Consider the following 144,179-nt stretch of genomic DNA (forward strand, 5'->3'; position numbering starts at 1 on the left):
TAGAATCCCTCCAGTGTGTCCCGGGTCGGTCTGTTCCACGCACGGATCCCCCAGTTTAAACAGAACCACATGTGGATCACTCATATTAACCTGGTCCACACACACACGCACGACTGATGCCTGTCACTGACTAACATTTGTATCACTTCTGTGGGCCCAGATACCCAGAGGGGAAAAAAAAAAAATATATATATATATATATATATATATATAAGAATTAATTTAGTCCTCTTACTTGCTAAATTTTTCACTCACAAATGTAAGTTCTGTAACACAAAACCAAATATTATTTATTTTTTTAAAGATGTTGAACTTTATTTAAAACTGTTAGATAAATCTGGAAACAAAAAGGCTATAAAAAACATAAGTATTTGCTCTGATTTGGACATTGTATTATAGTGTATTTCCCCAGGCAAACTTCTGTTATTTTCTTGTTGTATACATTGTTTGTATACTCTACTTCATTCAATAAAGATTTAATTAAGAAAAAAACTTCTGTGGGTTCATCTCGTGATACCATCACAGATTTGAGGTAGGGAGCAGTGCCTTGCATTGTTGGCTGCTCACAAAAACGACATGCTGACTTCTGTTGTCTTTTGTAATTTTACCCAAAAATCGAAATCAAAATCGAAAATTGAGTTTTTAGAGGAAAAAAAAAAATCGGGATTTTTTTTTTTTGCCAAAATCGTGCAGCCCTACTTCAACATTATTTAACGCAAAAACATAGTTGGAATTTTAAACAGATCACAAGACTTCAAACTTTACCAGCCTGAATCAGTGACCTCATATCTGGTACGATTTTTATGAAATTGCAGTTTACGTTTTGCGTTTTTCTCCGTATTTGCTCAGAATGTTCAGCCTTAATAGTGGATGATGTCTTGGAAATACCCTAAACTTTTCTACTCAACCTGCTGTTACTCTGAGACTGTGTCTGACCAGTGCATAATATTTATAAGAAACGTAGCTGCATTCGTCCTCTTTCAGACGATATATCAACCAAAACCCAGTGATTTACAGAATCTGAACCATGAGCCTCAAAGTGACAGGAGTTCCATCCAACTGTCCATGAAACCATATAATAAACCAGATGTTAACGTTAAAATCCAGATAAACTTCAGTCAAACTGGGCTGAAGGTTTTAGGTATTATTGGATGGCTGTTTCTATGTGTTGTATCCATCCATCCTGTTATTTATCCATCCATCCATCCATCATCTGTCCATCCATCCTGTTATCTATCCATCTTGTTATTCATCCATCCATCTTGTTATTCATCTATCCATCCATCTGTCCATGTGTTCTGTTATTATCACCATCCATCCATCCATTTGTCCATCTGTCTGTTTCTGTCCATCCGTCCATGCATCCTGTTGTCTGTCCATCCATCCATCCATCCTGTTATTCATCCATCCATCCATCCATCTTGTTATTCATCCATCCATCTTGTTATTCATCTATCCATCCATCTGTCCATGTGTTCTGTTATCATCATCCATCCATCCATCCATCCATCCATATTATCATCCATCCATCCATCCATCCTGTTATCCATCCATCCATCTTGTTATCCATCCATCCCTTCATCCATCCATCCTGTTATTCATCCATCCATCATGTTATTCATCTGTCCATCCATTTGTCCATGTGTTCTGTTATTATCATCATCCATCCATCCATTTGTCCATCTGTCTGTTTCTGTCCATCCATCCATGCATCCTGTTGTCTGTGCATCCATCCATCCATCCATCCTGTTATTCATCCATCCATCATGTTACCACCATGCGTTCTGTTATCATCATCCATCCATCCATCCATCCTGTTATTCATCCATCCCTCATGTTACCCATCCATGTGTCCATGTGTTCTGTTATCATCATCCATCCATCTTATTATCCATTCATCCATCCTGTTATCTGTCCATGCGTTCTGTTATCATCCATCCATCTGTCCATCTATTTGTCCATCTGTCTGTTTCTGTCCATCTGTCTATGCATCCTGTTATCTGTGCATCCATCCATCCGTGTGTCCATTCATCCACCTGTCCATACTATCATCCATCCATCCATGTGTCCATTCATCCACCTGTCCATATTATCATCCATCCATCCATCCATCTCTCCATATTATCATCCATCCATCCATCCATCCATTGTTGAGTCATGTTGTTCTATGTATTGTCCATGTTGGACTGTGTGGACTCCTTCTTTTTGTTGTCATGTTGGACACTGATGACTAACCATTATCCTTGAGCATTTCTTTTGGCTGCTCCGTGTTGTTGGCGAGTCTCATACGAGCATGTCGGCGTGTTCTTCACTCTAGGTCAGCCTCACTGTGGGCGTGTGCTGCATCTGCCAACAACACTTACATAACCACACGGATCCGGCCTGAACTCGGTGTGGGTGTGTTCGCCACACTCACAAAAAGCATGCAACGTTCCAACAAATGTCAGTGATTTACACTTTAAGACCCATACAAAGAGACTGGACCAGGAGACGGTAACAAAAGCAAGACAAAGCGGGTCTTCACGGTGATGCAGTTGATAGGTTTAGAGGGAATTAGCAGAAGGATGTGTAGATAATGAGTGGAGGAAGCGCTGCAGACATGCACGGGCAGCAGCATTGTGTATCCACGGAGGTAACTGTGGTTCAGATCTGATGAGCTGCACATGTATGAGCTCGTCTACTCAGATAATGCAACAAAACACTGCTAATGCGGGATTATCGCACTTTAATGTTACTCTGTAGAGCAGCTTATAAACATGCACGGGCCCAGCGCATATTTACACTGAAAATCACATCTGAGGCCTGTCGCAATATGAACATTATAGTTGGAAGTTAAAAACAAATTCAAAATGTGTTATTGTCATGTGTACAGCAAAGAAACAGGTTTCTTTGTACAGTGAAAAATCCTACTTTATCGTTCACACTGAATGTCAAGAGAATTTAACCCTCATGGTCTGAGCCTATTTTGGCTGTTTCTGAGTACTGCCTTTATATACTATATAAAGAAATGTTAACTATACCCATGTTTGGCATCTTTTTTTTCAGCACAACTTTATTTATATCATCTACCTATTATTTTTTCACTTTAACCTACTATATCAACTCAAAAGGCCAAAAAAAAACACACAATGAAGATAAAATCCGCTTTGAAAAATATATATAATTGATTGCATAAATAACACAAAGATGCTTGAAGAACCTTTTCAAAGACTTTAAAAGAGAATATTGGTTCCAAATATTAGGTATATAAGATCAAAATTGTAATAAATTAAAACTAGACTCAAATATTTGACATAAAAGCATATCTTCACATTGCCGTTTTCTCCGGTTTTCCCTCATATTTTGCTTTTTTTTTAAATGGAACTATGCATTTTCACACATTTCCCTGTGGTCTACATAAACTGTAAATGCTCTGCCTGGGTCTGAATTCTTCATTAATTCAACTCCACAGGTCCATCTTCAACCCTGCACTCTAAAAGTCAAAATCTTACCAAGTGAATTTATCTCATTTCTAGTCCAAATATCTCATCACACTTAAAATAAGACATAATCACCTAAAGAGTCATTTTCAGTGAGATATAAGAACTTATTTTTAGACAACAGATCTGGAAAATCTTATTCCAAGAAATCTTACCAAGATAATTTTCACTTGTTCCATTGGCAGATTTTTTTTTCTTGAATTAAGCAAAAAAAAGTCAATGTTTGACCTTGATGATCACAAAAATTAGTAAAAAATATTAATATTAATGACAACTACAAACTTTCTGTAATGTGTTACAGTGAAAAAAGTAAAATTACACAATAAAAATGTTTACGTCTGCGAAGTATCCTTTAAAAAGATGTGAATAACATGAACAACCTGAAATGTCTTAAGAAAAGTAAGTGTAATTTTAATAATATTATGTCGGAGTTTGTCATTTACACACGTACGTTACAACTTAAAGATCACAGTGGATCTACAAATACACAAAACATTTAATAACAGACAAAATATTATTCAAATTACTCTTATTTTTCTTAAGACATTTCAGGTTGTTCATATTTGTTCAGGTTAGAATCATTTTGTTGTGAAAGAATAGTTTGCAAATGTAAGCATATTGATGTAATTTGAAGTTGTTATTATTTACAGGTTATTATGTTAGTATTTTACCGGTCTGACCCGTATTAGATCATCAACATCCTTGATTGTAAATATCTTTGGTGTAATTTTTGCATTTCATTGGATTGGACCCATTTGGTGGCCGATTTTGGCCCACAGGCCTTATGTTTGACACCTCTGACCTTAACTCATAAAGACCCAGTGCTACTTTTGTGTCAGTTCTCAAATCAATTTTTCTCACTATTCTTAACTTTTCTTAAGTGGTTTATCATTATTTATCATAATATTATTCTCCGTATTTTGCATTTTTTCAGTAAAAATGAGGTATTTTCCTATATTTAATTTACTGATCATGTACTTTAATTATCATGGTGAGATTACATTTGGGGGTTATTATATCAAACATAGAAAAAACTGAAGAAAAAGTTACTTTTTCCACTAAAATCTCTCATTAACTTAACATGAACCCAGTGTGTCCATCCACTGTCGTTGATCGTAACTATGAAGCTTCTAAACATCCAAATGATGATGACCATGATCTGATGACCATGAAAGGATGAATAACTGTATTTTACACCAATTATTTACATGTATTGATAGGATTAATGGATCAACAGGTATTAAACAGTTTAAATCAGTAGATGCTTTTGGTCACTGCCGTATATTTGGGTCTTTATGGGTTAAAATTCCACTTATTTTTCTTCAGAAATTTTAGTTTTTCAAGTTATTTATATCTTTTTTGTTTGGAAAGTTTGTAAATGGAAATATTTTCATAATTTAATGTTTTGTATTGCAATAAAACAAAGAGAAAAACTTGGGAGTTGTCATTATTTACAGGTTATTATGCTGTTATTCTAATGCACAGGTGTCAAACATGCAGCCCGGGGGCCAAAACCGGCCTGCCATAGGCTCCAATCTGGCCCATGGGATGAATTTGTGAAATGCAAAAATTACAATAACGATATTAACAATCGAGGACGTTAAAAATCACTTCAGGTCAATTCAATCTAAAGTGGATCAGACCACCAAAATACTATTATAATAAACTATAAACATTTGTTTTAATGTAAAAAAAAAAAAAAAAAAAGTAAAATCACACAAAAACATTTAGACTAGCCTTTTACAAAAATGTGAATAACCTGAACAAATATGAACAACCTGAAATGTCTGAAGAGAATTAAAAGAAATGTCTATAATGTTATGTCTGTAATTAAATGTTTTGTATATTTGTAGATCCACTGTAATCTATAAGTTGTAATGCACATGTGTAAATGATAAACTGAGACATAATACTGTTAAAATGACACTTATTTTTCTAATGACATTTCAGTTTGTTCATGTTATTCACATGTTTTTAAAAGGATAGTTTTTAGACGTGAACATTTTCATCATGGAATTTTACTTCTTTCACTGTAACATATTACGGAAAGCTTGTAGTTGTCATTATTTTACTTTTTTAACTAATTTTAATGATCATCAAGGTCAAACACTGATCACACTCCTTGACAACAAAGCAGAGCCCTATGGATTTCAGCTTCAGTGAGTATTACAAGTCATCCAAATATGGGCACTTAAGTTGAAAATCAGTTTTTTGGACATAAATCAAGCAATAAAATTAGAGCTGCAACCGATTAATCGACTCGGTGCTTGAAGCCAATGCAAAAATCCCCGATTCGATTAATTGACTCAAATTGATTGAAGGGAGATATTCTACTGCAGTTTTCCTGAATTGAAGCTTCTTTGTGCGTCACAGTAAGTGTCTATGTGAAACACAACAGTGGAACCAATGTTTAACAGCAGAGAAATGAAGGAAACAAAGCTTTGAGTCAGGAGAATTGTGGCTGAATGATTTTTTTGGATCACTTTGAGTCGATTAATTGGTTGCAGCTCAAAATAAAAAAAATAAAATAAGGTGTAATATTGTTAAAATTACAGTTTTTTTTTTTAAAGAATTTTCATGTTGTTCATATTATGTTCAAGTACAGTTCATATGTAAACATTTTCATTATCTTTTTCACTCAAAAACAAACAAACAAACAAAAAAAAACTTGAGTTGACGTTATTTATCAGTTCTTATTCTATTATTTATATTATTTAACAGGTCCAGCCCATTTTATATCATATTAGTCTGTATGTTGAACTAAATTGAACTAAAATGAATTTGACACCCTTGATGTATTAGATGTTTTTTTTTAATTACTTTTAACTCTTTGTGTCAAACTTGGCTGTCAGTTGGGTATTTTTATGGGATTATGTAATAATAGTGACAAGCCTCCTACTTCATAAATTACAAAAAAAACTTGAGTTGACCTTATTTAACAGTTCTTATTCTATTACACTGGTCAACAACAAATTCATTAAGTTTTTTGAGCTGATTTAGGATAATTTTGGTGTGCTGAATCCAAAAATCACATTAATTTTGCTCAATCAGGTCAACTTTCTGAACTATGCTACATACTGGCTTTTTAACATTTTTGCTTACATTTATGGGCATTTTCACATCATATGATACAAAATTCTTTCATATTTCTTGCAATAAACGAGTTCTGAAGATTTTACTTTTGCTAATTTATGATTAATGTTTTTTTTAATATTACAGGTGAATGAAATGGCTTCGACTAGAAGATCTTGCAAAAATAAGCCTGACGTATTCTGCTACATCTGCGGTGAATACACCATTGTACCTAACAGGAATCAAGTCACAAGTTTCATAAAGTGTGCTTACCAATCTTATTTTGGTATTAATTATTATATTTTGTGAAAAGATCAAATTTTTCAAAATCAAATTAGCAAAAAAAACCTGACCTGATTGAGAAAAACGGATGTCATTTTTGGATTTAGCGGTGCAAAATGCTCCTAATTCAGTTGAAAAAACCTAGACAACTTGCAAAAAACATTTTTTTGTAACCCAGTGTTATTTATATTATTTAACAGGTCCAGCATATTTTCTATCATATTAGTCTGTATGCTGAACTAAACTGAACTAAAATGAATTTGACACCCCTGATGTATTAGATGTGTTTTGTTTTTTTTTTTTTTTTTATTACTTTTAACTCTTTGTGTCAAACTTGGCTGCCAGTTGTGTATTTTTATGGGATTATGTAATAATAGTGACAAGCCTCCTACTTCATAAATTACAAAAAAAAATCTTGAGTTGACCTTATTTAACAGTTCTTATTCTATTATTTATATTATTTAACAGGTCCAGCCCATTTTATATCATATTAACCCCTCTCATGCATGAATTATGAGAACCTTAATCAAGATTTTTTTTTCCTGAGTGTTTTTATTCCTCTTTAGACATGAAAAAAACCCATGTGATTTAATTTTTTTATTTTTTATTTTTTTTAATCAACCTGTTTTTCATGGAGTTACAAAAACGTCCACTCAGCTACACCATGAATTTTATTCTTGAAGCAAAGAAACATGTATTTAAAACCCAATATCATCAAGTGATATGAAAACAGTGAAATGAAACCATGTTTAATGCAGCTAATCTGATGTTTTCTCACATTTTAACATATTCTAATACTAGTTATTACTCACTTCATGGAGATAATGTGCAAAAAATAAATATTAACAACTGATTTCCACTCAAGAACCAATCAAGAACAGCAAAGTTACAATAATGGTATGAACTGCAGTTTATGAGATGATGCACAAGTGTCCACTGTGTTGGTTGATGTGGAAATAAAACAACAAAACCCATGAATATACAAGATTAAAGCTCTAGAATAACTGTCCACCGGAGTGACCACTATGCATGAAAGGGTTAGTCTGTATGTTGAACTAAACTGAGCTAAAATGAATTTGACCCCCCTGATGTATTAGATGTGGGTATTTTTTATTACTTTTAACTCTTTGTGTCAAACTTGGCTGTCAGTTGTGTATTTTTATGGGATTATGTAATAATAGTGACAAGCCTCCTACTTCATAAATTACATAATACTCTGGAAGTGTCCTCAAATGTGGTGCAAAGACCCTGGCGCAAGAAACTGGCGCATTACTGTCATGTTGCACAAACTCAACCCAAACACAACAAATCTTTAAGAACCATATATGAGAAAAAAAAAAAAAAAAAAAAAAAAAACACAGGTTGAAAGGCTTTAAACTCACAGTATCGGAGCTCGTCCCCGCCTCCTGCTGCTCAACAGTGTTGAATGTTCCGTTAACGGCGTCGGTGGGACTGAAACCCGCTGAAAACCTGCCGGAAAAGTCCAACAACTCGACTATTTTGCAGCCGAATTGTGTCAAATCACGTCGTAAATGTCGCAGTGGTTTCAGTTTGGATGCAGCTGAAGTGTGCGCGCTCACGTGCGGCCGCGCGACTTAAAACGCGCAGAATCCGGAGGCGGTTCCGCGCGCGTGCGAAGCTTTCAAAGTTAAGCGTTCAAAGTGCGTGAAAAGCGACGTTTACGGAGAAAAAAAGGCAGAAAGTGGACTCTAACACGTGAGGAGAGCGGAAAAAGTGCCGCGTTTTCGTATTTTCACGTACCTCTCGTATGTCCGTGTTGGTCTGACTCGGTCCGCAGGCGTCACCAGATCCCCCCCCCCTCCTCTTCCTCCTCCTCTTCTTCCTCCGACTCCCAGATCCAACTCTCGTGCGTCACTTGTTGACATCCTCCCTGAACCGGTTCCGTCAGCAGCCTCCTCCGCGCGCATCGGGCATCCGGGAGCCGGACCGAAGCATTCCGAGCCGCGCGCCCGTCCACGCCGAGGTTAAAGTTCACGCGGCCCAGGTGAGCGCACGGGGCCGCGTCCCGTTCAGGAGGACACGCCCCCTCTGGTCTGTGGCCTCCTTCAGACCCTGGACAGACCCTGGACAGGAGGGGGAGGGGGCACGCACACACACACACACACACACACACACACACAATTTATTAAAATTAAATTAAACATGATATTAAATAAAAGTTACAAGAGGGGATGAGGCAGGTCCAGGGTTAAACCCACCCAGAAACACACACACACACACACACACACACACATTTTATTTATTTATTTTTTTTTCTGTTATTATTATTTTTTTAGTAGTGATAGTTAAGACAATGTGGACAGAAAAACAACACATAAACAAAGGGAAAATCAAACAAATAAACAAACAAACCAAAAACAACAACAGAGTATTGACCACCAACAACGACAACGTCATATTACAGTGAAAAAGATCATAAATGTAAACATGATATTAAATAAAAGTTACAAAAGTCCAAAAAATTTCATATTAATAATTTATTCTATAAAATTTCACCCAACAATTTTATATCATTTGTTTCAGCTGTGATTTTTATTTATTTATTTATTTATTTATTTATTTGTTGGTTTATTTGTTTGTTTGTTTATTGGTTGGTTGGTTTATTAATTAATGAATGAATTTATTTGTTTATTTATTGGTTGGTTGGTTTATTAATTAATTAATTGATGTATGTGTTTATTTATTTATTTATTTGTTGGTTGGTTGGTTTATTTATTTTTGTTGGTTTATTATTATTAAGGGAAGGCAAGGAGTAATAAGTAAATAGTTTTTGTCCTCTTGTGCTGTACTCGTGCTGCTGAATACTTGAATTTCCCTCAGGATCAATAAAGTATCTATCTATCTATCTATCTATCTATCTATCTATCTATCTATCTATCTATCTATCTATCTATCTATCTATCTATCTATCGATCTAAATAAATAAATAAATAAATAAATAAATAAATGTTGACTAAATAAATGTTGGAATGTTGTTTTAGGTTCGGTTTGTTTGTATGTTTGTTAAAACTCTAGCGGCAAAACTATTGGTTGAATTCACACCAGACTGGGTTTGTAGATTGCCAGTGACCCAGAATAGAAGTTATTACATTTTGGGAAAAGTTCAAACTTTTTATGAATTTTTTAAGTCATTTTTTTCTCCCATTTACTTATAATATGCAAAATTTCACGTCTATAAAAACATCAATTTTGTTTCAATTTTCTTCAGAATTTTATAAATCTTTTTTTTTTTCTTCTCCTATTTACTTATATCCTCCTGAGACCCAGCAATGCATGTTTATCCTCTGTAGGGGACAAGAGTATTACAACTTTATTTAAAACAACCCCCCCCCCCCCCCCCCCCCCCAAAAAAAAAAAAAAAAACAAAACAAAATGCTGTCTACTGCAAAGGACTTTCCGTAAAAAAAAAATAAAATAAAATCTGTCTGAAAAAACTGTTGCATCATGCCATTTCCAATCAAGACAATTATTAAATGTAAAAAAAACCCAGAACTTTTCCTCTCCTGGGTTTCAGGAGGATAATGGGCAAAATTTTACATATCTATAAAAACATCAATTTTGTTTCAATTTATTTCAAACCTGGCTCATGTACAGAGGCAGTGGATATGCTGACATCAGCACGTGCACAGACATGATGACATCAGCTGGATCGATGCCAAAATAAGATACAACATGTGCGAGGGGCGGGGCTTGTTGTGTCTGGAGCCACTTGTTTATTTATCTAACTCCAGAAAACATCATCGATCATATTATTCTTTCTTTAACTTTATTTCTGACCACCATATTGCCAATCAAATTTCATCAATCAATTTTTTTTATTTTTTTATTAGTGATAGTTAACAAGACAATGTGGACAGAAAAACAACAACACATAAACAAAGGGAAACTCAAACAAATAAACAAACAAACCAGAAACAACAACAATGACAGAGTAGTGACAAACAACAACAACAACAACAGCGTCATATTACAAAGAAAAAGATCATAAATGTAAATAGCAACTAAACCATATAGCTTGGTTAGGGGTGATAGGGAAAAAGGGGAAGAGGGGGGTGTAAATGAAAGTGAGAAAGAGAGAGGGGGGAGTGAGGGGGAAAATAATAATTGTTGTAATAATACAAAAATATTTAATAATACCAGTAGCCTAATTTGCTAGAATTATTGTGGCAGCGGTAGCGGCGGAGGCAGTCACAATACTACTAGTTAAATAATGTAATATTTGTAACAATGTATTTGTATCAGTTACTATCTGTTTTGAGTTTATATGAATCAATTTAAATTAATATGGCTCATCAGTCAAATGTTATTTCTATAGTGCCACATCATAACAAAAGTTATGTCATGACACTTTACATTTAGAGAAAAACGTCCTTTAACAGGCAGAACCTGGAGTAGACCCCAAATGTAGGAGGATGGACCACCGACATGATCAGTTAAAGGGTTAAAGAGAGAGAGAGAGAGAGAGAGAGAGAGAGAGAGAGAGAGAGAGATGGGGGGACACATGGAATGGATGCACAGTAAACTGAACTATAGTCACAGAAAAAATTATTAGCTCACCCTTGTTTTCTTCAATTTCTTATTCATTTTAATGCCTGGTTCAACTAAAGGTCCATTTGTTTGGACAAATATGATAACAACAAAAATAGCTCATAGTAGTTTAACCCTTTCATGCATGAATTATGAGAACCTTAGTCAATATTTTTTTCTTGAGTGTTTTTTTTCCTCTTTAGGCATTAAAAAAACAATGCATTTGAATTTTCTTCATGACCCTATTTTTTGTGGAGTCACAAAAATGTCCTCTCAGCTGGACACCATGGGTAGGATTTTTGAAGCAAAGAAACATGTATTTAAAACTCATAATCAGAAAGTGATAAACTGTGTGAAAACAATGAAATAAAAACATTTTTAATGCAGCTAATCTGATGTTTTGTCACATTTTATCGTACTCTAATACTAGTTTTTACTCATTTCATGGAGATAATATCCTCCTGAGACCCTGGAAATGGGCAGTTTTAGCTTTTTTTACACTAAAAAATTGTCTTGATTGGAAACTGCATAATGCAACAGTTTTTTCAAATACATTTTTAAAATCATTTTTATTTATTGATTGATTTTTTTAATGTAATGTCCTTTGCAATGGACAGCATTTAAGTTAAACTGTCAAACTTTTGTCCCCCATAGAGGACAAAATGTATTGCTGGGTTTTAAGAGGATATGCACAAAAAAACAAACAAACAAACAAACAAACAAACAAAAAACAACTTTTTGTTCCAGAAAACTGTTAAACAGTCAAATAACAATTCGCAATTGATTTACACTAAACATGTTAGTGCAGATCAGGTTTATCAAGAACAGCAAAGTTACAATAATTTTATGAATTGCAGTGTTTAGGATGGTGCATAGGTGTCCACTGTGTTGGCTGATCTGGAACTAAAACAACAAAACCCCTGAATATACAAGAGAACAGCTGGAGCAGAACTGTCCACTAGAGTGACCACTGTGCATGAAAGGGTTAATTTCAGAGCTGATATCGATCCATTTTCCATGTTTTTCTTGATCACTTCAGTTCTTACATCAATGTCTATGCCATTGTACTGACAAAAACAGTGCTTTTAGACATTCCATGTTTTCTTTTCTGTCTGTTTTAGTCACATGACACACACAGGAGTTAGGACTGGATTGCATAACTATTGTTTTTGATGACTTTTGATGGTCTAATAATTTTTTCTGTGACTGTATATCTGTTAAACATAACATGCTGTGCACTTTTAAAACCACTTGATCAAATAAAGTGTAAGATTCTGTTGAAAGTCACTGCCCTATAATTTAGATTCGATTGTCTTTGCGTAAAATGTATGACATACATATTTAGATGCTTCTATGAAACTGGGTTTATTTTGGTACCTGGTACTTTTCTAGCTTTTTTAGACCTAATAATAAAAGAGAAATTTAGACATTTTCCCCCCAGGATGTACTTAAGGATAAATGGAAAAAAAAAATATCCTCTTGCTCAGAGCCATCCCATAATTAATGAATTTTTAATAAAATATTGGGGCTAAAAATAGGACCAAACAGGACAGTTAAAGCTATACCTACCGATGTGGCATTTCTCACAGCACTTAGCAGAAGTTTTGACATGAACAACCCGCCTCCCTCCAAAGCCCCGCCCACTTCCCTCTGCCTGAGCTCTGAGGCTCCTCCTCCTCTAATCTGATGCGCGATGAAAACGGAGGCGGAAGCAGAGGTGGAGGTCCGGTCCGTTTTGACGTGTCCGCGGACCCCTCCCTCAGTAATCAGATGCATCATCCACCTGCTGCGGGCCCACGGCTCCTGTTCCATCAGTAGACCTGGTCCATCAGTAGACCTGTTCCATCAGTAGACCTGGTCCATCAGTAGACCTGTTCCATCAGTAGACCTGTTCCATCAGTAGACCTGGTCTGTGCAGTAGACCTGTTCCATCAGTAGACCTGGTCTGTGCAGTAGACCTGTTCCATCAGTAGACCTGGTCTGTGCAGTACTGGGTCAGTCTCTTCACTGCAGTGCCCAGGGGATGGGCGCGCGCACTGTGAACGCGCGGCCTCCGCGAATTTTCCGTGGACATTTGAAGTTTCATAGTCCATACAATTATCATCCTACATCATCTTACATGTGTGACACCATGTACATGTACCTGTATGAGTCCCACCGTCAGAAAAGCTGAGCTTTATACAGACCTGTTCAGTCCAGTACAGCTGACTTCCGGACTTTTATCTCCATCCTTCATTCATCAGACTCCCGTTTGTTCCCCTCAGTTGTTGTTTCTGTTCATAAATCCGTTTTTTCCTTCCACATGTGCATGTCAGTTCTATCCAAACACATCCTAGACAGTAGACTGTGGTCAGTGACAGGAGAAGCAGCGCGAGTGAAGCGTCAGATTCAGAGGGACACATATCGGATGTGAGACGGAGATAATGGATCAGATGCTGGACGGCCGTAATGGATGATTGACAGGAGGCTCAGTCAGGTTTGGCCAATTATTTTATTCGGACCGACTAAAATGATTGGTCAGACTTTTATCAGAAATATATGAGAATTAAACATTTTTGAGTTTCAATACCTGGTGGATTTCTTTTCCATTTTAGTTTGACACACACTTATTAGGAGCATTTTAAGATGACAAAAGAAAAGTGTAAAAATGCCACATCATACGGTATAGCTTTAAACCTGCCTGGGTGTCAGTGCATTAGATGTGAAAACATGTCTGTAAATGGTCTTATATGGACTATAAATAAAGACTGTGTGAAATGTGTCGATCCTGGTGGTTTTTCTAATCCACACATGTGGGTTTTTCATCAGTCTCAGTTTCATTCCAGCTTGTGTATGCAACCCATCGTGTCCACTTGCGTTACATGCAGAACCTGAACATTTAAACACAAATATAAATCGCGGGTGATTTTGCAACAGCGGTCATTTTTGTGAAACGCTCTGCCTTGAATAATTAGTTCGATTCCCAAAATGTACCTGTGAGAGAATAAAAGGATATTCAAAAAAAAAATAGAGGCAGGTCATTTTTGTGTCCTTTTGGTTGTGTTACATGCAGATTTTTGCATAAAAAATAATATAAAAATGTGTTTTATCTGAAAAATAGTTTCTCTTTTATCTCAGTAAATATTTGTTTTTTTAAACAGACCCAAAGTGCTTCCAAACTTGCGCCATCACATTAGTCTACATCTGGTTTGAATTTTCAGCCCCAGGTCCTGTTTTTAGGACCAGTTTCATAGAAGAACTCATTTATATTTGAAAGCTCTCCAATGTTATTACTGCACAAGGACATCTGACCTTGAAAAGTAGGTCAAGGTCAAGTGTTTCCAGTGTTCTTCTGCTCTATGACAAGATGCATCTGCAGGATAAATGTGGTGCAGATATCTGAATATGTTCTTCAGATAATGTGATTACGTCGTTGAATGGACAGACGACAAAACGTTTACAGTACCCTCTCAGCCTAGGAGTAAAAATTAGAATTACTGTTACAACTACCAGTAACTAACTAGTACAAATACCCATAACTGTTAATACTATTACTCCAAATACAAGTACTAACCGTGGATGTACTCCTACTGCAACTGTTAGGACCAATACTATAAACACTATCATCTATGGAACTATGTAATAAACACTACATGGATACATGAGTGAAAAAAAAAGTAAAATAAATAAATAAATAAATAAATAAAAAGTAATCAGATATAAACAGGCGGAACAGTTTAACCACATGGTCATAAATAAGTTTTACACATAGTTTTAGTTCCTTATTTGCGTTCTTTCTTTCTTTCTTTCTTTCTTTCATGATGAGGAATGTCCTGTTAACCCTGTCTTCTTTATTAAATCCCTCTGTTCTTTATTTTCCTTTGAATCCACGTAACAAAGACATTTTTTCTCTTTTTCGTTTCTAAACAGGCTGAACAGGTTGGATTGTTTTTTGTTTTTCTTTTTTCTTAAGTTCTTTCCTCCTTCCATCTGCTGGTATTTAACCTCCTGAGACCCAGTAAGTATTTTTTTTTTTTTTTTTTTTAAACACTACATAATTGTCTGGATTGGAAACCGTATGATGCCACAGTTTTTTGGATAATCTTTTTCATTTTTATTTATTGAAATGTCCTTTGCAGTGGACAGTTGTTGTTGTTGTTATTATTATTATTATTATTATTATTATTATTATTATTATTATTATTATTAATAATAATAATAATAATAATAATTCATTCATTCATTCATTCATTCGTTCTATTTTATTTTATTTTATTTTATTTTGTTTTGTTTTATTTAATTTTATTTTATTTTATTTTATTTTATTTTATTTTGTTTTGTTTTATTTTATTTTATTTTATTTTATTTTATTTTATTTATTTATTTATTTTTTAATAAAGCTGTGAAACTCTTGTCCACTTCAAAGGACAAAAACGCACTGCTGTTTCTCAGGAGGTGCAGGTCATGTTTTCAGAGTAACAGCGCCCTCTTCTGGTCAGTTTAATTCCCTCTGAACACTAACAGATTATTTTACTGCACAATTAACACTTAAACTTTACATTTAAGTAAATCTGACTTTCATTGAAGTGAAGTTTTGATGCTGAGCTTTTAGTTGAGTATTTTTCATAAATGTAAGAAAGGGATGTATTTTAACTTATTAATAAACATATTGATAAACACACAAAGGCACTAATCAAAAACAAAAGACATTTCTCCTCATATTAATATTTTCTGCCTATGATGATGAAAATGAGAAGTATAAGATTACACATTATTAAATCAAAATAAACAAAGATGAATGAAAAGTGGATAAAGTAATCAATAACTGGGTGAAAAAGAAGAAATTAATCAAGAAAAACACAAAAAAAATTAACAGAAAGGAACAAAATAATCATCAAAATGACAAAATTGAACAAAGAAAATCAAGAAAATGATGTAATAAATAAATAAAATCAGCACAATGAGTAAAACATTAACAAATTATTCAGTAAAATAACAGGAGGAGGATAGTCATTGACGTGAGAAAAATGGCAAAGTAGTCGATAATAAAGAACAAATTAACAAAAGTATCAACAAATTGAACAAAGATGAAAAAAAACTGAATGAAAAAATATATCTATATAAACAAACAAAATACTCAGGAAAATGCAAAAAAAAAAAAATCAGCAAAATGACAAAAAAGAGGAACAATAAACAATCAACAAATCAACAAAATGATCAATATAATCAACAAAATAACAGAAACGAACAAAATACATAAAATCATCAAGAAAAACACACAAAAAAAACCCTGAACAAAATAACCATCAAAATGACAAAAATGAACGGAGAAAATCAACAAAATTACATAATAAATAAATAAAATGAGCATAATGAATAAAACATTAACAAATTATTCAATAAAATAACAGGAGGATAATCATCAAAGTGAGAAAAATGGCAAAGTAGTCGATAAAATGTCCAAATTAACAAAATTATCAACAAACTGAACAAAGATGAACGAAAACTGAATAATATACATGTATATATAAACAAATGCAAAAATCAACAAAATATGACACAAATTATTTTTTTTACAAAATCAGCAAAATGACAAAAAACAGGAACAATAATCAACAAAATGAGAAAAAAATATTTATATAATCACTAAAATAACAGAAAAGGAACAAAACACAAAAAAATCAAAAAAAAAAAAGAAAAAAAGAAAAAAAAGAAAAAAAATCATCAAAATGACAAAAATCAACAAAGAAAATCAGCAAAATTACATAACAGATAAATAAAATCAGCCAAATGAGTAAAACATGATCAAATTTTTCAATAAAATAACAAGAGGATAATCATCAAAGTGAAAAAAAATGGCAAAGTAGCTGATAAAAAAGACTAAATTAAGAAAATGATCAACAAATTGAAAAAAGATGAAAAAACTTGAAAAAACAAAACAAACAAACAAACAAACAAACACACACACATATATATATATATATATATATATATATATATATATATATATATATATATATATATATATATATATACACACACACACACTGAACAAAAATATAAACGCACCACTTTTGTTTTTGCTCCCATTTTTCATGAGCTGAACTCAAAGATCTAAAACTTTTTCTATGAACACAAAAGGCCTATTTCTCTCAAATATTGTTCATAAATTTGTCTAAATCTGTGTTAGTGAACACTTCTCCTTTGTCCTTTGCTGAGATAATCCATCCACCTCACAGGTGTGGCAGATCCAGATGCTGATTAGACAGCAGGATTATTGCACAGGTGTGCCTTAGGCTGGCCACAATAAAAGGCCACTCTAAAATGTGCACTTTTACTGTATTGGGTGGTCCAGGGGGGGTCAGAAAACCAGTCAGTATTTGGTGTGACCACCATTTTCCTCGCACAGTCTTCTTCATGAATTCTCTGAAACAGCTTTGGAGATGTCTTATGGTAGAGAAATGAACATTCAATTCACAGGCAAAAGCTCTGGTGGAGATTCCTGAAGTCAGCATGCCAACTGCATATTCCCTCAAAACTTGTGACATCTGTGGTATTGTGCTGTGTGATAAAACTGCACATTTTAGAGTGGCCTTTTATTGTGGCCAGCCTAAGGCACACCTGTGCAATAATCCTGCTGTCTAATCAGCATCTTGATCTGCCACACCTGTGAGGTGGATGGATTATCTCAGCAAAGAAGAAGTGTTCACTAACACGAATTTAGACAGATTTGTGAACAATATTTGAGAGAAATAAACCTTGTGTGTACAAAGAAAAAGTTTTAGATCTTTGAGTTCAGCTCATGAAAAATGGGAGCAAAAACAAAAGTGGTGCGTTTATATTTTTGTTCAGTATATACACACACACACACACACACACACACACACACACATATATATATATATATATATATATATATATATATATATATATATATATATATATATATATATGTATATATATATATGTATGTATGTATGTATGTATATATTTATATATATACAGGGTGGGGAAGCAAAATTTACAATGAACATTTAGTTGTTTTTTCTCAGCAGGCACTACGTCAATTGTTTTGAAACCAAACATATGTTGATGTCATAATCATACCTAACACTATTATCCATACCTTTTCAGAAACTTTTGCCCATATGAGTAATCAGGAAAGCAAACGTCAAGGAGTGTGTGATTTGCTGAATGCACTCGTCACACCAAAGGAGATTTCAAAAATAGTTGGAGTGTCCATAAAGACTGTTTAGAATGGAAAGAAGAGAATGACTATGAGCAAAACTATTACCAGAAAGTCTGGAAGATACTATTAAAGAAGAATGGGGGAAGTTGTCGCCCGAATATTTGAGGAACACTTGCGCAAGTTTCAGGAAGCGTGTGAAGGCAGTTATTGAGAAAGAAGGAGGACACATAGAATAAAAACATTTTCTATTATGTACATTTTCTTGTGGCAAATAAATTGTCATGACTTTCAATAAACTAATTGGTCATACACTGTCTTTCAATCCCTGCCTCAAAATATTGTAAATTTTGCTTCCCCACCCTGTATATATATATATATATATATATATATATATATATATATATATATATATATATATATATATAAAACAAAATACTCAAGGAAATGCCAAAATCAACCAAATATGACACAAATGGGGAAAAAAAAAATAAATCAGCAAAATAACATAAATAAACAGGAGCAATAAACAACAAAGACAGAAAAGGAACAAAACCAACAAAATAATCAACAAAAAGATGAAAAATAAACAAAATGGTCATCAAAATGTACAACCCCCCCCCCCCCCCCCGAATAAACTAATCAACAAATTAATAAAAAATGAACAAATGAAAGAATGATTTCACCAAAATACAAAAAATATTACATTAAAAAAATACCCTTTTTAAATATATATGAATAACTATATATAAGTATGTAACAAATATTGTTTAAAAAAATCAATAAAATGAGTTTAAGAAAATTACCAAATTAATAAATAAAATCAGTAGACTCAATAACAAAGTTCCATGTGCTGCCTCAGAGCTGCAGTGTTATTTTGAACCACCAGGGGCCAGTGTTGGTTCGTCTTAAACCGGTCTGATCTGCTCCTGGTTCAGTTCTGGGGATAAACCAGGTCTAAATGAACAGAAACGAAACGGACACAAATGACGCACATTTAACAACGAAAGAGTCTTTGAAACAGATGACTCCAAAAGGAAAGGTTTATTTTATTCATATTTCACACATTCAGATGAAATTCTGTCTCGTGTTTTTCGTATTTCTCTAGTTTTTTGGGGGTTGGACTTTCTTCTGGTGTCACTTGGAGTCCAGATGCAGGACTGGAGGAGAACCTTCCTCCTCCCACCCCCCACCCCCCACCAGGAGGAGGATGCGGGTCCGTGTTCGTGGTCCTGACTCCAGTCTGGGGCTCGGGTCTGAGGACTCCAGCTCTGCTCCGGGATCCTGCGGGATTTTTTGCGTGGATCTTTTTTTTTTTTTTTTTTTTTTCTTTTCTTTTTTTTCTGTGCGTGTTTTCGGTGCAGATGTAGCGGGTCGGACGGTCACATCTGGGATAAAAAAAAAGAAAACGGGATTATGATTGGCCTCGGACGCGCGTGTCCACGGAGTTCCAGCTGAGGTTCTCGTCCACACTCGGACCGGATTCTGCGCGTGATGGAGACCAGTGAGCTCGCGGTGATCAAACTTTTCGTCGTGGGGATTCTGGGTAAGTTCCGTCATTTTTATTTGCCTTTATTATTATCTGGAGGTGTCTCCGAATTCGGACATCCTCACTAAACAACCTCATTTGGACGCATTTTGTGCGCATTTGCAGCGTCCGATGCGCATGAACTGTCCTCGCGCAGACACAAAAGACGCACGAGCTGAGTAAACAGAAAAAAAAAAAAAAGTCTCGCGTCCATCAAACCTGCTCCACCATCACGGCCCAGTGCGCGCGGATGACCTATATGCAGCGGATTGGGCTCGTTAGCGGGTGGAATGATGTCGCGTGGTGTGAGGTCGTGACAGATGAATGGAGGACGGATGGACAAGTGGACAAGTGGACAAGTGGACACACGGACAGACCGGTCCCACATACATGTCCAAGTGTCCAAGACCGGATGTTGTGTTTTTGTGAAGTTTGTGTGTCCGCCCTGCACTGACATTAACAATAGGAGTTAGGACATGTCGCAACATGAGGCGGTTTTTATGTCATATCGTGATAGTTTTTCTTTAATCTGGGTCTTTAATATATTTCAATAATAGTGATGATAAAACTACGCAGTTTTTGTATTGTTGTGTTTGTCGTATGTTGTTTGGTCAGTTTCTGGTTGTGTGTTTTTTCTAGTTGTGTTGCGTCGTTTACATTGTTTTGGTCGTTTATGATCAAGTTGCATCTTATGAAGTTGTTTTCAGGTTTTGTTTTTGTTTTGTTGTCCTTTTGTTTTTGTCTGGTAGTATCTTTTTTGTTATTTTCATCTTATGTTATTTTCAGGGATTTTTTTGTTGTTGTTTTTGCCTGGTTGCATCTTTTCTTTATTTTCATCTTGTCATTTGCAATTTTTTTTTTTTTTTTGTGCTATTTTGTTATTTTTGTCTGGTTCGATCTTTTTTTCTTATTCTCATCTTATTATGTCATTTCTAGGTTTTGTTTTTTCTTTAGTTTTTTTTTTTGTCACTTTTGCCTGGTTGTATCTTTTCTTTGTTTTCATCTTATTATTCTATTTTCTGTTTTGTTTTTTGTCTTTTTGTTGTTTTTGCCTGGTTGTATCTTTTGTTTGTTATTTTCATCTTATTATTCTATTTTCTGTTTTTTGTTTTGTTTTTGTTTTTTGTTGTTTTTACTTGATTGTATCTTTTTTGTTATTTTCATCTTATTATGTCACATTCTTTTTTTTGTTTTTCTTTTGCCTTTTACCTGTTTTTGCCAGGCTGTGTCTTTTATTTATTTTCCTCTGATGTCATTTTCAGTTTTTCTTTTTCTTTAAGTTTTTTGTTTTCCTTTTTATTATTTTTGCCTGTTTTTTTTTTTTTTTTTTTTTTTTTTTGTTATTTTCATCTTATTATGTCATTTTCATTTTTTTTCCTTTTTGTGGTTTTTGCCTGGTTTTTTTTTTTTTTTTTTTTTTTTTAAATGTTTTTTTTCATTTTGTTGTGTCTTTTTCAGGTTATCACATCCATTTTTAGTTTCCACTTTGTTGCATTTTTAATGGTATGTTTTTTTTTTTAATTTTTTTTATTCATTCTTCAATTTCGTTCTGGTTTCGTTTTGGTTCTGAATCCTTTGGTTGTGAATCCTTTGAATCTGAATCCTTTGGGTGTGATTCCTTTGGTTCTGATTCAGTTGATTGTGAATCCTTTGGATCTGAATCCTTCGGCTGTGAATCCTTTGGTTCTGATTCCTTTGGTTGTGAATCCTTTAGATCTGAATCCTTTGGTTCTGATTCATTTCTTTGTGAATCCTTTAGATCTGAATCCTTTGGTTCTGATTCATTTGTTTGTGAATCCTTTGGATCTGAATCCTTTGGTTGTGATTCCTTTGGTTGTGAATCCTCTTTAAGATCTACGGTTCTTTAAATTCCGGTCTAGAAGTAACATTAATGTGTATCCTGTCCAAGTCCGATTCTAGTGCAGGTAGAAGATTCAGTTTCATGTCCAAAGTCCAATAGGAGGATGTGGTCCATCTCTGGACCTGATCCATGGACCAGATCTACTGTCGGACTGAAACTCTTAGACCCACAAACACTGAGTTTAGTCACAGATGAGGACAGAAACCAGAAACTACACGACTGGGATCAGAGACCATGTACAGACACCAGGCTCTGGTCCAGACCACAAGAGTCCACCAAAAACAGAACCAACAAGGGTCACATGGTCCCAGGAGGTCCTGTGAGGTCATGGGGGTTTGGTCGTCGCCCACACTTTGTCCACATGTCCAGACGACGTCCAATGGTTAAATTTAGAAGAAAGGAATCCTCAGCTGAATATTGGGTCATTTTTGGTTGATTGTTTGTTCATTTTTGTTCATTGTATTGATCATTTAGTTAATTTCTCTGTTCTTATTTGTTCACTTTTAGGTCATTGTTTTACATCTGTTCATTTTTTATTTATTTCACTGTCTTTTCAGTCAACATTTTCATTTTATTAATAATTTTATTTTTTCTTCATTCCATTCATCTCATTGATGATTTAGCACATTTTATTAATTATTTTTTCATTTTATAGATTATTTTTTTATTTATTCACTTTTGTATTTTGGTTCATTTGAATTATTTTGTTACTTTTCTTTCATTTTATTGATATTTTGTTCATGTCTTTTAATTTTATCCATCATTCTTTTTCTTTTTTATTAATTTTTTTATTTATTTCATTGACATTTTACAAATGTTTTAATTCTAATGAGCTGTTTGGTTATTTTTTTTACTTCATTTTATTGATTTTTTCGCTCATTTTATTAGTTATTTTGTCTATTTTTTTTCTTCATTTACTTACATTTTTCTGGGAATTTCATACTGTATTACACAACATTTACTCCAAATGAAAAATATTCGGTTCAATCTTTATATTTATAGAACATTCTTATAATTTTCAGCAAAAAATTTAAATCGACCTGATGAGACAGAACGATTATTTTGCTTCAATTTTGTTTCTTTTTTTTTGTGTAAATCTTCACGTTACATTGATATTAGTCCATCTGGGACCTGGTTTTCCTATGTGACCCTGAATCTCTCTGATCCTCTGGTTCTCTGAAACCTGGTTTGGTGGATCCGCGGACTCCAGAGTCCGGTTTCCATCTGGACCACATGGACTCGTCCATCCCCAGTGACTGTGCAGCATCTGTTCAGCCCATAAATACTCATTCACAGTCCGGGAAAACGCCTCTGGCTTCTTCTGTTCTTCTGCCATATGAGGAAAAGCCCCATTTATTGTGTGTGTTTTTTTAATAAAATGCTATTCATAGGCTGCTGTGGTGAGATGTTTCTAGAGGCTCCATATGTCGGACTGATGTTTCATTATTTCTTTAAGCACATGGACGTGGTTAAACGCCGTGATGTTTATCACCTGCACATTCCTGGAGTGAAAGGCTTTCATGTGTGGAAATCAGGCCAAGTCATTTGTTAAATGTGGAAAAATGTGAGATTTTTACTTTCAGAAATAGAAACACTGGTTGTTATTAGTTTATCAGATTTCATTAGTGTCTCAGATTTTACATCAACACAGAAGGTTCAGTCTGTTCCAGAGACAAACACATGGAAACAAAAGAATCAGACTGCGTTTAATGAACATTTAAAGACCTAGAACCGTTTTTGTGGCAGCTTCCAAATTAATTTAACCTTTACTAAGTCATTTATTATCATTTATTATAATATTATCTGATGAATTTTGCATTTTATCAATGAAAATCATGTATTTTCCTTTATTCAATTCACTGATCATATAGCTGTTCATCAAAGCTTGGAGCAAATTCAAAGATTATCCTGTAAAAACAGAGGAAACTGAAGAAAATTTTTGTTGTTGTTGTTTTTTTAAAACAAAACATATAATTAACTGAACATAAAACAAGTGCCTACAGCTACTATTATTTATCAAACTACATGGGATTTATTCAATATTTTACATTAAATTTGAATTAATAGACATATTTTAAGTGAAGTCTCCAGTCATAAAAACTATGACTTAAGTCTGATTTAAGTGTTTGTTGACCTTTGGTTCAGACTAAACTGTGACAGTTCTGACCGTTTTTGTTTAATTCCAAACAGATCTGTAGTTCAGCTCCTGACAACACAAACCCAACAGAAAACAGAGATGATTTGTGGTTTTACTGTTGTTTTCTGTCTAAAAACAGAGCTAAGCTAACAGAGCTAAGCCAACAGAGCTAAGCTAACAGAGCTAAGCCAACAAAGCTAAGCTAACAGAGCTAAGCCAACAGAGCTAAGCTAACAGAGCTAAGGTAACAGAGCGGAGCTAAAAGAGTGAAGTTAACAGAGCTAAGCTAACAGAGCTAAGCGAATGGAGCTATAATGTAAACTATCAGCTGACATGAAGGTTATAAGACTCAGACCCAGTTTACATAACAACGCTCTTAAGTGAAAACAACAAAATATTTGATCAGGTGTGCCTTTTATTTAGATGGCTACAATGTTCTTGGGGGTTGAAAATGCAAAAAAGTGAAACCACCTTCCGGAATGGAAATCTTAAACGCTCCTCTCTTGCATCACCATTTAAAGGGTTGAAAACACAAAACTGCGTTTTCTTGTTGCGTAGAGTTCACATCACAGGCACGCACCAGGACAGGAAAACAACAACATGTCGGATTATTTCCCAGTGACGGACCTTCTAGTTACCGTAGCCGTAGCATTTTCTGTTTCCTGTTTTGTGATTGTATTTCGTGTTAGTCGAGAACAGGAAGAGAAGCAGAACGGTTCTAGGCGGGCGCTTGGTCTTGGTGGAGGTGATGCCACCTGGTGTTCGTACTACATCAGTAAATAGGAAAGTTCACATTCTTTTGCGTGTCCGTCTGCTGGGGTGCTGGGGAGGGGGGGTAAACATGACAAATTCATGGGGCCCAGCATTTGTTGGGGGCCCATAGAACAGTGGAGGGGGTCCAGTGGATGCAGGTTAAGTTGGGAAAATTTTGTGTGAGATCTGCTGTAGAATAGAGTAACAGAACCTGGGAGTCAGATGTTCAAAGGATGTAAAGTTTCACTTTCGTTTCACGCCAGCATTAGTTATGTTAGTTATGGACTGCACCCCCACGTATAAAACTGCTGCCCCTACCCCACGTACATACCACCCTCCCCCACCCTGCATAGAGCCCCTTTAACTCATTATCTCTCCTCCTCATCCACTGTGTTCATCTTCTTCTCTTTCTCCACTAACCTTCATGTTTGTCGTCGTTCATTCAGCAGTAAATCACTCATGTTTTGTCAAACACTAGTGACTCCATTAATCTGTTTAAAACAAACATAACATCAGTTCATTTATGTTGTCATGATGTTTATTACTGATGTAGAACAAGATGGATGTAACACCAGGACGCTGATACTTCGACACATTCTGAATAATAACAAATGCCATTTCATTTAGTTGGAATAAATCAAGTCCATAGACTGTGGGAAATATTAGGAATCAAGTGAATGTTTAGTGCTGGACTTTTATGGAATGAAAACTTCACTTTTGATTTTTACAAAAAAAGCTTTTGCGGCTCACTGGAGGTGATATTTGCCTTTTATGCAAAAGAGTGAATGCACGTAGAGAAAGTTAAAACACGTTTTTCACATAAATTCGGATGTAGTGAACATTTACCTTATGATTGATCAGCTGTTTGTTGTGTCTTTAATGTCCTGAGATCCAGGAAAGTACAAGTTTTGGCTTTTTTTTTTTTTTAAATGTAATAAACCTATATTGGAAACATCATGATGAGGCAGTTTTTTCAGATATATTTTTAAAACATTTCATGGAATGTCCTTTGTGGTGGAGGTTTTTTTTTTTTTTTTTTTTTTTTTTTGTATAAAGCCGAAACCCACGTCCACCATCATGGACAGAAAACCCAAAGCTGGGTCCTAGGAGGTTAAGATATTCCCATAAAGTGTGAAGTCATTTCTGGTCCAACTGTGTGGACTGAATAGAAGAGCGTCATCTGCGAATGAAGACATCAGACATTTTAAGTAAAAACAGAATGTTCTAATGTAACTTACAGCGCCACCTTCAGCTTAAATGATTCAAACCCAGGGGGTACTTGAAATTGTTTTACAATTTCTTTCGTTACATGATGACTTATTTAATGTGTTTTGGAAAAATACATTAAATAAGTCATCATGTAACGAATACAAAATAAATAATGAGAATTAATGCTGAAATCTAACAAACAATAAATACATTCATATAATAGTTTTATTCTCAATCATCTTGTTTAAGCTTTGGTAACATTTTAAGAACATTTATAATTTAAATTATTCAAAATGAGTTTATTTGAGTAATGAAGTAATTATTTTTTGTTGATGAAAGGTTAATTTTTTAATTAATGACCAATTTATTTATGAAAGAGGGCACTCTTCAGTTCATATTTTGCACACAAAATTTACTTTAAATAATGTGTGTGTTTTTTGTTTTTTTAATATATATTACAGTTAAATTAATGTTACTTGTTTATAAAGTTTTGTAAATATAAACAGACACCTTTGGCACAGGAACAAATTTTGCCAATTTTTTTTTTCAATCAAAACTGCTGAAGCGACAGCTGGGGATGCTCAGCTAAAAAAGTATTTTTCAGGGGGTTCTCCACTGTAAAAAGTTTGAGAACCACTGGTCTAAGGAACTGGATTTTTAGTTATCATCTGATCATATCTATAATCTATGATGTTCTGATAGATGCTGGAACATCTCACTTTCCTCCTCTGCTGCAGTGAGAGCTCGTTAAAAGCATTATTAATTTTTCAGATCCCTGTTAAACATTCATGAACCACAGGTTTGAACTTTATCTCCTCATTCATCCAACTCATGCTGACCCCAAATCTGTGAATAAAACACAGATAAATAAAGCAGCGTTTGATATTCAGGAGGATCTAATCGAAGAAACGGATATAAGTGTTGGGGTTTTTTTTGCATCAGGATGAAAACAGTCCATTATGTTTCTACAGGATTCATTAACGATGTCTGAGTTTAGACCAGTTTATATCTATCAACGAAACAAACACTGGATCAAATGTAATTTTGGTTGCCACCATAGAGGAGCATGAGGATGGTACTTAGTTGGATGAAATCTGCAACTTCACCACTAGATGTCACCACACATCACAGCATGAACTATGGAAATAGCGCTACAAATGTTAGCATGAATAATAATAATAATAATAATTATTATTATTATTAATATAAAAAATATGTGATATCAGTTGATATGATAAGTGTCCATTTACGTCTTAGTCTGTATTTTAATCCAGGTTTTTGGTCCCGAGTAAAAGCACCAATCCAACTATAACAATTAAAAAAAAAAAAAAAAACAGTATAAAGAGAATTTAAAAAGTGAATAAGGAGAATAAAAACAAAATAGCCCAAAAATGAAAAAAAAAAAAAAATGCTATTAATGTAACAACAATGTTCAAACTATTGAATAAAATGAATAAAAATAACAAAATAATCCACAAAACAAACAAAAAATTTACAAATTAGACCAAAAATTCAGAAAATAATCCATAAAATGATCATAAATTAACAAAAACGGAACAAAAAAACTCCCAAAGTTAAGAAAATATTCTTTGTAATGATAGAAAAATTAACAAGAATGTTCAAAATACTTAATAAAATGAATTTAAAAAATGAACAAAATAATCCACACAACAAACACAAAATTTACAGAATAGACCAAAAATTAAGAAAATAATCCATAAAATGATCAAAAGCAATGAGCAAAAACTGAATAAAAAACCCCCAAAGCTAAGACAATATTCCTTATAATGATTGAAAAATGTACAAGAGTGTTCAAAATACTTAATAAAATGAATAAAAATGAACAAAATAATTCACAAAACAAACAAAAAATGTACAAATTAGATCAAAACTTAAGAAAATAATCTATCAAATGATCATAAATGAACAAAAATTGAACAAAAAAAACTCCCAAAGTTAAGAAAATAGTTTTTGTAATGATAGCAAAATTAACAAGAATGTTCAAAAATACTTAATAAAATGAATAAAAAATGAACAAAATAATCCACATAACAAACACAGAATTTACAGAATAGACCAAAAATTAAGAAAACAATCCATAAAATTATCAAAAGCAATGAGCAAAAACTGAAAAAAACACAAAACAAAACCCAAAGTTAAGAAAATATTCCTTATAATGATTGAAAAATGTACAAGAATGTTCAAAATACTTAATAAAATGAATAAAAATTATCAAAATAATCAACAAAATGAACAAAAACAAACAAAAAAATGAACAAAATAGAACATAAAATGAGGAAAACATTTAATAAATCGAGCAAAAACCTTGGTTTTTTTGTCTATTTTCAGTCTAATGGCAGTGATTTATTGTCAGTGGAGGTCAAAGCAGCGTCCAGTCGAGGTGTGAGGTCTGTGATCTGTCAAACTCCGCCTCCATTTGTCCATTTATCAGCTGATTGGTCCAGTCCGTGATGTCCCCGACGAGGTTTGTGTCCAGTGTCGGGGTGATAACACATTCCTCTGGTTTTATCGCCACAAACCACAGTTAACATCCACGAACAGACACTGGGTTCAGCATCGATCAGAAAACCTGAGGCTGGATTACAACAAGGTGATTATCTGAGGAAGAAAATGACCTGTTTCTGTTGAATCTGTAAATACACGGCAGTGTTCGCAGCTTTTCTACAAAGAACAGAGAATTAACACCAATATATAGAACAAAACAAATGAAAAAATTAACAAAACCCCCCGAAAAACTTAGAAAATAGCCCATAAAATGATCAAAAATTAACAAGACTTCAAAATATTTAATAAAATGCATAAAACAGAAAAACTGACACAATTACGAAAAACAGAAAAAAAATGAACTGAAAAATTAACAAATATTCATTGAAATAATCAGAACTGAACAAAACACAAAGGAAAAAAACAAAAATTAAGTAAGTATTCAATAAATTGAAAAATAAAAGAACAAGAATGGTCCAGATATTTAATAAAATGAATAAAAGTGAACAAAATCGATGAAAAAATGAATAAAATATCAATACAAGTGTCAAAAATGAACGATGGATGAACAAAAATGAACAAAACAATAAAACGAGAATTTTTAAAAAATGAAGAAAATACTGCAAAAAAGGAACAAAAAAAAAAGCTATAAAATAAAGTATCAAAAATGAACAATAACATTCAAAATAGTATAAGTATATATAAGTTAAGAAATATTTATAAAATGAATTAGAATGAACAAAATAATTTACAAAAGCAAAAAACAAAAAATGAACAAAAATGAAGAAAATAATCAATGAAATGAAGATGAAGGAAAAAACAAAACAATCTAAACATTAACAAAAAACTAAGAAAATTTTCATCAAAATGATAAAACTTTCAACAAAATGAACAAAAAAAAAATTAACAAAAATTACCAAAAATGAAGAAAGTAATCAATGAAGTGGATACAATTAGGGGGAAAAAAATCATTAGGGATCAAAACTGAACAACCCCCCCCCCAAAAAAAAAAAACAAAACAAAAAAAAAACTCAACTCTCAACACAATGAACATAATAGATGAAAAAATTAAGAAAATATTCCAAAAAATGAACAAAAAGGAAGAAAATAATCAATGAAGTAAAAGATAAAAAGATAAAATTAAGAAAAAAAACCCAAAACAATCAAAACACTGACCATAAAACCAAGAAAATATTCATTAAAATGATCAAAACTGAACAAAATATATTTTAAAAGGTAAAAAAAAAAAAAAAAACAAAGACAAAAATTAAGGAAATATTTTATGAAATGAACAAAAATGAAGAAAATAATCAATGAAGTGGATAAAATTAAGGAGGAAAAAAAAGCAAAACAATCAAAACATTATCCAAAAAAATTAAGAAAATATTCATTAACATTATCAAAATTGAACAAAAATTATATAAAAAACAAAACAATAAAATTAACATAAAAGACAAAACTTAAGAAAATGTTCCATAAAACAATGTTGAAAATGTTCCTAATGCTAAATCTTCTAAAACTCAGATGTTTGATTTGATGTTGTTTTTTTGTCTTTTATTTGGTTAAATTATTATTATAGATATCGTTTTATTGTCGTTTATATCGTGTAGCATTCCAGTTAAATGTCGATAATAAATCCCTGAACGGTTTTTCCACTTCTTCGACGCTGCTTTTCCTCTTCATCTTCTTTTCTGACGGAGGATGATTTGCTGATTCTGCCAGTTCGCTGATAATCACATCTGTGGTTCTTATCTGTGGTCGACAGCCTGTGAAACGTTCGATTCAGAAACGAGCCAAAAACTGCTGCTCATGAAGCGCTCGGATCTGTGGGTGTAAATATGAAGCAGAGCTGGGACGGCGTCTCCAGAAGGTGGATTTACTCCACAGGGGACGCTCCCACTGGTGTTCTGCTCCTCACGCTAAATGGACGCATTTAGATGGAGTCGTTATCACAGGAGTGGAGCAAAGACTCATGTTGTCAGAACATAGACCGAGCCGCCGCCGCCGCCGTCCTGTGTTCTACCATGTTTGGTTTTTTTGCATCTTTTACACCATTTTCCCCTTGATTTTTGTCATTTTCATCTACTTGCGTCTTTTCCCAGGTTTACACATTTCTGCATCTTTTATCTTGTTTTTTTCTTGTTGCATTTTTTTAGGACATTTTCATCTTGTACCTATGTTCCCTGGTACCTATGTTCCCTGATTTGTACTTTCCCCAGTACCCATATTCCCCGGTTCCTATTTTCCCAGGTTCCTATGTTCCCTGCTTCCAATTTTCTCAGGTTCATATATTCCCTGGGGCCTATGTTCCCAGTACCTATGTTTCCTAGTACCTATGTTTCCTAGTAGCTATGTTCCCTGGTGCCTATGTTCGTAGCACCCATGTATCCTAGTACCGCTGTTCCCTGATACCTGTGTTTCGTAGTACCTATGTTCCCTGATACCTATGTTTCGTAGTACCTATGTTCCCTGATACCTATGTTTCGTAGTACCTATGTTCCCTGATACCTATGTGTCCTGATACCTATGTTTCCTAGTACCTATGTTCCCTGATACCTATGTTTCCAAGTAGCTATTTTCCCTGGTGCCTATGTTCCTAGAACCCATGTATCCTAGTACCGCTGTTCCCTGACACCTATGTTTTGTAGTACCTATGTTCCCAGTACCTATGTTCCCTGATACCTATGTGTCCTGATACCTATGTTCCCTAGTACCTATGTTCCTAGTACCTATGTATCCTAGTACCTATGTTCCCTGATACCTATGTTCCCAGTACCTATGTTTCCGAGAACCTATGTTCCCTGATACCTATGTTCCCAGTACCTATGTATCCTAGTACCTATGTTCCCTGATACCTATGTTTCGTAGTACCTATGTTCTCTGATACCTATATTCCCAGTACCTATGTATCCTACTACCTATGTTCCCAGTACCTATGTTTCCTAGTACCTATGTTCCCAGTACCTATGTTTCCTAGTACCTATGTTCCCTGCTGACCCAGCATTTACATTATTTTTCTCTTTCTTGTGTTTTTTTCTTCTTCTTTGTTTTGTCTCTTACTTTGTTTCTGTTTTGTGTTTCATATTTTTATCTTTTTTCATATTTCATGCTATTTTTTTTTTCTTTTTTTTCTTTTTTTTTTTTTTTACATCATTTTGTTGCAGATTCACAGCATTTTCATATTTTGGTTTTTTTTTTTTTTTTACATCGTTTTGCTACTTTGATGTATTTTTTTGTCTTGTCGTATCTTTTATGTTGTTTCCATCTTGTTTTCTTTTCCATCCTTTTTGCCTTATTTGTGTGTGTGTGTGTTTTTTATAATGCTTACACGTTATTGCACATTTTACTTTGGTTTTGTTTCGTGCATTTTCCTCTTGTATCTTTTACAGCGTCCTCTACTCGTTTTGCCTTTCAGTTGTTTTTGCTCTACAGTGTTTGCGTCTTGTATCTTTTTCAGTGTTTCCACCTCCTCCACAGGTTAAATGGATGCATTTATATGGAGTTCTTATCACAGGAATGGTGCAAAGCCTTATCACACAACCTCATGTTATCAGACCGCCGACCGAGCCACCGCCGCCGCCTCCGTCGTCCTGCATCCACGCCACAAAAAACAAAAACACCCAAAAAAAACCCATCATCAGTGTCCGGAAAAAGTCTCGCGTCACCGACTCTCTCTCCTCTCCACCGCTGGCATTTTATTTCTGTCTTAGGCCGTCATGGCCGACCACCGCTCCCCCTCTTCCTGCTTTTGTTTGCCAAGTACCCAGAATTCCCCTGGGTCGTGCACATCTGTGTCATCCTCGTCTTCCTCCCCCTCCTCCGTGACCCTCCGATCGCCTCCACTCAGGCCTTAAACAAACAGATCTGTTTATCCGTCAGTTTAACACCAGGACCAGCCCACGAAACTGTAAGCATTTAAAACATGCAGATGTTACGAACACTACGAAGAGTTTAAGTGACATTCATCTAAAAAAAAAAAAAAAAAACAGAAATCAGCAAAATAATAAAAGTAATCACTAAATAACACAGTCGCAGAACATCTCAGAGCTTCGCACTCGTTAATGTCGTCCTTTAAGACATTAAAATGGGCTTTGGTTCATTTTAGCCATGAAGTATTTCAGCACAAAAAAGCTCTAAATAAACGGGGTTTAATTAATTTATTAGTCATTTAGTTATATGCATATATTATTATTTTTATTACAGCTGTGTGTTTGCTTTGTTACATGTTACATGTCGTCTGCATCTTGTTTTGTCTTGTTACGTTTCTTTTGTTACTTTGTTTTTATCTGGTTGTATTTTGTTATTTGTGTTCATGTTGTTACATTTTATTTTGATTTCATCTGGTTATATGTTGTTATTTTCATATCGTTGCCTTGTTTTCACTTGTTATATTTTGTTACTTTGTTTTCATCTTATTTTTTTGTTACTTTGTTTTCATCCTGTTACATTTTGTTACTTTGTTTTCATCTTATTAATTTTTTGTTACTTTGTTTTCATCTTGTTATTTTTTTGTTACTTTGTTTTCATCTTGTTATATTTTGTTATTTTCATCTCATTGCCATGTTTCACTTGTTACATTTTGTTACTTTGTTTTCAATTTTTACATTTTGTTACTTTGTTTTAATCTTGTTACATTTTGTTACTTTGTTTTCATCCTGTTATATTTTGTTACTTTGTTTTCATCTTGTTACATTTTGTTACTTTGTTTTCATCTTGTTACATTTTGTTACTTTGTTTTCATCCTGTTATATTTTGTTACTTTGTTTTCATCTTATATTTTGTTACTTTGTTTTCACTTGTTACATTTTGTTACTTTGTTTTCATCTTGTTACTTTTTGTTACTTTGTTTTCATCTTGTTCCATTTCATTGCTCAGTTTTCATCTTACATAATGTTACTTTTTTATGTTTTGCTTCATCCTCTTAAATCTTGCTACATCTTGTTGTGTCCTGTCACGTCTTGCTTTGTTTTGGTATGTGTTACATCTCCTCATGTTTCGTAGTCGGTCTGTATCTTTTGTCCTGCTACATATTGTTACATCATTTTCATCTTGTTACTACTGGCCGGATTCATTTCACATTTATATGCAGCTTCTTTGGGACAATGTCTGCAACGTTTTGAGAAATGTAGATGTTTGAATTAAAATTTGCCTTTACTCATAACGGTCTATATTGTGATGGTTTATAACATGTTAATGCTTACAGATATCAATACACTTCCTATTGATCACTGATAGAAGTCATAAATGGACTTGGATTTAATGAGTTGAATTCTCCTCCAGTGAAAGTACCGCCCACTTCTGTTGGGAGTTTGACCTCCTGCATTCAGACCACAGGACTGGCACTAGGAATGGAACAACATGAAAATTTCATATCACGGTTATTGTGACTGAAATTATCACGGTTATCATTATTATGGCGGTATTGTTGAAACTGTGCTCAAAATGTTCAGAAATACTGATACACACACTGAAATAATTTAACTGAGTTGTATTTAAAAAAAAAAAAAAGAATAATAAGAATAATTAGCACAATGTACCTTCTGTTGCAGAAACATTCAGATATTAACCCTTAGTGGTCTGAGCCTATTTTGTCCGTTTTTCAGTCCTTTTGATTTTGCCTTTATATACTATATAAACAAATGTTTACTGTACCCATGTTTGATATCTTTTTTTCCAGCACAACTTCATCTATATCATCTATTATTTTTTCATTTTAACCTACTATAAAAACATAAAAGGCCAGAAAACACAAAAAAATATATAAAATCCAATTTGAAAAATGTATATAATTTATTGCATAAATAACACACAGATGCTTAACGAACCTTTTAAAAGTGAATATTGGTTCCAAATATTAGGTATATAAAATTAAAATTGTAATAAATTAAAACTATACTCAAATATTTGACATTAAAGCAGATCTTTACATTGGCGTTTTCTCTGGAAAACTGCAGTAATCAAACACGGTTATCATGATAATTAGAATTTAAACGGTAATACTAATCATCTGCAATTTTATCGCGGTTTATCGTTATACCGGTCGGTAATCGTTACATCCCTAACTGGCACACAGAGACAGAACCTGACAGCCTCACACATTCAACGTAGATTTGGATTCTTGATCGAACATGCCGCTGACATACAGGTTGTATTTTTGTTGTGCCGTCTGTGCTGCATTCACTCTGGTTAACATCAGTCCACCTCATCTGGAATGAGAATAATGAGCTCTGTGGCCTTTTCCAGCTGCGTTTATTCCACGTCTGCGGCCGAACGTGAGCGTCGTTGTGTGAGTAAAATATGTGTAAAGGTGAGGACGTGTTTAATGGAATTCCCACCGTCTCTTCTGGACCGTAATGTGCGATAAACATCGGAAAGTGTTTCATCGCGGCTGAGTTGAAGCGTTGGACAGATGGAGGCCACGCCCGAATGACGGCGAGTCGAGATGTAAATGAAGTCACTGATACATGATGCATCTGCTTTAATGATGTTTTATAATCAGTGCATGTAGAATATTTATGGTTCACACATCAGAGCTCAGATACTGTGATGGATGTTCATCCTGGGAGAATGTAGTTCTTGTCATATAATTTTTTTTGTTTTTTCAGATCATTTTTCCTACTCATCTCAAAGGATTCTGTAAACATTAGGCCTGTAACGGTACACGCACTGAACCGAACCGTTTCGGTACACACCTGTTCGGTTCGGTACACAGCTGTACCCAAACGGCACAGCATGATGAGAAAAAGAAAAAGGAACGAAAGGCGTCGTTTGATGCGGAACTTTAAATCCGCACAAGTTCCACACGGACATATGGAACTAGCGCACAATGACTCAAAATATGAAATAGCTGCTTCCATAAGGTTAAAAAAAACAAGTATGATGTGAATCTGAAGGGAAGAGACTGAAGACCCTCCAGCATCAGTCCAGTCCAGTTTGGACCAGTTCAGGTTCAGGTGAAAGACAACAACCAGGAAAGAGACGGAGATAAGATGGACGTTGTTTGGCCCCTAGGAACTACGGTAGTTCTAAACACTGACACTAGTTCTCTCTCTCTCTCACTCACACGCTGTATAACAGAGGAATAGAACCCAGGAGTTGGAAGTTGTAAAGTTTCACTTTCATTTCAGACCAGCGTTCGTTATTACGTTAGTTATGGACTGAACCCCAACGTATAACCCCCCCCCCCCCCCGCCTACGATAAAAAAAAAACAGAAATCCCCCCCCTCTGTGTTTTTGACAAATCGCACCCTGCACACACACACACACACACACACACACACACACACACACACACACACACACACACACACACATAAAGTACACAAATTGTCCTAAACAGTTTATTTGTCCTAAAATAAATAATTAGGTTAATTTATTTGTCCGTGTTTCTCTTCAGTTTGTTTCAACAGAATACCAGTTTGCTCTCTTGCTAATGTTTCACTTCATGTGGAATTTTTTTTGTTGTTGTTATTTTTCTGCAGAATGTGAACTGACAGAACTGTGATTAGATTTTTCTTGCTTGTTCAAAACTCCCTTTCAGGGAAAAGTGCAACACTAATGTTTAAAATACATTTAGTAATATTTTATTTTCTATTTGATTTGTAGCAGCAGAATTATATTGCTCCTGTTTTTTATATTCTATTGTCTCCAAAAATTGGGGGAAAAATGTTCAAAAATTCATAAATGTATTAAAGACATTTTGAGGGGTTTTCTTTCTTCCTGTACCGAACCGAAAAAAAAAACCAACCGTGGCTTTCAAAAACGAAAACGTACCGAACCGAAAATTTTGTGTACCGTTACAGGCCTAGTAAATATAAATACAAACAGATCCAGTCAGGTTAAGTTTGATTTTGTATCAAATGCAATTCTGTCCAAAATCTGAAAATCACCTCTTTTACTGGTGTAGAGTTCGTAACAGACCTTCTTCTTTAGCTACAGGTGTGGGATTCGTTCCTTAAATTCCTTCATCTTGTTGCATCTTTTTTTGGTTGTGTTGCATCTTTTATATGATTTTCATCTTGTTTTCTTTGTTTTGTCTTTACTTCTTTTCCACTGTGTTGCGTATTTTACGATGTTTTTGCATCTCCTGCGACATTTTCATTTTCTTTTATCTTTTATGTTGTTCTTGTCTTGTTGCATCTTTAATTTCATTTTGATCCTGTTTCATCTTTTTCCCTCTTTTATGTTATTTTTATTTATTTTTTTTTTAATCTTTTATTAATAACTGAAAACCTACTAATAATCGTGTGTGGTTTCTTGGACTTTCATGCAGAGCCAAACATCAGGCTTTAATCTGAATAGAAATCCGTGCAGTGCTAATTCTGTTTTTCCATGTGAAGACAAACTGCAGCTCTATGTGTAAAAAACAGCTACAGGCCAGAGGAAAGTTAAAAGATGACGTTGGAGAGCAGCAGCTTTTTGAAGGATCCTTGTGTTCTCCTGCTGTGATGTGGAGTCTCTGAGCTCAAGGTGGAAAATGGAGGAAAGTGTTCCTCTTGTATATGGGATGGGATTGGTTCGGCTGCAGAAAAACCTCCTGAGTTCCATGTCGTAGGTTATTATTAGTCTGTCGTTTCAACCCTGAGAAGAAAAACTCCGTCTGGGCTCTGACACTAAAACACTGCAGTATTTGGTTTATAACAGAAAGAAATAAAATACAGTTAGAACCTGTTCCTTCAACATCATTTATATTCATTTTATATTATTTACCAACGACTGAAAGCTTCACATCTGTCAGTTTTACTCATGTTATACACTGTTTACCTCGGACAGTTTGCACAGTTCCTCATACGTTGGACTTTTTTGTAAATATATATATTTTCTCTAAGTAACAGTGGATCATCTTTACCTCCGCCAAGGTGGTTATGTTTTTGCCAGGGTTTGTTTGTTTGTTTGTCTGTCTGTTTGTCTGTCCGTTAGTGTGCAACATAACTCAAAAAGTTATGGACAGATTTGGATGAAATTTTCAGGGTTTGTTGGAAATGGGATAAGGAAGAAATGATTAAATTTTGGTGGTGATCGGGGGTGGGGGGGCCCACGGGGGGCCCATTTCCAACAAACCCTGAAAATTTCATCAAAATCTGTCCATAACTTTTTGAGTTATGTTGCACACTAACGGACAGACAAACAGACAGACAAACAAACAAACAAACAAACAAACAAACAAACAAACAAACAAACAAACAAACAAACAAACAAACCCTGGCAAAAACATAATCTCCTTGGCGTGGGGGGGGCCCACAGGGGGGGCCACTGATCAGCCTTGGCGGAGGTCTGCGCTCTCCGAGTGCTTCTAGTTTTTGTATTTTTATGCTCATTTTCTTTTGTGTGTCATTCTTAACCCATAAAGATCCAAACAAGCACAGGTGATGGAAACCATCTGCTGATCTGAACCGTTGAATATCTGCTGATCCATTAGAATTCTGTCAATACGTGGAAATAACTGGTGTAAAATACAGTTTATGAGCTTTAAATAATGACAAATACAAACTGGAATTCTATTCAGTTATTTTTTATTCTACTCTATTCTACTCTACTCTACTCTATTCTACTCTACTGTATTCTATTCTATTCTATTCTATTCTATTCTATTCTATTCTATTCTATGTACTCTACTCTACTCTACTGTATTCTACTCTACTCGACTCTATTCTATTCTATTCTATTCTATTCTATTCTATTCTACTCTGTTCTACTACTCTACTCTACTCTACTCTACACTATTCTATTCTATTCTATTCTATTCTATTCTACTCTATTCTACTCTACTCTATTCAGTGTACTCTACTCTGTTCTACTCTACTGTATTCTACTCGACTCTACTCTACACTATTCTATTCTATTCTATTGTACTCTATTCTACTCTACTATATTTTATTCTACTTTACTCTATTCTATTGTACTCTTCTCTACTCTTCTCTACTGTACTCTACTCTATTCTACTCTACTACATTTTATTCTACTCTATTCTATTGTACTCTACTCTATTCTACTGTACTCTACTCTTCTCTACTCTATTCTATTGTACTCTATTCTACTCTACTGTATTCTACTCTACTCTTTTTATTCTTTTTTTTTTTTACCTCATTCTATTCCTTTTCACTTCTTTTTTAAATTCCATTCTATTCTTTATCATTCTCTTCTCTTCTCTTCTCTTCTCTTCTCTTCTCTTCTCTTCTCTTCTCTTCTCTTCTCTTCTCTTCTCTTCTCTTCTCTTCTCTTCTCTTCTCTTCCTTTGTCTATGTTTTTTAATTATATTATATTCCTTTTTATTCTGTTCTGTTCTGTTCCATTCTATTCTATTCCTTTTTCTATGTTTTTTTTATTATATAATATTCCTTGTTAATTTTGTTCCGTTCTATTCTATTCTATTCTATTCTATTCTATTCTATTCTATTCTATTCTATTCTATTCTATTCTGATAAATGTATCAATAAACTCTATTTCCTCCAGTGAAGTGTCCATGACGTTGCTCCAACTATAATGTAATATGGAATAAAATGACGAAATGATACTTATTTGGATAAAAAGAAAACATGCATTTAAGTTAGTTTACTTTATTCAAACAAGTTAAATTTACTGAATACCAGCTTTATTTAGCTTTTATTTATGGCCTTAATGATAAACATTCAAGACACTACTTAAACTCAAATCCAATCAGTTTTTACGCTTAAATTCTTTTACTTAATAAATGATTGAAGGTCATTTGTTTCATAAATGCTTAAAGCTGATCCTACTCATCGGGTTTTTTCAGTGTAGATATGGAAGTGTAGATTAAATCCGATAAAGTCTGACGGGTTTGTTGATTTTCTGAAAGCAGTCCTCGTGGACATAAAAGTGAAATATTAGACCAGACTCATAAACGTGGATTCTGTGCAGCAGGGGCATAAATCTGGGTTCAGCATAAACAGCTTTTATGGTCTGAACCTCCATAAGTCAGTACAGAGGCTGCAGAACCTTCCATCAGAGCTTCATCCATAACTGCAGAACCTTCCACCTTCCACAGTTTGTGCTTCACTCCACGACTTAACAGCTCACATGTTTACATCTGAATGAATGTGAAAGTCAGTGGAAGAACTAAAGGATGAACTCATTTGTACCAAACTGTTTGAGTTTGGGGCTTTCAATACAACGTGGAGGTGTAAAAACAAATACATGTAGCATATGTGGAGAACACAAACAACGCAAATCCTATTCAAAGCCAAAAATAATCGACTACCAGGAAACATACAGAAATTATTCGCTGAAAGGGAAGGGAGTTCTAATTTAAGGGGTAGATTTAATTTCAAAATTCAGAGGGTGCGCACTACTAGGAACAGTCTGAGCATATGTGTGTGTGGTGTTAAAGTCTGGAATAGACTGAGGGAGGAGCACAAGGAATGTCCAAACAGAAGACAATTGAAAAACACTTATAAGAACAAGTTTTTCACAAGATGTAGGGATGAGGGTTAGTAACTGTCACCATATGTTCACTGTTGTTTATGTATATGTCACAGTAGAGATTGAAATCCAGTAGGATTCGTAATCCTACTAGGACAGATAGGAATTTTAGTTTCTCCTAGGACAAACTAAAATTCCTATCTGTCCTAGTACGATTACAAATCCTACTAGGACAGATTGAAATTTTAGTTTGTCCTAGGACAAACTGAAATCCTATAAGAAATTAGGATCTGAAGATTAACCCTAACCCTAACCCCCCCTCCCCCCTAACCCCCCCCCCAACCCTAACCCTAACCCTAACCCTAACCCTAACCCTAACCCTAGGACAGATAGGATTTCAGTTTGTCCTAGGACAAACTAAAATTCCTATCTGTCCTAGTAGGATTACGAATCCTACTGGATTTCAGTCTCTTCTGTGATATATATATGTCCTTCCTTGAGTTAGTTATTATTTATTTTACTTATTTGCCAGCACAACTAAGAAAGGCACTGGTAAAAGATTATATGTGTATTTGTATGTGTGTATATGTATAAATGTATGTATGTGTATATGGATGAATGAGTGTGTGTGTGTGTGTGTGTGTGTGTGTATGTGTGTGAATAGATATATAAATATAGAGGAGTAATGTAAAAGGAGGAGCGACATATATTATTAATAATATTGTAGGGAGAGGGGGTGGGATTAAATAAGTTGCACTTCTTCCCTCCCCTTTTCGGGTAAATGTAAATGGAACTATTGTGCTTTTCTTCTGTCTAGGATTGTTAGGATTCTTGATATTTGTATTATTATGTATGTTTTGCCAGTGCACATATGTTACATTTCATTGCATATTCGGAATAAATCACTAAAAAAAAAAAAAATCAACACAAAGGCCATTTCTCAATACCAAGAACGCAGAGTTCGGTCTTGGTAAGTATGGTCCCAGACAACATACTTCCTAAGAACTCAAGTCTATCTGTAATTGGAACAGCTGCATACTTGTGAACTTCCCTCCCTCTCTCTGCTGTATTTACTACATCTACTCCCTAAAGTATTTCCCACAAATCACCAAAATGTCACCGATTTCATTACAGTACATTTGTACTAGTATTTACATGCCATTTATACATTTTGCATATTTTTCAAAACTGTAATACATTCGTCGGTTCACCTGGGCACGGCCGCCTGGGTCCCGGTCAAGCCGTCGGGCTCACAGCCGGGCCAGCACGAACTGCATCTTGGGAATTATTTCCCAGCCAAATCTACAGAAGTCACCAACCAGTGCATCCTTGGTTTAAGCTAGCTGACAAGAACAACATCTGGGTATTTCATGTGTTCTTGGTTTATGCGAACTTGCAATTGGAACAGTACTTGGGCCGCGACTGCTGACGTTTCACAAGAACGTGAGAACAGAAGAACAGACAAGAACGCATACAGAGAAATGGCCAACCCCCCCCCCCCCCCCCCCCCCAATTAAGTTTCCACACAAACCTTGAAGTAGAACACACACAGTATGAGCAGGGTGGCCGCAAGTGAAACCCATGTTCAGCATCTGATGTCCTAGACCAGGGGTGTCCAGTCCTGGTCCTCCAGAGCTACTATCCTGCATGTTTTTTAGATGTATCCCTCTTCCAACACACCTGATTCAAATGATAGGCCTATCATCAAGCTCTGCAGAAGCCTGATAATGACCGTCAGGCATGCTGGAAGAGGGAAACATCTAAAACATGCAGGATAGTAGCTCTCGAGGACCAGGATTGGACACCCCTGTCCTAGACGGACGTCTAAGCGGTCCACAGACCATCCACATGCTGACGGTGAACCTGCATGACACCTCAGAGCAACACCACAGGTACAAAGCCAGAGTTGAAGACCCTCCATCTTCTCTAAAGGAGTGATATTTTACTTCTTTAAATGGAATTCTTCATTTTCCCACATTTCCCTGTGGTCTCCATAAACTGTAAATGTTCTGCTTGGGTCTGAATTCTTCATTCATTCAACTCCACAGGTCCATCTTCAACCCTATTTCTGAGTAATGACACCAGAAAGGTGGTTTGGAGCGCTGGCCCTTTAAATGCACATGAGACACTTCAGGCTCCGCCCCCTCCAGGTTGTTGGCTGTGCTGCTCTGTCCTGTTCAACCAACAACTGAACATTTTAGGTAATGGGCTCCAAGTTTGGACATATTTTCAGTTTTTACTACAACTGCTGCTGCTGATAAACAGTTATGTTGAACTTGGAGAAATGTTCGTCTGAAGTCTGGACCTTATATGTGCAAATGTCGGGACGTAACTAGTTATAAAATGTAACAAATTAAGCAGGAATTAAAACAGGTTGTAGAAATCCACTTGATTTTTGCCGAAATTTTTATCAAGATAGCTTTGCAGCACCTGGAGGGTTCAAATTCAAACTGTATGAACTATTAGGGTCCAAATACAGAAATAAATGAACCACAGACTAAGAAAAGTGGGTTTAGAGAAATATGAGCCCTTTAAAGTCAGATTCCCTGTCAGTGTCAACGAAACAAGAGTTGTGTGCCAGCATTGTTTCATAAAGATCAGTTATATTTAAAGTTTTTTTTTTATTATTAAATTGGTCTCCTTCACTGTCCCAAAAAAGTATTCAAAATGCATTGAACCGAAGACCCTTGTACTGAAAACGTACTGAACTGAAATGTTTCCGTACCGTTACACCATTGACTAAAACCATTTACTGATCTAAACTGTTCAATACCTGTTCATCCATTAATCCTGTCAATACATGGGAATAATTGGTGTAAAATACAGTTATTCATCTTTTCATGGTCATCAGATATGACCCATTTGGACGTTCAGAGGCTCTGTAGTTACCGTGGAAACACCATCATCTTCTACAACATTGATTCACCAGTAAAACCCATGGAATTGGATCAATGACAGTGGATGTTATTGTCTTTGATTTTCATGCTGAACCAAACATCAGCCTTTTCTAACCTTCAGCTTTAACATCAGTTTTCGTTCCATGACCTGGTCAGCTCAGTGTTTCTGTCACAGCGGTGGCGGTGGCGGTGGCGTTGTTTGGTTAGATTAGGATGCCACTCACTGCCGCCCTTTGCTACGAGGTCATTTGTTTCCTTGTCAGAGACGGCGTTGATAACGACAGAGACCGACGGCGTTTTCAGACTCAGACGGCGGTGAAATCAGCCCAGCTTTGTCTTCAGTCTTTGTTTAGTTTTCATTTAAAGCCGGTACATGACGTTCACCGATTCATTAAGTTAAATCTGCATTAAAGAGACACGATTATGGATGAATGAACTCGGGCTCCAGATAACAATTACTTTCATTACCGATTAATCTGCTGGATAATCTATTCAGAGCTTAATTTGTAAAGTGTCATAGAAAAGGTTAGAATTACCATCAGCTCTACTTCATCAAAAACACAAAGAACAGCAGCTCAGCGTCATATTTGAGTCTACAGCACAGGTGTCAAACATGCGGCCCATGGACCAAAACTGGCCGCCGAAGGGTCCAAACCGGCCTGTGGGATGAATTTGTGAAATGGAAAAATTACGTTGAAGTAAAACTGGGTGAAAAAACGAATAACTTTTCCTTGATAGAAATATGAGACATGCTCGAAACAATTTTGATAGAATTCATTCGTCCGTGTTTTGACAGACATAAGAACAGCCAATCATAATTAAGTAACACCACAAAAAACCAATCACACTAGAGCCACGTCAAGTTAGGTTGAAGCACACAGAGCAGGTTTAAGAGCAGCAGCAGCACACGCTAAAGTGTGGGCTGCAGAGGGAGGTAAGGAGTGTTCCCACAGGAGAAAATCTGAACCAGAACTCAGGTGACCACGTTACTGAAAAGTAGGGTGTGGCATAGAAGCCAGGAGTCGGACATTCAAAGCATGGTGTTTAACTTTTGGTTTACAGCAGTTATGGCACTGAGGTACGCATGGATCAGCAAATGGGGGGTGAATAAAACAGGGGGAATTATACATAACAGCGGAGGGGGGATAATTCTAAAAGCGGAGGGAGGGACATAACACAAGTACCATGATATATATATATATATATATATATATATATATATATATATATATATATATATATATATATATATGGTTATTTAAACATACATTCAGCCCTCCGTTCCTTTTTAAAAAAATGCTCAGTGACCTTATCGTACCAATTAAACAAGAAAACGCTGAAATGATGTGAAATTGAAACAAGGAAGTACAATGAGTGTGTTTTATTTACAGTGCAAGAAATGAACAAGTCATTTCGTCGTGGTTTCTCTCTCGATTTCACAGCAGAATGTGCGATGGTATGAAACTGAACTGTGTCAGTGAAGGAGTAGATCTCAAAACAGCTGTCAATCAAACGGGATTCAGCCTTTTGACCGATCCTCCAATCAGCACGTGGAAGCCCAGCGTCCAGCCCGGCCAAGCTCCGCCCACAGCTCCATTCACCAACATTGGGGCATTTATCCAATTACTGTCCAGTTTTGAGGCAATGAAAAAAACTGTTCCACTCAGTCCCATTGAAGTGCATGGATGCTGAGCGTCTACGGACAAATGCACTGAGCAGAGATCGAATGAGAAAACAGAGACACGGGAATGGAGGAGAAGTGAACAACATCCAGTCTGATGATTTGTGATAAAGCTGATTCTGAACAAACTCGTCTGTGAGATGAACGTGTTCTAACACATTTGGAGTCAATGAAATGTCAACAACTGTACATATTTAACCATTTAATTTTCATAATTTTAGGTGAAGCTGAGTTTCCCTTGCAGTCTATGAGAAATCACCTCGGATATATATATATATATATATATATATATATATATATATATATATATATATATATATATATATATATATATATACATCTCTCTCTCTCTCTCTCTCTCTCTCCACAGCTAATTTATGCATAACAGAAAATTTAATCTTGACATTTTTTTTTATGTATATATTATACATATATATTATATGTATACATATTTATATCATCTGTGATATGATTTTTTTTCCATATCACCCATATCCGATAATGGACTGGACCCTCTAACCCAGGGTTTTTGCTGTTGTTTTTTTTTCCGATTATTGCATTTCTTCATTGCATGTAAATGTGTTAGATCTCATTATTACAATTATCCGATTACTTCCAGATATTGGACGTTTATGGTCCTGTAAACAGGCTCAATGACAGTGGATGGAGACACTTGGTTTATTCAGTTAATGATAGATTTGACTGAAAAAGTCACATTTTCTTCAGTTTTCTGTGTTTTCGATATAATAATCAGTTAATACAGTTGATGTAGACCACAGGGAAATGTTTTAAAATACATAATTCCATTTAAAAAAAAGCAAAATATCACTCCTTTAAGACTCTTTAAGAACCCTGTAGTAAAACCCATGGAGTTTGATCAATACCAGTGGAAGGACATGCTCGGTTTATGCTCAGTTATTGATAGATTTGACTGAAGAAGTCAGTTTTTCTTCAGTTTCCTGTGTTTTTGATATAATAAACCTCAACTGTAATCTGAGCTTCAGTGAACATCTACATGATCAGTGAATTGAATACAGGAAAATACATGATTTTTACTTAAAAAGGCTAAACACAGAGTATAATATTTGAGTAAAAAGGTGACAAATCACTCAAGAAAAGTTAAATATATAGAAAAAAAAATAATTTTGGAAATCGGCACAAAAGTAGCACTGGGTCTTTATGAGTTAAGGAAACTTTATAGACACTTTCATTATGTAATTGTACTTTTTTCCTGTTATTACCTCAGGTCATATTGAACTGAATGTGGAACCTGAACTAAAATGAGTTTGACGTAGAGCCTTAAAAATACTCAGATAAACTCAGCGGATGGAGAGAAGTGCTGACATCCTCAAGAATTTGCAAAACACTTGTGTTAACAATGCACATGGCTGTCTTTACGCGTCATCTGATTACAGCGTGATATGTTTTACAGCTTCTTTCACAGTTGGAATGGTTTTCAGGTGTAAAATAGGTGACATTTACTCCTTGGGCTCCTTCCTCTTGAACCTTCTGACGGCTGAAAAGCTGAAAGGTTCCATCTGCAGACTGAAAATATCCCCTGAAAGCGAAGCCTCCTCCAGTTATCTGCCTGCTTTGATAACCTCTGACACCGAAGACAGAAGAAGGAGACGGAATAGCAGCAGTCTGCTCATTTCCCTCTGGTTCCACGGTGTTAAAATACTGCATTACTGACGCTTTTCACGTCCAGTTCTAGATTTATGGTGGTTTTAGTCTGCAGTCGTAGATACTCCAGTCCATTCAGACTCTATTTATCATAAACAACCAGAATGTACCTCTGCTTTTACACTGTAAAAAAAAAAAAAAAAATAGTGTTAAATAACGGAAAATAACCATCTCATAAAAATACGGTGATTTTCCATAATTAAAATAATTTTTTCCCCCTAACTTTACATGAGATTTTGGATATTTTTTTTGACTTTTTAATGTTTAATAAAGAATATTTACATGTTTAAAACAATCAAATTACATATATATATATATATATATATATATATATATATATATATATATATATATATATATATATATATATATATATATATATGTATAATTTTCAATGAGTCTCAGTTGTACAGTCCACTGATAAAAACTGTATTTGGACAGTTTATCAGTGCTTACACATGTTATACATTCACAAAAATACATTTATTCAATATTTTTGTTGTGAAACCTCCTGTAATTACACAAGATATTTGTCAATTAACAAACAAGTCTTGTTAAACTTACGTAACAAATACTTCTTTTACAGTTAACTGTCTGTAATTTTATCTCATTTTATTATTATTTTTTTTACAGTATTAAACTTTAAATGAACAGTTTAATCTCATAAATAGAAAAGAAATATTTGGGAAATTATGATACATTTGGAAATGTATTTTAACTGTATTTTTCTGTGAATAAATAAAAACATTCTTTTAAAAAACTGAAAATTTTATGGTTATTCACAGTTAGTTTTTTCATGTTATTTTACATTTGACATATAAAATCACAGTCTATTTTTGTCATTTCATTGATATTTTCCTGTATCTTAAAAATACAGGAAAAATCTGTAAAACAAACTGTGAAAAATTTTGTTAAATTACAGATTTTTTTTTACAGTGTACAGTGATTTTAATGCTCAATGACATCAGAGAAAACCTGCATGTTCGTTATTTAAGCCTTTATAGGTCACTCATAGAACTACTCTAATATTCTTAATTTCAACCTGAGTGTGTTATTAGAGGACAGAACAAGACTGGATTACTTTTTTTTTTCTTTTTATTGATTTCTAATAGACAAACATACATAACACATCAACACATACCACACTAATTGCACAATAAAATGCAAACTACCCTAAAAACAAAACTGTAAGAGAAAAATAAAAATAATTATTAAATAAATAAATAAATAATAATGGCACACACACAAAAAGGGGAAAAAAAAGACTATTACTTTAGTGAGATTTTTCAAATGTTTTTACTAGTGGCTTTTCCATTGGACATCTGCGCAAAAGTTTACCGATATTTACTAAATGTCGAAAAAACAGAAGTGCATAATGTCGGTTTTTCCATTAAATCAAAAATGCGATGATTTGTTTATTTATTATCACGAGACGAGACGAGAAGTCATTCCATAAACATGGCAACGAACATAAACATGGTGTTGATTTACAGATATATTCATTATTATTATATATTACCCCTCTACCTCGTACTAAATTAAAAAATTATTCAGTTTCCTGGTGAGTCCACACATACCGACACGTTTCTTTTAAAACTCTTCTTCTTGTCCATTTTTTTTTTTTTTTTCCTGTGATGGGAGTAAACAAGGCTTTGCAGATCCTCAGTTAGTTCCCTCTTACGTGAGGGCCTGGAGCAGCTCACTCCCATTCAGCTTTGGAGATCCACATCATGTAGTTTAATCTGTGTTTCAGTTCTTGATTCCTCACCAGATTCTCTCCCATCCAGCTCTTAAACTTACCCCCCCCCCCCCCCCCCCCCCCCCCCCCAACCATCCAGGTGGCATCCCCACAAATACATCCGTATACATACAGAGACAAACAAAACACCAAAGAAAAAAAAAAAAAAAAAAGAGATTCAAACCAATTTATGTTGATCATTTTGGTCATATCACCAACATTCAGGACCTCTTGCATAAGGAAAAACAAAAGTCCCAGCGGTCAAACTGTGGGCACTGAGAAGACTAAGGTGGCAGTAAAAGAGTAAAGAAGACAAAAAATAATGCATTAAGTAAAAACAAGAAGTCAGGAAAAAGGCAAGTTCCTGATATGATTTGTAAACTGTGACCAGGTTCTATCATATTTATCCTCTAACCCGCAGACTGTATACCTAATTTTTTCCAGGTCCAATCCCAACATCACCTCTCTAATCCAATGAACATAGGCAGGAGGGTCCTTCCCCTTCCAGTTCAGTAATATCAGACGGCGGGCATGTAATGATGCAAAGGCAATTGCATTTTTGTGGAGATGGGACAAGTTTAGATCATCCCTAACTACACCGAAGATGCCTATCAAAGGGTCAGGCTGCAGTGTTTGGCCAGATATCGCTGAAAGTGATTGAAAGATTGAGTACCAGAAGCTATACAAGGATGGACATGACCTAAACATGTGTCCCAAGGAAACAGGAGAGTATTGACATCTAAGACAGTTTGGTGCTGCATGTTGTTGCCAAGCACCTTATTTGTTATTTTTAATATATTGTGGTTATTATTAAAAAGAACTGAAAACAAAACTCTTCTTCTTCTCTTGTTGTAACATCTGTCAACATCTGTTTTTTTTATTCACTCTAGTTGCTGAAAAAGCTTTTTCCATTGCAGTTTTGCGTGTTATACCATTTGCGCTACACCTGAAAAACCACCTCTTGCCAGCGCAAAAACTTTTAATCAAAAAATGAGAGTTTTGGCAAAATTGTCATTTTTCCATTCGCTAAATTTTTTATTTGCGTAATCTGAGGGTCAATGACAAAACGACTATTGTTATGTTGAAAATCAGTGTCTGTAAAGTTACCATATTAGGTTTCTATGACAGTGTATTAGGGCCACATAAGAAAATAAAAACATTTGTCACTACGAGCACAAAGTCATAAAAGTATCGAAATTTTATGAGGGTAAAGTTGAATACAAAAAGAGTCATAATTTTATAGATTAAAGTCATAATATTTAGAGAATAAAGCCATAATATTATGAGAAAAAAGTTGTAGTTTAAAAAAAAAAACCTATTAGCTTAGCTATTAGTTTAGCTTCATTGTTTACAACTATTCTTACGAACTACTCAACCCCACTCTCGATCTTACAAGCTATTCAACCGATTTTCAATTTCAATCTCCCTTCACATTGTATATTGTATTTAATGGGAAATAGCTCATTTTTTGTGTATTTTTCAGTTTTTAAGGGTTAAAATCTTTCAGATGATTAAATGTTTGGTCATTTTGAGCAGGACGGAAGTTATTTAACAAATTTATGTATATATAAAAAGGTTAATTACTGGTATTTTAATAAATTCTTAATATCCTCCAATGTAAATAATACTTTTTTTTTATTGAAAGAACTTTATCAGCATCTAAATATAAATCATTCATACAATGTCTATGAAGATATATACATTTATTTTATATATTTATATTTGTGAGTGAACATAGAAGGAAGACAGACGCTGGAGCAGGAAGGTAAAAAAACCAAAACAAAACAAAAAAACGCCACTTGGTTTTTTTCCTGATTGAATTAATGAGGTTTGATTGACATTGAGGCCGTGGGCAAAGACCCGCCTTCATTTCCTGTTGCAGACGTTATCTCGTCTCCCCATGAGTCCAAACCAACAAATAATTAACTGGCAAATAATTAACTGAAAGGTAATTAAAGCTTCAGGAAGAGGATACGAGCAAATGGAAAAACATGTCTGAAAATACGGCATCTGCATTTTTATTCATTTTACTGATGGTTTTTCTTCATTTTTATAAGTTTTGTTGACTACTTTGTTCATTTTTATTCATTTTCTTAATTATTTTGTTCATTTTTATTCATTTTGCTGATTATTTTGTTCATTTTTATTCATTTTCTTAATTATTTTGTTCATTTTTATTCATTTTGTTGATTATTTTGTTCATTTTTATTCATTTTGTTGATTATTTTGTTCATTGTTACTTATTTTCTTAATTATTTTGTTCACTTTTATTCATTTTGTTGATTATCTTGTTCATTTTTTATTCATTTTGTTGATTATTTTGTTCATTTTTATACATTTCATTCAGAATTTGTTAGTTTCTTATTAATTTTATTGACATCTTTGTTCATTGCTGTTTACTTTGTCGTTTATATTGATCATTTTGGTTATTTTTTAAAATTTATTTATTTAGCTCTACTTAAATTCATTATTTTCAGTTTTTCTTATTTCCACTCATTTTGTTCTTTACTTTGCTTTTATTGTATTCATTTAATCAATTTTATTCATGTGTTTGGTCAATTTCTTTTTTTAGTAACATTCAATTTGTTATTTGTTCATTTTCAGTCATTTTGTGACTTATTTTGTGAACTTTTTTGATCATTTCTACACCAGAATAGGTCCTAAAAACAGCATATGGGTGTAAATGGACCCTGATAGTATCTCATAATAACGGAAAAGTCATTTATAGTTTTGTCATAACATCTGAAAGTCATTAATTCTGGATGCTGAAGATGATTTCTCATTATTTTTTAGATACTAAATCAGTATTTGAGCATTATTTTTTTTACACTGAGATATTAAGTCACTCCTTTTTTTTTTGTATAAATGTACTTTTATATCTATAAAACCTGAAATAAGTCCATTTATGTGATTTTATGAGCATTAAATCTGTTTATTTTACTTTTTCGTGTATATTTATTCTTCCTACAGATCAGTTTACTGCTGTCGACTCATAAAACACCCACAGATTCGCTTTAATCAAATTCACTTCCTGATTAAAATAGCAGTCGTTGCATAATTTAGCGGTTTAATGTTTTTCTAATGCACTACACTCGACTTGTGCTTTTGGAGGAAAAGCTTCATTGCACTAAAACTCCCAACAATCCTCTCCTGAAGCTGAAAGGCCTCGGACGGCATCACCGCTATTTAATAATCATAGATTCCAGAAGGAGTTGTTTTTGTGAATTTCATTCAGAGGCTTCGAGGGCTTTGACTAAATATAAAACCTCATCTGTGAAGAGTTTAATTTAGATCCTGCAGAACAGATAATACAGATAATTCCTTCCTTTATACACACAGGAACTAAATTAGGTGTAATTGCAGCAGGGTTTTTTTTTTTTTAAGTGCGTTTATGGTTCTGCAGATGAAAAATAAAACTCCAACCCAAACATTTCTGTTCATGACGTTAACCCTCAGAGCTCCTTTAGAAAGAAAGAAAGAAATGGAAAACAGTGGATTTAACTGTGTTTTTGTGTCACAGTGTTTATAATATTAACATTAGGTTCACTGAATATTTAAAAAATCTGCAGAAAAGTTAATTTCATTGTTTATTTTGTTGCTTATTTAATTCATTTTTGTTGCCTATTTTTCTCATTTTTATCCAAGTTCTTCCTTGTAAATTTTTTGTTGCTTTTTTTGTTCATTTTTGTTCATTTTAATGTTTTTTTTGCTTAATTGTGGTAATTTTTTTTTTTACTATTTGGTTTATTTATTTATGGCTAGTTTTTATCCATTTTTTAATCACTTGTTAAAATTTTGTTGCTTATTTACTTCATTTCAGTAATTTTCCAGATTTTTATCCATTTTGTCACTTTTTAAAAAATGTAGCTTGTTTTGTTCATTTTGATGTTTATGTTGCTCAAATATGGTCATTTTGTTGACTATGTGGTTCTTTTTTTTCCTGCAAGAATTTATCTGTTTTTAATTTAAATTTTTTATCCATTTGATCACTTTTCAAAATTTCTGTTCATTAGTTCATTTTAGTTCTTTTTTTTTGCCCGTTTTCCTTATTTTTATCCATTTCCTGTTTTTTTTTCACCACATTTATTTTTTGTTACTCTTTTTTTTGGGGGGGGGGTATGCTATCACAATGTTTAGAGCATTAAAGTTAGGTTTATATTGAAATGAGGCAAAAAAATGTTACAGAATATGACAAAATCTGGAAAAAAAAAAACGAAAATTGGAATTTTTAAATTTAAATTTTTTTTTTTTCACGTTTTTGGCCACTGTTGATTTATTTATTTTTGCTCAGATTTTATTCATTTTGTTAAATATTTGCTCATTTTTATTTATTTTGAGTATTTTGCTGGTATGTTATTCATTTTGTTGATAATTCTGTCATTTTCTATCCATTAAATAACATTATTTTGATCATTTATGTTAATTTTGTTTCTTTAGCTCTTATACATGCATGTAATTAAAATGTGGGATATAAGGCTTGTATTGCTGTACAGTAAATTAAAATGCTCCATGAACCGTCACCTTCAAATCCATTGAACGTCAGCAAAGATGAACACGACATCTGATAAATGACAGGAAAACAGACGAGGGGCGAATGAATAAATGAGTGTAGAAGTCGATCCGAGGCGTCGTTCCATCCGTGTGTTTAATGTCACATATGTTTGACGACAGTTAAATGCGTTTCATGTGATAAAAGATGCGGTCGGTGGTAAACGGTCGGTGTTTAATCCCTGCTGTTGCATTTACAAAAACGTAAAACCTCAAATCTGCTTCTGGATGCAGTGACTGTTTCTGCGCCCTGACATGTGACACGCAACAGGAAGGACTTGAGTTCATAGATCTGCATGTTCTGTATTTATATCCCAGCCTCACGCAGGGTTTATAAATGTGCACAATTAGACTGAAAGCATTTGGAAAGAAACAAATAGAAACATGTGGATTTAACTGTATTTTAATTCCACTTTATCTTGATGTTTATGCTTCATTACAGGATCATATCGGTTTAATTCCACCTTATATATATATATATTTTTTCCACTTATTCGTGTATATTTCTTTTACTTTTCATACTGATAATATGTGTCTGGTACATGTTGTTCAGGTTGTTGTTGTTCTAACTGTGTTTTAATATTTATATATATCTATTAGGGATGTAATGATATAAAAACTTCATGTCACTGTTACTGTGATCAAAATGATCACGGTTACCATTATTATCGCAGTATTGTTGAAACTGTGTTCAAAATGTTCAAAAAGTACTTATATACACACTGAAATAATTTAACCAAGTTGTATATTGAACCCCCCCCAAAAAACAAAAAACAAAAAAACAAAAAAAACAACAACAAAACAAATAAAATAATAGGTACAATGTACTTTCTGTTGGCAGAAACATTCAAATATTAACATGCGAACATCAAACATACACATGTGCACTAAAGATGGCACCTAATGGACAGTCTGACCATTTCCAGATCAACTTTGAGTTATTTTAGTTTCTTTTTCATAGATAGATAGATAGATAGTGTTTCTCTCTCTCTCTTTCTCTTTCAAAATGCAGTAATCAAACACGGTTATCATGATAATTAGAATTTAAACCAGGGCTGTCAAACTCATTTTAGTTCAGTTCCACATTCAGCTAAATTTGATCTGCAGTGGGCCGGACCAGTAAAATAAGAACATAATAACCTATAAATAATGACAACTCCAAATGTTTGTCTTTGTTTAGTGTAAAAAACCCCGCATTAAATTATGAAAATACTTACTTTTATAAACTACCCCCCCCCCCCCCCCGCCCAAAAAAAAAAAACAAAACTGAAAAAATGGAAATTTAAATAAAAAACGTAAGAAAATTTAGTGTAATTTTAATAATATTATTCCTCAGCTTATCATTTGTCCATGTGCATTATGGATCAGATCTACAAAGACACTAAACACTGAGGAGCAGGCAGAAAAAATGTTAAAATTGTGCTTAATTTTCTTTAGACATTTCAGGTTGTTCACATTTGTTCAGGTTATTCACATTTTATTGTTACAGGATAGTTTGTAAATGTCAGTATTTTCATAATTTAATGTTTTTTGCACTAAAACAAAGAAAAAAATTGAAGTTGTTAATTCTACTTTTTTTTTTGCTTAATTCAAGATTTTTTGACTTAATTGAAGCTTTTTTTGGCTTAATTCAAGATTTTTTTTTTTTTTTTTTACTTAATTGAAGATTTTTTTTTGGTTTAACTCAAGATTTTTTTTTACTTAATTGAAGATTTTTTTTTTTTGGCTTAATTCAAGATCTTTTGCTGAATTTGACTTTTTTTTTTTTTTTGCTTAATTGAAGATTTTTTTTTACTTAATTGAAGATTTTTTTTTGGCTTAATTGAAGATTTTTTTTTTTTTATTTAATTGAAGATTTTTTGTACTTAATTGAAGAATTTTTTTTTTGGCTTACTTCAAGATTTTTTCCTTAACTCAAGCTAAATGTTTTTTGCTTAATTCAATTCAAGACTGTGGAATTTTTGCACTTGGCATAAACATCCCAGGGACTGAACTGGACCCTTTGGCGGGTTACATTTGGCCCCTGGGCCGCATGTTTGACACCCCTGATTTAAACAGTAATACTAACCATCAGGAATTTTACCATGGTTTATCATTACTGGTAATCGTTACATCCCTAATATCTATATTATATGTATATTCTAAAAGGGAGGTGGACTCTGTGTGTCTCAGGTGTCACACTAAACCCGTTCAGAGCTGACTGCTGCAGTTTGTCATATTTATGTGTTTTTGGTCAAACAACAGACTAACGACAACAACAGGTTGATAGGACCAATATTTGGGGTAATTTGGGAGTAATTTCAGAATACAATGGCCTTACAAAGGCCCAGAATCATAGAATCATCATTGAGGTGGGTTACCTAGCAACAGATACACAATAGGGCCATGTTGCCACGGTGTCAGATTTCCTGTGCAGAAACAGACATGTCAGCTGAGAGGTTATTCAACTGAAAATGAACTGAAGTGGAATTTACCAAGAAAATAAAGAAATCTAAGGGATGAACTGGATCAGAGGATCTAGAACAGGGGTCAGGAACCCTGGTCCTCCAGAGCCACTATCCTGCATGTTCTAGATGTTTCCTTCTTCTAACACACCTTCTAACACAGAGCTGATGATAGGCTGATCATTTGAATCAGGTGTGTTGGAAGAAGGATCCATGGTCTAGAACCTGCGAGTCAACACACTAGTATTATATATACAGATTTAGACCTATATAGGCTATGTGTATATTTAGAGTTTATATATGCGTATATAATATAACATGCGCGCACTTGAAAACCCTCAGCCTGACTTATCAGTGCACGCCAAAGTTTTTGCACATACAGATGGACGGACAGACGGACCATGAACTGATGACAATACCCTGTATATGTGTGAGTGTACATATATATACATATATACATATAATATATATATATATATATATATATATATATATATATATATTTGCTGGGGCGCTGCTAGCAATTGTGGTCCTCATGAAAGCTGGGCCCTTTATAAAATACAGTATCTTGTCCATTTGTTGGAGTGTGTGTGTGTGTGTGTGTGTGTGTGTGTGTGGGGGGGGGGGGGGGCAGCGGCAGGTAGTTAGTAGTTAGTTTGTCGCTGGCGTAAAGTGAAAGTGAAACCCACCGTTCTATGGGCCCCATCAATTTGCCATGTTTACCCCCCCTTTACGCCACCCCAGTGTATTTGTAATACTGATAAATTCTTTTTTGCTTTTTCTGATATTTTCACGGAGCAACTTCTCATTTTTATTCATGTCGCTTCTTTTGTTTTGTTGCATATTTTATTCATTTCAGTTCTTTTTTTTTTTTGCTTATTTTCCAATTTTTAAATACATTTCATGGTATAATTTGTTCATTTTGCCACTTAAGATAATTTGTCTTTATATCACGGTTTATTTTGGTAATTTTGTATTCATTTTCTTGCTTCTGTATTATATTTAGTTCATTTTGTTGCTTATTTCAGCTGGTATCATTGAGTCTGTTATTATCTGTTATTTCACCTTTAGTGAAAATATTCAGGGCTGAGAATGAGTTTATTTATATTATTTAGTTTTTCTTATTGCTTATTATTGTTATTATTATTATTATTATTTTCATACTTATAGTACTTATTACTTATATATCATTGTTACGATTACTATTACTATTATCATTTTATTATAACTTTTTCCTGTGATTATTAAAAAAAAAAGTATATATATATATATGTATAGTTCATACTACAATATTATAACAATTACTCATTTATTTTTAGATATTATTATTACTTAATTATTTATTATTTCTACTAGTACTTTCCAATGTATGATTGACTTTTTATTTTTTCCACTGATGTCATTTTAATCTAATTCATTCTGTCAGACTTCACACACTGACCCTTTAAACGTCCGTTATGACAGATTTTCCACTTTGTATTGAATGACAGTGAATTGTGGGTAATTACTGTCGACTGGCAGCTGCAGTAAACTCACATTAAACAGATTTCTGCAGCCACTCCACTTTAATCTGATCCAAGTCTCAGTCATTTGGGTCAGAATCCTCCTCTGGCGTGAATCCCACTCCGTCTGTTCACTGTGTTGTTTTGGCGTGGGGGGGGGGGGGGGGGGTCCTGCAGCTGACGACTGCTGCTGGCCTTATTTCCATCCTGCTCAGGTCTATGAATATCAGCTGGTCCTTTGGTCTCAGCTGGTGTCCATGTGTTTGGCAGCGTCTTCATGTGGTTAACCATCACCTGTGGTTCAGAGCTGAAGGAGGAAGACCAAGGTTTACGTTTACTGCAGGTATGTTCAGGTTCAGTCTGGGATACATGGGAAACATCTACAGAGCTGGCATATGGGATGAGGAGGAGCTGAAGGACTGAGATAAACAGGAAGGTGATGGTGACGAGTATTTCCGTCATTTAGTTCATTTTGTTGATTATTTTGCAAAGTTTTGGTTGATTTTGTTGCATATTTAGTTCATTTTGTTGATTATTTTGCAAAGTTTTGGTTGATTTTGTTGCATATTTAGTTCATTTTGTTGATTATTTTGCAAAGTTTTGGTTGATTTTGTTGCATATTTAGTCATTTTGTTGATTATTTTGCAGTTTTGGTTGATTTTGTTGCATATTTAGTTCATTTTGTTGATTATTTTGCAAAGTTTTGGTTGATTTTGTTGCATATTTAGTTCATTTTGTTGATTATTTTGCAAAGTTTTGGTTGATTTTGTTGCATATTTAGTTCATTTTGTTGATTATTTTGCAAAGTTTTGGTTGATTTTGTTGCATATTTAGTTCATTTTGTTGATTATTTTGCAAAGTTTTGGTTGATTTTGTTGCATATTTAGTCATTTTGTTGATTATTTTGCAAAGTTTTAGTTGATTTTGTTGCATATTTAGTTCATTTTGTTGATTATTTTGCAAAGTTTTGGTTGATTTTATTGCATATTTAGTTCATTTTGTTGATTATTTTGCAAAGTTTTGGTTGATTTTGTTGCATATTTAGTCATTTTGTTGATTATTTTGCAGTTTTGGTTGATTTTGTTGCATATTTAGTTCATTTTGTTGATTATTTTGCAAAGTTTTGGTTGATTTTGTTGCATATTTAGTTCATTTTGTTGATTATTTTGCAAAGTTTTGGTTGATTTTGTTGCATATTTAGTCATTTTGTTGATTATTTTGCAGTTTTGGTTGATTTTGTTGCATATTTAGTTCATTTTGTTGATTATTTTGCAAAGTTTTGGTTGATTTTGTTGCATATTTAGTTCATTTTGTTGATTATGTTGCAAAGTTTTGGTTGATTTCGTTGCATATTTAGTCATTTTGTTGATTATTTTGCAAAGTTTTGGTTGATTTTGTTGCATATTTAGTCATTTTGTTTATTATTTTGCAAAGTTTTGGTTGATTTTGTTGCATATTTAGTTCATTTTGTTGATTATTTTGCAAAGTTTTGGTTGATTTTGTTGCATATTTAGTTCATTTTGTTGATTATTTTGCAAAGTTTTGGTTGATTTTGTTGCATATTTAGTCATTTTGTTGATTATTTTGCAACGTTTTGGTTGATTTTGTTGCATATTTAGTTCATTTTGTTGATTACTTTGCAAAGTTTTGGTTGATTTTGTTGCATATTTAGTCATTTTGTTGATTACTTTGCAAAGTTGTAGTTGATTTTATTGCGTACTTAGTTCATTTTGTTGATTATTTTGCAAAGTTTTGGTTGATTTTGTTGCATATTTAGTTCATTTTGTTGATTATTTTGCAACGTTTTGGTTGATTTTGCTGCATATTTAGTCATTTTGTTGATTACTTTGCATATTTTTGTTCATTTTTTTGAATATTTAGTTAATGTAAGCTCATTTTGTCAGTTATTTAGCATTGTTTTTAAAAATTGCTTTTTTTTGTAGCATATTTAGTTCATGTAAGTTCATTTTGTTGATTATTTTGCATATTTTTGGTTGATTTTGTTGCATATTTAGTTCGTTTTAGTTCATTTTGTTACTTATGTTGCAAATTTGTATTTGATTTTGTCGCATATTTAGTTCATTTTAGTTCATTTTGTTACTTATCTTGCACATTCTTTGTTGATTTTGTTGCATAGTTTGCTTTAATTAATTTTGTTGCTTATCTTGCACATTTTTTCTTGATTTTGTCGCATATTTTCTTTTAGTTCATTTTGTTGCTTATCTTGCAATTTTTTTTGTTGATTTTGTCACATATTTAGTTTGTTTCAGTTCATTTTGTTGCTTATCTTGCACATTTCTTGTTTTTGTCACATATTTAGTTCATTTTAGTTCATTTTGTTGATTATTTTGGTCATTTTTGTTCATTTTGGTGCATATCTTGTTGATTTCGTTTCTTATTTTGTTCATTGTTTTATCCATTTTGTTTCTTGCCCTGTATTTTGTTAATTGTTAACACTAAAAAGTCTTTAAGCGTCTAAAATCTTTGCTTCGTGTCGGTTTTAGACTCTTCTTGTTTGAGTTTTGTGCAGAGAAATGCAGAGAAATGAAATGTAAGAGGAGTTTTCCAAGGACACAAAGCCTGAGAGACGGACCTTTTCCACTTTACTGTGATTTGTTGTGACATTATTGATTAAACGACACAGAGGACATGTATTTTCTCCATGCACTGAACCCTAACTGTCATTTGTATGAATAGAACAGCATCTCGTGGAATGAAAATGCAGAAAAGATAAGGACGTGGACTTGACTGGAGGTTTTTTCAGGATTATCCTTGGCTGTCTCTGCTCACCTTCAGGCTTTTGTCTGAGTGCAGCTTCCACCCATTAGTGTCCTTTTTTTTTTTTGGTTAAAATCCAACTCTGACCTGTATTTTTGCACTTGTGCGTCTTGCTTCTTTTACAGATTCAGTTGTGGAGTTTGTAGAAAAATGTAGCTCACAGGCCGGGGTAGAAACGATGACTCAGTTACCACCATGAAATGAAATCACACACTGACATTTAACTGTATTTGATGGAAGATTTTCCCCCGGAGGCATTAATCTGCTCCAACCTGATCTGAACACAGACATTGTTCTTTGAAATTTTTACAGAACTGCGTTTCCACTTCTGGCAAGTTTTGATGAATCCTTCACTGTAAAAAAAATCTGTAATTTAACAGAATTTTTACCGTTTATTTGACAGATTTTTCCTGTATTTATAAGATACAGGAAAATATCAATGAAATGACAAAAATAGACTGATTTTACATGTCAAATGTAAAATAACATGAAAAAACTGTAACTGTGAATAACCATAAAATTTCAATTTTTTAAAATAAATTTTTTCTTTTTTCACAGAAAAATACAGTTAAAATACATTGGCAAATGTATCATAATTTTACAAATATTTCTTTTCTATTTATGAGCTTAAACTGTTAATTTAAAGTTTAATACTGTAAAAAATAAATAAATAAATAAAATGAGATAAAATTACTGACAATTAACCGTAAAAGAAGTATTTGTTCTGTAAGTTTAACAAGACTTGTTTGTTAATTGACAAATATCTTGTGTAATTACAGGAGGTTTCACAACAAAAATGTTGAATAAATGTATTTTTGTGAATGTATAACATGTATAAGCACTGATAAACTGTCCAAATACAGTTTTTATCAGTGGACTGTACAACTGAGTCTCACTGAAAATTGTATATATATATATATATAGAGAGAGAGAGAGAGAGAGAGGTAATTTGATGTATTTAATACATGAAAATATTCTTTATTAAACAGTAAAAAGTAAAAAAAAAAAAAAAAAAAAAAAAGCCAAATCTTATGTAAAGTTAGGGCAAACAAATGTATTTTAATTATGGAAAATTACCGCATTTTTATGAGATGGTTATTTTCCGTTATTTAACAGTATTTTATCAGCACCCCTGCTGCCAGAATATTACTGTTTTTTACGTTGTTTTTTTTTACAGTGTATCTTTTTCAGCAAGATATATCATTAACTGAACATAAACCAGATCAATGAGAATGACAACGTCCATCATCAGCGATTCATTTTAGGGACAGAGTTAGATCAGAAACATTTTGACCTGATGTTTTTTTTAGATCGTTTCAGTCACATGTTAAATAAAGTCTGTTCAGTCTAATAACATGCATGTTGGCTTTAGTTCCTCTGTTTGGCTTCGTTTAGGGTTTGGGTTTCCAGTAAAAACCAAGACACAAGTTATGTTTTTAGTTGAAATTGACTCATTTTCCTACAATCCAATAATAATAAGTATTAACAAGGTGGGTAGCATCACATTTATTACAAAATATAATTGGATTTGCTCTATAGTCGCCTGCGAATGTCATTTGTGTGAGTCAGGGTTGTTCAGTCAAGCACAAAAAAAATGAGAGAGAAAATGGAAAAATGAAGGAAAAGCTCCTGAATGAATAATTATATAACCCAGGTTTTCACTGTTTCAACACCGAAGGACGGAGGTGCTGAGAAGAAACAGATCCATCCACGGAAACCTGTCAGACCAGTTAAACCATCATGTGGATTGGTTCCCATTGTTCCCATTCTACACACCATCTTGTCGACCTTAATACTCTTCTTCTTCTTCTTCTTCTTCTTCTTCTTCTTCTTCTTCTTCTTCTTCTTCTTCTTCTTCTTCTTCTTCTTCTTCTTCTTCTTCTTCTTCTTCTTCTTCTTCTTCTTCTTCTTATTATTATTATTATTATTATTATTATTATTATTATTATTATTATTATGTATAAACCCATGACCATATGCCCCCCTATGTATACAGGAGATGTTTGAACCCAGGCAGAGGAATTATAATTTAACTCATAAAGACCCAGAGATACTTTTGAAGCAGTTCTGAAATTAATTTTTCTCTATATTTAACCTTTCTTGAGTTATTTATCACCATTTATTAGAACATTATTCTCTGTATTTTACATTTTTCACTGTAAATCATGTCTTTTTTCCTATATCTAATTTCCTATATTTAATCTATATTCAAACTACCACTCAACAGACCAGTGATTTGTTGATTAATTGAGGTGATGAGGTAAATAAGTTAAGTTTAGATTTAGACTGTAGATTTAGCAAAACATGCAAATTGATAGTTGGTACTTTTAATTGTAAGTTTTAATTGCAGTGTGAGTTTTTCCATCCATATCATGCAGTTAGAGATGTAACGATACGAAAATTTCATATCACGGTTGTTGTGACCAAAATTATCACGGTTATCATTATTATCATGGTATTGTTGAAACTGTGCTCAAAATGTTCAAAAAGTACTAATACACACACTGAAATAATTTAACCAAGTTGTACTTTGAAGAAAAAAACAAACAAACAAAAACAAACAAATAAGATAATTGGTACAATGCACTTTCTCTTGGCAGAAACATTCAGATATTAACCCTTAGTGGTCTGAGCCTATTTAAGCCGTTTTTCAGTCCTTTGATTTTACCTTTATATATTATATAAACAAATGCTTACTATACTCATGTTTGGTATCTTTTTTTTTCAGCACAACTTCATCGATTTCTATTATTTATTATTATTATTATTATTTCTATTATTTTTTTCACTTTAACCTACTATAAAAACATAAAAGGACAATGAACACACAAAAAAAATATAAAATCCGATTTGAAAAATGTATATAATTTATTGCATAAATAACACACAGATGCTTAACGAACCTTTTCAAAGACTTTAAAAGTGAATATTGGTTGCAAATATTCGGTATATAAAATTAAAATTGTTATAAATTAAAACTCTACTCAAATATTTGACATAAAAGCAGATCTTTACATAGGCGTTTTTTCCAGAAAAGTGCGGTAATCAAACACGGTTATCATGATAATTAGAATTTAAATGGTAATACAAACCGTGGGCAATTTTACCACGGTTTATCGTTATACCGGTAATCGTTACATCCCTACATGCAGTAGATTCATAGAGAATATTTGACATAAACACAGTGACAGTAGAAGTGGCACTGAACATGTCCAGAATTCTGCAGAAAACGTTGTTCTGAACCTGACCGTGTTTTTTAAAGTAACGCACATAATCCGAGGCACCCTGCAAAGCATCGAACAGACCTTGACTTAGTAGGAGACCTTTCCGTATCTGCAGAATCTATTGAATTCACAATTCCTTTCACAGTCACTGGAGATAACAGCAGGATCAGTGGGTCTGCAAAGCAACAGAAGCCAAAACACAGTCCAACTCCACCATCCAAAAACTGTCAAAATATGACGGCGTTCACATAAAAACATCGAGCAAACTGACAGTTTCAGATGCATCATGGATTCCCAAAAGGATGTAGAGTCTCGGAAAACACAAGCGTGAGCAGCATGAAGCAAGTTGAACTAAATGTGTTAATTTACTTTCAGTAATAAGACGAAACTCCACCTGATCCACTCAAGGATTTAAACTGCATTTCAGAGTCCGTAAGTCACATCTTCAAACCACAGCTCACGACTTTGTAGCGTTCCAAGCAAGTCACGCCAAACTGCCTGAGCGCAAGGAATTGTGGCAGTTCGATGTAAACAAACCAGCATGATGGACCGTATGTTGTGTTTATTTACAATCATTTCTATCGCCAGAGGTGTTGGTTCTTTGCTTATTTGAGGGAAATACAGGGTGGGGAAGCAAAATTTACAATGAACATTTAGTTGTTTTTTCTCAGCAGGCACTACGTCAGTTGTTTTGAAACCAAACATATATTGATGTCATAATCATACCTAACACTATTATCCATACCTTTTCAGAAACTTTTGCCCATATGAGTAATCAGGAAAGCAAACGTCAAAGAGTGTGTGATTTGCTGAATGCACTCGTCACACCAAAGGAGATTTCAAAAATAGTTGGAGCGTCCATAAAGACTGTTTATAATGGAAAGAAGAGAATGACTATGAGCAAAACTATTACCAGAAAGTCTGGAAGATACTATTAAAGAAGAATGGGAGAAGTTGTCACCCCAATATTTGAGGAACACTTGCGCAAGTTTCAGGAAGCGTGTGAAGGCAGTTATTGAGAAAGAAGGAGGACACATAGAATAAAAACATTTTCTATTATGTACATTTTCTTGTGGCAAATAAATTGTCATGACTTTCAATAAACTAATTGGTCATACACTGTCTTTCAATCCCTGCCTCAAAATATTGTAAATTTTGCTTCCCCACCCTGTAGAGGAGGAAAAATGGTGCATAAGGCAAGAGAACAGTGTTTCTCAACCTTGGGGTCAGGACACCACATGGGGTCACCTGAAATTTCTAGTCATTGATAAAAAAAAACAAAAACAAAAAACGTACTGATAAAAAATATATGGTGAGTTGACAGAGACAATCCCAATCCATAAAAGACAAACTGTTAGTCTGAAACTGCAGCACAACGATAAGAGCAAATAGTTTTGTCATATTTAATGTCAGTATCACTGTTTAAGTGTCTAAAAATCTAAATTCTTACCTTAATACCTAGAAAAACTAGCACTAAAACTAATAAAACAGGACTCCTCAAACTAATTGAACTGATCACTTATTGTGGACTCGGAGAATAAATAAAACTACTGGAATAAACACAAAAAACTGTAAGACTAATGAGAAAGATTAAAAATGAATGAATGTTTCAGCTCTGAGATTGGTCCTCAAGTCTGGCAAAAAAAGTAAAAACAATGAAGAAAAAACTGCAAAACTGATTGCCTTTATTTCAAACCCATTTATGGGCTCATTCTGCTACTAAATACATTAGGCCAATTAGTTTATCTGTTGTGCACTGGATTCAAAGGCCCAGATTCTCATATTCCAATCCGACGTGGATCACAAATTATCTGGTCACAGAAATTATCCTCCCACAATGAGTCAAAGTAAAACCAGTGAAGCTGCTTTTATCATTCATGTCCCTGAACCTGAACACAATAACAAGAAATGTTTGGAAAACAGGAGTTCTATCCATTAAGATGAGTCAGATACTCACATGGAACAAACCTTCACTGAGGAATTATCCAGCATTTACACCTGTAATCTATGCCAGTGTTTTTCAACCTTGGGGTCAGGACCCCATGTGGGGTCACCTGGAATTTCTAGTAATTGATACAAATAAAAAATAAAAACTTACTAATAAAAAATATATGGTGAGTTGACAGAGACAATCCCAATCCATAAAAGACAAACTGTGAGTGTGAAACTGCAGCACTGTGGTTCTGTTCATTGTGGTCAGTTTCAGATGCTGCAGCTCTTTCATAATTCATAGTTTGAGTTCTTGTTTGTTCAGTATTAATTGTCCTCCTTGTAAATCACAGCTGGACTGACTGTACATATCCTGACCAAGGAAAATCTAATTCTCAGTTTGTGCAGTAATCTACACCTGGCTTTACTGCCTCCGTCCATAATAATATACATTATATAGACTAAATGTTCTCAAAAATTAATGTGTATTTGCAACATAGTATAGCAAACTATTACTAGGGGTGTAAGAAAATATCGGTTCTGCAATATATCATGATATTTCATTTCACAATATTGTATCGATATTGTATATGTATGTTGTATATTATTACTGATCTGCCTTGGTGGAGGTCTGCACCCTCCGAGTGCTTTTCTAGTCATGTTATTATTTCACTGGTCCGGCCCACTTCAGATCAAACTTGGCTTAATGTGGCTCCTGAACTAAAATGAGTTTGACACCCCTGCTTTATGGGATGAGTTAAACGTTTGCTATGTCTGTAATGTGCAGAAGGCTAAAACCTCCTTAAGTGAGCATAAAACCATTTGGGTAAATTGTCCGTCTCTGTACAAATTTCCAGATGCAAATCTTACAAATTTATGCAAAATGCACGTCTTTAACACTTCTGGACGTGCCACAGAAACCTGTAATTTGTCCTGCTCTGCCTTTATTGGACTGTCAGTGTAACAGCAGGTTGGAAGGTTTAATCAGCGCTGTTCAGGTTTAATTACAACCACGTGTTCTAACCCGAATGTGTGACGGGTTTAGAACGCCGAAGCTTTGGAGCTCAGAGTGGAGTCATAGAAAAAAAGACTCTGTTACATTAAAAACAAACTGTGAAGAAAACTCAGCCCCCCCCCCCCCCCCCCCCCCGTCCCCCCCGTCCTTAAATCAACCCCAAATCCCACTGACAAGGAAGTGTCTAAATTTAGCCGGTAGCTGTCTGTGTCCTGCAGGGCGTTTTTTCGACTGATTCTCTGCTTTGTTGTAAGGATTGCACTTCAAAGGGGAATAGACCTTCCTGTGCTGCAGCACTTTTAGCCTCGGTCATTCGTTACGGCGCTGCAGAACAATCGGGTTGGTTCAGAGGGAATCAGCCTCGACGTGTTGGCTTGTATACGCTGCAAAAATCTAAATCTTACCAAATGTATTTTTGTCATTTCTAGTCAAAGGCCCAAAGATGTCAGATCCACCCTTTAGCCCCTCCCCCTTGGCACTTGCACTTGCACTACCCCTTGAAACGGAGCTGCGAGGAGGAGTAGGGGTTGAAACATTCTCCTATGAAATGGGACAACCCCCCCCCCCAAACCTGTAATGTCGTCAGCAGTCATTGATGCCACTATAAACAGATGCGACAACTTTGTTTCCGACAGTATTCCCCATGTCATCAGCAGCTGGAACCGTCTCTGTTCCATGGGCTTTGGTCGTCTTTTTACACCTATCAACTATAAACCGCAGACATGCGATCTATAACACATTGAAACAGTATTAAACAGTCGATCAAATAATTGAGTTGTTTACGAAGAAAATACGTACATTTGTGTGTTTCTTTCATCCCACTGCTGCACTTTTTTGCTGTCATTTTGCTAATGTTTCAAATAGAATTATGGGAAATTTCTCCTACCCTTCTGTTCGTAGTGTGGCCCTGAAATATCTTCGTTTTGAGGGTCAAACAGCCCTTCGCCTTAGCCCCTCCCCTCTGACTAATTGCGAATCGGGACAACACTACCCCTTCACATGTATGTGCAAAACTGAGGGGGAGGGGCAAGGGGGAGGGGCCTGTACACTGTAATGACTAAAAGCCACTACAAATCAATAAGGGTCCATTATTTGTGACATGTACCACAGTTTAGGAGGTTGTATTCTGTTAATTTTTCATTTTTAAGCAGGTACACTGCAAAACTCAAAACCTTACCAAGTGTATTTTTCTCATGTCTAGTCCAAATATCTCATCACACTTAAAATAAGACATAATCATGTAAAGTGGAACTTTTCAGTGAGATATAAGAACTGATTTTTAGACAATAGATCTGGAAAGCCTTATTTCAAGAAACCTTACCAAGATCATTTTCAATTGCTCCATTGGGAGATTTTTTTTTAGCTTGAATTAAGCAAAAAAAATCTGCCAATGGAACAAGTGAAAATGATCTTGGTAAGATCAGAATCAGTTTATTTGTCATTTGCAGAAAAACATCATTGGAAAATGAGTTGGAAGAGCTAAGCATAAAAATACATAAAAGACAGTACAAAGTAAAAAAAAACAAAAAACAAAACATGAAAAATGACATGAATAAGAGTAATAAAAAGACAGGTGCCTCCATAGATCAACCGACACTCACTTGGACAAAGTGCATGAATATAAAGAAAGTGCATTATTTATACACAAATACAAAAATAAAACACACACCATACATTGTTAAGTATGTGATATGGAGTTGTTAAGGCAAACAGAGATTTTTCTCTTACACCTTACAAAGTGTATTTTTCTCATTTCTAGTCCAAATATCTCCCCACACTTAAAACAAGACATAATCACCTAAAGAGTAAATTTTCAGTGAGACATAAGAACTGATTTTTAGACAATAGATTGTGAAAATAGTGGGAGGTTGACAGGTGGACTGGGGCGGCGTCAGCAGTGATTGCGGACGCTAAACCGGTCCGTTGTGGTGAAGAGGGAGCTAAGTCGAAAGGCGAAGCTCTCAATTTACTGGTCGATCTACGTTCCGACCCTCACCTATGGTCATGAGCTCTGGGTAGTGACCAAAAGAAGGTCACGGGTACAAGCGGCCGAAATGAGTTTCCTTCGCAGGGTAGTAGGACTCAGCCTTAGAGACAGGGGGGATGCACCACAGTTTTGGGTTTGTATTCTGTTCATTTTTCAGTTTTAAAGCAATTACACTGCAAAAATCAAAACCTTACCAAGTGTATTTTTCTCATTTCTAGACAAAATATCTCATCACTCTTAAAATAAGACATAATCACCTAAAGAGGAACTTTTCAGTGAGATATAAGAACTGATTTTTAGACAATAGATCTTAAAAATCGTATTTCAAGAAACCGTACCAAGATAATTTTCACTTGTTCCACTGGGAGATTTTTTTTGCTTGAATTAACCCTTTCATGCATGAATTAGTTGAAAGGCCAAGCTCTCGATTTACCGGTCGATCTACGTTCCGACCCTCACCTATGGTCATGAGCTCTGGGTAATAATACATTTTATTTATAAGCGCCTTTCAAGATACCCAAGGACACTGTACAACAAGATAAAACAGACAATGCATAAAATACAAAGAAATAAACAAATAGATAAAAGAATATTTATAATATATGGAAATGAAGATGTAAAATGGAGAGTAAAACTTGTGGTGGGTAGGCTCTTCTGAAAAGGTGAGTTTTGAGTCTGGATTTGAATGTGGGGACAGAGTCACAGTTACGGTCACTACAATATTCCATCTGTTATTATTAACACAACTCCAGATCACAGTGGATCCATAAACGCACAAAACATTCAGTAACAGGCAGAATATTGTTCAAATTGCACATTTTGGGTTGTTCATCTCTGTTTTTATTATTTTTATTATTTATTATTACCTCCGCCAAGGAGGTTATGTTTTTGCCAGGGTTTGTTTGTTTGTCTATTTGTTTGTTTGTTTGTTTGTCTGTCCGTTAGTGTGCAACATAACTCAAAAAGTTATGGACAGATTTGGATGAAATTTTCAGGGTTTGTTGGAAATGGGATAAGGAAGAAATGATTAAATTTTGGTGGTGATCGGGGGTGGGGGGGCCCACGGGGGGGGGGGGCACTGATCAGCCTTGGCGGAGGTCTGCGCTCTCCGAGTGCTTCTAGTTATTATTATTATTATTATTATTATTATTATTATTATTATTTTATTATTATTATTATTATTATTATTATTATTATTTTATTGTTTTTATTTTTGTATTTATTTGCATTTTATTGTGAAGGAATAGTTTTGTAAAGGTAAATATTTTGATATCTTATATCTTATCTATATTTTAATAATCTTATGTTTTTCACTTCAATTTTTTCCAGATAATTTTTCACAAAGAAAATTTGTAGTTGTCATTATTTATGGGTTATTGTGTTGTCATTTTCACTGGAGATCCCATTGGTCTGTATGTGGAACCTGAACAAAATGATTTGGACAACCTGGACTGTTCAGGTTCATTTTTGCACTTTCATCCCGCGGGCTGGAATGGAACCTTTGGCGGGCCAGATTTGGCCCCCGGGCCGCATGTTTGACACCTGTGGTTTAGATTTTTTCAGTGTAATTGCTTAAAAACTGAAAAATTAACAGAATACAAACCCAAAACTGTGGCGCATGTCCCAAATAATGGGCTCTTATTGATTTGTTGTGGCTTTCGGTCATTACAGAGCTCTCAGAAATGGATTATAGTGTCATATTATCACATATTTTCACATATTTTCACATATTATCACATATTTTCACATATTATCACATATTAGACCACGGAGCGCTAATGACCATGTGAGTCCACACATCGCTCTCTGTGGAATTCCACTGTGGGTTTTCTGATCTGAACACATGACAGGATGCATTCAGGACACTTCACATGGTGGGTTCCGGTATTTTCCTGGTTATCTGCAGGACCGCTGACCTCAGGGTGTCGGTCATTGTGTTTTCCTCTGTAAATGGATACGAAGCCATTAGCATTCAGCGAAGTCGTGAACTGGCCGACACCTGACATCCGAAAAACACCCACGAGGCAAAGATGAGCTCAGACTACAGGGGTTCAAAGAGTTGTCACGTGTTTAAGAAAAGGTTTCTGTCACAAATAAGGCTTTGTCTTAGAGTTTAGGTGACGAAGCACATGAACAGACAGGATTTGATGTTGGTACAAAACCGAATAAAACCGAATTAAACCGAATAAAACCGAATAAAACCAGTCCACTGCAGTAGCCATGTAAAAGAAGCTCTAGTATTGAATTAGTTGGATAATTATGACGTTTTCTGTGTCTCATTGTCATTTTTCTGTTTTTTTTTCTTTACAGTAAATACATGGATGATGAAAGGGTTATCAGGTGAGTCCATCCATCCATCATTAGTCCATCCATTCATCTATTCATCTGACCATCCATCTGTTTGTCCATCCATCTATATATCCATCCATCATTAGTCCATCCATCCATCCGTTTGTCCATCCATCCATCTTTTCATTTGACCATCCATCTATTTGTCCATCCATTTATACATCCATCCATCTATTGTCTGTCTGTCCATCCATCCATTCATCCATCCATCCATCCATCACTGGTCCATCCGACCATCTATACATCCATCCAGCCGTCTGTCTGGTCATCTGTCTATCCATTCATCATTAGTCCATCTGTCCGTCCATCCATCCATCCGTCCGTCCATCCATCCATTCATCATTAGTTCATCCATTCATATCATCCATCCATCATCCATCCATCATTTGTCCATCCATCCATTTGTTTGTCCGTTCATCCATCCATCCATGCATCCATCTATACATCCATCTATCCGTCTGTCCGGTCATCTGTCCATCCATCCATCACTAGTCTGTCCATCCATCCATCCATCCATCCATCCATCCATCCATCCATCCATCCATCCTATAACTCAAACTCTTTTATATTCTGTGTTTTCAGAATCAGAATCAGCTTCATTGGCCAAGTACGTGAACACATACAAGGAATTTGGCTTCGGTTTTTACATTGCTCATGACATACAGGGTGGGGAAGCAAAATTTACAATGAACATTTAGTTGTTTTTTCTCAGCAGGCACTACGTCAGTTGTTTTGAAACCAAACATATACTGATGTCATAATCATACCTAACACTATTATCCATACCTTTTCACAAACTTTTGCCCATATGAGTAATCAGGAAAGCAAACGTCAAAGAGTGTGTGATTTGCTGAATGCACTCGTCACACAAAAGGAGATTTCAAAAATAGTTGGAGTGTCCATAAAGACTGTTTAGAATGGAAAGAAGAGAATGACTATGAGCAAAACTATTACCAGAAAGTCTGGAAGATACTATTAAAGAAGAATGGGAGAAGTTGTCACCCAAATATTTGAGGAACACTTGCGCAAGTTTCAGGAAGCGTGTGAAGGCAGTTATTGAGAAAGAAGGAGGACACAGAATAAAAACATTTTCTATTATGTACATTTTCTTGTGGCAAATAAATTCTCATGACTTTCAATAAACTAATTGATCATACACTGTCTTTCAATCCCTGCCTCAAAATATTGTAAATTTTGCTTCCCCACCCTGTACAGTTCTGACATGAACCCAGACAACATGTGGACCCAGACACAATATACGTAGACAATATAGACAAACAGTCCACTAGAGACAGAGACAATAACGGGTTGAGATTTACAGTGGATTTACAATGTGATATGTACAGAGTGCAAACTGGAGTTTTTATACAGTGAGTGGAAGTGTGGGTCCGGTCTAAATCATCAGCATAAACAACAGTGTTAAAGTAAAAAATAAAGTAAACCGAGACACACTGAATGTGACATGTTAACGACCAAAGCAGGTACAACATAAGGTTCTTGACAAACTGCGCAATAATATATTACAGTTTCATGTCAGAACATCAGAAGAAAACTGAAAATAGCAATGTACACCGCAGAGCTCATAAATAATCCAAGAGCGCAGGTTATAAATAGACCCATTTTTGTCATGTTGGATTCACGTCACTGTCAGGTCTGTTTATGAGAGGAGACAAAGTCAAACCAGAAGTAAAAGACCACCGTCATGTCCTTCACAGCTACCGAGAGTTTCAACGTGGAGCCCACCCCCCCACGGCCCAAGAAAGTCTGCAACGAGTCCCGTCTGCAGTGGGAGGTGGAGATCTGTGGGGAGAACTTCAAGAAGGACATGGTCCACATAGACCCACAGTACTGGTGCAACCTCACACACTTCATCAGGTACAAACGTCCCCGCCGTGTTTGACCCTTTGTAGACCATTGTGTCACCGGTGCTACATTTTTGTATACGCTGTCATTCAAATTACCGTAAGTTCTGAACTGTTTCAGTTATTGACAAAACTGCATTGGCTGAGGGGGAGGGGCGGAAGTGGGCGGAGCAGAGAGCAGCAGAGTGCAGTCGGTGAGAGAGATGGAAGATTTTTTATTACTTTGAGCAGTGTTTTAAGAGGTTTTTGTGCTGAATTCTTGTAAATAATTGTATATAATAGTAACAGTACTCTTTTGGAGTGTTCTGGTAGTGTGTTTTGCTGTGTTTTTGTCAAATTGTGCTGTTTTTCTGACCTTTTCATTCACTGTTTTCATCTGTATTTTTCTGGTTTGTATAGTTCATTGATAGTTGTATTTTAGCTGTAAATGTTATATACATGTACTGTATGCATTAGTGATGCACCGATACCACTTTTTTCCAGGCCGAGTACGAGTACTTACATTAAAGTACTTGCCGATACTGAGTACCGATACGAGTACTTAATAATCCCATTCCAGTTCTTAGTTCCTTTTGTAAATGTGCTTTATTGTCGTTGTCATTAGTCTGACTGGAACAAAGTGCTGCTACTGACATTTAATGTGTTGGAATGAGCGTTTGTCAATTAATCCACCAGGGGGCGCCGCTCTGAATTAACCATACTGGACAAATATCACAAAGAAGAGTAAAGTTTTTGAGAAGAAGAAAGTCAGTAATAAACATGGAGCTGACAGAGGTAACACTAATGTGATACTAATATTGCAGTATTTTCACTGGTAAGGTTTAAAAGCGAAGCTTCAGCAGGAAGAGAAAAGAGAAATGAGTGATAAGTTTGGTTTTCACTTCCGCTGGCGGTGGTCTGCACTGCTTCTTACCTCCATAGTATTATAAGTAGGATGGAAACCAGCCCAGCCCTGGGTAGTTGTCCTAAATGTGTCAGTAGTTTTTCTCTAACTCACACAGTGGCTCTTTGAACAGATCCTCGACCTCCACGGTTCCCACTGGTATTCTCCGTCTGGGTACGCATCCACCAGCACCTGGAAAACGGATGGAATGTACGAAGAGGACGGACATTTATTTTGAAAAATCTCCACACTCTTCACACTCCCCACACATTATTCCACCACCACGTACCTGCTGCACTGAACTGTGAATGTCATACGGCCGTAAGTGGTATCGGTGCATTTGTATCGGATATATTTTACGAGTATGAGTACACACACTGAGTATCGGAGCCGATGCCTGATACTGGTATCAGATCGGTGCATCCCTAGTATGTATTAGGGCTGTCAAAATTAATAATAATAATAATAATAATAATAACAATAACAATAACAATAACAATAAATAATAATAATAATAATAATAATAATAATAATAATAATAATAATAATAATAATAATAATAATAATGGATTAGATGTATATAGCACTTTTCTATGAACGCACACTCAAAGTGCGTACAGTGGATCCATTATTCATTCACTCTCACATTCTCACTCTGGTGGTGGTAAACTACATTTGTGCACACTGAAGGAAGCATGGCTGCCAATTCATACCTATGGCCCCTCCGACCACCACCGAACATTCATACGTATTCATACACCAGTGTGAGTCGCAGCACTGGAGGCAAGGAGGGTGAAGTGTCTCACCCAAGGACACGACAGCACATGCCTAGGACAGAGCAGGATTTGAACCGCCAACTTTTCGGTCATTGGACGACCTGCTCTACCATCTGAACCACAGAGAAATTAACGCATTATTGTGGTTTAATCCATCATCATGATTAATCTGATTAAAAATTTTAACGCAGTCAACTCATCTGCAGCACAGAATGACTGTGAATGTCTCTGCCAACGCATTTGAGTCAGTTGTCCAAGTAGAGTAAGTGTTGCACACATGGTCAGCTGATCCGGTAGTGACAGGCAGCAGAACCAACCCATAAAGATGGAAGACGATAAACAGTACGCTGGTCCTCTGGATGGAAATATGAGGACAAAGAAACCCAAGACGGAACAGTTGTTTAAAGCTGTTTTGTTGAAACTGCTGAAGGTGTTTAACAGACACATTAAGTATATATATATATATATATATATATATATATATATATATATACATATATATATTCCCTTCTTTCTTGAGTCTGTTTGCTCATGCAAAATGAATCTATTTCTTAATTTCCTTTTTAATCGCATTTATTGTACCCTTCTTGTAGTTTATTGTCATTATTTTGAAACGCGATTAATATGGATTAAAAATGAATTACATTTATTATAATTGTGATTAATCTAAATTAATCCATAGCAACCCTGTGATTAATCTAATTTAAAAAAATTAATCATTTGACAGCACTAGTAGTTATATTTATATATGTAAAACACTGGCAGAGAGAGTGTTGCAGAGATGATCACAGGCTAAAAATGACTAAAAATAATAAAAAATAAGAAGCTGTAACATGGACACAGAATGATCTGGACAAACTAAAATGTTTGTGCCTAATTAAATAGTTGAAAGTTTATTTCTGTAATCTCTTAAAGTTTAATTGAACACATTTACAGTTGTGTTTCATAATAAATATAATAAAAATTGAAATGTTTTTTAAATTTTTGCTAAAACACACTGTTTTAAGCATTTATTACATGTAATAATGATAATTAATGAACAGATATTGAAAGTTAAGTTCTTCCTGAAAAAAGGTGCAAAAGAATTGGCAAAAAAGAAATTTTCTGATACTTTTATTGTAAAAATCACAAAGAAATCCAGTTGTCCTGTTATAACGGTACAAGGTTAATGATCGTTCAGTCTGTTCGATTATACTGAGCCCTGGGGTCGGACATAAACACATCATCTGAACCAATCAGAGCATTTATTCATCCATCTGAGGTCAAACTGGACTGATATTCACAGCGTTTTATTCGTTTTTATCAGCCTTTTTAATTTATTTTTGCGTTCCCAGGATCAAAAACTGAAGCATAATAATGTCATGATAATGATTTAATACATTTTATTCATTTTTATTCATTTTGTCGATTATAGTTCTTATTTTTTTTATGTAGTCCTCATGTTGGTTATTTTTATTTAATGTAATGTCTTTGAGGACATGAACTTTTTGAACTTTCTTTTTATTCTTATTTTCATCATCATGAGGTGAAAACACGTCGTCGTTTTTGTGTGAGTTTATTTATTAAGTCGTCCCCATGACCCAACTCTCCTGGACTCTCCTGGACTCTCTGGACCAGATCCAGACCAGGTCCAGGACCATCCTTACCTTCAGTCTTTACCTCTAATCACATCCTGATCTGCTGCCGCAGGCGTTTACAGCTGCATTAACCGGACCGAGGTGGATCTGGATCTAGATCTGGACCCATTAATCACCAGAGTCCAGATGAAGGACTAACATCTAGACCAGATCCTCCCCCAGGTCATCAGAGCCACATCAGACCCCCTCCACTGGAGCCACTAATGACACTGATGGAACATTTACAAGATAAAGGTCCGTTAACTGGGTTATGTGGTCCACAGGGAGTTCACATAAGACCAGGACCACGAGCAGGTCACATCAGACCACATCAGACCTGGACCATGAGTAGACCTTATCAGAGCACATTAGACCAGGAGCTACAAGCAGGTCACATCAGACCATATCAGACCATATGAGACCAGGACCATGAGCAGGTCACTTCATACCACATCAGACCACATCAGACCAGGAACACGAGCAGACCATATCAGACCATATGAGACCAGGACCATGAGGAGATCATTTCAGACCACATGGGACCAGAACAATGAGCAGGTCACATCAGACCATATCAGACCATATGAGACCAGGACCACGAGCAGGTCACATCAGACCACATCAGACCATATGAGACCAGGACCACAAGCAGGTCACATCAGACCTTATCAGACCATATGAGACCTGGACCATGAGCAGGTCACATCAGACCTGGACCATGAGCAGGTCACATCAGACCACATCAGACCACATGAGACCAGGACCGTTTCCTCATATACTTGGACGTATACAGAGTTCATTAAAGTGTCGTGGTCTGAACCCCTCATGTTTCTGTGGTCTTCAGTCCTCTTAAAGGTCTCTGAAATCCACGGCTGAGGTTTGATGTCCCCGTTTTGACCTCAGTGAATCGAGGTCAAAGTGCCGCCGTCTCATACGTGTTCATGACCCCCCCCCCCCCCCCCCCCCCAGGCGTCGCAGCATCATTAAAATGACATTTATACGCCCAGACGGAATGACCAGGTTTAACCTGCATCAAAAGGACGACGCTGCCTTTTATCCATTATTTTAGCCTTTATTTCCATGTTTTTGTTCATGTTGTTGCTCATTTTCTTCATTTTTGTTGATATTCTTTATTATTTTACCATGTTTTGCCCATTTTTTCACTATTGTGTTCATTTTAATTCATTTTGTTGATTAATTCGCTCATTGGGTTCATTTTGTTAAGTCTTTTGGTCATTGTCCTTCATTTTATTGTTTTTTTGTCCATTTTTAGTCAATTTTTGTTGATTATTTTGTTCATTTTCTTCATTATGTTGTTCATTATTTTTAATGTCATTAATTATTTTGAGTATTTTTGCTCATTTTCTCACAGATTTTTGGAAATTTTGTTAATTTTTTCTCTAATTTTTGTTCAGTTAGTTGATTTCACAGTGATACCTACATTATCTGAAAAGAACAAAACCAGTCCAGTCTTCAGTCTTATTGAACTTTTATCAGAATCAGAACACTTTATTAATCCTAGGGGGAAATTATTGGGTGTCACAGTTTATCCATTAAAGTTCAATAAAAATTATATATATATATTAATATATATATATATATATATATATATATATATATATAAAATATCCACTATAAGAAAAAAAAACAAAGCATCATCCACCTTTTCAATTACGGGGGCGCTGTTTACCCGAAAGGTCTCTTGCTTCAAAGTTAAGGCCACCACAAAAAATAAAAGCATTGGCTGAAAATTTTTAAGACAATTTTTTAGGCTAGTGGATGATTTTTTTGGGGCTGTTCTCTCTCTTTTTTTTTTTTTTTCTTATAGTTATTATTTTTTTGGGCCAGTGGATAATTTTTTGGTTGTTCTCCTTTTTTTTCCTTATAGTGGATAATTTTTTGGCTGTTCTCTTTATTTTCTTATAGTGGATAATTTTTTGGGCTGTTCTTTTTTTCTTTTAGTGGATACTTTTTTGGGCTATTCTCTTTTTTTTCTTATAGTGGATAATTTTTTGGTTGTTCTCTTTATTTTCTTATAGCGGATAATTTTTTGGTTGTTCTCTTTATTTTCTTATAGTGCATACTTTTTTGGGCTGTTCTCTTTTTTTCTTATAGTGGATAATTTTTTGGTTGTTCTCTTTATTTTCTTATAGTGGACAATTTTTTGGTTGTTCTCTTTATTTTCTTATAGTGGATAATTTTTTGGTTGTTCTCTTTATTTTCTTATAGTGGATAATTTTTTGGGCTGTTCTCTTTTTTTCTTATAGTGGATAATTTTTTTGGATAATTATTTAATTGGATAATTCTCTGGACTGCTGTACATTACAGTTTAAGATCTTGTTCAAATGTTCATATTTTTTTAGTTCATAACTAACATCATAACATTATTTTTGACACCCCTGTACGAGACTATTTATGATCAATATGATAAATATACATAAACATGCATCCTCATCCTCATCCTCATCATCTTCATCCTCATCAGGTGTAGAGGTCACATGAGGTCAGTCCCCCCTTGGTCCTGTTGGGTCCTGGTCTTCCTCCTTTTACCAGTTTTACGTCATATTCCAGGTGTTTTCGCTGTGCTCTTTGGGTCATTTCCGGTTCTGTGAACGCTGATGGAGTCGGTAGGAGCCGAGCAGCAGGACGTGGAGCTGTTCTGAGGATTGAAGACGGAGAAAACGGGGGATTAGGCTCAACTTCAAAGCAGCGCTCTAAGCCTCTGTAAAAGGCTGCGACTGATGTTCAGAAGGACGACCGAGAGCCAGAACGAAGGACCCACATCCCACCGCAAAGTGATGGATTAGTTTCCAAACCTCCGCCGCTCTGATTAACACCAGTGAAACCAACGCTGAGGTTTTTAATGAGGACGACCACGGCTGCACAGCGAGCAATTAACTGTAGAGCTTTAATAGACCACTGCTTTTGTTCCTTCAATTCACGACATCAGGAAGATGAATAAGTAAAAGCTGGTCTATTTCACCGACCTCAGCATGTAGAACAGAGGACGCCACAGCTCCAAGTCCCTTACGATGATCATTTTTGTCACGTTTTTAGTCATTTTGTTCATTATTCTGGTCATTATTGTTCATTTCCAAGATTATTGTACTCTGTTTTTACTCATTTTCTACATTATTGCATTCATTGTTGAGACTAAAATGCTTATTTGGTTCATTTTATTTATTCTTTTGTTCATTTTTGTCCATGTTTTTAGTCATTTTGTTGATTTTCCTGTTCATTATTGTTCATTTTCTACACTACTGCATTCATTTTGTTGAGATTAAAATGCTCATTTGGTTCATTTTATTTATTCTTTTGTTCATTTTCTTTTCTTTGAGTTGATGATTTGGCTCATTTTGTTCATTTTATTAATTATTTTACTACTTTTGTTCATTTTATTTATTGTTTCGTTCAGTTTTTCTTAATTTGAGTTGATTATTGTACTACTTTTATTACATTTATTTATTATATTACTTTTGTTCATTTTATTTATTATTTTGTTTAATATTACTTCATTTGAGTTGATTATTTTACTAATTTTATACATTTATTAATTATATTACTTGCTTTTATTTATTATTTCATCTATTCTTTCTTAATTTGAGTTGATATTTTGGATCATTTTATTAATTATATTACTTTTGTTCATTTTATTTATCATCTCGTTATTTTTTTCTTAATTTGAGTTGATTATTTTGCTCATTTTGATTACATTTATTAGTTACATTACTTACTTTTATTATTTCATCCAATTTTTCCTAATTTGAGTAAATTCTTTTGCTCATTTTATTATTTTATTTTTTTGTCCCATTTTATTTATTATTTCGTTCAATTTTCCTTCATTTGATTATTTCACTCACTTTGTTTCTTTTATTTATTATGTTCCTTTGTTCATTTTATTCATTATTTCATCCAATTTTTCTTAATTTGAGTTGATTCTTTTGCTTATTTTATTAACTATATTATTTTTGTTCATTTTATTTATTATTTCATTCAATTTTCCTTCAGTTAAGTTGATTATTTTGCTCATTTTGTTCATTTTATCAATTATAGTACTTTTGTTCATTTTGTTTATTATTTCGTTCAGTGTTTCTTAATTCGAGTTGATTATTTTGCTTTTCTTTTCATTTTATTGAGCCTTCTGTTAATTTTTCTGCAAATTATTGATTATTTTGTTGGATTGTTTTTTTTTTTTTTTTTTTTTCTTTGTTTATGTTGATTATTTCACCAATTTTAGACATTTTTTAATCCTTTTGTTCATTATACAATAACTTATTTTGCTCATTTATGCTGATTTTTATATACTTTTTTTCATTCTTGTCATATTTTACTCATTTGTAGTTTGTTAAAAACAGCCTAATAACCCAGTTCTGCTCTTAAAACCATCCTGGGCTTTTCCACTCTGATACTGGTGCAGGGTAAACGACTGTACATTATGAAAAAATCCATATTTATATGATTTAATCTGAGTTATTCGTTCTCTGATGGGAACTGAAGCTATTATGCCCTTCTGGATTTGTCTGAAATATGACACTAGTTGTTACGTCTTATTTATAACAACATGTTTCCCATTCATATCACATCACCACGACTTAATTTCAATAAACATTTTTTGTTTCTTGCAAAACTGAAGAGTTTAAAGAGTTGTGGTATTTTCGTTCCACCTTGAAAAGGTCACATCATCATGTCTGGGTTAAATTCAGATGTCGTCTAGACTCTTAATCTACAGTAAAACATGTCGGTTATGTAAAATACTGCAGATATGGTGTTCATTTGGCTTCAGCAGGGCTTTCCTCTTTTCTATTTTTTTCTTTAAGCTGCTTATCTTTAGTGTGAAAAGTAACAGTCAGATCCGCACAAGGTTTTTTTTCACTTTTGTGGGCACTAAACGGCTGCAGTGGAGTCGAAAATATTGCATCTAATTCACTGGAAAGCAAATGTTGTTAATGTTAATTTAAATTAAGTTTAATGCAATTATGCGAATAACCACTGATGAAAAAATGACCACAAAACACCAGCAGAAATTTCTATTTCTACATCTCTAAATAGTTATTTTACTTATTTTTTCATTTTATTGAGCCTTCTGTTCATTTTTGTTCAAATTGTTCATTATTTTGTTGGATGTGGTTAAGGTTTTAAATTTTTTTGCTCATATCTTGTTTGTTTTTATTGATTGTTTTGCTAATTTTCGTCATTTTTTGATAATTTGTGCACTATTCTTTATCTAATTTTGCTCATTTATGCTGATTTTTATGTTTATTTTTATTGTCATATTGTCCTAATGTTGATATGAACATTAACCCAGTTCTGCTCTTAACCCTATAATGCCAAACGTATCATATTTGATACATGAGTTTTGAAGCCCTCTACATGATTTTTTTTCTTGAAGAACCTGATGTATACAACTAGATACATGCAATACACAGATAATCCACCAGGGGGGAGGAATTCATTCACCAGAGGCCTTTCCAGTGACACTACAAGATTAAAGTGATGAGGAAGGAGGAAGAACTTTGACAGTTTTGAAAAGGAATTACCAATTTATTTGACATGTTTGTGTTATATGTTTTTGTTTGTTCAAAAAAAATAATATTTGAGCACTGAGACCCGATATATCAAATATGATACAAAATTTAAACTCACACATGGAAACTGATATTTGAAAAAAATTTTTTTTTGGTTGTTCAGAAGGACCAATAGAGGCTCCAGTTTCAAAGAACTGGAATTTTCTGTCAGCGATTTACTCCAGTGGTTTCCAACCTTTTTTGTCTCGTGACCCCATTTTAACATCACACATTTCTGGTGACCACAGACATTCAAAAAGGAGACTCTTTTTTTGCTAAAATTAATTTGTTTTTGATCATGTAATAGTTTGCTATACTATGTTGTAAATAAAATTTATTTTAGATGACATTTAGTCTATATAATGTATATTATTCTGGATGGAGGCAGTAAATCCAGGTGTAGATTACCGCACAAAGTGAGAATTAGATTTTCCTTGGTCAGGATATGTACAGTCAGTCCAGCTGTGATTTACAAGGCTGACAATTAATACTGAACAAACAAGGACTCAAACTATGAATTATGAAAGAGCTGCAGCATCTGAAACTGACCACAGTGAACATTTGACAGATAAACAGAACCACAGCGCTGCAGTTTCACATTCACAGTTTGTCATGTGTTTATGTTTTGGGATTGTCTCTGTCAACTCACCATATATTTTTATTAGTCCTTTTTTTGTTTCATCAACTACAAATTTTAGGTGACCCCACGTGGGGTCGCGACCCCAAGGTTGAAAAACACTGATTTAATGGTTCAGGCTTTACAGGGTTAAACCATCCTGGGCCTGCCCTTGTCACTCTGCGTCTACGTTTTTCTTATTCTTCCTTTCTTTCCATCCTTCTCCCCAGTGAGTACCACCTGTTCACCCTCTGCACTGAGACCAAGTCCCTCTCGGTGGGCTGTTACTGGCCCAACCCTCTGGTAGAGGGCTACATCATCGGCATACACAAGCACTTTTTCTTCAACTGCACCATGAAGCTGGAAGGATGGGTGGACCCGCCGGACGACACGCTAATCATCCTAATCCTCATCCCCGTTTTCCTCACCTTGGCCATGATCGCCTTGGTGGTCTGGTGCAGTAAGAGGAGCGACATCCTGGCTTAGGGACAAGGATGAGGACAATATCAAGTCTACGGAGGGTTTGGAACGTTGTCAGATTTGGTCAAATTATCTCCAAAGCTACTATGGAAAAGAGGAAAAATGTTAAACTGTCCTGCTTTTAAGTCTAGTCCACATGTGCATTGGGTGTTTTCATCCACATGCTAATGCTTCTGGTTCTTCTGGAAAAATGAGTGTTAGCTTGTAGCCTTTACGCTAGGGGTGTCAAAGTCGTTTTAGTTCAAGTGAGTCAGACCAATACAATAATATAATAGTATTATAGCCCATGAATAATAAGGTTTTCTCTTTGTTTTAGTGCAAAAGAAGAAAACATTTATAATTACAAACTATCCTTTCACAAAAAATGTCCAAAACTTATCGTATAATCAACAAAATGAGCAAAATAATCAACAAAATGAATAAAATCAAGTAAAATAATAAAAAAGTGTAATTTTAACAATATTCTGCTTGTTATTAAATGTTTTGTGTATTTGTAGATCCACCGCGATCTGTAAGTAGTTATGAACATGTGTAAATGATAAACAGAGGCATAATATTGTTAAAATTGTAATTATTTCTCTTAAGAGATTTCATGTTGTTCATGTTGTTCGCATTTTTAATGAAACTTTGTAGATGTAAAAATTCTTCTTATTATGACATTATGATGTTATTATAATGTAATTGTACTTTTTTCTGCTGTTATTATTTTACTGGTTCGGCCCTGAATGTGGCCCCTGAACTAAAAATGAGTTTGACATCCCTGCATTACAGCAACCGAGTTCTTCTAACATGAATAATATTACAGTAGTGTCAGTCCGAACATGATCTCTGTGCAGAGAAAAATCCAAAGCAAGCAAGAAGTTTGATTCTTATAAGAGATTTGTTTTGAATACACCAAAAATCCTATGATATCTCCTCAGTGGGCTTGACTCACCTTGACTCAAAACCCTGAGACCGGATCCATTTATAATGGCACAAAACTAAGGTTACGTTCAGACTGCAGGCAAATGGGGACCAAATCCGATTATTTTGCCCATATGTGACCTGTATCCGATCTGTTAAAGACAGTTTGAACAGCACAAGTCCGACCCAGGCCACTTTCATACAGTCGCAGAAAAAATTATTAGACCATCAGAAGTCATCAAAAACAATGGTTATACAATCCAGTACTAATTCCTGTGTGTATCATGTGACTAAAACAGACAGAAAAGAAAAAATAGAATGCTTAAAAGCACTGTTTTTGCCATAGCTATCGATATAGAACTGAAGTGATTTTGGTTATTATCAAGAAAACCATGGAAAACGGATAGATATCAGCTCTGAAATTAAACTACTTTGAGTTATTTTTGTTGTTATCATTATATTTGTCCAAACAAATGTACCTTCAGTTGTACCAGGCATTAAAATGAACAAGAAACTGAGGAAAACAAAGGTGGTCTCATAATTTTTTCCAAGAGTGTATGTGGTCCTAAATCCAATATCTGTCCGATATTTTGGAATGCGACTTCAGTCAGAACAGCCAGGTCGCATTTATCTGACCTTTATGTCATTGAAATGCAACAAACGTTACAATTCTGCGTCCCAGGTGATGCAGGTGCATGGTCATGTATTACATCAGGACCTCTTTTGTGCATGTGGGTCACTTCAGGGTCGCATTCAGTTCATACTCAAAACTGATAAAAGTCGCATTTAATGTGCAATGTGAACGAGCACACACACACAAAAAAAAAAAAAAAATCGGATTTCACCCAAAAAATCTGAATTGTGCATGAAGACCTGCTGTCTGAACGTAACCTCAGTGATAGCATCACAGATTACTATAACTTTTACATAAAACATCGAAAAACTATATTCATCTTATTGTGAATCTTTTTGTTTTTACTTACAAAATCACAACAAGAAACTACAGGTCAAGAGAAATTAAAAAAAAAAACAATAAGCAAACACCAAACAAACAAAAAAAGCCAATAGCCACAAGGGAAAAACGAATAACGAAAACAAAAACCTGATAGATGACAATAGACAAGAACCAAGACAATGACAAAAACACTGACAAAATATACAAATACATGTATATAGACACACACACCCACATATGTTACAAAACAATAGATAGAAAACACAGACTAGACAGAAAAAAAACAAAAAAATAAATGTACAATAGACAAAAAACAGATTAAAAACGACGAAAGACAAAACCAATGTGAACTGGTTTTACACCACATCGTCAGCAAACATTAATGCCAAATTTGGGCGTTCAGTTTTGTGCATCTGTGTCTTCATGTTCACCAGAGATATGTAGGACGTCTTTCCATAGTCTGCCTTGTTGGATATTTTGACCAACTGGACAATCGACCAAATCCCTTTCGTTATTCAAGACTCTCGGATGCGACCACTGACCTCGGACTTTTTGTCGGAGCACTGTATAAAGGCCAAAGTACCCCCCAAGCATCAAAGGCAGGGACTGGTGGGAAATAAGACTCCCAGAGGACACTGTTTGTTAAATATTTAACATACCACTGACTGCATGATGACTTGGAAGGAGGAGCGTTAAAAAAAACCAAATCTGGACTTGGATTCTGGAGTTGCTGAACGGACAGTCGCCACCGGAAAGGATTCGACGGTGGGAAACCCAAAGACAGCGACGCTAGGAGTAGTGTATATATTTCATGTGTCTCCCTGAGGTTTTAACACAGTCTAACTTATGAGAAATGTTTTAATAAAATCCACATAAAGGGATTCTCAATGGACCCACATGAACCGGTGTACAGTTATCCTCCGTCTGTGCTGTCTACTGTATCCTCATTACTCCAACCACTGTTGCTTTGAAGCGAATGCCTCTGGGAAAATGTCAGAGTGATTTAACGTATGCACTTCGTCGGTTGTTTGAACCACGCCGTCATCTCCGGTCGTACGGCAAAACTGAACCAAGTACTGCTTGGTTTTTTTTTGTTTTTTTTGTATTTTCCTTTAAAAGATGTTTTTTCTGTGTTGTCACCTGCACTGAATCTCCTCAGAGAAAAGTATCCTGATTAAAATCTCAAGTCTTTCAAATGAAATGAGTGGATTATTAAGTCCCTATTCCCAGCAGATTGCCAGAGAGTTTTTGAAGGAGTGATAATGAGCTTTTTTTTTTTTTTTTTTTTTTTTAAATGGGATTATGCATGGAATTATGGTCTCCATAAACTGTAAATGCTCTGCTTGGGTCTGAATTCATTCATTCAACTCCACAGGTCCATCTTCAACCCTATTTCTGAGTAATGACACCAGAAAGGTGGTTTGGAGCGCTGGCCCTTTAAATGCACATGAGACACTTCAGGCCCCGCCCCCTCCAGGTTGTTGGCTGTGCTGCTCTGTCCTGTTCAACCAACAATTGAACATTTAAGGGAATCAGCTCCAAGTCTGGACATATTTTCAGTTTTTACTACAACCGCTGCTGCTGACAAACAATTCTGTTGTAATCGGAGAAATGTTCGTCTGAAGTCAGGACCTTATATGTGCAAATGTTGTGATGTAACTAGTTATAAAACATAACTAATTAAGCAGGAATTAAAAAGGTTGTAGAAATGCACTCGATTTTTGCAAAAAATGAATTTAAAGATAGCTTTGCAGCACCTGGAGGGTTCAAATTCAAACTTTATGAACTATTAGGGTCCAAATATACACATAAATGAAGCACACACTAATAAAAGTGGGTTTAAATAAATATTAGCCCTTTAAAAGCTACTGTTCAGAGAATTAATTTAAAGTGGATTGCAGCGACACCTTCGGCTGGAATCGGTGGTGTTTTTAAGGGACAAAGACTCCACTTCCCATGAGCACCCAGCCAGCATGTCCATGTGGGCCCCAGAAGGGTTCCATCTGGGCTGCATATAAGGGTCCTATGTGGGTTTGTCTGCAGTTTCCATGGTGACCCCACATGTGTTTGCCCATATCAGAATCAGAATCTCTATTGTTATTTTACCAAGTACAACGAAATTGAGGCAAAGCTCTCCGGGTCAGTGCAAGAATTTACAGACAGACAACAAATATCAGTAAAACAACAACACATATCTGTAAAAGGCACAGTTATTTACATTAAAAAATAAAAAGTATAGCAAACTAAGATATTAGTAAAACGTAGAATTTAAGTAGTGCAAATGACATGAAAGATAAATATGATAAATTCAGATCTCTGATTCTGATTTTGTTATGGGCAAACACATGTGGGGTCACCATGGAAACTGCGGACAAACCTACATGGGACCCTTATATGCAGCCCAAATGGAACCCTTCTGGGGCCCACATGGCACTAGTGCCTACTGTCCTAAGGGCAGAACTCTGGACAAGGTGTTTTGAAGCTAATGGATGAGAAGCGTATCCTCTTTCCAACTCTGCATTTCTTTTTTCAACACAACAACTTGAAGGTGCAAAGTGACTTTTGAAACAAGACAACAAGCAAACTTCATAAAGTCCGTTTGTAGCGTAGTTTAGTAACTATCATGAAAACGAAAGTGAAACCAAACTGTGGGCGTCTGACTTCTGCTTTTATCTTTCTTTTACTCCAAGAAATCCCTTTCTGTAGGAAAAAGGACAGATCTTACTCCTCACTCGTTAAGCTTATGTCTCACTACTAAACTGTGCCGGTTGGTGTGTTGTTGTCATAGTGATGTAAGTCTGCCGTAAATCAGTCCAGTCTTGTCTGACCCGACCAGGGAAGCTGGAAATAGGATTTGGAAATAACCTATTTCGGTGCCGATAATCTCATTTTAAATTGCAGACTACGATCAGGCATATATCAACGTTATAACAGTTTTGGATTTTTCATTATAGTTTAGTTTTATTTAGTTTTGACTTTTTTCCCTCTATTTCAGTTAGTTTTAATTAGTTTTTAGAGCAGCTTTGCTAGTTTTTTTAGTTTTCTTTTTTTTCTAAATGCTTAGTTTTAGTTTAGTTTTTTCATATCTTATATTCAAATAAATCCCGTACAGGACTCTGTTGCTTTCTCCCAACTTTAGTCTCCATGTTTCCAGGTAGAGTGGGGAACAGAAGACGACTGGAAGCCACAAGTGAACACAAGTGACGGACCGTGAAGTGTCGTATGGTGCCGCCAGCTAAAATTGCTTGAGTGAAATATCGATTTCATATCAATACGACATTGACAAAGACAAAAAACGGAGGGAATTTTATCCATAATTTTTGTACGTTTTAGTTAGTTTTGTAAACACACAATACAGTTTCAGTTAGTTATCGTTTTTTCTTTAAATTATAGTTTTTATTTATTTCATTTAACAAAAATGTTTTTTCAGTTCTAATTTTCGTCATTTCATTAACGATAATAACCTTGGCATATATACATAAAAATTAGACTTCTTCAAGATAACACTGAAAGTCTGTTCAGCACCTTTAAATGCAGTACAATTTCTACAGTAAAACGTTTAAGAAACAAGACTGAAAAAAAGACTAAAACTATGGCAGAAGAACTTTAAAGTCAACAAAAACAAAACCATTGAGAAAATATATAGATGTTAACACAGATCGAGAAACAGTCAATGATACTGCAAGCAACGAAAATACATATTTGGACACCTCCACTTGTTTACTCTGCTACAACTTCTTGGTAGTTCTTCTGGGTTCAGCTGGACTGGTTTGGCTCTTTTGAAACCGTTTTGTCTCTCATCCAAGAGACTCCTTCAGTTCTGAAGTCTCTTGGCTGAGAGGCGAAACAACAGGACTGTACTTGTGGTGCAAATGAGAATAAATTAATGCACATAATTCACAAATCACTGACAAACACTGAATTCACTGCCAAGCAGATAGAGGCAATGTTACGCCTTTGTCATTTGCATGGATGGAAATTAGGGAACATTTATACATTTGGCTCAAAATCAGGCCTTTTCTATGCAAATAAGGTTGTCACATTCACAGAAGACCAGTTTGGCTGGTGCATAAACCATCTGCTGAAAGATGAATCTAAATCCTTGAGACTTGAACGATGACTGGATCGATGTTTAATCATATCAAGTATAAAATCTTCAGTCACATGTTAGAGGAATAAGGTCAGTGTTTGTGCCATCTCAGAGGTTCATTACCTAATTTAAAAGCGCTGATGATCAGGCTACTTTATTACAAATCCATACGTCCTTATATGACATAAATCTGTAACAGCAGCAGAAACAGCATTAATCAGATCCATCATCAGATACAGAGCTTCCTTATATTTAACCCATGAAGACCCAAAACACCCACTGTCGACCATTAGCATCTACTGATCTGAACTGTTTAATACCTGCTGATCCTCTATGTGTACATAATCGGTGTAAAATAGAGTTCTTCATCTTTTCATGGTCATCAGATATGACCCATTTGGACGTTCAGAGGCTGCGTAGTTACCATGGAAACACCGTCATCTTCTACAACACTGATTCACCAGTAAAACCCATGGAGTTGGATCAGTGACAGTGGATGGACACACTGGGTTTCACGTCTGCTTTTTGCGGATGATGTCCTGTTGGCCTCATCAAACCTGGACCTTCAGCGTGCACTGGGGCAGTTTGCAACCAAGTGTGAAGTGAGTGGGATGGGGATCAGAACCTCCAAATCTGAGGCCATGGTTCTGGACTGGAAAAAGGTGGTCTGCCCTCTCCGGGTCAGTGGGGGGTCTTTGCCCCAAGTGGAGGAGTTCAAGTATCTCTGGGTCTTGTTCACGAGTGAGGGAACGATGGAACATGAGACTGACAGGTGGATCGGTGCAGCGTCTGCAGTGATGCAGTCGTATCGGTCTGTTGTGGTGAAGAAGGAGCTGAGCCGAAAGGCGAAGCTCTCATTTTACCAGTCAGTCTATGTTCCTACTCTCACCTATGGTCATGAGCTTTGGATCATGACCGAAAGGACAGGATCCTGGATATAACTGGTTGAAATCAGTTTCCTCTGTAGGGTGGCTGGGCGCACCCTTAGGGATAGGGGGAGGAGCTTGGAGTAGAGCCGCTGCTCCTCCACATCCAGAGGGGTCAGCTGAGGTGGGTCAGGCATCTGTTTGGATGCATGTCCCACCGGGAGGAGACCTCGGGGAAGACCTGGGACATGCAGGAGAGACTATGTCTCTGGGCTGGACTGGGAGCGCCTCAGGGTCCCCCCAGAAGAGCTGGAGGAGGTGTGTGGGGAGAGGGAGGTCTGGGCATCCCTGCTTAGACTGTTGGCTCTGAGACCTGGCCCCGGATAAGTGATGGATGGATGGATGGATGGATGGATGGATGGATGGATGGATGGATGGATGGATGGATGGATGGATGGATGGATGGATGGATGGATGGAGCAATCAGTGGCTGAAATGGAGAAACTCCCTGAAAGTTTTTTTTGTTTTGTTTTATTTAATTGTTTATTTTGAACATGCAAAGAAACAAAATAAAACTAAACTAAACTAAAAGCACTTGGAGAGTGCAGACCTCCACCAAGGCAGATCAGTGGGCCCCCGTTGCCCCCCCACCCCCCCGATCAACACCAAAATTTAATCATTTGTTCCTTGTGCCAGTATCAACATTTCCTGAAATTTTCATCCAAATCTGTCCATAACTTTTTTGAGTTATCTTGCACACAGACAGACAGACAGACAGACAGAGACAAACCAACACCAACAAAAACATAACCTCCTTGGTGGAGGTAATATGACAAAAACAAAATAACATTTAAATGAACAGAATCTATCTTCAAGTACATGCTGAAAAATCTGAATTTTGCATGGTCGAAAGGAGTAGGAAGACGTATAAACTTATTTAATCCAACCCCCGACGTTCCAACTCTTTATGGGTGAGTTTTTTGTAACATAATTAACATAAAAACCTGTGTGAATTGGTACAAAAACCAGCATAAACAGCATAGATTACAGGTGTAAATGCTGGATAATTCCTCAGTGAAGGTTTGTTCCATGTGAGTATCTGACTCATCTTTATGGATAGAACTCCTGTTTTCCAAACATTTCTTGTTATTGTGTTCAGGTTCAGGGACATGAATGATAAAAGCAGCTTCACTGGTTTTACTTTGACTCATTGTGGGAGGATAATTTCTGTGACCAGATAATTTGTGATCCACGTCAGATTGGAATATGAGAATCTGGGCCTTTGAATCCAGTGCACAACAGATAAACTAATTGGCCTAATGTATTTAGTAGCAGAATGAGCCCATAAATGGGTTTGAAATAAAGGCATTAATCAGTTTTGCAGTTTTTTCTTCATTGTTTTTACTTTTTTTGCCAGACTTGAGGACCAATCTCAGAGCTGAAACATGCATTTGTTTTTAATTTTTCTCATTAGTCTTACAGTTTTTCGTGTTTATTCCAGTAGTTTTATTTATTCTCCGAGTCCACAATAAGTGACCAGTTCGATTTTTAGTTTGAGGAGTCCTGTTTTATTAGTTTTAGTGCTAGTTTTTCCAGGTATTATGGTAAGAATTTAGATTTTTAGACACTTAAACAGTGATACTGACATTAAATATGACAAAACTATTTGCTATTATAGTTGCGTTTCTTCTTGAACACAATGAATCATTAACTGAACAAAACAAGAGCTGATTTTACCTGATATTCGGTTTCGTTTCACTTTGTGTGACTGTGTATTTATTCAGTGCTGCTTTTAGCTCTGATTAGCGATAATAACCTGTTTCCAGGGCTATTATTTAACTCATGATTCATCGACAGGTGCTTCCTTCCATGAAACAAACCAGTCTGGGGTTTTGGTCTCCACCCGTCCAATACAATCCTGCATTTTAACCCATAAAGACCCAAACATCCACCACCGACTTTAACCATCTACTGATTTAATCTGTTTAATATGTGATCATCCATTAATCCTATCAATACATGTAAATAATTGGTGTAAAATACAGTTATTCATCTTTTCATGGTCATCAGATATGACCCATTTGGACATTCAGAGGCTCCGTAGCAACCATGAAAACAAAAAATAAAGATAAAATGAAAAAAAAAATTAATAATAAAAAAACCAACTACAAAATAACAAATAATGTGAAAAAATAAGCAAAAAAAAAAAAAAAAAACAGACTAAAAAGTAAAAAAACAAAAACAAAAAAGCAACAAAATGAACAAAAACGGCCAAAGTAATGAATAAAATTAACAATAATTAATAATAAATCAACAAAATAAGTGACATTGACACTTTTCATGGTCATCAGATATGACCTATTTGGACATTCAGAGGCTCCGTAGTTACCGTGGAAACACCATCATCTTCTACAACAGTGGATAAAATGAACAAAAATTAATTTAAAAAACACTACAAAATAATGAATAATGTGGAAAAAAAGAAGACTAAAATAAGTAAAAAATAAATAAATAAATAAAATAAGCAACAAAATGAACAAAAACAGCCAAAGTAATGAATAAAATTAACAATAAATCAACAAAATACTAAGTAACATTCACAATGTTCATGGTCATCAGATATGACCCATTTGGACATTCAGGAGCCCCATAGTTACCATGGAAACACTGTCATCTTCTACAACAGTGGATGAAATGAATTAAAAAAAAACAAACCCTACAAAATAATAAATATTGTGAAAAAAAATAAGCCAAAAAAAAAAAAAAAAGACCAAAAACAGTCATATATATACATATATATATATATATATATATATATATATATATATATATATATATATATATATATATATATATATGAATAAAATTAACAACAATTAATTATAAATCTAACAAAATAATATAATAAGTAACTTTGACAATTTTCATGGTCATCAGATATGACCCATGTGGAGGTTCAGAAGCTCTGTGGTTACCATGGAAACACTGTTGTCTTCTGCACTAGGGCGATTCAACAGGCCTTTACAGTTATGTAGACCACAGGGAAATGTTTGAAAATGCATAATTCCATTTAAAAAAATAAAAATATCACTCCTTTAAGACTTTTTAAGAAACCCTATAGTAAAACCCATGGAGTCGGATCAATGACAGTGGAAGGAAATGCTTGGTATGTGTTCCGTTATCAATAGATTTGACTAAAAAAGTCAGTTTTTCTGCAGTTTTCTCTGTTTTGAACATAATAACCCTCAACTTTAATCTGAGCTTTTATGAACATCTACATGATCAGTGAATTAAATACAGGAAAATACCTGATTTGTGCCGATAAAATGCAAAATATCATAAATGGTGATAAATCAGTTTGGAAAGGTTAGACATAGAAAAAATGTCATTTGGGAACTGACGTAACAGTCGTGCTGGGTCTTTATGGGTTAATCTTGTAAAGTTGAGTAAATCCAGGCATTTATTAGTAACCTGTCAAAAGGAAATGCAATTGTTACCAGCTTCCTGGAGGGTTTTACATTTCAGCAGTAGTTTTTTTCCCCTCAGGGTCGCAGTTAAATGCAAATCAAAGCTGGAACTGGCTGTCCCAGGTTTCTGCTTGGGAGTTCTGATGCGTTGCCGAGTGCTGTTTCAGCTGAACTCAACAGACCATATGACAGGAAAACTGGCACAAGGACCTGAATCTGCTGACAAACCTGAGGCTGATCTAATCTGCATGGCAGCCTGATAGAGGGTGTTTTCCACTGGATTCAACCAATATTACCTTCTATGTGCGACAGCAGCAGTAAGTTTACAGACTCAGAAATCCAAGGTTTGAGGTTCTTCTCTCTTGTACACGTTTTGTTTATTCAACTGCAGTAAGTGTCCTCTCATTTCTTTAACCCATTAGGACCCAGTGCTACTTTTGTGACAGATCACAAATAAATACATTTTTTTTCTATAATTAACCTTTTCTCAAGTGATTTATCATAATTTATTGTAATAATATCCTCTATAGTTTTTTCAGTGTAAATTAAGTATTTTCCTACACTGTAAAAAAACAAACAAAAAAAACCCTTTAATATTCCAGCAGCTGGGGGCCAAAAAAATACTATAAAATAACGGAAAATAACCATCTCATAAAAATACAGTTTTTTACATGAGATTTTGCTTGTTTTTATGTTTAATAAAGAATATATTCATGTATTAAAACAATCAAATTACCTGTATATATATATATATATATATATATATCTCTCACTGGTTCTTAACCTTGTTGGAGGTACTGAACCCCACCAGTTTCATATGCGCATTCACCAAACCCTTCTTTATTAAAAAATAGAATATGATTTTTTCAAATTCAAGACACAGGTATATGTTTTACTGGTGCACAAAATGAACCGTGCATTAACATCACTGTGTTCAAAGAACAAAACCAATACAGTGCATGAACTCACAACAAATTCCATACCTTTTCACAAAGACATGACCTTTTTTAATACTACCACACTGAAATGGTTTTAATTTTTAACCTAACCAAATTCCCTGCAGCACAGATTAGCCAGGCAATGTAGCGTGATCACCTGCAGCCAGTGATGGCCAAGCGGGGCGTGTCATCACAAATCACATGTAGGCCGTCAGGTCAACCCGGTTTTCGTTTCGTCTCGCTCCGAACTTTCCGAACCACGCAATTTTGACATAAAAAAAAAGATAATTGCATGTAGTGTGTCAAAAAAAAGTTCTCGTTATACTCCTTCAGTATTTTTGTGATTGTTGTTTTATTACAGCACTAGCTCGGCTTTAGCGTAATACGATTTCTCCATCCGCGACAGTGCGTTGGTCGTCACGTGATTGTAACTGACCAGTGCGGTGACCGGAAAATGTAAACAAACGCTACACATGGCTGCCTCCGTGGTTAACAGGAAGTAGCAAAATTCATAACAACGATGTGGAAAATACTCAAATAATTCATCGTCAGACGAGTGGAAGAGATTATAAACACTTCCGGATGTGTTGTAGTGCTATAAGCAACAACAATACACCGCGTATATTGGATGTCAATCAGAGAAAGAGTCTCCGAAGCCATTTGTTTACATACACAGACCTAGCCCGACACACACACCCGACTAATGAGTCGAGTGTGTCTTGACCTCCGGCGAACCCCTGAGACTGACTCACCGAACCCCTGGGGTTCGATCGAACCCAGGTTAAGAACCACTGAGATATATATATATATATTTATATATATATATATATATATATATATATATATATATATATATATATATATAATTTTCAGTGAGACTAAGTTGTACAATCCACTGATAAAAACTGTATTTGGACAGTTTATCAGTGCTTATACATGTTATACATTCACAAAAATACATTTATTCAACATTTTTGTTGTGAAACGTCCCGTAATTACACAAGATATTTGTCAATTAACAAACAAGTCTTGTTAAACTTTAAGAACAAATACTTCTTTTACGGTTAACTGTCAGTAATTTTATCTGTTTGTTTGTTTGTTTTACAGTATTAAACTTTAAATTAACAGTTTAATCTCATAAACAGAAAATAAATAGTTGTGAAATTATGATACATTTACAAATGTGTCTGAACTGTATTTTTCTGTGAAAAAGAAAAACATTTCTTCTAAAAAAAAAAAAAGGAAAATTTTATGGTTATTCACAGTTAGTTTTTTCATGTTATTTTACATTTGACATGTAAAATCACAGTCTATTTTTGTCATTTCATTGATATTTTCCTGTATCTTAAAAATACAGGAAAAATCTGTAAATCAGTGAAAATTCTGTTAAATTACAGATTTTTTTTTTTACAGTGTATATTTAATTCACTGATCATGTAGGTGTTCATTAAAACTCAGAGTAAATTCAAAGGTTATATCAAAAATAGAGAAAACTATAGAAAACTTGACTTTTCAGTTAAATCTCTCATTAACTGAACATAACCCCAGTGTGTCCATCCACTGTCATTGATCCAACTCCATGGGTTTTACTGGTGAATCAATGTTGTAGAAGATGACTGTGTTTCCACGGTAACTACGGAGCCCCAGAACATCCAAACGGGTCATATCTGATGACCATGAAAAGATGAAGAACTGTATTTTACACCAATTATTTACATGGATTGACAGGATTAATGGATCAACGATGGTGTTAAACAAATAAAATATTCAACACAATAAGCAAAGTAATGATGAAAATGAACAAAAATTAGCTAAATTATGATGAAAATGAATAAAAATGAATGAAATAATCCAGAAAATGAACAAAAACATTAAGGAAATGAACAAAAATGAACAAAATAATCAAGCAAATACAAAAACAAATAAATTGTTCAATACAATGAGCAAATTAATGTAGGAAATGAACAAAAATTTACTAAATTATAATGAAAATCAACAAACATGGACAAGATAATGAAGAAAATGAATAAAAAATGTATGAAATAATCTAGAAAATGAACAAAAACATTTAGGAAATAAACAAAAATGAACAAAATAATCAAGCAAATACAAAAACAAATAAAATATTCAATACAATTAGCAAATTAATGTAGGAAATGAACAAAAATTTACTAAATTATAATGAAAATCAACAAACATGGACAAGATAATGAAGAAAATGAATAAAAAATGTATGAAATAATCTAGAAAATGAACAAAAACATTTAGGAAATAAACAAACATGATCAAAAATAATCAAGCAAATACAAGAACAAATAAGATATTCAATACAATGAGCAAATTAATGTAGGAAATGAACAAAAATTTACCAAATTATAATGAAAATCAACAAACATGGACAAGATAATGAAGAAAATGTATAAAAATGTATGAAATAATCTAGAAAATGAACAAAAACATTTAAGAAACAAACAAAAATGAAGAAAATAATCAAGTAAATATAGAAACGAATAATTAAAAAAAAATCAATACAATAAACAAATTAATGTAGAAAATAAACAAAATTAATGAAATAATCTAGAAAATGAACAAAAACATTTGGGACATAAACAAAAATGGGCAAAGTAATCAAGTAAATACAGAAACAAGTAAAATATTCAATACAATGAGCAAATTAATGTAGAAAATAAACAAAAATGAACAAAATTATAATGAAAAAAAATGAACATGATAATGATGAAAATGAATCAAAAAGGAACAAAACAATCAAACACAAAAACATAAAATATTCAATACAATGAAGCAAATTAATGTAGAAAACGAACAAAAATGAACAAAATTATGATGAAAATGAACAAAAAATGAACAAAATGAATAAAATTATCAAGAAAATGTCCTACTGCTGTGAAGTTCAGACGTTGTTAAACTTATTTTGGCACCTAAACACTTGGTCCATGTACGTAAATGTGTGTTTTGAACATTTTCATAAATCTGACTTCAGATTTGTCATCATTTGTCCTGAACTCTCTCTCTCTACAGTGAACTAGGACAAAAGCAGACCTCAGTTTCCATAAATCTGAGACTGTCCGGAACATTTTGACATAAAACTTTTGGATGTTGTGTTAATTATTTCCACACAAACCTCTAACGCTGTCTTTGAGTCTCCAGGCCTTGGTGGTTTGTGGACAGCAGGTAAAGGAAGCATCTGGTGGAAGGTCAGCACAGGATAAATGACTGAAAATAACAGCAGCATAAATTAAACATGAATTCAAACTACATTTAACCTGCAAAGACAGAGCAGAGCATCTAAACCCCTCTGAACAGCACTGTCTGTATTTACTCATGGCTTTAATATGCAGGTAAATAAAGCATAATATGATAAAACAGAACATAGAAGAACATAACGTGTCCAAACGTCTCATCAGGTCTGGACTGAACTCACCACATGGTTCGTCTGAACAGGACCCAGTCTCATCTGGAGTCCGTCATAATGGTTTTACAGCAGCGTCTGCACCAGTTCTGCACATGGAACTGAATGAAACCAAACATGGTGGAGAAACCGGCTAGCCTAGCCACAGGAATGCTAACGACCCATAATGCCGAGCAGTGAGGCCTTGTGTGAAAGGAGCTGCTGGGATAGATAGATAGATAGATAGATAGATAGATAGATAGATAGATAGATAGATAGATAGATAGATAGATAGATAGATAGATAGATAGATAGATAGATAGATAGATAGATAGATAGATAGACTGCAAAAACATAGATACACTACAAAAAATAGATACACTGCAAAAAAATTAAAATTAAAATTAAAAAAAAAAAAAAAAAAAAAAAGGTCAATCAACTAAAAAAACATAATGTGCCTTAAACTAGACAAAAATTATGCTAGGATTTTAGCAAACAGTGTTTAGCTGGAAAATCTTATTAAGAAAGAGTTAGATATTTGTGTTTTTTTGTTTTTTTTAAAGGATATTTTTTAATATATATTTTTTTCTGTTTAGATGAAAAATAAGACAAATATTCAAGAAAAAAAGGCTTTTTTTCCCTCCACATTCTTAGAAAACATTTTTTGCTGTGTAGATAGATAGATAGATAGATAGATAGATAGATAGATAGACAGATAGATAGACTGCAAAAACATAGTTACACGACAAAAAATAGATAGATATACTGCAAAAAACCCTAAACCCTAAACCCTAACCCTAAAATTCCTAAATCTGGTTAAATTGTCTTATATTCAACCAAAAAAAAAAAAAAAAATTCTTGGCTAGAACTGCAAAAAAAAAGGCACCCCCCCCCCCCCCCCAAAAGAAAAACAAGCAAAAAAAAAAAAAAAAAAAGGTCAATCAACTAAAAACTAAAAAAAAAACATAATTTGCCTTAAAACTAGACAAAAATTATGCTAGAATTTTAGCAAACAGTGTTTAGCTGGAAAATCTTAAGACAAAGTCAGATATTTGTGTTTTTTTAAAGAATATTTTTTAATATATATATTTTCTGTTTAGATGAAAAATAAGACAAATGTTCAAGAAAAAAAGGCTTTTTTTCCTCCACATTCTCAGAAATCATTTTTTGCAGTGTAGATAGATAGATAGATAGATAGATAGATAGATAGATAGATAGATAGATAGATAGATAGACTGCAAAAACATAGATACACTACAAAAAATAGATAGATACACTGTAAAAAAATACAAATAAAAATTTTTTAAAAATTAAAAAAAAAAAAAAAGGTCAATCAACTAAAAAAACATAATGTGCCTTAAACTAGACAAAAATTATGCTAGGATTTTAGCAAACAGTGTTTAGCTGGAAAATCTTATTAAGAAAAAGTTAGATATTTGTGTTTTTTTTGTTTTTTTTAAAGGATATTTTTTAATATATATTTTGTTTCTGTTTAGATGAAAAATAAGACAAATATTCAAGAAAAAAGGCTTTTTTTCCCTCCACATTCTTAGAAAACATTTTTTGCAGTGTAGATAGATAGATAGATAGATAGATAGATAGATAGATAGATAGATAGATAGATAGATAGATAGATAGATAGATAGATAGATAGATAGATAGATAGATAGATAGATAGATAGACTGCAAAAACATAGTTACACTACAAAAAATAGATAGATATACTGCAAAACATGTTCTGGTACAAATAACCCTAAAATTCCTAAATCTGGTTAAATTGTCTTATATTCAACAAAAAAAAAAAAAAAAAAATTCTTGGCTAGAACTGTAAAAAAAAAAAGCAACCCCCCCCCCCCCCCCAAAAAAAAAACAAGCAAAAAAAAAAAAAAAAAGGTCAATCAACTAAAAACTAAAAAAAAAAAAACATAATATGCCTTAAAACTAGACAAAAATTAAGCTAGAATTTTTGCAAACAGTGTTTAGCTGGAAAATCTTAAGAAAAAGTCAGATATTTGTGTTTTTTTAAAGAATATTTTTTAATATATATATTTTTCTATTTAGATGAAAAATAAGACAAATGTTCAAGAAAAAAAAAGGCTTTTTTTCCTCCACATTCTTAGAAATCATTTTTTGCAGTGTAGATAGATAGATAGATAGATAGATAGATAGATAGATAGATAGATAGATAGATAGATAGATAGATAGATAGATAGATAGATAGATAGATAGATAGATAGATACATACATACATACATACATAGACTGCAAAAAATGTCCTGCTAGAAATATGCCAAATATTCCTAAATTTGGTAAAATTGGCTCATATTGAAAAAAACCAACAACAATAATAATGATAATACAATAAAAATCTTGGCTACAATCAAAACAAGAAAAAAAAAAAGTCAATCAACTAAAAAAACATAATGCTTCTTAAAAGTTGACAAAAATGCTGAAATTTTAGCCAACAGATGAAAAACTTAGATGTTATTTATTTATTTATTTTTAAGTAACAATATTTTTCTGTAAAAAAAAACTCTTGGCAAGCTTTTGTTTTGTATTTAGATGAAAAATGAGACAAATGTTCTAGAAATAAGGCTTTTATTTCCCTCTCCACTTTCTTAGAAATCATTTTTTGCAGTGTAGATAGACGCCTTCAAACAGTACAAATAGAATATATAAATATAATACAGGAGCAAACACACCATACATAATAAATTAAAAGATGAAAAACAACTGTAGAAAATCTGAAGGAACAGGATCAAACAGGAACAAAAATAAACTGTGATGTGTAAAAACAGCTTGTACGTCATTATGTTTATGAAGAAATGGATATAAAAATGTTCAAAAGACTATTATGTTATGGTAATTATAATCTGAACGTGCCTATATGGGGCATTTGGTTTGATCTGCACATGAGGAACCGTTTATGATCACTTACAGAAGCAGGAAAATTGGAAAATAAATGGACGAACAGAAGAAGATACATTTTTTTTTAACATCAGATCCAGTACAAATCATAATAACTTTAATACGTTTTAGCCTTTTACCAAAATTGGAACATCATGATGAGATTTTGATGCTGAACTGATAATTCCTTCTTTAATTGAACTCTTATCTGTGTTCTGGAGCTGCTGGAAAAGATTGATTTGATCTGTTTCTGTTTCTGTATCTGCGTCTGTATCAGCGCCTCAAAGTAAAATGAACCGGCTGAAAAGATTAGAGACAAATACTCGCCTTCCCTTCCACTCTGGCCTCGGTTCAGACGTTCAGGTGTGAAAATGCCCCAAGAAGTTCCAGCTGTGTGTGTCTGAAGGTTCTTCTTCTGTGCTGCAGGTGTGGTTTTATCTGGGCAGGTGTTGACAGACATTCAACTGTTCCTGTGCTGACTTGGAAATGAACTTGTCATTTTTTCAGCAAAAATCCGGTGTTTTTCGATATTTAATTCTCTGATGGTGTAGATGTTTATAAAAAGCTCAGAGTAAATTCAAAGGTTGTTACATAAAAACATACAAAACTGAAGAAAAAATGATGTTTTCAATAAAATATGTCATGAACTGAATATAAAACAAGTGTTTCCATCCACTGTCGTTTGTCAAACTATGTGTGTTTTACTGATAAATCCATGTTATTTGTTTTTTGTTCATTTTCTTACTTATTTTGTCTGTTTTGTTCTACATTTTGCTGCCTATTTCATTATTTTTTTCTTCCATTTTATTCCGTTTGTGCCTAATTTTGTTCTTGTTGCATAGTACTTTTTCCATTTTTTATTCATTTTGTTCATTTTATTAATTGGCTGTTTTTGTTCATGTTCTTACTTATTTTGTCTGTTTTGTTCTACATTTTGCTGCCTATTTCATTATTTTTTTCTTCCATTTTATTCCGTTTGTGCCTAATTTTGTTCTTGTTGCATAGTACTTTTTCCATTTTTTATTCATTTTGTTCATTTTATTAATTACTTTGGCTGTTTTTGTTCATGTTCTTACTTATTTTGCCAGTTTTTTTCTACATTTTGTTGCCTATGTCATCAGTTTTTCTTACATTTTGTTCCATTTGTGCCTTATTTTGTTCTTATTACTTAGTACTTCTTCCATTTTTTTTTTATCCGTTTTGTTCATTTTATTGATTACTTTGGCTGTTTTTGTTCATTTTTTTTTCTACATTTCGTTGCCTGTTTCTTTATTTTTCTTCAATTTTGTTCCATTTGTGCCTTACTTTGTTCTTGTTACTGAGAACTTTTTCCATTTTTCATTCATTTAGTTCATTTTATTGGTTACATTGGCTGTTTTTGTTCATTTTCTTACTTATTTATTTATTTTTTTCAACATTTCGTTGCCTATTTCTTTATTTTTTCCTCAATTTTGTTCCGTTTGTGCCTTATTTTGTTCTTGTTACTGAAACTTTTTCCATTTTTTATTCATTTTGTTCATTTTATTAATTACTTTGGCGATTTTTGTTCATTTTCTTCCTTATTTTGTCTGTTTTTTCTGCATTTTGTTGCCTATTTCATAATTTTTTCTTCCATTTTGTTCTGTTTGTGCCCTATTTTGCCTTTGTTGCTCAGTACTATTTAAATTTTATTCATTTTATTGATTACTTTGGCTGTTTTGGTTCATTTTGTTGCGTATGTATTCCTTTTGATCATTTTATTTATTATCTAATATGTATAAAAACAAGTGTTTCCATCCACTGTTATTGATCCAACTACATGGGTTTTACTGATGAATCAATATTATTTGTTTTGTTCATTGTCTTACTTATTTTGTCAGTTTTTTTCTACATTTTGTTGCCTATTTCATTATTTTTTTCTTCAATTTTGTTCCATTTGTGCCTTATTTTGTTCTTGTTACTTAGTACTTTCTCATTTTTTTATCAGTTTCCTTCATTTTATTAATTACTTTGGCTGTTTTTGTTCATTTTCTTACTTATTTTGTGTGTTTTTTCTAAATTTTGTTGCCTATTTCATAATTTTTTCTTCCATTTTGTTCTGTTTGTGTCTTATTTCGTTCTTGTTGCTCAGTACTTTTTAAATTTTTTATTCATTTTATTGACTACTTTGGCAGTTTTTGCTCATTTGTTGCTTATTTATTCCTTTCCATCATTTTATTTATTATCTAATATGTATAAAAACAAGTGTTTCCATCCACTGTTATTGATCCAACTACATGTGTTTTACTGGTGAATCAGTATTATTTGTTTTTGTTCATTTTCTTACTTATTTTGTCTGCTTTTTTTCTACATTTCATTGCCTATTTATATATTTATTTTTTCAATTTTGTTTCCATTTGTGCCTTATTTTGTTCTTGTTGCTCAGTACTTTTTTCATTTTTTATTCATTTTATTGATTACTTTGGCTGTTTTTGCTCATTTTGTTGTGTATTTATTCATTTTGATCATTAATTAATATGTATAAACCCAGTGTGTCCATCCACTGTCATTGATTCAACTCCATGGATTTTACTGGTGAATCAGTATTGTATAGGATGACAGTGTTTCCATGGTAACTACGGAGCCTCTGAACATCCAAATGGGTCATATCTGATGACCATGAAAAGATGAATAACTGTATTTTACACCAATTATTTTCATGTATTGATAGAATTAACGGATCAACAGGTATTAAACAGTTTAGATCAGTGGATGGTTTTGGTCATCAGTGGATGTTTGGGTCTTTGATGGTTAAAAGAACCACAGTGGATGAAAACATTGAAGAAAAAAAAAAAAAGACATTTAAAAAAAGATAAAAACAATGTAAAATTTGCAGATGGTGAAGTCAAGGGAAGGTTCACATCTGGTCCAAAAAACTAAATTATAATAATCTGCACCAAACATATATTTTTGTGTAGGTAATTACTTACATTTTCAGGAAAATTTATTTTGAAATGAGAAAAAATGTGTGAAAAAAATGTGAGGAGCTTTATGAGTGAATGTTTGGAAAGTGACACAGTTTTGTCCCATCATTCTGGGTTCATTTTATAAACACTCATAAATAAACTACATTTATTCCAAATACATTGATATGTGATTATTAGATTATTTATGTCATATTCTAAACACAGTGTTTGAAATGAATAAGTGCATATATCTATGCAAAATACATTTGAATATAATGTTAATATTATTTGTATGTTGTAAATATTGTAAAAAAAAAAAAAAAAAAAAAAAAAATGTTTATGATATTGAAAATTGAAATAAAAAATATTTAATTTGATATTTAGTGATTTTATATTTACTCACTCATCTGTGATGCTGCCATTTTTCAAAACTCTTTCTATTTAGGTTTGATCAAATATTTTTTTCCTCTAACTAATTATTCGGTTGTAAAATAAAGGGTTTAAGGTTTACACTGAGTACATTTGAGGATAAAAATGTCAGAGGAACTTCACTTTGGAGAACTTTATAATTCTTGCAAAAAATAGACGTTAATTTTTTGTCCATCCGTGATGCAGAAGTTTTTCATATTTTTCAGTTAAAAATATTTGAAACTAAATTTTGCCCTTTCAGTCTGTTTCAGTTGGCATTTAGACTTCTTAAAATTAGGTGTAATATTTGACTTAAACTTGTCTGGTTCAAAAATTATGAATGAAAATGTAGTGGGCGGTCCATCCTTTGACCCCGCCCATAGGCTGATCTCAGGTCAGTGGAGTTGGTCTGAACATCTGGAGCAGCTCCAGAGGCTGGTGATGTTTGTGGTGACCTGCTGAGGTAACACGCTCTGAATCTGGGAATAAACCCACCATGAACACCCCCCATGAGTCTGTGTTTTACCCACAGACAGACACAGCTGCTGCGTCTGCAAACTGTCACTTATTGAGCTCATTAGTAAAACCCACACAAACCATCGCTTCATGAATCCAGTGTGAAAGTGACTCCAGCAGAAGAAGGTGCGTTTAGTCTGAAGAACTCCACTGAAGTGTGTCAGGTCCAGATGGGTGGATTCTGCTCCACAAACTTTATGTTGATGCTGCACATTTACATTTACGTCATGAATGCACCAGTAACTGCACTTGAACTGACTGGAAATGACTCCGTTCTAATCACTGTTTGGACCAGACCTTCAGTTCTGGACAGTTTATTAATTTAACAGAAGTTGTGAAGGAGGGAAGAGCCTTAAAGGATGCACATCTGGAAGATCTTCACAACTGAAGATCCACAAAGAGATAAGGACTCAGCCTGGAATTTTGGAAACAGACTAATGCATCCATTCATTAAAATCTGAAATTAGTTTGTAAGAAACCAAAAATTATGTTTATGTTTATGCATTTGGCAGACGCTTTCTTCCAAAGCGACTTACAGGGGAAAACCAATCAAATCACTCAATCAATCAAATTGTATTTATATAGCACCAGATCACAACAAAAGTTCTCTCATGACACTTAATATATAGAGTTGGTCCAAACCAGACTCTAAGCCAATTTACAGAAACCCAACGGAATCCTACAGGAGCAAACACTTGTGACTGGTGACAGTGGAAGGAAAAACTTCCCTTTAACAGCAGAAACCTGGAGCAGACCCAGACTGAGGAGGATGGACGTCTGACAGGACCAGCTGGGGTTAAAGAGAGAGAGTAAAGAAAGAGAAAAAGAGAGAGAGCGATAGAGACTGGGGGAGAGGGGGAGAAGGGGGGAGTAGGGGGAGACACATGGAGGCAGATGAGGATAAGTGAGTGATGATGATGAAGGCAGGAGAGAGGCAGGACCACCGCAGCAGGTCCAGAGATAATCCTGGGAAAATCTGTGATAATCCTGGGAAAAACCTTATTAAAATATTTAAAATGGAATGTCTGACAGTGCTAGGACAGGAGATGGTCTTGGAAGAGCTGGGTCTTCAGGAGCTTCTTGAAGATAGGCAGGGACGCCTGTGTTCTGGTACTGCTCGGTAGAACGTTCCACCAATGTGGAACGACCCATGAAAAGAGCCTGGATTGTCTTGTACAAGGTCTGGGGACCACCAGACAATGTTCCCCAGACAAGCAGAGTGGTCGTGGGGCGACATAAGCTTTTATCAGTGCACATAGGTAGATAGGAGCAGACCCACTGAGAATTTTGTAGGCTAGGATTAAAGATTTGAATTAGATGCGGGCAGCTATGGGTAGACCAGTGTAACTCAATAAGTAACGGGGTGACATGTGCCCTTTTAGGCAGACTGAAGACCAGAAATGAACCCATAAAGACCCAGTACTACTATTTGTTCTCTGTTTAATCTTTCTTAAGTAATTTATCACCATTTATCATAATATTTCATTTATTTATTTATTTATTTTTAACTTGTCTTGTCCAGTATCCTAACAGTAGAATGGTGGTCTGACTCCTTTTGGTGCTGAACAAATTTGCTTTGTCAAGGGTAACTTCATGAAGAATATGAAGCTCCCCTTGATATTCTACTGTGTTTGTTATGAGTTCTGTTGAACCACATTTCGATGCTGGACCTGACATAGCTGGGGGGGCAAGAAAGAAGAAGGTGGCGAAGACCCTCGCAAGAAAGTATCAACAATACAAACAGCAACAACCATGGTGATAATTATAATGGAAACAATAACTACAACCAGAACTGAGTAAACTGGGCAGAAGAGAGAGAGAAAAAAAACAAAACAAAACAAACAAGCAAACAAAACTACAATAAAATAAAATACATACATTTATCATTATATTAACCTCTTTATTTTGTGTTTTGTTTTGTTTTTTCAGTAAAAATCATCATTTTCCTGTATTTAATTCACTGATCATGTAGATGTTCATAAAACCTCAGATTAAAGTTGAGGGTTATTATATTAGAAACAGAGAAAACTGAAAAAAAAAAAGACTTTTTTTTTTTTTGTAAGGAACATAAAAACAAGTGGGTCCATCCACTGTCATTGATCCAGCTCCATGAGTTTTACTGGTTGTTACAGTCTCCAAACAAAAAAAAAGGTAAACTGGCTCAAAATAAAAGGAGACCCCAACATAAGAGAAGGACACCACAAAACTTAAGTGAGTTAACCGATTTTATTCATCAATTTATCAAACAAATATAATCAAGATTATTAAGAATTAAATCATTTACAAAAATAACAGGAACTCAAATGTCAATACACACCAAAAGGAACTGAAAGAGCCTACAGGACCTGGAGATGCCGCAAAAATCGATCAAATGGAGGGAGACAGCCGGAGCTCTGCTTCCCTCCAGCCGTTTCTGCGTTTCAGCCGTTTCCGTGTTGTGTTTGTTTCATCCATATAATGCCATATGGCTGCACAAACCTCCGCTTCCCACAATGCACATCATGACAAAATTCCGAAGGTGCCTGAGTTCCCTACCAGCTCTGTTTTTAAACAAATGGTTTGTTTATGGTGGATGACACTTGGAAATGGTTTCACTGTGAGGGGAGAGATTCAGGTGAGTAATCACTAGAAGACTTATGGATTCATGATTCTGAGGACATGACTGGAGTTTTACAGATCTGATGAGAAACTGGTGATGAAAGACTTCTGCAGCTTTAAAGAAAAAGGCTTTCTAACCTAACACTTAAACTGTGTCTCTGAGGTGAATGAATTTGTCATGTTCCCCCCCCCCCCCCCCCCCCTTTACGGCGCCCCAGGTTGCTGTATACGAAAACTGTCACTGAGCTAGACGAATTCTGTGGGCGTGGTCTCACCTGGGCGGGCTCATGAATATTAATGAGCTCAGGCATTAACACTGACCAGCTTTAATAACTGACCTGATTTCTTTGCTTATTTCATTTCAGTGTCAATAGCAGACAGAGGAGGCAGAGGTTCTATTTGAAATTCACTACATAACACAAACAACTATGGACCGAATATATTTAAAAAATTTTGTGTGGCAGGGCGCCTTTAAAATTAGCTGTAATATCTCAGCGGGCTAGTTCAACATGAAACTTCTTGGAACAAGTCGAATAATCTGAACAAGATAAAGTCTCAGTAAGTAAATACATCTAAAAAAAAAAAGATCTTTTAAGATAAATAATCCAAATTCCAGTCAGTTTATCTAAGTCAGATATTGCAGTGTAAACCTGCGAACAATACCAAGAACAACTAGATCTCAAATCTTATCGTTGCATCGTGTAAATACACTGGGAGTCAAACAATGCAGTCATCGCTGTCTCTGGGTTACGCTCAATGATGTTGACACTGAGTCTAATCTCCACCACCAAAAGCTGACAAACTTCAATGACCACTAAACAATCCCAGTATCATGATCGACTCCGCCTAAACAAACAAACGGCATGAAGATCGGGGAGTATTTATTCCATCTGAAACTGTCCAGGAAACACAAGAGCGAAGGCGTTTTGTTTCTTCTGAGACACAAACAGAGGAGACAATAGTTCACTCCATGTCCACGCAGACATCTCAATGCAGTTGCCCTCAAGGATGGTTTTTTACAACGCCTCCACGGCCGGCTTCTAGGAGTCAGGAAGGATATTAGAGCTTTTTCCCAGAGTTGACAGAAGAATACTGGGAAGTGGGTTGACCCAGCGGTTTTGACCAAAAGTAGTTCAGGAAGTGTGAGTGCCATGCCTCCACGCAGAGCTGCAGCGGTGTGGTGGACGACTTTTCAGGTGAATTCACTGGTCTGCCATGAAACGACACGAGCCCAGACCCAGACCTGAGGAGCATGAACCTGAAAACACTGGGTCTGTGTACATGAAGGTAAAAACCAGTAACTGTAATCAGATTATTCTGATGATCATTGTGTACATCAGAAATAAGATAACCTTTGATAATCTGGTTTAGACGTTTCAGTTCATTACTTTTTCATTTTATAAATATATGTATATATATGTATACTGGGGCGCCGATAAGGGGGGGTAAACATGAGAAATTCATGGGGCCCAGTGTTTATGTGTGGCCCACAGAGCAGTGGGGGGGGCCCAGTGGATACAGAAGTTGTGAAAGTTCGTGTAAGATCCGTAGAAGAAGAGAGGTGTAGAAGTCTGGAGGCAAACGGTGACTGCATGTTAAGTTTCGTTTTGGTATTCACTGTATCAAAAGTGACGTTGTGTATGGAGCCCACCCCCATGTACATAACCCCCCCCCCTCAGTCTGACAGATTGAGAAGATAGTAAATGTAAATTTCTGTATTATGCTTATGCTTTCATGGGGCCCAGAATTGGTAGCGGTGCCCCTGTCTGTGTGTGTGTGTGTGTGTGCGTGTGTGTGTATATATACATACACACACACACACACACACACACGCACACACACACACACACACACACAGTTACAGACTTGTATTTAATTTCTGACAGTATAAACATGTCCATTTGTCCCATTCATATCTCTTTTTTTCTTGCGATTATTGAATCCCTTGGTTTAGACGTTTCAGTCCATGAATGGAATAGAAGTCTGCATATATTGTAACATCACTTCTTTCTTCTGTCTAAAACTGAAACATATTCCCATATTCTCATATTTACATTTGATGGCGGTGCCTCTCGTATATCGTCTTTTCTAACCGATCATCACATCAGGTGTTTTTCATCCACGCGTTGCGGAGGCGTAAATGTGTAAAACCACTCAGATGTGAAATGATTTAATCAAAATAAAGAAACGAGCTGTAAAAGCATCGACTCATTTAATCCGACACTCAGTTGGACAAAAGCCTTCAGACGTATGAGCTTAAACCTCGGTTTATTCACCTTTTCATGGATTAGTTAAGATTGAAGGATTTTAGAAAAGTGAACATGTGTTTGTACCAGGTTTGTCATTTATTAAAACCTTTTATAACGTACAACCTTTTCATTTGTCTGGCCTCAAACTGTGATTTATTTACGTCTTTTCCAAACATTTCTTCATTTAGATCATACATGAACCCAGGGCTTATGGGTCTAAACATATCTGTCAGATGTGTAATGAGACAAACGGCCTGGAATAATATTATTTCTGTCTGATTTCTCTAATAAAAACCTGCACTGTGATGTGATCTGGCTGTGTTTGACTATATTTTATGCAGTGTGTAAACATCATAGACAGTTATACATACATTATATTATAAACACACGTCCACTTTAATGACATCCCATTCTTAACCCATAAAGACCCAGTGATACTTTTATGGCAGTTCCCATATGATTTTGTCCTCTAAATTAAACCTTTCTGAAGTGATTTATAACCATTTATTGTAATATTACTCTCTGTTTTGCATTGTTTAAGTAAAAATCATGTATTTTACTGTATTTAATTTACTGAGCATGTAGATGTCCATTAAAGCTCAGATTAAAGGTGAGGGTTATTGTATCAGAAACACAGAAAACTGAAGAAAAAGCGACTTTTTCAGCAAAATCTATCATTAACTGAACATAAACCCAGTGTGTCCATCCACTGTCATTGATCCAACTCCATGGGTTTTACTGGTCAATCAACGCTGTAGAAGATGGCGGTGTTTCCACCAAGGTTATTATCGTTAACGAAAACTAACGAAATGACGAAAACTAGAATTGTAAAAACATTTTCGTCAACTGAAATAAAAACTCTAACTAAAAGAAAAAACAATAACTAACTGAAACTGTATTGTGTGCGTTATGGATAAAATTACCTTCGTTTTCATCTTTGTCAATGTCGGATTGATACGAAATTGATTTTTTTCCCCTCGAGCAATTTAAGCTAGCAGCACCATACGACATTTAACGGTTCGTCACTTCTCATCACTTGTGGTTTCCAGTCGTCTTCTCATCTTTACTCTACCTGGAAACATGGAGACTAAAGTTGGAAGAAAGCAGCAGAGTCCTGTACGGGATTTATTTGAATACGATAGCGAAAAAGATAAAAGAAAGAAAAAAAAAAAAAAAAACCTAAAACTAAACTAAAACTAAGCATTTAGCAAAAACAAAAACTAATAATAAAAACTAGCAAACCTGCTCTAAAAACAAATTAAAACTAACTGAATTAGAGAGAAAAAAAAAACAAAAAAAACAAAAAAACGTCAAAACTAAATAAAACTAAACTATAATGAAAAATCCAAAACTATTATAACCTTGGTTTCCATGGTAACTACAGAGCCTCTGAAAGTCCAAATGGGGTCATATGTGACGACCATGAAAAGACGACAAACTGTATTTTACACCAGTTATTTACATGGATTGACAGGGTTAATGGATCAACAGGTATTAAACAGTTTAGATCAGTAGATGGTTTTAGTCACTGGTGGATGTTCAGGTCTTTATGGGTTAATTTAAGGCGCTTAATATGGAGTTATTATTATTATTATTATTATTATTATTATTATTATTATTATTATTATTATTATTATTATTATTATTATTATTGTTATACAATGTGATAAAAGACAGATTTTTGCATTTATATTATAAGTCAAAACTAATAATATACTATGTTGTTATTTGGTAGTGGTTTATTGTTCTTATTTATCTATTTTATTTATTTATGTATTTCTTTATTATTATTATCATTATTATTATTATTATTATTATTATTGTTGTTGTTGTTGTTGTTGTTTTTAATTGTATGGCTTTTCATGTTTTTGTATCTATTCTTGTATTGTATTCTTTTATTTTGGGTTTTATTTATTCTTCTGTACAGCACTGTTTTCTTTTTTGTACAGTTCTATGTCTTTAAATCTATTCTGTATTTTATTTTTCTATTTTGGTTTTAATTATTCTACTGTCCACTGCAGTAGTTTTAAAGTGCTTTACAATTAAAGTTGGATTGGATTGGAAACCAATATATAGGAATTGGCATTGGAGCCAAATTAGAATATTTTCCAACTAATTTTTTCTTCACCATGTCGGAGTAAACATGTCCTCAGAGCAGAACTACTGAAGCCAAACCCTGAAATCCTTCACAGTTATTACACAGTAGAACATCTCTGAGAAACACACACAGATGAGGGAGGTTGCGAAACTCCAGCTATGAAAATGAGCCAGAAAATAAAATTTGATAATGAGTCCCTCGACGGCGTAAATGATGTTGTTGGAAAGATGATGCAAGATGTAGCAGGAGCTGGAGTAGAAGTCCACCAAGTCGCCCACAGCCTGAGGATCCACAAGTGTCTGTTTATGAAATGAACTTGGTAATAAGTTGTGGGACGGAGCCTGTTCCTGCCAAGTATGTGCTCCAGGGCGACTGTGACGGAGTCCAGCTGTTCGGCCATCCGTCCACAGATGGGGGAGTCGGACGGAACGCTGGGAAACAGGGGAGGAGAGGAAAAACATGAGGAAGGTGAAAGCAGGAAAGAGGATTAGAGGAGGAGAGGAAGAAATGTCAACAGTGGGTGAAGAGGAAGGAGGAGGAGGAGGATGAAGAGGAGGTGAAGGATGAAGAGGAGGAGGAGGATAATGAAGAGGGGGAGGAGGAGGAGGATGAAGAGGAGGATGAAGAAGAGGAGGTGAAGGATGAAGAGGAGGATGATAATGAAGAGGGGGAGGAGGAGGATGAAGAGGAGGAGGTGAAGGATGAAGAGGAGGAGGAGGAGGTGGAAGAGGATGAAGAGGAGGAGTTGAAGGATGAAGAGGAGGAGGAGGATAATGAAGAGGGGGAGGAGGAGGAGGATGAAGAGGAGGATGAAGAAGAGGAGGTGAAGGATGAAGAGGAGGATGATAATGAAGAGGGGGAGGAGGAGGATGAAGAGGAGGAGGTGAAGGATGAAGAGGAGGAGGAGGAGGTGGAAGAGGATGAAGAGGAGGAGTTGAAGGATGAAGAGGAGGAGGAGGATAATGAAGAGGGGGAGGAGGAGGAGGTGAAGGAGGAGGAGGATGAAGAGGAGGAGGTGAAGGATGAAGAGGGGGAGGAGGAGGAGGAGGAGGAGGTGAAGGAGGAGGAGGATGAAGAGGAGGAGGTGAAGGATGAAGAGGAGGAGGAGGAGGATAATGAAGAGGGGGAGGAGGAGGAGGTGAAGGATGAGGAGGATGAAGAGGAGGAGAGGAAAAAATGTCAACAGTGGGTGAAGAGGAAGGAGGAGGAGGAGGAGGTGAAGGATGAAGAGGAGGAGGTGGAGGAGGAAGAAAAGGAGGATGAAGAAGAGGAGGAGGAGGATGAAAAGGAGGAGGAGGTGGATGAAGAGGAGGAGGTGGAGGAGGAAGAAGAGGAGGTGAATGATGAAGAGGAGGAGGAAGAAGAGGAGGAGGAGGAGGTGGAGGAGGAGGAGGAAGAACTGAAGGATGAAGAGGAGGTGTAGGATGAAGAGGCAGCAGAGGGTCGGATTAAACACCATCACACACTCATTTATGTGTGTGTGTGTGTGTGTGCATGTGTGTGTGTTCTTGGACCACACTGGATCTCCTCTGTTTACACGTTCAGACACAACGACATGAAGGGAGTTTTACTGACGACTTTATTAAACGTCATGTATTTATGTCATTAATTCACAGGAAGGATTTTAGTCGTTATTGTGAACTGTATTTTATGTTCTATTCAAAGTACAAACACATTCTATTCTATTCTATTCTATTCTATTCTATTCTATTCTATTCTATTCTATTCTATTCTATTCTATTCTTTTCTATTCTATTCTATCATGCTCTATTGTCTTGTATTGTTTTGTCTTCTCTTCTATTTCCCATGAATTATGGCTTTCTTGATCTGTGAAATTCTCTTTAACTTGACAAATATGTGTAAAAGGTAACATCATCCCAAAAAGATAAAAAAAAAACAAAAAAAAAAACAACGGTGTCATACCACTGACTTCCATCCATGTTTTCTCCAAAATGTAATCTTCATTTTTACATCTAGAGCCTGAAACGAGCCAAATCAATAAAGAAACACAACAAATGATTAACTGGGAATCTTCCACATTCCAATGAAAACAAAATTAAACGTATAAAATGTGGGTAAAATCCTTTACTTTGGTTAAGGTGTGACTTTCTTTACTTATAAAATGTTAACATATGATACGGGATCAAAAAGTCCATTGACCTCCACTCATATTTTATCCAACACTGACTGGGGTAGGACCAGTGGTGTAGTGGTCCCTGAAGAAGTGGGTATACTCTTGATTTTTGCCTTTTACTTACTATTTACTATTTACTATTTACTATTTACTTTACCCAAAAATCCATCAGTAGTATTTTCTCACTGTTATAAAATGATCATGACTTGATCAGGAGCAGTTTGTAGGTTTTCCTGGACACACAAGCAGCTGCATGAATGGAAATGGATTCAACATGAGGCAAACATCGGATAACGTCAGCCTTTCATAAAGTTAGCCTTTCATAATGTTATCCTTTCATAATGTTATCCTTTTATAATGTTAGCCTTTCATAATGTTATCCTTTCATAATGTTAGCCTTTCATAATGTTAGCCTTCATAACATTAGCCTTTCATAGCATTAGCCTTTCATAACATTAGCCTTTCATAGCATTAGCCTTTCATAATTTTAGCCTTTGATTGCGTTAGCCTTTCATAACATAAGCCCTTCATATCGTTAGCCTTTCATAACGTTAGCCTTTCATAGCGTCAGCCTTTCATAACTTTAGCCTTTCATAGCGTTATCCTTTCATAACATTAGCCCTTAACATTAGCCTTTCATAACATTAGCCTTTCATAATGTTAGCCTTTCATAACGTTAGCCTTTCATAGCGTTAGCCTTTCATAATGTTAGCCTTTCATAGTATTAGCCTTTCACAACATTAGCCTTTCATAGCGTTAGCCTTTCATAACGTTAGCCTTTCATAGCATTAGCCTTTCATAACGTTAGCCTTTCATAATGTTAGCCTTTCATAGTATTAGCCTTTCATAGCGTTAGCCTTTCATAATGTTAGCCTTTCATAACATTAGCCTTTCATAGCATTAGCCTTTCATAACATTAGCCCTTCTTAACGTCAGCCTTTCATAATGTTAGCCTTTCATGACGTTAGCCTTTCAGAGTGTTAGCCTTTCATAACATTAGCCTTTTATAGCATTAGCCTTCCATAACGTTAGCCTACCCACACAGTTCCTCTCTAAATGTGCAGTCATTTGTCCACTACTTTAAAACAGTGACTAATTCTGAAACCACCTTAAAACTTCCCTCAGATTATTATATATTCCATGAAAGTAGGTTCTTTCCATATGTGTCACTCACTTGAAAGACGTTTATTCTGCTATTCTCATTTGCATTTCCATTAATTGCGCATCTTTCAACGAGACATGCAGTGACCTGCCAATCAACTGGGCTGGCACTGGTTCTGGAGGTGTCCAATCAGGTTCCAGAGGAGGCCAGCGCTACGGTAGCAATGTTTTACTCCACATGACCCGCCTACTCTGCCTCTGATTGGCTCATCAGTCCTCATGCCTAAAATTAACCAACCTAATCAGAGAAGGCAGCGAGTATTAGCCAATTAGAGGCAGAGTAGGGCGGGTCATGGCTTTACCATTTTAGGGGCAATTTGGCTCAGATAGGACAGAATGGTGCCCATCAGGGGGATTTAGAAGAGGGTATACACAATGATGACTGAAAAATAAGTTGGTATGCATCGAATAATCTGGACTGCACCAGTAAAAAGCTAAAAACACCAAAATATTGACGCATGAAGCTACAGTTTGCAGAGAATGGGGCTGGAAATGAGCTGAAATACATGACAGACAAAGACACCAGAGCTCCATTTCAGATAATTGGGAGTTAATTAACTCAGTGACATTAGTTAATGTGTCTCCACTACATTAAAGGCCTCTGCAGAGTCGCGATAAGCAGCGTCTTCATGAGTATTTTACGAATCCGAGGCAGCAGCAGCAGCGTTTCTCATCCGCTGTAATCATCTAAATGTCTGTGAAGGAAACCCCCGGTGCGTAAATCAGAAGTTACCGGAATCTTCTATCACATGAGTCAGATTTTGCTACATCGGGCGGTGACATTTCTTCGTAAACTCCTTCAATAAGCCGAAGTCTCAGGGGACGTGGAGGATGCTGTTGTTTTTACCGATCTCTGGGGGAAACGACTGGACGCTGAGGTCATGAAGAAGAAGTCCAACATTCAGCGAAAGAGAGAGAGAGAGAGAGAGAGAGAGAGAGAGAGAGAGAGAGAGAGAGAGAGAGAGAGAGAGAGAGGAAAAAGTGGGAAAGTGTGGAGGGGGAGACGGTATGAGGCTGAAAAATTGGGAGGATGTCCTGTTTGGGTCATGGGGTTTCAGAGTTTTTGACTGTGGGAAAGAGTGTGTGGACTGTGTGTGTTTGTGTTTGTGTGTGGTCTGGGTTAGTTTGTGAGAACTGAGTCCAGTTTAAGGCTGGAAACCACCACCGACAACCAGTTCAATAACTATTAGAAGAAAGAGAAAAAATCTGAAATACTCCTGTGAGACTGGACAGGTTTCAATCCACATGGAAAGGACAGTTTAACCCCAAAAGCATCTACTGATTTATGTATATATATATATATATATATATATATATATATATATATATATATATATATATATATATATATATATATATATATATATATATATATACATATAGTATTTTGCAGTTTTCAGTTGTGTTAAAACCCAAATACCCAAAAACAAAGGCCCAGGTGTGTATTAGAACTAATTAATTAAGTAAAGGTTTATTATTTGCTTGTTTATTGTTTACTTGGTTAATTATTTGTATTATTTTGATTGTTTTGTTGATTATGTTATTCATTTTGTTTGTTTTTTGCTTATTTTGTTGCTTATTTTGTTTGTTTTTGATCATTTTATTTGTTTTGTGCTTATTTTGTTGATGATTTTGTTCATTTTGTTGATTACTTTGTTTCTGATTATTTTGTTTGTTTTGTTGATTATATTGTTCATTTTGTAGATTTTTTCAAAATACATTTTTGTTCAGTTTGTTGATTATGTTAATCATTTCTGTTCATTTGGTTAATCATTTTGTTCATTTTGTTAATTTTGTTGATTATTTTGCTAATTTTTTTTATTATTTTGATTGTTTTGTTGATTATGTTGTTCATTTTTGTTCATTTTGTTTGTTTTTTGCTCATTTTGTTCATTTTGTCAATTATTTTGTTTGTTTTTTATTATTTTGTATGTTTTGTTGAATATTTTGTTCATTTTTGTTCATTTTGTTAGTTTTTTCCTCATTTTGTTGAATTTTTTTTGTTTTTTGATTATTTGGTTTGTTTTGTTGATTATATTGTTAATTTTGTTGATTTTTTAAGAAAGAGTTTTTCTTCAGTTTGTTGATTATGTTATTGATTTCTCTTCATTTGGTTAATTATTTTGTTCATTATGTTGATTATTTTGTTCATTTTTTTTATTTTGTTGATTATTTTGTTTGTTTTTGAATATTTAACATAAATTAAAGTAAGAGGATTCATCTGTTTTATGATGAATACATAAATCAGTTAATTATTAGCTGAGAAAAAGTTAAACTCACATTGAATAAAAACTGTACTAACATCTATTAAAACACACGATAAAACACAGGAGATTATATTTTAACGATTCCTGCTTGAAAACTGGGTCACAGCTGCGATAACAATCACATGTGTAGTGAAAAGAAACATCAGAGAAAACGCCAACTTCCTTTCACTTAAGAGAAAACGCACTCATTTTTTTGTCCTGATGGATTTACAGTGTTTTATCAAACACAATACGACCGACGGTTTGTTGGAGGACAAAGGGTTAACTGAATTTTCTTGTAAATGACAGCGCATTAAAGCACCTGCCTAAGCTTTCCAACTGTGGTGTCTGATCTTGTTTTAACCCTCTCATATCTGTGCACAAGCCATTTTCTATCCCAATTAAGTACAAGGACCATGCTCACTCACGTGGTATGGCTGATACCTGCCATTGTGGTAATGAAAGCATGAGACCTTGGTCTATCAATAACCGTATAGATATTTTCTGAAACTTAAGGAACTTTCATTTTTTAGGCATTTTTCTGAGTGTATACTTTTTTTTGAAACACCCTGTATAGACCTGCGGCATCAAAGGTTTTTCGGAGCAGAAGGATAAAATAAAAAGCGAAAATAACTGAGGATGACTATTTCCACCTGGACTTAACCCCATACAGAACTGGAACAGAACCACCTGATGCTTCTACCAACACTGACAGAACTCCATCCTGCTCCAGTTGTTCATTTATCAAGATAATTGTGATTTTATCGACGTAACTGTGGCATTTTGGCTTCATTAAACTTCTTCTTCATGCAAGAATTTAAGAAAATGTGTTAATTACTGAATGGATTTGATGTGGTAGTTTCAATCAGTTTAATGTAATATATGATCTGTTGTTAAAGTTCCAGAAAAAGGAGACTGAATTCACAACACGTGTACTAAGCTGTGCACTTTGAGCCAATGTTGAACCAAATCACCGAATGTGATTGACAGTGAATTTAATAAAAGCTCAATGTTATAATGCCATCTCTTGCCATCTCTTTTTCTGGCAATGTTCATGATTTTGTATTTTAAAATGTAATTTGAAATGTTAAAATCCAAGCTTTTTGCTGTGTTATACCATAAATATTACATTAAATATATTTTACAGTAATGTATTGTTTCTTGGAATACAGTAGTTAGTGTACAGGGTGGGGAAGCAAAATGTACAATATTTTGAGGCAGGGATTGAAAGACAGTATATGACCAATTAGTTTATTGAAAGTCATGAGAATTTATTTGCCACAAAAAATGTCCATAATAGAAAATGTTTTTATTCTATGTGTCCTCCTTCTTTCTCAATAACTGCCTTCACACACTTCCTGAAACTTGCACAAGTGTTCCTCAAATATTGGGGTGACAACTTCTCCCATTCTTCTTTAATAGTATCTTCCAGACTTTCTGGTAATAGTTTTGCTCATAGTCATTCTCTTCTTTCCATTATAAACAGTCTTTATGGACACTCCAACTATTTTTGAAATCTCCTTTGGTGTGACGAGTGCATTCAGCAAATCACACACTCTTTGACGTTTGCTTTCCTGATTACTCATATGGGCAAAAGTTTGTGAAAAGGTATGGATAATAGTGTTAGGTATGATTATGACATCAATATATGTTTGGTTTCAAAACAACTGACGCAGTGCCTGCTGAGAAAAAACAACTAAATGTTCATTGTAAATTTTGCTTCCCCACCCTGTAAAATGCAGCAACTGTGGCTAACAGTATTTTACTGTAAAAGGAACATTATGTACAGCCCAGTACTATAATACTTTTTACAGTAGAAACTGTAGTTGTAGATTACAGTACAGATACTGTAGAATAACAGTAACATGCTGGTAACTCTAGCTGCCAGTATTTTACTGTTATTTAACGGTAAAAATTTGTTACAGTGTATGCTATTAAAAATCTCCAACACATACAATTAATTTATGCATATCATCGTCAATCCAGCCGAAAAAAGACAGGCGAGGATAAAAAAAATTCTAATTTCTCTTTTAGTTTGTTCCAGTTTACTCAGGCAGAGTAACAGATACAATATTTTAGACAATGGGAATAGATTCTGTGAGGTCTGTAAATGTCCACAGACACCAAGAACATCCATATGAACCTTCTTATTGTGAAGTCATTCTTCATTTACTTTGGGTTTGTCTGTTTAGGCGTTTTTCCCCTGAAAATATGGTCAGGGTTTGACAGGTTCAGTCTAAAGGTGAAGACACACCAACCTGACTGCCGAGCGTCGACAGAAAACCTGATAAATATAAAATACAGCACAGACTGTATGACACATTTAACCTCCTCAGACCCAGCGATGGGTTTTCTGTCCACATTTGTGGACAAGAGGTTCACAACTTTATCCAAAAAAAAAAAGAGAAAAGAAAACTTTTGTTTGTTAGGGGGTAGGACTGGATAAGCAGTGGCTTCTTCCTACTCCCTTTCAGGCACAACAGTTGTTCTTTTTTTTTTTTTTTTTTTTTTTTTTGATTTGATTTTTTTGTGTATTGTTTATCATTATTATTATTATTTTTCTATTGTTTGATTTTTTTTATTATTTGTGTATTATTTATTATTATTTTATTTTTGTTTCATGTTTTGTATTATGCCTGTGTCTGAACTAAACTAAACTAAACTAAACTGTCCACCACAAAGGACATTCCATAAAAATGTTAAAAAGTGCATCTGAAAAAACTGTTGCATCATGATGTTTCCAATATAGGCACTGATTTAATAAAAACAAAAAAAGCTGGGACTTTGCAGATAGTTCCTGGGTCTCAGGAGGTTCGGGTGGTCTGCATTTGTCTGAACATGTAAATAAATCAGAATATGCACAGCTGCATGCATTAGTGGAACATGCATTTTCATTTCTCATGTAAACAGATCATTTAAAACGGTCTTTTTCAGAATAAGGGCAAAAGCTGAGATCATTTCTGAGCGTTAATCATCTTTTTCCACGTGCACATTTGCAGATTTCCAAGGTAACGTGTAAATAAGTCCATGTGTGGCTCACAGTTTGTCAGTAGGAAGCGTTGCATGTGTTTTATGGAGCGCATCTCTGAGGTATTCACTGCCTCTGAAGTCGGTTTCACTTTTCCGGTGCAGTGTTGTTGGATTCTGGGCGTCGCATCCTGCAGCTCCGAGTACAAATGTGGATTCAAAGGAGACTTTTCTAAAAGCAGAGTTCCCTTCAGCTCCGTCATCCTGTTTACAGACAAACCTCACACTGAAACCACCACCGCTTGTATCACACACACACACACACACACACAAACACACATGTAACACACACACACCTACACACACACAAACACACATGTAACACACACACACGTAACACACACACATACACACATGTAACACACACACACCTACACACACACAAACACATGTATGTAACACACACACACCTACACACACACAAACACACATGTAACACACACACACCTACACACACACAAACACATATGTAACACACACACACCTACACACACACAAACACACATGTAACACACACACACCTACACACACACAAACACATGTATGTAACACACACACACCTACACACACACAAACACATGTATGTAACACACATGGAATTACACACACACAAACACATGTATGTAACACACACACACCTACACACACACAAACACATGTATGTAACACACACACACCTACACACACACAAACACATGTATGTAACACACACACACCTACACACACACAAACACATGTATGTAACACACACACACCTACACACACACAAACACATGTATGTAACACACACACACCTACACACACACAAACACATGTATGTAACACACACACACCTACACACACACAAACACACATGTAACACACACACACCTACACACACACAAACACATATGTAACACACACACACCTACACACACAAACACATATGTAACACACACACACCTACACACACACAAACACACATGTAACACACACACACCTACACACACACAAACACATATGTAACACACACACACCTACACACACAAACACATATGTAACACACACACACCTACACACACACAAACACATATGTAACACACACACACCTACACACACACAAACACATATGTAACACACATGGAATTACACACACACAAACACATGTATGTAACACACACATACCTACACACACACAAACACATGTATGTAACACACACACACATACCTACACACACACAAACACATGTATGTAACACACACATACCTACACACACACAAACACATGTATGTAACACACACACACATACCTACACACACACAAACACATGTATGTAACATACACACACCTACAGACACACAAACACATATATGTAACACACATGGAATTACAGACACACAAACACAAATAACCAATATTTTTGTTTATTTTTTCAATTTGTTGACTATTTTGTTGTTTTTGTTGATTATTGTGTTCATTTTGCTGATTAATTTGTTCATTTTTGCTCATTTTGTTTGTTTTTTTTCCTTTGCTTATTTTGCTGCTTATTTTTTTTCTTGTAGATTATTTTGTTCATTTTTTTGATTATTTTGTTTGTTTTTGTTCATTTATATACTTTGCCAATTTTTTTCAATTTTCTTGACTATTTTTTTTAACAGTTTTGTTGATTTTTTTTTATTCCTTTTTTTTCTAGTTTGTACATTTTTGTTCATTTTGGTTTTTTTTTTTGCTTATTTTGTTCATTTTGTGATTATTTTGTTCAGTTGGTTGATTATTTTATTCATTTCTGTTCATTTAATTATTTTTGTTTATAATGTTGATTATTTTGTTCATTTTTGTTCATTTTGTTGATGATTTTGTTTGTTTTTGTGCATTTAAAAAAAAAAAACCTATATTTTTGTTTTTGTTTTTTTTTCAATTTGTTGACAATTTGGTGATTATTGTGTTCATTTTGTTGATTATTTTCTTCATTTTTTCTCATTTTGTTGAGTATTTTAGACAGTGGCTGACAAAGGCCAAAGACATCGTAACGACCCAATGCGTCTCAGTTGGAGAAAACAGCTGCAAGTACAGAAACGATGCAAATTCACAAACTCAAACACTCATTTTGTTCAACTCTGAAATGTCGTAGTAGGAAACGTGTTGTTTATTTTCCTTGGTCTGACCCATTTTAGATCATCCTGAACCAGAACCAAAATAATACCGACTTCTAATACCACTGAACAGATAAAATGACTGTTTTCATCCTGAACCAATGTAACTGTGCATTAGTTTGTAGAAATCTTTCCTTCTCTGACGCACATGAAGTCTATACGTTCACCTTTAATAACGATAAACTCCCTGACGTTTGTGTCGAGGCTGAGACAAAAAGCAGAAAATAATCCCATCTCATGAAATAAGTCTCTGAGCTTCAACAGGATTTTTTTTTTTTTTTTTTTTTAAAGATTATGTCAGTCTTGCGCATCATCATATAACAACTGAATGATGAAAACTAGACAATCTTTTTTTTTTTTTTTTTTTTGCTGAGGTTTTCTTCTCTTTTCACACATTGTTTTTGAGCTAAAATGGAATCTGTCTGAAAAAAAAAAAAAAGAAACAAAAGACTAAAGTGCTCCAACTAAATTTATTCACTTTTCTCTAATTATTTTTGTAATTTAGATGAAAACTGATTTTTTTTTTTAAGTTAAGATTAATTTAATTTAAAGGGCTCATATTTGTCTAAACCCACTTTTATTAGTCTGGGGTTCATTTATTTGTGTATTTGGACCCAAATAGTTCATACAGTTTGAATTTGAACCCTCCAGGTGCTGCAAAGCTATCTTTATATTCATTTGGGCTCAAATTGAAATTATATATTTTATACATCTGAAAAAATAGTCCAGTAGAATGAGTATAAGTAGGAAAAATAAATAAATAAATAAAAATTGCACCTAATTGTATTTTTCCACAGTGAATTTAACATGAGGGTTCCACGTTTTTTGCTGCAGTAAAACACAGATGTGTACTTTTACACGTCTTCTGGGTAGGCTAATACTGCTTGAACGTTTTCTTTTCTTAACAGTGTTACTCCTCATATTTCTACATCCACCAAATCCTGCACTGTAAAAAAAAAAAAAAAAAAATCTGTAATTTAACATAATTTTCATTGTTTATTTTACAGATTTTTCCTGTATTTTTAAGATACAGGAAAATATCAATGAAATGCCAAAAATGGACTGTGATTTTACGTGTCAAATGTAAAATAACATGAAAAAACTGTAACTGTGAATAACCCAAAAATGTTAAAAATGGATAAAATGGATGTTGTCTGAAAAAAAAAGAAACAAAAGACTAAAGTGCTCCGACTAAATTTATTCATTTTTCTTATTATTTTTGTGATTTATTTGAAAACTGATCTTTTTTTTTTTTTTTTAAATTTAAGATTATTTTAATTTAAAGGGCTCATATTTCTCTACACCCACTTTTATTAGTCTGGGGTTCATTTATTTGTGTATTTGGACCCTAATAGTTCATACAGTTTGAATTTGAACCCTCCAGGTGCTGCAAAACTATCTTTATAGTCATTTGGGCTCAAACTGCATGAATTTAACTTGTGCATAAAAAATGAAATTAATAGAAATGGTTGGAATTAGAACAAAACCTTTTCAAAATAAACACCGTCCAGTTTTCCAGTGGACTGAACCTATATGCACTCAAATGAAAGTCAGTACTAAACACTCCTGGGTCTCTAAGGGTTAATTACATTACTTTTAACTTGGATTAATTTGGTTAAATTATCTATAAATTAGCAGCAGCAGCGGTGGCGGCGGCTGATTAACAGGACAAAAACACAGGCCATAATGTGTGGTTTGTAATCAAATAATGAACTGTAATGACGCTGTTCGATGAAGGGGTTCCATTTATAACAGAGCAATGGGTGGATTAATCAGACCGTAATCAACAGCTCAGGCCCCCAGGCTGCCTCCATACCTGCCTGAAAAAACAACAAAACCAAACAAAAAACCCCCACAATTAACTCCTTCCTCTATGCCACTAAATAGGTCAACAGTGATCAAATAAAATGAAATAAATGTTGTTTTTGAACCCACTTTTTGTGCTTTTGTCCAGAAGGTGAGGATGATGTAATCCTTCGAAAATTAAAGAATTCACATGTTGACAACTGAGAGACAAAAATTAACCAAAGAAAAACAGATTTCAGTTGATCTGAATGCAAGCTTCTAAAAATAATGGTGTTTTTCTGCATAAAGTGGTGTAAGAAGAAGCATTAAAACTATTCAACTGCTGAATGAAAACCAAAAAACATTCATTAAAGAGGAAAATTATGCTTTACGTTGAAAAATTAGTGTTGTCACTGAAAACAAGCTGCAAAAATACACTTTAGTTACATCCTCTATTTCATATATTCTGTTTAGAGTGTAGAGTCTGAGGGTCAACACTGGTCCGTCAACGGGTTCAGTCTGGTCCATGGGATGAATTTGTGAAACAAAAAAATTACACTGAAGATATTAACAATCAAGAATGTTCAACATGAGGGTTCCACGTTTTTTGCTGCAGTAAAACACAGATGTGTACTTTTACACGTCTTCTGGGTAGGTTAATACTGCTTGAACATTTTCTTTTCATAACAGTGTCATTCTTCATATTTCTACATCCACCAAATCCTGCACTGTAAAAAAAAAATCTGTAATTTAACAGAATTTTCACTGTTTATTTTACAGATTTTTCCTGTATTTTTAAGATACAGGAAAATATCAATGAAATGACAAAAATAGACTGTGATTTTACATGTCAAATGTAAAATAACATGAAAAAACTATAACTGTGAATAACCAAAAAACGTCAGTTTTTTAAAAGAAAAATTTTCTTTTTTCACAGAAAAATACAGTTAAAATACATTTGCAAATATATCGTAATTTCACAAATATTTCTTTTCTATTTATGAGATTAAACTGTTAAAGTTTATTATTGTGAAATAAATAAATAAATAATGAAACGAGACAAAATTACTGACACTTAACCATAAAAGAAGTATTTGTTCTGTAAGTTTAACAAGACTTGTTTAATTGACAAAAATCTTCTGTAATTACAGGAGGTTTCACAGCAAAAATGTTGAATAAATGTATTTTTGTGAATGTACAACATGTATAAGCACTGATAAACTGTCCAAATACAGTTTTTATCAGTGGATTGTACAACTGAGTCTCATTGAAAATTATTTATATATATATTTATAGGTAATTTGATTGTTTTAATACATGTAAATATTCTGTAATAAACATTAAAAAGTAAAAAGAAAAAAAAAAAGAAGCAAAATCTCATGTAAAGTTAGGGCAAAAAAAAAGTATTTTAATTATGGAAAATTACCATATTTTTATGAGATGGTTATTTTCTTTTATTTAACAGTATTTTTTCAGCACCCCTGCTGCCAGAATAATACCATTTTTTTTAACAGGTTTTTTTTTTTACAGTGTGAATATCCTCCTCCATCCTCCTGCCTCTGATGGCTGAAATGTAAAAGGCATCAGTCCATTGAATGTTCGTTTTACTGAAGCTTTTACCCGCCGCCGCCGCTGCAGCAGACGGATGTGAAAGCTTTTATGAAGTGGCTCCAAATGGACCCGAGAGGCGGGTGCTCATCGTCTCGGCGACAGTGAAGCTGTTCCTTCGGGTGATCCATCGTATTAGCCTCCGATAAAAGCCTCATTAAACCCCTGTTACCAGGCAACCACGGCGGTTATGAAGCGATGAACGGTCGCTTCATGACATTTGGTACGTCGCAGAGTGTGAAAGTACGTTAAAACCTCCTTCAAAGAAACTGTGAATGGCGTCGTAGCAGTTATTAAGTTCTAGTTTAGTCAAAGAAAACAACAATGAGAAGACGCTCTGAATCCGATGAGAACATCAGTTTAGTTTGTTTTTTCATGAAACTCAAACGGTTTGTGCACATAAACTGAAAAACAGAACCAATGACCCTGTACGTCAGCGTCAGGTTCTACCCAGAATCTATAGACCACCAGCTGAATGTGTGAGGTGTTCAGGTTCTGTTCTGTGTTCCAGTCCTGTGGTCTGGATGCACATCAATCAAACTATAGAAGTGGGCGGGACTTTCACTGGAGGAGAACTCAGCTAATTTAATCAAAGTCCAGATTTGACTTCTGCCAGTGATCAACAGGAACTGCACTGATATCTGTAAGCATTTACACGTTCTAATCAGGGATGGGAACTGATAAGAATTTAACGATTCCGATCCCATTGTCAGTTCTCGTATCGATTCTCATTGGGAGACAGAATAAAAGAGTACAAATAGGTTTGTTTGCATTAACTGTCGTTTATATTTCCATCTCTGCACAGAAAATATAACATAGTATGCACAAATAATAACTAGTGTTCAGAGAACGCAAACCTCCGCCAAGCACCCCGAACTGTGTGCATGTGTGGATCGACTGTTTCTGTTTAAATTCAACAGTTTCCAGGTTGTTCCATACAGCAGACACAGGTGAAGCTTGGTACCAGTCATGTGTATGTCCAATTATGTTAAATTCCAATCAATATTTGTTGAGTTCTAATTTTAAATGTGTGGTAAATGGGATTTTCAGTGTTAAATGTAAATGTCCACAGAGTCCACATTCCACTGTGGATGTGAACAATTTTGTGCCAGATACAAGATATTGTTCTAAGCTACGAGTGGATCAAATTGGAGGCTAATCGGAGTCGTTTTGAATTTTTTATGAATTTTCGATAATTGCTCAAAGATGAGAGATAACAAACTGTAGATGTTGTGACCTTGCTGTGATCTTGAACTTTGGCCTATTTGGCCCAAAATTTAACGGGTTGGTCCCAGGGCCTAGGCCTATCTGTGGGGACAGTTTAGTAAAGATGGTTGGAATAGTTCTCCTGTAAAGTTGCAAACAAACAAACAAACACACATGCCTAACTTTACATGAGATTTTGCTTTTTTTTTTTTTTTTTTGACTTTTTAATGTTTAATAAAGAATATTTACATGTATTAAAAAAAATCTAATTACCTATAAATACATATATAAATAATTTTCAGTGAGACTCAGTTGTCCAATCCACTGATAAAAACTGTATTTGGACAGTTTATCAGTGCTTATACATGTTATACATTCACAAAAATACATTTATTCAACATTTTTGCTGTGAAACCTCCTGTAATTACACAAGATATTTGTCAATTAACAAACAAGTCTTGTTAAACTTACAGAACACATACTTCTTTTACGGTTAATTGTCAGTAATTTTATCTCGTTTTATTTTATTTATTTATTTATTTATTTTTTACAGTATTAAGCTTTAAATGAACAGTTCAATCTCATAAATAGAAAAGAAATATTTGTGAAATTATGATACATTTGCAAATGTATTTTAAATGTATTATTCTGTGAAAAAAAGAAAAACAATCTTTTAAAAAACTGAAATTTTTTGGTTATTCACAGTTACAGTTTTTTCATGTTATTTTACATTTGACATATAAAATCACAGAAAAATAACAGAAAAAAATATGTCAAATAAACAGTGAAAATTTTGTTAAATTACAAATGTTTTTTAGTGTACTAATTGTGTTTTGTAATGACAGTGAACTCTATTCTATTCTATTCTATTCTATTCTATTCTATTCTATTCTATTCTATTCTATTCTATTCTATTCTACCAGAGGACCCTTCTAATGTCGAGGATCCTGCAGAAAACCAAGTCAATGGTGCATCTGTGGATTCTCAGGGCTACTGTATTTACCCACAATCCTCTGCATGAGTCCTATCTAGATGATGCTAAATGAAGCACTAATAAATTGTAGTAGAAGACGATCTGTTCATCAGTGTAAAATACAATAAATCAAATTATCAGGTGATGAATGAATGAATGAATGAAATCTTTATTTCGAGCATGTAAACACTGAAATCAAAACAAGAATCAACCAACAAAATATAAGTGCTGGTACAAAAATGATTGATAAGCAAACAACTAACTAACTAACTAACTAACTAACTAACTAAATAAATAAATAAATAATAATACAAATGAAATGAAATTATACATGCTCGAAAAGGAGTAGGAAGAAAAACTTACGTACTCCTACCCCCAATTTCTATTCCTTATGATCATTATATAGCAATTATTATTTTGTATGAATAATAATAATAATAATAATAATAATAATAATAATAGTAATAATAATAAGTGACATTATTGGATAAGACGACAGGTATATTTATATTATATAGAGAAACTTCACACTAAAAGCGCAGTACAATCAGTTGTTTCCACTGGTTTCCATCCATCTTTGGACTTCACAAACCAATGAGTGACGTCATGGAGGGTTCATTCACTATTTACTGGCTTGGTGATGGTTTTCGCCTATTAATATATGTTTTATATTTATATTTGGCTGATTTTTATGCACATTAAAGCCAAGATGGATGTGTTTGTCATTGTTAAGTCATATAATACTATCTTAAGCAGCAGTATATTTTTTCTTCTTCTCATCCCCTGAAGACCGATGTTTGGAGGATTTCCAAAGTCCTGGTTATTTCAGTGAGGAGACGGCTCGATATAGAACAAAACATCAAGTTCATAGTTCTACATTTGTCTGTGCATATATAAATGACATGACTGTACGACACTTCCAAGTAGATTTACTCCTCAAATAGTTCCTGAGCCTTTATTTAACTCGACTACAGAAGCGAACAGGCCTATATGTGGAGACAGTTTGTACTAAATCAGGGCTCTCTAACTCATTTTCTTTCAGGGGTCACATTCACCAGTGGGCCGAACCAGTAAAATAACAACATAATAACCTATAAATAATGACAACTCCAAATTTTTGTCTTTGTTTTAGTGCAAAAAAAAAACACATTAAAATATGAAAATACTTACTTTTATAAGCTATCCAAACAAAAACGATGTAAATAACCTGAAAAAACTGAAATTTCTTAAGAAAAATAAGTGCAATATTAACAATATTCTGCCTCAACTTATCATTTCTACATGTGCATTATGGATCAGATCTACAAAGACACTAAACACTGAGGAATAGGCAGAAAATTGTTAAAATTGTGCTTAATTTTCTTTAGACATTTCAGGTTGTTCACATTTGTTCAGTTTATTCACATTTTATTGTTACAGGATAGTTTGTAAATGTAAATATTTTCATAATTTAATGGGGGTTTTTTGCACTAAAACAAAGACAAACATTTGAAGCTGTCATTATTTATAGACAGTCATATTTTTTCACATCAAACTGAGAAGAAAATATGGAGTCTTTCTTTTTTACCTCCGCCAAGGAGGTTATGTTTTATCGGCGATGGTTTGTCTGTCTGTCTGTCTGTCTCTGTGCAAGATAACTCAAAAAATCATGGACAGATTTGGATGAACATTTATTAAATCAACAAACCAATGCTAACGTTAAGCAGATCCAACAGTACAAGTATTATTTCTCTACCGATGAAACTCACTAAACGAGACAAAAATGAGCAAAAAAAAAAAAAAAAAAAAGGTCACATTATGAAGAGATGATGATGAATTATGTCTTTTCTTTGCTGTTTTCTGTTTATAACTTGCTTTAATAAGAATGAAGCTTCTGCTATCGGCTAGTCCACTGTTTTGTGTTACATTGAAATGACTCAGACTGGAAACAAATCAACCAGGGTTTAGCTGTTTGTTTGTTTTTTTTTTAAATACATGACTGATTAAAAAAAACAAAACAAAACAAAACAAAAAAAACACACAACACATCATTTAGGGGTCACAATGTTTTCTTTATTTCAGGTCCTGAACTGCATAAATTCCTGTTATTTTGTCAACATTTAAATATGATTACTGTTATAAATCTCTATTAAAAAGGCTTAGTGATTATACGCTGCTATAGATACATCATAACCTGTCTTCATATCAAGTATTTTCCATTTCTCACTCCTGTTCTTGCTGTTACAACTTAATAAAAGTGAGATTTCAAAAGCACATCCTTCTGTTTTCATCTGCTTTCTTCTAAATAACAGTGTTTTTCCGGCTTGAATCCCATGTGTTTTTGTTTTTACGCCTGTTCCAGTGTCATTGCGACTTCAATCTTCAATCCACAGCCTGGTTTTTTCATTTATCTTTCTTATAAAGGCTGTGAGAGCTGTTCTGTCTGCTATGCGAAGACTAGGGTATTCTGACCTAATAAGACTCACAAAACACACTATGATGAAAACAATGCAGTGTCGATCCGCTGGAGAGCAGGTGGGCTGTTATATGGAGGCGTTGGCTCGTATCTGTGACCAAAATACAAACATGAAATGAAGAAATAAAATCATTTGGTCCATGAACACCTCATCATCGTGGAGTTACAGTGGGCACAAAGAGGAATTGTGGGTCATTGGGGTCGTCCATACTGAGCCTCATCGCAGTTATTTTGGTTCACTTGTAAAAATTCCCATGAGCCCTCAAGTGTTCCGCATTGTTATGTCGTAAGTTAGTGATTCCCAAACTTCCTCCTCTCCAAACACTTAAAACATGACATGAAAACCTGTGATCTCTACAGGGTGGGGAAGCAAAATGTACAATGAACATTTAGTTGTTTTTTCTCAGCAGGCACTACGTCAGTTGTTTTGAAACCAAACATATACTGATGTCATAATCATACCTAACACTATTATCCATACCTTTTCAGAAACTTTTGCCCATATGAGTAATCAGGAAAGCAAACGTCAAAGAGTGTGTGATTTGCTGAATGCACTCGTCACACCAAAGGAGATTTCAAAAATAGTTGGAGTGTCCATAAAGACTGTTTATAATGGAAAGAGGAGAATGACTATGAGCAGAACTATTACGAGAAAGTCTGGAAGATACTATTAAAGAAGAATGGGAGAAGTTGTCACCCGAATATTTGAGGAATATTTGCGCAAGTTTCAGGAAGCGTGTGAAGGCAGTTATTGAGAAAGAAGGAGGACACATAGAATAAAAACATTTTCTATTATGGACATTTTCTTGTGGCAAATAAATTCTCATGACTTTCAATAAACTAATCGGTCATACACTGTCTTTCAATCCCTGCCTCAAAATATTGTACATTTTGCTTCCCCACCCTGTATGTTTGGACTGATGTTGATTTAAATACTCCAGTAAGTACAACTAAAAACAATATTCATTACGTTGTTGTTGTTGTTTTTTTTTATTATAAGCTTTATTTAACCAGGAAAAAAGCTCATTGAGATTAAAAAAGGTCATTTTCAAGAGCAGCAGCAGAAGTTACAGAAAATAGAAATCCCACCCATACATTCACACTAAAATTATACATAAAAAGTATACATAAAACACAATTAAAATCTGTGCTAAAACCATATAAAAAACCATAGTTATGAACATACATATAAAACATCACCACTATTTTAAAAGGTACTAAAAGTATAGCAACAATGTTCCTTAAAAGCGTCTCAAAGCAGAACCTGACTGAATCAATAAGAAAAACATCTACATCCACGTTTATCTTTTTCCCATTCATTTAAAATTACTTTTAATTTATTCAGAGACCAATTCCTTTAGTTTTATTTCCTTTTTATAGGTTGCTCCAAGCAGTGGGAGCAGAAAATTTAAAAGCTTTTTAATTATTTCTTAAATTTAAATGCGTTTTTGTCTTATGTATTGTGTAATATTTTCGTCTAACCCTGTAAAGGCTGAGTTTGGAACAAGTGTGCCAGAAATAAGTTCAAAATAGGAAATAAGGTGATGTACAGTGATGAAATTAAAGTCCCACCCCTTCCCAGTTCAACCATCGTTCCAGTTTTGATCCAGTTTGAAATATGTCAGCAATTTCACATGATGTTTGGTCATTTAAAAGAAAATTTACAGTCAAGAAAGTTTCAATTTGATCTAAAACTGTTTAAGAAAATGAAAATACACTCAAGGAAAAAAGAAACGCACCATTTTCATTTTCTCGATTTTTTTCAGAAATATGACAGTTATTCCAAAATTGCAAACTAAAGGGTCTCCCATAAGTCTCCATAAATAGAAGACATAATACATTCCATACATATATGGTTCTAACATGTATTTCTTTATATTTCTTCTTTATAGTTCTTCAGCAGTGGAGGACATGCATTGAAATGTGTTCCCGACAAAATGGCAGTCATATAGAGCATATTATATAAATAAAAATGGTTTATGTCAAGAAACGTTTATTTTTCCTATGTATGGAGACTTATGGGACACCCTGTACAATGAGTTCAGTACTATTCTGAGTCCAAATGAAATGATTGTTTTCTTGGTTCTGGTTGATTGATTTTGATTAGCAATAAGAAGTGTATTTGTGTATTCCTCACCCATGTCTGCTCATGAGTCAAACTCACAGATGAATTGGACCTCTCCTCATTTGTGCACAACCATTCCCTATAAAAAGACACCAAAATGGAACAAAAACACATTTGTCCACAATGCCACCACTACTGCAGCCGGACAGAGATCGGGCCATTGCCGGCCGAAACCTGTCAGGGAGATGTGACGGCCGATTGTCCCGGTCCTGTGCAGCGGTTGGAACAGGCGGTCGACCAGATCTGGGACGGTGGTTGGAGGAGCCGGTGGTGTGGTAACACTCAGCACGGTGTACAACGGTAGAGAGGTGGAGTCCAAACAGCCTGGCTACGGCCCGTCTGCTCCGTCCAGCTGAAACATGCCAGTGGCCCCATCTCTCTCTGGTTGCAGTAGTCGTGGCATTTTGGTACGACACTTCCAAGTAGATTTACTCCTCAAATAGTTCCTGAGCCTTTATTTAACTCGACTACAGAAGCGAACAGGCCTATAGGTGGAGACAGTTTGTACTAAATCAGGGCTCTCTAACTCATTTTCTTTCAGGGGTCACATTCACCAGTGGGCCGAACCAGTAAAATAACAACATAATAACCTCTAAATAATGACAACTCCAAATTTTTGTCTTTGTTTTAGTGCAAAAAAAACACATTAAGTTATGAAAATACTTACTTTAATAAACTATCCAAACAAAAACGATGTGAATAACCTGAAAAAACTGAAATTTCTTAAGAAAAATAAGTGCAATATTAACAATATTCTGCCTCAACTTATCATTTCTACATGTGCATTATGGATCAGATCTACAAAGACACTAAACATTTAGTAACAGGCAGAAAATTGTTCAAATTGTGCTTAATTTTCTTTAGACATTTCAGGTTGTTCACATTTGTTCAGTTTATTCACATTTTATTGTTACAGGATAGTTTGTAAATGTAAATATTTTCATAATTTAATGGGTTTTTTTTTGCACTAAAACAAAGACAAACATTTGAAGCTGTCATTATTTATAGACAATGTAATATTTTTTCACATCAAACTGAGAAGAAAATATGGAGTCTTTCTTTTTTACCTCCGCCAAGGAGGTTATGTTTTTGCCAGGGTTTGTTTGTTTGTCTGTTTGTCTGTCCGTTAGTGTGCAACATAACTCAAAAAGTTATGGACAGATTTTGATGAAATTTTCAGGGTTTGTTGGAAATGGGATAAGGAAGAAATGATTAAATTTTGGTGGTGATTGGGGGGGGGGGGGGCATTTCCAACAAACCCTGAAAATTTCATCAAAATCTGTCCATAACGTTTTTGAGTTATGTTGCACACTAACGGACAGACAAACAAACAAACAAACAAACAAACAAACAAACCCTGGCAAAAACATAACCTCCTTGGCGTGGGGGGGGCCCACAGGGGGGGCCACTGATCAGCCTTGGTGGAGGTCTGCGCTCTCCGAGTGCTTCTAGTTTTATAGGGAATGGTTGTGCATAATTGAGGAGAGGTCCAATTCATCTGAGTTTCCCTCATGAGCAGACATGAGTGAGGAATACACAAATACAGTTCTTATTGCTAATCAAAATCAATCAACTGGAACCAGGAAAACAATCATTTCATTCGGACTCAGAATAGAACTGAACTCATTGTAGTTTGCAATTTTGCAATGACTGTCATATTTCTGAAAATTTTGAGAAAATGAAAGTGGTGCGATTCTTTTTTCCTTGAGTGTACATTATTGGGTCAAAAGCTGTCCATGACTTCAACATGACCAAATATGATGTGACTTTCCCTTTGTTTGATGTTTCCTCACTCTACTGGTTAATGGCTAATTCTAGCTTTAGCATTATCCATTAGCATTAGTGCTTAGCACACGTCATCAGCTTTTGAACTCTAGTCTCTGCATTTTAACTATAATACACACATAGTACATACCATTAGCAAATAGCACAGATTATCAGCTTTTCCTATAATAAATAAATAAGAGGTTAACTCACTTTACTATGCCTGTAGGGAAATTTGGTCTCTGCATTTTACCCATCCTTAAACACACACAGTACATAGCACTGGAATTAGCAATTAGCATTAGCACTTAGCATATATGTTATCAAATTTGTTAAAAAAAAAAAAGTCAATTTACTTTATCATACCCACAGAGAAATTTAGTCTCTCCATTTTACCCATCCTATTACACACCAGTTCATAGCATTAGCATTATCCATTAGCATTAGCACTCATGTTATCAGGTTTTGTTTCCACAGCTGGTTAAGTTGCTTTACTGAGCCTGTTGCGAAATTTAGTCTCTACATTTTACTCATCCTAATAGACACCAGTTCATAGCATTATCCATTAGCATTTAGCATAGGTTATCAGCTTTTGTTTCAAAAACTGGTTAAGTTGCTTTACTAACCCTGTTGTGAAATTTAGTCTCTGCATTTTACTCATCCTAATACACACCAGTTCATAGCATTAGCATGAGCATACGTTACCAGCTTTTTTTTTTTTTTTTTCTTTTTTTGGAGGCCTACCCCAGATCTTCATCAGCACCGTGGTCAAGGACCCTGACAGAATTACCCTGTTTTTTTAACAGTGGTTAAACTTGGGGACCTGCAGGAACCTCTCCTGTTTTTAACACCAACCTTCTTGACTTACATTTCGTATTTTTCCTGCAGTAACAAACACCAGAAAGGACAGGACTTCACCTCTACGTCAGGGTAATAACTCATCCCATCACACCTGTCAATCAGATGCTGAACCCATGTCAGTTGCCATGGCGACCGGCCGAAATCTCACTGGAAAACGCTTTGAGTGACGCATGATCCGGTGGCGTGTAACTCTTCCCTGAGGCTGCGATCACTGTGTTTAACATGCAGGAGTGGCCATAACATCTGTCAACGTATGGGAGATGTGTGTCAACGGTTTTAGAGGTTTTAATACATGCATACATATAAAACAACCCATCATTTACCAGGATCAGAAAACTGACACGAAGGGCAGATAAATGTCAAAAACAGAGCATTTAGAAGTGGAAGCAAACAGATAAACTACTGCACAAACTGATGGTTTAATGGAAAACAGCATCATGGATGGCATTTGACAACTGCAACACAAGGTCGTTTATTTCTCTTCTGACTGAAAAACTGTTTTAGCTTAACCTGAGATATGAAACTTAGCATATTACACAAAGGGCTGAACTCGATAAAATTCATAAATACATTTAATATAAATAAATGACAACTGAGCATAACAAAATATCAAAACATCATAAAATACTAAAAATATCTTCCCTTTCCTCAGAAACCAAGTGAGGAGGATAGCATGACTGTACAGGAAATGGTGAGTCTGAAAGGTCAGAGGTCACATAACATAAACTGAAATTACCCTCATAAAAGTTCCTCAAAGTAAAAGTAAAAATAAGTGGAAGCACACAGAAAAAAAAAAAAAGCAAAATATGAACAAATTATTAGAGTATTAAATCACAAATCATCACACAGAATCACATCTGTTCAGGCCTGCGTTGGTCGACGTTCATCAAGTTTTAAGCCGAACGCAGAGATTCAGATGCAGAGACCAACTGTGTGCCGACCCCGGGGTTCAAACAGAGCTGGGTGTAGTGCACAGCTGGTCTCTGCGTCTGAACCGTTACTCAAGAACCACAAAATCTGCTGAACCGAGGATAACCTGTACCGTTGCATCCCTATTGTTCACCACTTTTAATAGTTCCAGGGGACCCTAGGTCTGCTGCCATACTCTGTACTGCTTCTTGGTATTCAGATCAGCTCTTCTCAGGGTTGCAATGCTTTCCCTTTGTCTCTGAGCTCTGAGTTTCTTACATTTTTCTCCCTGATTGGTTAAAACAGAGCAGATCCTGTAGAAAGACTTCTTTTCACCATGCCCCGCTCTGTTTGAGCAGCAGATTACTGCACACAAGTTAATCTTAGCTACAATAGAGCTACAGTTCTCTCTAACAAGCCTGGCACTCCTCTTTCTCGCTTGTGGTTTGTCTTCCAATATGGCGGCATAAACATAAATCACATGACCCGTGACATCATGCGGTAGCAGTCTTTACCAAGGTTATTATCGTTAATGAAAACTAATGAAATGACGAAAACTAGAATTGAAAAAACATTGTTAACTGAAATAAATAAAAACTATAACTAAAAGAAAAAAAAAAGATAACTAACTGAAACTGTATTATGTGTTTACAAAACTAACTAAAACATCTAAAATTATGGATAAAATTCCCTTCATTTTCGTCTTTGTCAATGTCAGATTGATACGAAAGAAATTTATTTCGCTCTAGCAATTTTAGCTGCTGGTACCATATGGTACTTTACAATCCGTCACTTCTCATCACTTGTGGTTTCCAGTCGTCTTCTGGTCCCCACTCTACTTGGAAACATGCAGACTAAAGCTGGAAGAAAGCAGCAGAGTCCTGTCTGGGATTTATTTGAATACGACGGAGAAGAAGAGAAAAGATACGACAAAACTAAAATTACTACTAAAACTAAACTAAAACTAAGCATTTAGAAAAAATTGAAAACTAATAAAAACTAGCAAACCTGCTCTAAAAACAAACTAAAACTAACTGAATTAGAGAAAAAAAAAAGTCAAAACTAAATAAAAGTAAACTATAATGAAAAATCCAAAACTATTATAACCTTCGTCTACGTATACAGAGAGCACCTAGAATTAGCATTAGTGACTAGCATCAGCACTTAGCACTGATCATCAGCTTTTGATTTAAAATATATATATATATGTATACTACCAGTCAAAAGTTTGGACTCACCTTCTCATTTAAATGACATGAGATGGACCGCAGATGGCCAACAAGTGCTCAGCATCACTGGGAACTCCTTCAAAACTTTTGGAAAACATTTTAGGTGACTACTTCATGAAGGTCATTGAGAGAATGTCAAGAATGTACAAAACCGTAATAAAAGCAAAATGGGGTTGTTTTGATCATCTAAAATATAAAACATGCTTTGAGTTATGTCGGACTTTTTTTAACTACATAATTCCATGTGTTCAGTCATAGTTTTAATGCCTTCAGTGACAATCTACAATGTAAATAGTCATGACAATAAAGAAAAACAAGGTGAGTCCAAACTTTGGACTGGTATTATACATATATATATATATATATATATATATATATATATATTTATATATATATATATATATATATATATATATACATATATATATGTACACATATACATACACACACACACACACACACACACACACACACACATATACATACTTCAGGGGTTTCAAACATGCAGCCTGGGGGCCAGATGCGGCCCACCAAAGGTTCCAATCTCAGGTTTTCCTCAAGTTTATCTCAAGTTTTCCTCAGGTTTATTTCAGGTTTATCTCAGGTTTATCTCAAGTTTTCCTCAGGTTTATCTCAGGTTTATCTCAAGTTTTCCTCAGGTTTATTTCAGGTTTATCTCAGGTTTATCTCAAGTTTTCCTCAGGTTTATCTCAGGTTTATCTCAAGTTTTCCTCAAGTTTTCCTCAGGTTTATTTCAGGTTTATCTCAGGTTTATCTCAAGTTTTCCTCAGGTTTATCTCAGGTTTATCTCAAGTTTTCCTCAGGTTTATTTCAGGTTTATCTCAGGTTTATCTCAAGTTTTCCTCAGGTTTATCTCAGGTTTATCTCAAGTTTTCCTCAAGTTTTCCTCAGGTTTATTTCAGGTTTATCTCAAGTTTTCCTCAGGTTTATCTCAGGTTTATCTCAAGTTTTCCTCAGGTTTATTTCAGGTTTATCTCAGGTTTATCTCAAGTTTTCCTCAGGTTTATTTCAGGTTTATCTCAGGTTTATCTCAAGTTTTCCTCAGGTTTATCTCAAGTTTTCCTCAGGTTTATCTCAGATTCATCTCAAGTTTTCCTCAGGTTTATTTCAGGTTTATCTCAGGTTTATCTCAAGTTTTCCTCAGGTTTATCTCAAGTTTTCCTCAGGTTTATTTCAGGTTTATCTCAGGTTTATCTCAAATTTTCCTCAGGTTTATCTCAGGTTTATCTCAAGTTTTCCTCAAGTTTTCCTCAGGTTTATTTCAGGTTTATCTCAAGTTTTCCTCAGGTTTATCTCAGGTTTATCTCAAGTTTTCCTCAGGTTTATTTCAGGTTTATCTCAGGTTTATCTCAAGTTTTCCTCAGGTTTATCTCAGGTTTATCTCAAGTTTTCCTCAGGTTTATCTCAGGTTTATCTCAAGTTTTCCTCAGGTTTATCTCAGATTCATCTCAAGTTTTCCTCAGGTTTATTTCAGGTTTATCTCAGGTTTATCTCAAGTTTTCCTCAGGTTTATCTCAGGTTCATCTCAGGTTTCTCTCAGGTTTTCCTCAGGTTCATCTCAGGTTTATCTCAGGTTACATCTCCATGTCCACCCTGACGTCATCCTCCGTCTCAGCCCACTTTCAGGTTGACAGTTCAGGCTGGACTCCACTTTATCTCACTGCTGGAAACAGGAAGTAAGAGTGGAAAACTGTCGGCGAGGACCAGCAGAATACTCAAACATAAACAAGGCTTCTGTTTGCCAGCGCAACGACCGGTTTTCCCCCAGTGAACTATGGTCCGTGAAGGCATGACGCACATATTCCGGTCCGGGGTCAGATGTGCCTCTGACCTCTTGCTGGTGACAGTAATGTTTATCTTTCATCTACATTTTAATGTCCATTTATCATCATAAAATTCAACAAGCCCAGGGCCAAAGCTAAACAGTCGCTCCTAGTGGATTCCACTTTCTACACTTTCAACAGCTTCAATCTTATGCTTTTTAGAAACTCCAGAAACATTCCCTCAGTGCCACCACAGACGTATTTCTTTTTAATATCTTCTTCCCGCTCTCCTCAGACAGAAAACAGAGGAAAACTTAGATTAAATATTAAACGGATGTTCAATTAAAATGCAAAAACTGGATGGTACAAATAATTTTCTCTTGTACAAACGCTGAATGTTGATCAGAAAAGCTCCGTGTGTGTTCAGTCTGTCTGCAGTCCAAAGAGTCCACAGTTTAAACTGAAGACCAAGTCCAAGAAAAACCACATGAAACTAGTTCAAGGATCAGACGTTAAACACTGAGGGTTCATGAGGATGTTTCTTACCCTCGTTTTAACTCTACTTCTACATTCCATTTTTGTAAAGCACTGGGAACTGTCCTGGGTGTGAACTGTGCCATCCAAATAAATCTGCCTTCCCTTTAAACCTTCTTCTCTTCATTAAAACCATCGTCTTCTAGTACTTCTTCTACTTCCTGTTTATTCTTCTTCTGTTCATTCAAAGCTGTTTCTTCTACTTTATGTTCTACATCCTGTTTTTTTCTTCTTCTTCCTGTTTCTTCTACCTTTTCTACTTCTCATTACAACCTTCTTCTTCTTCTTCTCTGTCTTTTTCTTTTCTCTGTTAAACACTGGTTCATTAAGACGTTTCTTATCCTCAGTGGACTTTAGCTTCTTCATTTAAACCTTCTTTATTCATTAAAAACTTCTTCTCCTCCCTCTTCTTCTTCTTCCCTTTCCTTTTCTTCTCCTTCCCGTTTTCCATCTTCTTCTCTTCATCTTCCTCTCCTCCCTCCTCTTCTTCTTCTTCATTTCTACTTCCTGGTTGTCTGCTTCTCATCATTCAAAGCTGTTTCTTCTACTTCACGTTCTACATCCTGTTTTTCTTCTTCTTCCTGTTTCTTCTACCTTTTCTACGTCTCATTACAACCATCTTCTTCTTTGTCTTTTTCTTTTCTCTGTTAAACACTGGTCCTCAGTGGACTTTAGCTTCTTCATTTAAACCTTCTTCTCTTCATTAAAAACTTCTTCTCCTCCCTCTTCTTCTTCCCTTTCCTTTTCTTCTCCTTCTTCCTGTTTTCCATCTTCTTCATCTCTTCATTTAAATCTTCTTCTCCCTCTTCTTCTTCTTCCCTTTCCTTTTCTTCTCCTTCCTGTTTTCCATCTTCTTCTTCTTCTCTTCATTTAAATCTTCCTCTCCTCCCTCCTCTTCTTCTTCTTCATTTCTACTTCCTGGTTGTCTGCTTCTCATCATTCAAAGCTGCATCTTCTACTTCTTGTTGTACTTCCTGTTTTTTCTTCTCTTCATTTTGTTATTTTTTCATCTTCTCTTTTTCTTTTTTTCTCTTCTCCTCCCCCTCCTTTTTCTTCTTCTCTTTTTCTTCTTCCTCTTCTCCTTCTTCTACTCTTCCTCTTCCCTCTTATTCTCCTCCTCCATCTCGTCTTTTCTTCTTCTTCTTCCTCTTCTTCTCCTCCACCTCCTTGTTCTTCTTTTTCTCCTTCTCCTCCTACATCTCTTCTTTTTCCTCCTCTTCTTTTTCTTTTCTCCTCCTCCTCCTCCTCCTCCTCTCCTCCTCCTCTCCTCCTCCCCCTCCTCCTCCTTCTCCTCCTCCTTCCTCTCCTCCTCCCCCTCCTCCTCCTCCTCCCTCTTTTCTTAAACTCCTCCATTATAAATTCCATAAACACCCTCCTGTTATCACTGGGGTCCGGCTGAACCGATACAAACAACAGTTCCATTTCAAACAGGAAGTGACCATATCTGGGTTCATTTTTCTCATGCTCAGTGTGGATGTGAACGTCCATGTGACCTTTGATCCTCTGAACATCCACACCACACACACACACACACTCATGGTGTGAGCAGGTGTCGCTGTTCAACGTCTCTGCATCATCATCATCATCATCATCAGTTAACGGCTGCACGGCGGACACGTACGACGGCGTAAATCAGACGTCAGTGCCATGTTTTCTTTTTCTTACCGTGTTAGAGGTCTGTGGGAGGATGTTTGTCTTCATGCAGTGTTTGGGTCAAAGTCCTGTGGACGGGTGTTGTGTATACATACAGATAATGCTGTTTGGTTTGAGCGCCGGCCTGCATCCTGCCTGCACTCGAACGCATCACCACAACACAATGGACCCCCACGGATGGTCCTCAGGGGTCCAGGACCACTGACTGCTTCTAACCACGCAACACAACATGTTTGTGTGTAAACCGGTCCAGTTGAACCCAGAACATGTTTGTCTTGAACTGTGAAAATGGACATTTAATGAGTCCAGCTCTGACTCGACCTGAGAAACAGAGATGAGGGCAGAATTAACCCTTAAACACCCATAGATACTGACGGAGCTGCTCAATAAACATGAAGGCTTCTCCATTTTTAAAAGTGCTGATGACTTTCGTGACCAATTTTTCATCAAATCTGTCAAACCTCAGTCATATGTTTATGCATTTGCATTTGGCAGACTCTTTTTTCCAAAGCGACTTACAGGGGAAAACCAATTAAATCACTCAATCAATCAAATTTTATTTATATAATGCCAGATCACATCATCATCATCTCATGACACTTTATAAATAGAGTTGGTCAAAATCAGACTCTAAGCCAATTTACAGAAACCCAACAGAATCCTCAGTATCATGAATCTGTAAGTCTTTCTGTGATTCCTCACCTGAATCTCGTGCATTACGGTGAACAGTTTCAAAGTGCCATCCACCATAAACAAACACCGTGTGTTTACGTTCAGAACCTGGGAATAAGTTGGGCGGAATTTTTGTCGCGACGTGCATTGTGGGAAACGGAGGCTGCGTGAACCTCCGCGCAGCGGCAGCATGAGTCTCATTTGCAAATGTATCACAATGTCATAAATATTTCTTTTCTATTTATGAGATTAAACTGTTAATTTAAAGTTTAATACTATAAAAAATAAATAATAATAAAACGACATAAAATTACTGACAATTAACCGTAAAAGAAGTATTTGTTCTGTCAGTTTAACAAGGCTTGTTTGTTTATTGACAAATATCTTGTGTAATTACAGGAGGTTTCACAACAAAAATGTTGAATAAATGTATTTTTGTGAATGTAGAACATGTATAAGCACTGATAAACTGTCCAAATACAGTTTTTATCAGTGGACTGTACAACTGAGTCTCATTGAAAATTATTTATTTTATATATATATATATATATATATATATATATATATATATATATATATATACAGGGTGGGGAAGCAAAATTTACAATGAACATTTAGTTGTTTTTTCTCAGCAGGCACTACGTCAGTTGTTTTGAAACCAAACATATGTTGATGTCATAATCATACCTAACACTATTATCCATACCTTTTCACAAACTTTTGCCCACATGAGTAATCAGGAAAGCAAACGTCAAAGAGTGTGTGATTTGCTGAATGCACTCGTCACACCAAAGGAGATTTCAAAAATAGTTGGAGTGTCCATAAAGACTGTTTATAATGGAAAGAAGAGAATGACTATGAGCAAAACTATTACAAGAAAGTCTGGAAGATACTATTAAAGAAGAATGGGAGAAGTTGTCACCCCAATATTTGAGGAACACTTGCGCAAGTTTCAGGAAGCGTGTGAAGGCAGTTATTGAGAAAGAAGGAGGACACATAGAATAAAAACATTTTCTATTATGTACATTTTCTTGTGGCAAATAAATTCTCATGACTTTCAATAAACTAATTGGTCATACACTGTCTTTCAATCCCTGCCTCAAAATATTGTAAATTTTGCTTCCCCACCCTGTATTTATAGGTAATCAATTGTTGTAATACATGTAAATATTCTTTATTAAAAATTAAAAAGGAAAAAAAAAATGCAAAATTTCATCTAAAGTTAGGGCAAAAAACTGTATTTTAATTATGGAAAATTACCATCTTTTTATGAGATGGTTATTTTCTGTTATTTAACAGTATTTTTTCAGCACCCCTCCTGCTGGAATAACACCATTTTATTTACATTGTAGATGCTCATAAAAGCTCAGATTAAAGTTGAGAGTTATTGAGAAAAATTAACAAAAATGGCATTTTCAGTCAAATATGCCTCTTGTTTTTACATAATACACAAAGCATATTTAACGGGTGGTAGGAGTGGATAAGGAGTGGCTTCTTCCTACTCCCTTTCAGGCACAACAGTTGTTCTTTTTTCTATTATTTGATTTTTTATTTGTGTATTGTTTTTTTTTTTTTTTTCTTCCATATGTTTGGTATTATGTCTGTGTCTGAACTAAACTAAACTAAATATCGTACATATGACCAGTACAGGTGCACTTTAACTCTAGAAGAACCAAAGGGATCATTACTTTGAACCGATCAGAACAGATCTATAAACCACCTGCGGTTTTACTTGTGTAAGATAGGGTTAAACTGAATAAATCTATGAAAATATCATTTAATATAATGATGCAGTCGAGTCCACACACTTCATATGAAGGTTATTCTGGTTCATTCAGAACATTTACAGGTTCAGTCCACATCCTGACATCGATCCATCAGGAGGCAAAATAACACCGAAATCCACTCACAAGCGTCCACAACCCCCCCCCCCCCCCCCCCCCCTCCTCCTCCTCCTCCTCCTCCTCCTATATTTAAGCCTGTGAGCTTTATGTCCACATCTGTGTGGACGTCATGGGGTCAAAGGTCAGGGTAACAGCTGCTCACTGACCGTGGTTCAGTTCAGCTGATTCCTCTGAACTAGGGTCGGCGCTCACTGCTCATTTTTCCGTCATGTCATGGTGGACTGAAGCCCCGCCCACCAACGCTGTTTAATCCACAGGGTTAAGAATAGAATAGAATTATTTATTTATTCGTTTTTATTTATTCTTATGTTTTTGTGACCAGTTTAACCCTTTCATGTGTAGTGGTCACTCCAGTGGACAGCTGTTCAAAGCTGTTCTCTTGTACGTATATTCATGGGTTTTGTTGTTTTAGTTCCAACACAGTGGACGCTTATGCACCATCACATGCACTGTAATTCACACCATTACTGTAACTTTACTGTTCTTGATAAACCTGATCTGCACTAACATGTTTGAGGGTAAATCAATTGCTTGTTATTATTATTATTATTATTATTATTATTATTAGACTGTAATTACCTTTTTTCTTTTTTTTTTTTTTAAACAAAAAGTTGTTGTTGTTTTTTTGCATATTATCTCCATGAGGTGAGTAGTGACTAGTATTGGAATATGTTAAAATGTGAGAAAACATCGGATTAACAGCATTAACAATGTTTTTATTTCATAGTTTTCACACAATATGTCAGTAAATACATGTTTGTTTGTTTTTTGCTTCAGAAATTACACGTATGGTGTCCAGCTGAGTGGACATTTTTGGAGCTCTATGAAAAATAGGTTCATAAGAAAATTTACAATCGCATTGTTTTTTTATTTTTATTTTTTTCATGCTTAAAGATGAATAAAAACACTCAGGAAAAGAAAAATCTTGATAAAGGTTCTCATAATTCATGCATGAAAGGGTTAATTATTTTACACAGACTATGTCTTAGTATTCTTTTCATTGTATTGTTTGTTGGGTTTTATTATTATTTGTTCTTAAAAAATATGCAAATCTAAATCTAATGGTGTATACAAACAGTAAATCAGTGTGTCCTGGTATATAGAAGTGCCTTTGTTCCTCTTCTATACACATCAATAAAAAAATATGAAACCAAAAAAAAAAAAAAGAGTAAAATAGAATTCAAAAGTGCCATCCAATCTGTACATCACATATAAAATCTGCTGTAAACATACAATAAAAGCAGCTAAAATAAATAGGTAAAAACAGAAGACAATCTGGATGTAAATTAAATAATTGGACCAGTGTTTGGTTGCAGAATAGATCAGAGCGGAGCATAAATATTGGCATACTCGCAGCGTATACATCCAGTTCCCCTGTTCATCCTATATCTGAGCCCATTCTGGTGACCCAGTGGTCTGACACTGGTCTAATAGGTTAATCTAATTCCTTTGTATTTGTGTCACTCGGCGTTGGAGGATTGTCCGCCATCGCAGCTTCGCGCTTCAACAGTGCTACCACCTTAAAGCTGCAATGCTATTAGTTGCAGTGACCGCGGCGTGAACTCGGTCGGAACAAAAGCCTGGGATCGACGTGCAATTAGAGCGTCCCGTACAAAACGCGCCTTTGTACGCTGGATGTGCAGCGCTTCCACCAGGCCGGTTCTGATGCCTATTTGGCGTCCGGTTCAGCCTTCAGACGTGTGGCCGTCCGCAGACGAGTTCTGGAAAAGCACGGACGGAATTAACCGAAGGGTCAAACGCAGGCCATGTGGACTGTGGGTAAATACGACATGACGTTGTATGAGTTGTGTTTATTTATGAGCAGTTTACTGTCACTGAAAAGGAAATCAGCAGCAGTACAAAGGCGTAATCATGACACATTAACCCAAAAACACCCACAGCTACTTCTGTGGCAGTTCCCTATTTAATTTTTCTACTTAATCTTCAACTGATTTATCACCATTTACTAAATTATCCTCTGTATTTTGCATTTTTTCCAGTGAAAATCATGTGTTTTCCTGTATTTAATTCACTGATCACGTAGAGGTTAATAAAAGCTCAGAGTAAATTCAAAGGTTATTATGTTAAAACTGAAGAAAAAGTTACTTTTTCAGCAAAATGTATCATTAACTGAACATAAAACCAGTGTCTCCATCTACTGTCACTGATTAAACTCAGTGGTTTTTACTGGTGAATCA

The 144,179-nt window shown here is 34.8% G+C and overlaps 1 protein-coding gene and 1 long non-coding RNA gene across 2 annotated transcripts; both read left to right on the forward strand.

Annotated features, from left to right (window-relative positions):
- The first annotated feature begins 19,738 nt into the window (after nucleotides 1-19,738).
- LOC115411330 (receptor activity-modifying protein 3) lies at nucleotides 19,739-81,754 on the forward strand. The gene is made up of 4 exons (XM_030123443.1): nucleotides 19,739-20,092; nucleotides 69,655-69,684; nucleotides 71,409-71,568; nucleotides 81,241-81,754. Exons 1-4 carry the CDS (start codon nucleotides 20,041-20,043, stop codon nucleotides 81,494-81,496), a joined length of 498 nt encoding a protein of 165 aa, XP_029979303.1. The 5' UTR covers nucleotides 19,739-20,040; the 3' UTR covers nucleotides 81,497-81,754.
- A 1,428-nt stretch (nucleotides 81,755-83,182) lies between these two features.
- On the forward strand, nucleotides 83,183-84,549 carry LOC115411343 (uncharacterized). Its single transcript, XR_003934191.1, has 2 exons — nucleotides 83,183-84,074; nucleotides 84,105-84,549. It is a non-coding gene; the product is annotated as an uncharacterized LOC115411343 (long non-coding RNA).
- The last annotated feature ends 59,630 nt before the right edge of the window (nucleotides 84,550-144,179 follow it).

Source organism: Sphaeramia orbicularis, chromosome 20 (assembly GCF_902148855.1).
Source record: "Sphaeramia orbicularis chromosome 20, fSphaOr1.1, whole genome shotgun sequence".
Classification (NCBI taxonomy): Eukaryota; Metazoa; Chordata; class Actinopteri; order Kurtiformes; family Apogonidae; genus Sphaeramia; species Sphaeramia orbicularis.

Bases quoted from the DNA above. Each gene is read 5' to 3' on its own strand.
- LOC115411330 (XM_030123443.1), top strand. From the start codon at position 20,041: ATGGAGACCAGTGAGCTCGCGGTGATCAAACTTTTCGTCGTGGGGATT. The intron at 69,685-71,408 runs GTGAGTCCATCC...TGTCCTTCACAG, and splicing joins GATGATGAAAGGGTTATCAG to CTACCGAGAGTTTCAACGTG. The intron at 71,569-81,240 runs GTACAAACGTCC...CCTTCTCCCCAG, and splicing joins AACCTCACACACTTCATCAG to TGAGTACCACCTGTTCACCC.